Genomic DNA, 144,179 nt, shown 5'->3' on the forward strand with positions numbered 1-144,179 from the left:
TTTAATCCCATTACGAGCCTTGAAACTTGAAGAGTTGCCTTCTTCTGAAGCATCTCCCAGTCCTACACCACCAGTTCCTGCAGGAAGCCCCTGGGAAGATGCCATGGAGGCAGAGGAACCCTGTGATGCTTCCTTTGTGAAGTCCTGCAGCACACTAAATCCCTGGAGGCCTGAACTCCCTTGCTCCTTGCATTGGCTCAACCCAAAACAATTATCTGGCTCATTACACACCAAAATATATTTAAATAAACCCGTATAATGTCAGGAAAAGGATAAACAGGGAGAGTCTCCACATTGAGCCACTGAAGTGGGTCTGTTCCAGTGGATGCTCCAGGGCATCACCTTTAATTCCAAAGGCTGGGATTGCAGGGAGCAAAAGAGAGCTGGAGCTGCTGTGTGTGCTGGGGCAGGAGCTGCAGCTCAGCTGCGCACAGGGGTGAGCACTGGGGTCCTGTGCTGGGCACAGGGGAGGGCACTGCCCAGAGCAGGAGGGACCCTGCTGCAGCTGGAGCTGAGGAGCCACAGCCTTGGCTCATCCTCCAGCCCACAGCATCTGCCCCTCATTGGTTTCTTCTTTCCCAGTTTGGAAGGATCAGGCATAAAGAAAATATTCTTGTGCTTGTAGGTTTTGTTTCTGTGAATGTCTGGCGCAGAAAAAAATCATCAGAGGTCAGAAGTTCATCCCCTGTGAGAAGGACTGGTCAACAAAACAAGTTAACCACTGTCTTGTTCCTGCTGGGTGGGAGACAAGTAAATAAACTCTCCAGCCTTAATCAGTTCTGACAGCCTGATTTTAAATGCCTCATTTTGACTTCCAGTTTGTCTCCTACACTGTCTAAAAAAGCTCTGGTCTGCAGCAGCACTTTCATGGCACCACAGTGCGTGAACTGTCCACTCAAAACTGAGCCCAGCTAAAGAGTGTCATGTGGGGCAGGGTAAAACCATCTTTGGATTCCTCCTTTGGTCCCCCAGAATCACAGCACGCCTGACAAATTACCCAGCAACTGGGACACATTTCACGTCAATCCAGCTATACAGTTTGAACACACCAGAGCACAGGATGCTTGTGAAGGAAGGAACATCCCACCCTCTGTTCTGCCACCTGACAGGAGTACCTGTGTGCTCCCCAGCCATTTTCCTAAAAACCCTGTGGGATTTGTCACAAAGCAGCATTTCCAGCTGTTTAGGGCCTGCTGGCCAACAGGGACAGCCTGAGGCAGCGTCCTGGGGGCCAGACCAGCAGGACACTGCAGCTGAGCCTGGAGGGGGCTGCAGGAGATTGTCCATCCCACCCCAGTCCTGGCAGAGGTGCCTCAAACGCAGCAGCAGTGAGTAAAACCTGAGCAGAACGAGCAGCAGTGAGTAAAACCTAAGCAGAACATGCAGCAGTGAGTAAAATCTGAGCAGAACGAGCAGCAGTGAGTAAAATCTGAGCAGAACGTGCAGCAGTGAGTAAAACCTGAGCAGAACGTGCAGCAGTGAGTAAAACCTGAGCAGAACAAGCAGCAGTGAGTAAAACCTGAGCAGAACGTGCAGCAGTGAGTAAAATCTGAGCAGAACGTGCAGCAGTGAGTAAAATCTGAGCAGAACGTGCAGCAGTGAGTAAAACCTGAGCAGAACGTGCAGAAGTGAGTAAAACCTGAGCAGAACGAGCAGCAGTGAGTAAAACCTGAGCAGAACGAGCAGCAGTGAGTAAAATCTGAGCAGAACGTGTTTCAGCCCTGCAGGGCAGGCAGGGGGCAGCTCACCTGACCTGGTGGGGGCATGGAGGATGCCAAGGCTCAGAGACACTGCTGGAAGGTGATGGAGAGCTGAGGCTCCTTTGGGCAGCCCTGAGCAGCACCAGGTGTGTGTGTTTGACTGCCACATCCTTGGCTGGGGTTTCTCGTGTTTATGAGCTGGGAAGGGCAGCAGCTTCAGTGGCATCAAGTGTTTGTTTGTATAAACAGGCTGCAGAAGTGGCAAACAGCAGAATGCCCTGGTTCTAGAGATCAGGGTGCAGGAGAAGTTCTCTGGTCAAAGAAAAGGGGCTGCACTGTCTGTAGGCAGAGCACAACCTGCACTCACAAGGAAATATGGGATTAATTCAAGTTGCAATGCTGTCAAGCCGATGCAATCTGTCAGAAAGTGAAAAATACCTCATGTTTTTCCCATTGTTGAGTAAGCTGTCAATTTAGACATGAATTTGTTGTGGTTTTTTTTAAAGACAATAATAAATTTAGTTTTAAAATTTTGTATTTACAGAAACTAAATTTACTCTTTTATGCATAAGGCTTTCTTGGTTTATGGGAAAGTCCAAGTGAGAAAAGACAGATGGTGGTGAGGTTTCTTTCCCCATCTGCACCTGTGGGAACAGAAGTGATAAGATCTGCTCTGTTTTATAGATGCCTTCAAAGCATATTATAGCAATTCTGAGTTTGTTTTTAGTCAAAACAGAACTCCTTGCAATTTGTTGATATTTGAAAGGGCAAATAATTTTGCAAAAAAAAAAAAACCAAACAACTGAATGCACTCATCTGGGAACCCATAAGTCCTGAATCAAGTATTTTTCCTAAATAAAATGTTTGTCATTTCAATTTATGCATCAAACACAATTCCTGAATTTGCAATGAAAGCTCTTTGAGTAAGATGTTAATGCAAGTTATCAAAAAGAGCACACATCAGAAGCAGCCTGTGTGATAAAGCTGTTTCTAAGCCAGTAGCAAAAGTAAAAATTGGGAGTGGGAGTTTCAAAGTCCCCAAATACACAAATAAGGCTCAGTGATGCCATATACAGACAATACACAAAAACTGATAATCAGAGCAGCAACACTGAATAATAACTCATGGCTCATTCACTGGGTGGTCTATCTGATACCTCTCTTTTGTAATCCTGTTGCATATACAGGAGGAAGAAAACTTTGGGAATTCCCCTATGATTTCATCAGAAAAAAAAAGTATCACTATCATTTAAACTAATATTCCTGGGAAATAGAAGTTTATGTTGCTTGAGCCAAAAATTACAAGATGATCACTGTCCTTACTGGAGAAAGAACAGAATGCACTTACTATTTCAGTACACAGTGAAAAGTGCAAGCTAGACACATCACCCAGTGGTTTGTGGAGAAGAGCTTTCACATAAACATTATTTGGAACTGAATCCAGTAGTACTTATCTATTTCTAAATTATACCCCTGAGAGTTTTCTTCTTTTGGTTCTGTTTCTTAGGGCTTGGAGAATACAGGGAGTGTGGGATGATTTATCTAATTAAGTATTCTTCAGAAGTTCATGCACTTGGAAGCTTCTGCTAGGAAAGCCTGTGTTGGCTGTTGCTTTGCCTTCTTCCCTTTCTGAGAGCTGGAGATTTTGGAAATCAAAAGGAAGAGGACGAAATGAACAACACAGCATCAGCTCATGAATTTATACCTGTCTGTCTGGAATGTCATATTCTTATTAACACAAATAAACATTTACACTGAAGATATCAGTACTTCTCACTCAAGCTGCAAAAGGATTTCAGCCTCCACTAACTGTGGAGAGGAGAAATATCTGGAATTGCATTAGGAGAGAAAGTAACAAACATCATTGGGCTGCTGAGGAGTAGGAAGTTTCGTTTCATTGAAGATAAAAATGTCTTTGTATGTCATTGTCTTGGTTTCAACAGGGACAGGGTTAACTTTCATCTTAGAATGGCACAAGCACAAAGGTTGGAAAAGACTCCTGAGACCCTTGAGTTCAACCATTAGCCCAGCACCACTGAGCTCACCATCAAACCCTTTTCCCAGTGCCACACCCCACAGAGCTCTTGCCCACTTCCAGGTATGGTGATTCCACTGGGCACTGTTCCAATGCCTGACCACCTTTCAGAGAAGACATTTTTCCCAATATTCAATCGAACCCTCCCCTGACACAACTTGAGGCCGTTTCCTCTCATCCTGTCACTTGTTACCTGGGGGAAGAGACCAAGCCCCAGCTGGCTCCACCTCCCTGAAGGGGCTGTAGAGAGTGGCAATGTTCCCCTTGAGCCTCCTCTCCTCCAGGCTGAGCCCCTGCAGCTCCCTCAGCTGCTCCTCCTCAGACCTGAACTCTGTGGAGTTCAGCTCGGAACAGAGGCTTTGAACCTGGCATCATTGCCCTTGAATGTCCTTTTCATAAGAGGAAAGTTTTCTTCAGAGCTGAAAACTAAACAACAGACTCAGAATATTTCAACTATAAATCCATCATTGGCAACTGCAAAAAAAAAAAAAAAATGTTCCAGCTGCTGAGATGCTTTTGTCAAGGAATGGTGCTCACTTTCTTTGGAATGCTGCTCCTCAGTTTCTGCTTTACTGTCCCCAATGTGCCTCAACAAAGAGCAGCTGGGTGTGTGCAGGTGCAGAATAAGGTCTCACAGGGAAAAACATCTCTCAAAACAGAGTATTTATTTTCAATATTCAGGTCTAATAATAAAATTGACTACATCTTTAAATAAAGAAAAGAAATGAAGGTAAAATAAATTTGGTCCTATAAAACACTCTGTTAACCTACATTTGAATAACCCAACTCAACTGCAGCTCCAAAACCTGGCAGTTCAGTTTCCCTGAGGCTGGATCAAGCAATTGATGACTGCAAACCACACAGATTATCTGTGCTAGTGCCAGAGCCAGCCCAGGGAACAGAAGGGAAGCAGATCACCTCTGTCAGGAGGAACTTCTGTGCTGCTTTAAGGTTATCATTAGCAAGACTCAAAAATCTGTGTTGTTCCAAATATAAATGTGAGAAGACATTGGGTGGTTCTCACAGCAAAGTGTGTAAATGTATAAGGATTGCTTCAAACAAGGGCAGCTTGATCCTTGTGTATTCTCACCACTGTTGGTCAAAACCAAAATCCCAACACACTTATACATATGTGGATGTGTTCTACTTCCCTGAACCAGGAATTAGCTTTCCTTCTGTTTGTCAGAGGATGTATTTCCTGACATAATAAAGCAGGTCACTTATCTATCAAAATGAAAACACAGACATTTGAGAGAACATACAACAAATTCTCATTATTTACTACAAATATATAAACTGAAATGAAATCAAATTGAATAACTTGACTACATGAAAATTATGAAACAGTTTGTATTTTATACACAGCGTATGTACACTGGTTTTGGAAATGTGGGGTTTATCCATGCAAATTTAATACAAAACACTATTTACAAAAACAAATAACAGTAAGAACATTTTTCAAAAGAAACATGTATGTTGGAAGCTCCAGCAATAATGGAAATCCTGAAAAAAGGCTTAATACAGTATAGTACAAGTAGACAACCCTCAAAAGTATGAAAGATGCACTTTACAAGAACATGAAATGCAAAATCAATTGAAATGCACTATCAAAAACTTTGCAAGTATATACACAATTTGAGCATCTATTTTTAAGAATCACTCTCCTGCTGTGCCCTCAGAACTACTTTTGCCACATCCTGCACACATTTACATGTTGACCATTTGGTTACATGGCATCTTCTGAGTTTCATAACCACAAATTACAAAATAAAATAACTGAATACTAACTGAATGATAACTGTAAAGCAATCACATTTTCATTGTTCTAGACATTCCACAATAGTAAAAAGTATTCACATTACTCCCCAATGTATTCCACCAACCCACCCTTTCTCACTACACCTGTGTATTCCTCCTGGGAATGTCAGCCTTGCCAGGAACTCTCAGGATTTGCTCCAGGTATCACATCCCTTCAGCAAACACAACTGCATCAGCAAGAGCACAGTCCTGCACAGCTTCAGAATACAAATTAATACTGAACAGCTACTGCAAATTCCTGTGCCAGTCATGGCACAACCAAACCCTACACAAATATAGTCATTTTGGAAATATTTCACTGGTTCACTCATTTTAAAATGAAACAAAGTGAAAAGGTATCCTTGTGGCATTTCCAAATATTCTCTATTTTACAATTTGCCTTCATAAAACTGTGATGGAAAAAGTTATGTTTGCCTTATTCCACTTAACTTTGAATGAACTGAGAAAACCCTCCTCAGTGCCAAGAATTTAATTTAAATGACTGACTTTGTGCAGTAACTGAGTTACAAAACTCTGGAGGGAAATTCTGGTCTCATTGAAGCCTTACAATCATAGACATTTAGTTTGGAAGAGACTTTTAATGGATCAAGTTCAACTGTAAATATAACACTGCCAAAATCAAAACTTTTCCAAAACAATTTAATTGCTATCAGTCCAAGCTGCTCTTCTGCTTCAGAATTTCCTAAGATACTAGAGTAGCCATGGAAAAAGTTTTTGGTTTTCGCTTGTTTTAAGATTCTAAAATGTAAAAAACACTCTGAAAATTCTTTTTTGAAAATGCAATTGGCTATATATAATTTGAACTAAAAATGATAGATTAGATGTCATTTTATGATAACTGGTGTGCCTTCCCTAAAACTGACCAAGCAGCTGCAGAAATCTTGCTGCCCTTTGCCTCTCATGCTGAAAAAATAATGGTCAAACCTAATGAGGGAACAAAGACTTCATATAACCACAATTTTAAGACAGTATGTTAGCAAAACTGTACTATGTGAAATACTTAAAGACAAATAAATCCAAGGGTATTTTATTATGTAACAAACACAGGAGCCAGAACTGCTTCTGTGCAGTGGCAAGTTTAAACTAAAATTCAATCACATCTATTCTCTATTTAAGCAGTGAAGATCAGGAGAATTTTTCTTCACAAGAAAAGAGAAATTTATCTTCATATTTTCCAAAACAAACCTGTACCGTAACATTGCTCATTAAGAACAGACAGTTTACCTGTCCCTCTGTCTGTAAATGAATGACACATGACCCAATGTGTGGCATATGGAACAAACCCAGCAGTTCTGTTTGCAATTCCTCCTGGAAGTGCACACATTAACCCCTTCAGAGCCACAGTGCCATTTGCAGTCAGAAAAGGTCTGCAGTTCCCAGAGCAAAAGCATCCCAGAGCAAAAACTGCATCACCCACTGCTGGGGCAAGTTAAATATTGCTGAAGATCTATTAGTGATTACTCTCAAATTATCCCCTGGTGGTTTTGCTCAGGTTGCAGCATCTCTTTAGGAGCAGGGAGGTGTTTTTGTCAGCAGTTGTCCTGCACAGCCTCACTGGCACACAGGCAGGGGAGCACAGGTGGCACCAGCCAGGCCCCCTGCCCACGGGCAGTGCCCCCTGCAGCATCAGCCACTGATGCAGCTGGGACAGAGCTGGCCACACCAAATGGCTCTGGGAACACAAAGCTGGCAAATCCCTTGTTCTGAGCTCTACTGAAAGCTCCACACACTCCAGGATCCTCAGTCCTCAGCTACAGAACACAAACTTCTTTACTGAGACTGAAGGCTTTTCCTGGAGTGATTCACTGTGAAATCAATTCAGAGCACTCTGCTTGGACAACTCTACTTTGCCTTTTCCATTGGTGGTCTTAATGACATTCTCTTAATTCCAAATTGTGTGTGTTGGGGTGTGCTTATTTACCTTTGCTTTTCAAGTAGAGATCCTCTAACAGAAACACAGACATTAGCTTGATTTGGTGAGGGAAAAGTGACATTTGATTTGCCAATACCAAACCACATCTCCTATCTGCAGAAGGGCTAAAAACTCCCACAGGTTGTTTTCAATTGAAATCAGTGGAATCAGCCTTTCAAATAAACATTTAAGGAAGCAGCAAAGGGAAGAAGAGCCAAACCTTCGTCTTTGTCTTCAGTACCAACACGACATATAAAATTCCATTTTAGTGAAAATAAATGTCTTCACTTTTGTTTGGATTTAGCTACAGATTTATGTCAAAAGCTGATGAGACTGCCACTAAAAGATATGGTATTTGAAATGAAGTTTTTAGTGCAGTAAAAACCTAATAGTTGTCCTCAATCTACAGTTTTATTGAGGTAACACCACCTTCCCACCTCACTTCAATGTAATTTTTTCCTACCATCTAAATACTGTTTGGCTTATCAGAAATTTTTTTATTAAATTAATACACATAACATTTGACAAGTTCATTTGACTTACCAGGGGTCACTATTTTAGTCAATAATCTGACACTAAAGTTTGCTAGTGTCAAACAAGTTTAAGCCATGCTTGCTATGGTCTCCAGCTCAGGTGTTCCACAAATCAAAAAGGTGAGAATCTACTGAAGTCAAGGGTAAAATTTGCCTTGACTTCAGTAAAGCCTAGGATTAAAAAAAAAATTTAAAAAATAGATTCATGTCAGTTGTTTATTGTTTCAAATCCATTCCTCCCTATTTTATGCTCAGAGTTCTTGGTTAGATTTTGGAAGGACTCCAGATCAGGGGTCTGGATGGTTTCTGCATCCCCAGCAGTGCCCCAGTGAGCACAGTGGATTAGCAGTGCTGGAGAACAGATTAAAAGCATTTCTGAGACTCTCTGGGAAGACACCACACTTCACAACAATTATTTCACTGTCACTGCTGTAAGACCTCACCATATGTGGGACATTATTGCTCAAGTGAAAGATCAGCCACATGTGACATACTGCATGCAGTGACATAAAACACAGAACATACACAAGCCCAGAAGCCCTGTCACTATGCTGATCCACTCTGTAATTTACAGTTCATGCCTCATTATTGCCAAGTTTATTAAGAAAACTTAGTGCACCTTCCTAAAGCTTTTAATGTTGACTTTTCTTCATGTTCTAAGTGAAAAAAGGAAGAGTGCAACAAGAACTGAGCAGGCTCTGTTTTTACCTACCCCTATCAGCTGTATCAAGTACTGAGTAATGGCATCATATCCTACACAAAACTGAAAATGAGTATCTCAAACACAGGAAATGTTTGGAGCAGGGATTCTGGAATCACTGGTACAAATTCTTAAAAAAATTCAAGAGGAAGAAGGGAAGTGGCCCAGAGTAAGCAACAGCCTGAATGCACTAGATCTGAGAATGAACAAAAGTAAATAAGATGCTGGGAATCAAAAGGAAGGGGAAAAGGAGTAGAGTATATATGCAAATTCTTGTACAGACAAGACACAACTATCTCCACAAGCTTCCTGGAAATGAAAACTTCAAATTCAAATCTTTTTAGTATCACTTTTGAAATTGCTGTTAAAGAAATCACAGTGGTACAAGCCAATGTTAGCAAGGCTGTAGACTATTAGTAGTAGTAGTAAAAGCAGTTAGAGATGAGAAAAAGACTCATCCAAGCACAGTGGATCTTTTCTCAGACTGCTCCTAAGGGTACTTGAAGGCTTTAATCCTTGCTATGCTGAAAGAGAAGCCTTGGAAGAATCATTATTATTCTTCCCCATAAGCAAGAAGGCAGCCACAATAATTTCCAAGGAATGGCAAAGCAAGACTGTGGGTAGCAAGTCTGTGGGGAAGAACTGCAGAGTACTAAAAAAAAAATTGTTTTAGTAGATTTCAGTTTAAAATGAGTACATCAGTTTCATATCCAGTTTTCAGCTTACTAAGGAGTTTGGAAACCCCAAGAAGTAAGCAGCTGCCATGCTACATCAAGGGAATTCTTAATGTTTACACTGTGATACAATTTAATAAAATTAGTTCAAGAAGGAAAAATGTTACCTTAAGATCAGAAAATGTTTTAAAATATGACTATGAAATAGCAGTGGAGATCAGTTTTCAGATAACAAAGTGACAATTCATATTTAGCACTTCCATGGCTAACACTGAACTAGAACTTTGCTCTGGTAGCAGCAACAACAGTGAAATGAAAGACAAGGATTTATTCTTTTTGAGTGGCTGTTTTTTTAAATGTAGCAGGCAAGCATTTTGCTTAGTGAATTATAACTTTTCCTTTAGTTTTTGCATGACTTTTCAGATAGTGGCATTAATGAAAATAGAGACTGAAGTTGTTAAAACAACCATCAGAAGAGATGCAAGAACCAATCAGAGATAGATTTGAAATACAGTATTTCAAATGTCAAAGCAATCCAGTTTCTTTAAACACATTTATCTAACCTAAGATTTATATCTAGGACTTTGCAAATTAATTTATACACCAGCCTCTCCATAAGCTGTGTTTTAAGACACACTATATGAACAATAGTGGATTTTAGCTATTACATGTACACAAACTTGTTTCAATGGATTTAAAAATAAGTGGTATTTTTAAACTTATAATCAGAAAAAGGTTATTTTTCCTGTCAGCTATTGCCTATAAGACTACAGTACAATAGTCAATACTCCTCTCTCATTTTTAATGGATTATCTTACACAGGGTCTTGGTCAATTGGAAAAAACAAAATCAAATCTTGTCACATGCTTGGCAAACATATCCCTCAACTGAAAATAACTTAGCCTGAAATAGAAAATCTGTGGCAGTCAAAACACTTTTTTAATTGAGCTACCTACCTTTCTTCTATGAAGAACAAACTAATACAAACAGACCTACTACCAAAATGATGAAATTATTTGTAACTTTTTTGGAGAAGAACTCAACTGTGTATGGTTCAACACACCAAGAATTTGTTCAGAAGCAAACAGATACATGAACTCAGAAGTCTCAAAAGAACACCACGGTGGAAATGTTTCATTTTCTCATTTATCCATGGATCCAATGTCTCAGCACAGTGACATTTGTACAAACTGACCTGTGTGCTAATGCCACACTCATGGAAATTACACAATAAACCCTGCTAAAAAGATAAACACTGATATTTCCCAGCTAAATTATGGATATACCTGTTGTAAAAATGTCATGTGAGATCAGGAGCAATATTACACAAAATCCTGAACATCACAGCGTAAACCTGAGATTTTGGCAGTTTTATCAAAATGTCCTAAATTACTCTGTATGAATCACTAGTCCTCATGTCTTATTCATCATGTGTATTTGCTTGTCCCAAAGAAAGAACAACTTTTGTTTTTGTCCAACAATACAATAAACCAAAAGTAATTAGGTATTATCAAATTAAATAGCATAAATAAAAAGTATTTACAGTATTTTCTAATTATTAGACAACAATTAAATTGTGCAACAAACTTAAAACACCCAACATCAAAAGTGTGAAGTATTACTTAAATCTTCACATACTGATTTTACAAAAAAACTATTAAAATATTAAAAAATTTCCATTTTATCTATTTTAAACAAAGAAACTTCAAAAATGTTTAAGACTATTAAGAGTTATCAATTACACAGGCACTTCACAGGTAAACAATCTACAGTACAACTGAAAAAAAATATTTGGCACCAACCTAGAAGACTGGAAAAACTCAATAAACTGTGTCCTTTTCTCACTGTATCCTGTTCTGTGTAATCACCAGACACTCAGACTCAATACTGGCAATGTTAGAAGTGCGAAGTTACAATCAGGAGTGCAAAAAACAAATATCAGAATGCAAATATTAAGCTTTCAGAGAGTGAAAGGGGATTACAAGTCATCAGTTGCTCATATTTTACCATCATATCATCGCTACATTTTTGACTTATCTTAAAATCAAATGATTGACTCAAAAAATTAAAGTGACAGGGGGTGTGCTTTGTACTTTCAAAAGTAATTCAAACAACATTTTCAATGTAAAAAAAGAAATCCAGTATTTAACTCTAACACTGAGATGTTAAATGGCAGCTTTTAACTTAACTAGAAAGAGAACCTGATGCTACCACATTCTCTTAGTACATCCAATTACAAAAGAAAAAAAAAAAAGAACAGTTATGTTCCTTTAACTGTGAACTGACTCCAAGGTTTTCACACACAGCTCCAAAGTAAGGCTCTCTACAGCATCTGGACAGGTTTTAGTTTTTGATGGCTTGGGTGTTCCTGTGTAGGAGGCTGCAGTGCCTCAGAGCAATCCAAAACAGAGCTTTAAATGGAAGCTGTCTAGCTGCCACCAAGTTGTGTCACATGGCAGAAAGCTGGGATACTTTCAATGCAGGCAACTCAAGCAGAGCTTGGACTGTGAGGCCAACCTTCACCAGACCCCTTTCCTCCAGAATGTGATGAGGCAAGCAAAGTCTCTCCTGCAAAAGAACACAGGACATTTAACCAGTTCTGTCCTTTGTACCCAGGGCAGGAAACAAACACATTCTCTGAAGCCACACACATGTCAGGAAGAAACTTGCAGAGAAAACACCTTAGGCCTTAAATGTCCCTGTAGTTCTCTCCAGCAACAGAATGGGAAGAAACTTTTCATAGTTAGGGTCTGTTTGAAGGGTTAAACTATGACAATGTCAGAAGATACATAAAAGACTGCTAAACTCTTAAAGTAAAGGACTTTCTTTTCATAAGCAGAGAAAAACAAGCTGGTGGGTGCTGTTGGCTCAGTGGCCTTCTCCCTTCCCCTGTTTTGCAAACTTATTACCAATCTTTCTCTTGGGATAACTTAGAAATGCTGATAGACTCAATAATGAACCATTCTGCAAGAAAATCATCATTCAGTCTCAAAATTCAGCACAAGCTGGACAATGTTCCCAACTGCCAGCTGGTGTTACAAGCACTTCAATGGTAAATCTCAGCACCTCTAGCTTCTGAATGGCCTGTGGCTCCACATGAGACAGAAGTTATTACAGAGCAGTAAAACAGCTTCTAAATGCATCAACTAATTTTCTTCTTGCACTAAAGAATATCAAGGGAACTTTTTGTCTCATAATATACAGGAAATTTTTTCTTTTTTAGGTTTTTTCTCTTCATAAAAGGAAGTAAGAGGATACACTTGGGCAACAGAAGCACAAGTAATGGGCTGCAACTACAGCCATGCTAAAAAAGAGAGTCAATCATTCAGGCTACAGACTTCTGTAAGTGTAGGATATTTCCTAGGCAGACTGAATTCCTGCCAAAATGATTGCTAAAGTCAAGACTCTCCAGTAACAAAACAAGTCTCAAGTCCATTTCTTTGTTTAGATGACAATATATTTTATAAGGAGGTTAGTGTTACTTTTACTATTAAGAACTGATTAGAAACCCATAAAGTAGCTTCCTCAACTTCACCCCATAACCCTGGAATGGAATTTCTGTTCAGATCTTCAAGTTCTCTGGTCAATGTCATAATCACTACTGCTCCCTAAACAAAGCTCCCCTAACCCCCCAAACTCAGTATTTGTTGACATTTTCTGTGGTTATTAATAAATCAATAAAGCAATTAGAGTACCTGTGGAACGCCCAATTTTTTACAAGCATCAAGAAAGTTTTCAACATTTCTTCGGCACTTTGCCATGCTGAGTTTAGGCTGTGGAGACAGGATATTAAATCTTCATCAGACATTCATGAAGGAGTGCATATTTCTGATGTTAATTCACTTACAGTTACTAAAACACAAGACACATTTTATGAAGACTCAGTATGAGGAAAACAGCTCTTAAACTAAACTTCTGAGCCTCGCTTAATGCTTCTTCCAAGAAAAACCAAAGTGAGTAATGTAGTAAATCGATGTGGTAAACATGAGTCACAATGTTTAATACTGAAATTCAAAAGCTTCTTTTCATGTAAGATGTACCAAGAATGAGATAAATGATTGATGCCTTACCACTGCTGGCGATGGGACGTGAATGCTGGCAACAGAACGTGGCCTTATGTGATTGGCTAAATGGCAAAGAACCACCCCATCCATCAAGGCTGCTCCAATGTCATCTGGCAGGATCACCTTCAACCTGGACTCAAGATTCTAGGAAAAAGGCCATAAGGAAGTTACTCTCAACATTAGATAGCTTTTCAGTTTAAAAGCACGGTATTTTAAAGCATGTAGATGTTTAAAAGGAACATTTTAATGCTAAAGTGAAATAAACAGAATAAATTTATGCTTTACTCAGTATAAACATCCTTTTCTCCTTACAGGCTCTGTGTTCCTTTTGTTTGTATTGTTGGGTTTTTCTTGTGTTTTATGTTATTTTGTGGGGGTTTTTTAAATGACACAACAACATACACTGTGAAAGACATTCTGCCAACAATGACCAACAGAATACACAGCTCTCAAGCCCATACAACATTCCACTGTTCGTAACAGGAAAGCACAGAACTTCAGGACAGAAATGTTATGCTGAATATGTGATCAGTGCTTAGTGCGCAGAATCTGTGAGTTGAAACCAAACAGGATTTTATGAGAAGGAAAAAAATTATTTTATGAGAATAAAAAAAGAAGGGAACACAACTGTGGGAAAAGTTGTGTTGCAAAATAGAGATGGCAAAAAATGTTTTTTCCCAGCCCAACAACAAGCCCAACTTCACTGCTCAGGAAGTGAACCAGAAAACAAACATCCTTCAGAGAAGTCATACCACAATTCAGCACTGCCTTGAAAAGCAAAGCAGCTATGATTTAGTCAACTCTAATTGCTAAATGCCTTGAAAACAAAAAACAATTTACCAGAAATCCAAAATGTAGATCCCATTCAGGATTATGAAATTTGCAGCAACTTTTTACACTCAAAAAGCATTTGGCCATTTAGAAAACAGTAATAATTTTTCTTCTGATCTCAGGTCAAACAATAGCAAACACAAGCAGATTTATTGTGTCCCTAGAAAATTTAAAACCTCAGAAAAAAATTAATTTCACTTTGTTTTTTAGAAAGAAAACAACCCCAACTAATTCCCAGTTGGTATTTTGGTTGGACACAAACAAGTACCAGTGTAGCCTGTTACATGAAATTCCTTAGGAAGAAATACCACTACAGAGATGCCCTTTTACAACAAATTGGAGGCCTTTAAAATGCAGATTTAAATTGTGGAACAGAGCAAAGCAAACGCACTGCACCCATGGAGTGAATGATGGTACCTACACTGCGAAGCTGCCTGATTTGTTCCCTCTCTTCCCTTAAATGTTCCATTTTCCTCCTCATAGTAAAGCCAGGATCCACTGCACCGTAGTCCTGGCGTGAGGCACGGCTGAAAGCTGTCAAACAGGAGGGAAGTCAGTCAGAATTCAGATTGAAAACATTCAAAAACTAAAGATCTATAACTGACAAAAACTACAAAAACAGGAAAAAACCTGCAGCACTTCTAAGAACAAACATATTTAAGCATCCTGCTAGAAAAGATGCTGCCTATGAAACATCTTTCAAATAAAATGCAGAGATCATCTGACTTAAGTGTAAGTGGATAATTAGAAAATATGGAGACTGATGTGACCTCAGTATTGAATTATCAGTATGGGACAACACAACTCCATCTGCACTTCTTCAAGAATCTCCATCTGGCTTTGGAAGTATTTGCATTGTGTTTTACTTTTCATCAAGTATAAAGCCTTTAAGCCATCAAACCTCGAGAACAATTGTGTATTGTTTCTCTGTTCTTTGACAATTACTAAGTATGCACAAAATAAAGAAGTGGAAAAAAAAACTTAAAAAAAACCAATCCCCCCAAAAATCCCAAACAAATCACTCTGCAACTTGAGAAGCTTCCAATTATTTGTTTGCCAAAGCAGCTGTCTGTGCTTTCCCAGTACTCTGCAGTGATAAGTAAATGGAGTGAACTGCTGTACTGTGACATCTGCTATGCTTACTGCCTCTTGCAGCCTGGGAAATAAATACACTGTGCTAGAGAACAGCAGCTTACCTGACCTTGGTTTGAGACCAAATGGACCATGAGTGTTACTATCTGTCCTTTCATAATCCTGTTAAAAGAGATGAAGTCAGTTTTCTTCCACTCATTAAAAGAAAGAACTTTTGTTCCCATCAAGATACTGTTTAAATTATTCTTGCCTAAGATAACTAAGTCCTGCTTAACTGTAAGTCTTTCAAAGAGGACAAGATAAAATTAATTGAATGAATGTAACCTTACAACATATAGATAAAACTGTCATGATGAGAGAGGAAAGCAGCACCAGATTATCTAAAATGTATTTCAAAATATTTCAAACTACTGCAAATCATTCTGTGAACAGAGTTTAAGCCAGCTGTAAGCAGATGCAAATATTCTCCCAATATTTAGTATCACAACATTTCTTAAGAAATATCTACTTCCAACTATGAAGACCAGGTTTTTATCATTTCACCACTGAAAAGGGAATGCACTCAATATCTTGCTATGTACAAGAGATAACCTTGTTTCATTCCTGTGTATTGTGGGAGAGGTTTTAATTCTGCTCTCTCAGGCTCCTCACAGACATGAGGAAGAAATGTTAATAATATTTGCTTTACTCTGAGCTAAGCAGTGCAGTGCTCTCCCAGTGACACTCCATGCACAGCCACCCCTTTTTTGCACCACAAAGGTGACACCCAGGATTGAGAAGGATCAAACTCCTCAAGAAGTGTCACCACCTTTGGGTTCCTGGGGATGTATAAAGTACTAAACCATAAACTTCAAATCCTCTCAGGGACTATGTGTCCTGAGGAGCAGTATTCCCTAGGAAGGCCTATCAAAAATGGCAAATTTCATTTTTGTTTCATTAGTATTTTCATCAGGAAAGATAATGGAGACAAAGCAACGCACATTTCCTCACACCAGTCAAAAAGAACAACAGTGGAGACCAGAGTTGCAAAGGTAAAACAAGTCGCAATATCTGTCTCTAATTTCTGTCTCTTTTTTTAATTTTTATTATGATGAAATACTTCTAATTGTAATTTCAAAGGAAACGAACAGCTTTGTATCTGCATGAAAACCTGGTGACAGCAATGAACACAAAGAAATGTTTGTTGAATGAAAAGCAAACCCACAAACTTGTACCTCAGACGACACAGGAGACTGTGGGGACACATTAGTATTATCACTGTCTTGCTAAAAAGAAATCAAAAAGATGAAATTATAAAAATGAAAATGATGATTTAACAAGAAACATGAAATTATGAAATCCATGAGACATGTAACATTTATCAAGTATGCTACAAACTGGCAGCAACTAAATTTAAAATATGTACGGCAAGGAACCACTGTTGGCTGTTTACATCAAATACTAGTTTTACATCACCTCTGCTTGATAGGTGAATTAATTTTGCTATTACCAAAGCAAGCAAACATCCTACTGCTCCCCAGCAGGCAATCATGATCATTTTTTTCAAATAAAGGAGTATAATAGTTATTTCTGCTATGGCTTTGGAATGCAAAGTTAATTTGTTCAAAAAAGACAGAAGAATACATTTATTTCTTAGTATTTCCAACAATTACTACATCTCACCTCATCATTTTCATTTCCACTTGAACTCTTTCTGGAAGACTTATACTGCAAAACACACACAATTATTACTTTAAAATGAAAGCATGGTTTCCATTTGAACTAAAAGCTTTGCTTTCACTCAGATGTTATTTATTACTAATGAAGCTGCAGAGAAAAAAGGCCATGTTACAGAAACAAAGGAACAAAAAGAAACAAACCAGAAAAGAACATGACATTTCTAGGCGAGACAAGATCTTCATTAGTTGAAGAGATAAGTGCATTTTAAAACTAAACACTTTCATAATGTGAACTCTGCATGTGACAGCTGATCCAAGTGAAAAGATCTTAACAACTGCTAACATGAAGCATTATTTCTTAGAAAAAATTATGCAACCTGTGAAAGCTGCTTTTGTAATATGTTTTAAGTGACTAAGATTGCTTACACTTCAGGAGATTGGCTTGACATTGCAAAAAATTAAATTAAAAAAGATTAAGGTTGCCTTTAAAACTTCAAAGCCTGATCACATCCTTTTATGTATTTAAGACAATGCTTTACCCACAGGTCTGGCTGATTTGTTGTTGTGTTGCCTTCGGCACTGTCCCACTTCCCTGATTATGCAGAAAGTGGAGATAATGAAGGAGGAATTGAAGGAAAAAATTTACCAAAGTTGTATTTAAAAAAAATAAATGTATTTCATTGTCTACAGATCAAGTGTAGTAAAAATTAGAGAAGCCCCATGCAGATTGAATTAAAGAGACCATCACCACAAAAGTCCAAGTTCGTGGGGTGTACACGGCCAGGCTACTCCTCCTCATGATGTGACACAAATGCAGGCTAAGCAAGAGAAAACTGCATTGTCACTGCTTTCTCACAACAGCACTGGTGTCTATTTTTTTTCCAGTTTGCCATGGCAAACAGGCTCTGTTTCAGTGGCTTATTGCCTTGGTTTTGCAAATGAAACCATGAAAAGTGTTGTTTGTTACTGCTACAGGCTGTTTAATTCACTTAGGAGACCCATCTAGAGCTGTGTGTAATGTGATTTCAGGCATCTGCTCCCATCACAGAGCTCACAACTGACTGCTGAGTTATGAGCAACAGTTCTGCAGTGGTAGCACAGCTCTTTAACCAGGCAAACCACTGAATTCTGCTTTACTGAGAAGATTCTCTCTCCTTCTCCTCCAATGCCACATAAAAAATTAATTTCAGGATGAAAACCCTGGAAAGAGGATACAACTCCATAATCTCTTCAGGAAAAAAAAAAAGGCTTCTGTAAGCACAACAATATATCTGAGATGGATGGCATGCTCTGTTCTCATAAAGAATTTAATTTCTTTGAAGTTCCCTGGCATTTCACAAAGATGTTTGATGGCAAAGACCCAAGAAACTAATTTCATAAGTGACAAATTTAATTCTAATTCAACCTAGCACTGCTCAGAGCTCTCCTATTTCTCTACTTAGCCCAAAACAAATGTTTCCCAGTGCTGCTAGAACTTCCCCTCTGTTCTGCACAAAGCAGACACTGGCACCTGCTGACTGAGGGTGCACACTACAGCAGCAAGGGAACACTGAAAATATTCCTTCTGAAATGAAAACTCATGCCATGAGACCCGAAAGGCATAAATCATTCCTGGAACCATGCTGCAAAAAAAAGGCAATGTATCTTTTCTTTGCACTAAAAATAAGTACATAAATAGCTAAATAAAAATCCCTCCAAATAGATGGTGAAGGACCAATGACAAAATTAGTTTTTGGTTTTTGCAGAAAATAATAATTAATTACTTTCTTTTCTTTAAAGGATAAACAAAATCTTCAATCATTTTTTTTCCTCTTGATTTTCCTGCACTCTCAAATTATCTTAAATACACACATATATATATTAATCAAAAGAGTAAAATAAAAAATTGTACGTTACATGCAAATTTAAATGCATCACAACCTTTGAGGATCTACCTTTACTTAGTTCCATAGCTTCTTCTATTCTTATTTAAAAAAACCCAAACCAAACCAAAACAAAAAAAACTGTCACCCATCCTCACTCCCCTCATTACCTTGAAATACTCTTTTCTAATTTGTTTACTTCTCCTTCTTTCTTCATTCTGCCAGATTACTGGCTGTGTTTCTGGCCAGTGCTGCTCATCCACCAAATCCTTCTGGTTTTCCAGTGGCTGTAATAGTCAGAAATACTTTTATGTAAAATTTAAACATCCCTCTTGTGCATTAGCACAAATTATTATGAACTACAATTGTTAATTGCTTGCCTGCCTCAATCTAGCTTTATGACCTGAAAGTTGAACACTCTTAATGGTGATTCTGGTAGAAACCACTTGTATTTTAGAATTTTAAAAAAATATTTCACAGAAGAAAAAGAACCTATGAAATAATTCTTCAGAAAGTAACACTTCTCAGCATTGAGACTAATTTTGTAGGTAGGTAAGGAAACCACCAAAGGCTGCCAGAAATACCAGTTTCAAGTGTGGTTAGCCACTAGCACATCTAATTTCTCACTGTGAATACTCATCACACAGAGAAAGGATGGCTACAACAAGACAGTTGGAGCAGTTGTTGGCTGTTTCTATCTAAAAGATTATACACCCCAACAAGCTGGAAGAGAAATCTCTCTTTCAAAGTATTGTATTATGTAATACATACTGAGGAGACAGCTAAAGTAGATTGATTCTTAAATAATAATAAATATATATGACTGCCTACTACATGAAAATTGAAAGTAGACAATCTGAATGGACTGTTTCTGAAGGGAACCACAAGATTTGTTTCTTCTTCCGAGAATATGAAGGCATTTAAAGCAAGTGTAGGTAACTAACAGGTTGAAAGAATAAGGTACTCTCTACAGTTTAATTGGAATTTTGTCACATCATGCAAGCTTCTCATTGAGGTATGGGAAATGAAATACTTCATACTTCAACCCATCCAGAAGCTGCATCTAAAATCCAAACTGAACATTATGGTGAGGCAATACCTTTATATGGAAGGACATACTAAAGCAAAGAAAGTAAAATTTATGCCTCATTAGTTTCAAGACCTTAAAGATGCTTTTAAAACAAAAGGCCTCCATTACAAACAAGTCAAACTGAGACATAAGATCTCCAAAGAGTTCATATTTTCCACCACAATTAAGACACCTTCAAGAACTATGTCTATAAGCAACCATACAAATGCATAAAGTTTTCTGCCACAGAGAAAAAATCAAGGAAACAACAACAACAAAAAAACCACTCAGATATAAAGCCCCCACATTTACATTTGAATATTTACCTGCCAGCTGTATGGGGACACTGAGGAATTCACTTCATTTGTTGAAACACTAAAAAATAAGATGAAAGGCATTATGAAGCACACTACTTTTTTGTGTACTTTAAAACAAGTTACTTGAAAATAACAAAAAAGTGAACCCTTAAAAAGTGGCTTCTCCACAGCACTACAGGTTTTTTTTGCCATCTGTATAAGATGTCACAATGTGGATTCAAAGTATGACCACTTAACTAAAATCTGAAATCATATTTCACTCTCCTTTAACAGAACTTGACAATGGGTCTTCCATACTACAGTACTTTATTCAGATAAAATTTGTTTTGATTCTATTAGTTTGTTTTGGTTTTAAGTTTCAGAACTGCCTGTTTCATTAACAAAAAAGGAAAAGGCAAGTTTATTTCTTCCTGGATTACCCTCTAATAAAGAAGCCTAACAGAGGTGCACACCTGAACAGGTGACAGCAGCTCACAGAGAAGCTGTGCTAAGTAAGCAAGGCCTGGAAGGTTCCAGGTAACAGCTGCAGGAGGGGTCACACAAGCACAGCACATGATGCAGGCAGCTCTGCAAACCACAGGTACCACTGAGAGGGGAGACAGCAAAGGATGTGTCACACTGAGGGAGCTGCTCTGGCTCAAGATGCTCCCCTGAGGTGCAGCTGAACTGCACAGAGCCGTTCCCACCCCACTGCGACCCAGCACCATCAGCTTTTTTCTCCCCACATGGGTCTGGACATCTCCCAATTCCCTGAAAGCAAGGCTTTGGGTATTTCTGATTATTGATGATTTCTGGGCTTGCTGTTGTTTGGTTTGTTTTTTGGGGTTTTTTTGCTTTATTTTGTGTGTGGGTGTTGTGCCTTTTTTCTTTACTTAAATTCAAAGAAAAAGCCTAAGCACAGCTCCTGCAGACAGTGCATTCCTCAGTAACACACCCTCCACAAACAATAAAGGTATTGTAGGCTGAGCTCCCAGCAAGGCTTTTCCAACAGCTCTGAAGAGCACAAAAGGATTGCCAAGGAGGAAAACTGGAAAATGCAGATGCCCAAGCACAGCTCCTGTGCCACCCTGTGTCACACAGGATAAGACACCTGCACAGCACCATCACCTGTGGGAGGAGCTACAACCTCCACACTGGAACTGGAGTTCTGAAACAAATTAATTGCTGCCATAATCAAACCTACAAATTTGTTTCTGTATGACATCTACTTTCCTAAATGCTCAGAAGAACACTTTTTTTTTTTTGATCTGAAAGAAAGAAGCTCAAGAATAGATTACTCTTGTAGCTTCAATTTCATCATGAGCTTTTAAAAGCATTATGACAGAAGGTGGCAGTAGTAACACAATGAACAAAAATGAAAGCAATAAAAGACTGAAAGTTGTGATATATTTAAGTATATCAATACCATTTTTCAGATTCCATTGGCTGCTTGGGCCTGTTCCTTGTGTTTACTGAAACTGAATGATTAAGAAGCCTAGGAAAAAAAAAAAGGTATTTGAAACAATTTTCTTAGTATATGTTACTTTCACTGCATCACATTTCCTGTAAATAAAAAAAGTTTTGAACATTAAGTGGCACCTTCCATAAAACTAAAATGTGTGTGTATACACATGAAATCCAGGCCCATTCCTGCTTCCATTTGAATTAAGAGTATAATTTCCAGCCCTTGAAGTATTTCAAGTTCTGTACTTTAAGGAAGCAAAACTTGGTGATAGTTCAAACCAAAATGAAATCTCCTCTTATTTTTCTCCCTAAATAGATACTATTTCAACTGATCTCACACCTGTGTAAAGTGATGCTGCTCTAAACACAAAAGACCCCACTGTTCCTTAAAATTAAAGACAGATAGTCAACCTAAAGCAGACCAGCAAGGATAGAGAGAGACTGAGCACAAAAAGTCAGAAGGGGCAGATGAGAAGGTGGCTGAGAAAGAAACATCACAAGTGCAAAGGAAATGAAGGTTAAAAGGTGAGGTGGAAATTGAGGAACACAGGCTAAGAACTAAATGAAAATTTTAATGCAGAATTTAATGGAAATTCCATTCTTCTACACGGTAAAGAGCCAAAAAAGCCTGAACTTAGAGAGATTCAGAAGGGTGCTTTCATCTGGAGCAAACACATACCACATGTTTGTGTGTGCACAGAAAAATGATATGAGCTATTATGGATGTTTTAAGTGTTAAAAATAAAATTATCAGTAACACTTAAAACTAAATGCGTTCAAGTAAGCATCACCTTGACTAAAGTGAAAAATTCTGAACTCTTGAAGGTAGCAAAATTACACTTTGACACTGAACTCAGGGGCAGAAGTGTGATGGAAGTGTATTTATACAGAATTATATTGAGAACTAGAATGTATTAAGAATCAGAACTCAACTATTCCATGGAAGAAAGTAAAACAGCAGCCCCTTTTTATATTCCTTTACCATTACATAGTGCAGCACAGCCATTTACTTTAAATGACTGATGATTTTTCAATCAAACTTCCCCGATTACTGTGATAACTTTGAGCTCAGTAATCTCATTTGCAGTATAAACCTCTCATAGTGTGACCCTCACTTTAATGGGATTATGAGAAGTTAAGCCTGTAAACCTGTAAATGTCTGTAAAAGTTAAAGCCTGCAAAAGTTAAGCCTGTAAATGCCTGCTGCACTCAGTCTGTAGCATCTGCCTCCTCTATTCTGTTCAGAAACTAAGTTTTGAGAGGGCATTCCAGGATTAATTTATACTACAGCCTGAAAAAAATGTAACCAAAAAAATATTCAGTGCATGGGTTATCAATCCAGAATATAAAGATGCTATTTTAAAGCCATTGCTTTTTACAGAGAACCCCCATATAAACTAGCTTTGTCTTCAACTGAAAAAAATGAGAAATTCAGTGGGACTTTGTAGCAAACAACAATTACAAGTAAAGAAAAAAATTAGACTCAGTTTGATGCAACACCTGCACTAAAACTGACATTGTGGTGTAAATGCAATGATTGTATATAATACAGGCTATACCTTTTCTATACTTATTATCTAAAATGCAAGGAAGAACTATTGAAGCTAATTCTAACATATATACATACACTTTTCAGCTGCTTTTCACTACTTCTGTGCAACATGCATATAATTAATGATTGAGTTCATCATGAACTAAATTTATTTAAACAAAGTATATTCTTATACTTCCTAAAACAAAGCCAGTAATTTTTGAAAGCTCCTGTTTAAAAACTGAAGAATATAGACGGGGAAGTAACAGCAAGTTCAGCAGCTGACATGTTGCAAGCCCAGTTACAGAAATCTCAATTTCCTGCAGAATAATGAACTTGAAAGCTTTTAACAAAAGAAAATAGTGAAGAAAATTAATGTGAATTTGCCAAATTGCAGACAACTGGCTAAATATTTTTTTCAGCTGAAAGGGGGTCAGGGGGAATCACTGCAGGCACATTAATTACTGTCTTCCAGGAAATGAAGTGCAAAGCAGAGTATGTAACATGAAATTAGTTTGAGTTCAGAAGTTACACTCAAGTGTGGTGTTGATGGCCCAAAATTTCAGCAACTGTTGTCACTCATGCCATGACTCATTAAACTCAAATCTTTATTGCATAGGTCAATTATCAGGCTAAATACTGATGTCCTGACTGATCCATGAACTAAGAACTTGCATAGGATAATTGAGCTAGAACTGCAATTAATTTCCTACTTATGATTCCTACAAATCTCACCAATTCTGTTGTTACAGAGGTAGCACACAAATTAATCCCCTGAAAGGGTTCTAAAACTCACACAATTTTTAAAATCTAAATTACTCAACACCACATATTTATATATTCTACTTTTATATTATGCAAGCACAGCATCTACTCCAAAGTGCCAAAGTGCTTGACCAGATGAGAAAGAAAGGCAATGGCAAGAGCAACAAAGATATTGGAAAATATTTTATCAAATTTCAGGGTTTAAAGAGTGGAATCTCTTCTCAGCCACTTACCCTGTCAGATTTTATGCAAACATAACAATGATTAACAGACACAAATGATGTGAAAATGGAAATGTTATTTTAAGGTTAGCTATCTTCAAATCTAGACAAGCAAGTACTACCATGAATCTCTAAAGTGTAAAAAGACACTAGAAATCAGTGTGCAGTGAGACAAAGATGATTTGCTTCCAACTTGTTCCAGAGAAGTCCACTGACTTCCCATCTGGCTCTGCTTTGTGACTGAAGCTGTGTCTTCTGGATTCAGACAGTTTTAGGAAATCACTGCTGCCAGGTAAGTACTCAGAGTTAATTGTGATGCAAATTCAAACAGGCTCATTTGGAACCAATGAAAATTATTTAATCTAAACTACCCTACTGTCTTTTGAAAAAAGACAAGGAGTACCCAGACTAAGTCACAGAGCTTCAATTTGTAAGACAATCAAGTCTGAAATCACTTCATTCAACACTTACATGTTTGAGTATAGTCTACACCATGCTCCAATTTTATGTTACTGGTGGGGTTTGTATATTACAAATACTTCCACCATGGGTCAAATGCAAAACAAATTATCTCTGAATATCATCACTTTAAAACCAAAGTATCAAGCAAACAACACAAAAACACCAACCAAACAAAACCCCAAAAAACTGAAAGCACCACATTGCATGAGGTACTGTATCTGAGGCTGTATACTTAAAGAAAAAGAAAAGCTTTTAGGTTTGGACTCAAAGTGCTTTTTGGAGAATTGCCTAATTAAATATTTTCATTAATTAATATTTAATCCTAAAGAACAAAGAATGTATTACAAACTATTTTTGATATCAAAACCTCTTAGGCTACCTCAGCCAATCCCTTGAGCTCTGTGTTTGTTCAGGAAATGGCCAAGAACATTTCTTTTGTCCACACTTTAACTCTTTATACCTTGATGCACGTCCTGCTGCCCTGGTCCTCTGGAAGAGCTTTTCACTGAATGAACTTCTATAGCTCAGGGGCCTTCGTCTGAATTCACAGTTCATGCACACCAAAGCCACAGACGGAAGGAGGAAGCAGGAGAGGTTGATGGGAGAGCACAGGGAAGTTATTAGCATAGCAAGCAAAAGGAGAGGAGACTGCATAATATTACAAAAACATACACTGAACAAACAGAAATGTGATTAGTAAGGAGTTATTTTGTGATGCTTAATTTCCCTGAGGACGGATCACTGTTTCACAATTTCCCTGTTCACTGATTGACCATATTTTCCACAAATAAGCATAGAAGTATCTTGAGTAAATGCTAAATAATATTCTTATTGCCAGGTAAAAAAATCCACAGATTCAAAACCAGGGCTAAATTTTCTATTGGAGGAGATTTTGAGCTCATGTACCTGAAAATACATAAGCCAACTTTAAAATATAAATGCTAAACAAAGAAATAAAACTTAAGAACTATTAAGATTGCACATCTGCATCATACAAGACAAAGCAGAGCAATTAGCAAGACCACTGCACTAAGACACAACAACATATAAAGAGTAAAATTCAAGCTGCAGTTACTTCAGAAGAGGAGTGGCTTGGCATTTCAAATGATTAGATAAGCAGGAAACACATAATCAAACAAGAGCCTCATGCAACATAGAATGAGTGTGTTTGATGGTTTTTTTCTTCCTTCATAGGAGAAAATGATGCATTCTTGGCCTTATTTGCAATACTTTAGGTACTGAGAATACACTGGCATTAAGATTTCATTCCTATTTTTCCCTTCCCTGTGAACAACAACCAGTTCTTGAATGCAGGGCTTGGAGTTCTAAGTAAAACCTATTTCATCTTTCACACATGCACACTACTGTTACTATATTTACCTAATATAAAATGCTGGTGAATTTTTAAGACCCTGCAATTCATAGTATTGGGATCTCAGTTTCTCTGAGGGTTTCATGTGTATTTCACATGAGGACTTTACTCTAGAAGTACCTTAGAGCATTTGCTTGCTTGTTGAAGGACAGAACAAAAACTGTTCCTACACCAGCCTGACCATTTCTATGTGACTCCAGCTATTCCCTCCTGTTCCTCATTTTACACAGTTGCTAACTTGTTCTATTACATTCCTTTAATCTGCTCCTTGTTCCATGGCTCCTTTTCAAGAATTGTTCTGTTGAGATGCCCATAATGAAGCAGAGAAAGGCAGGCAGTTGAAATTATTTATTTTTATCCATAGATATTGTCATTTGACAGAATAATGTAAAAAACAAATTTCCCCTTCAGTCCACAGGATATTGACTGATGGAAGTACAACCTAGATTAGCTTGTATCTGAATAAAAATAACCAGTCACAAACAAACTGTAGGGAGGTTGTGTAATTCAGACAAGAAACACAGGACAGGTATCTTGACAGAGTCTGTCACTTCACTCTTTAGCAGCTGGACAAAGCTCTTCTCAGAATAAGGTGTCAAAAGCTTTTGGGTATAAGAGAGGTTAAAGAATAAATTAATTGTAACAGAAGTTATTTTAATAATATTGTTCTACCTGTGTTTTTGTTCTTGCTGCAACAACTGAGCTGCTATTTTTCTCAGGTCAGTCACTTCTTTGAGTTCATCATCATCTTCAGCCAGCAGCTGTTCTTTCTGAAGTCTGAAAAATTAAACATCAGTGATTTGCTTGGCTTCAGGGAAGCAAGACACAGAAATGGCTCATTATGGCAGTAACTAAGCAGTGCTTCCTGTAAGCTTATGCTCTGTCCAGGAGGAACACTCTGTTCAGTATGAGAACTCCTTCCTCCATATGCAAGGAGCTTAAAAAAACCCCACTATCCCCCCTGCCACTACTAGTAAAACCAGCTCAAAAAGATTAAGAAGATTTACCTTTTTTCATCTCCCCACTCCTCATTTTGTTCTATTTTCTGGGATTTCTCAGGATGTTTTCCCCGTTCCTTCAACAAAATTGAAAAAAATGTCAGAATTTAATTAAGGCAGAAAAAAAAGAGAAAAATACAGGCTATTGAACAGTTTTTCTTTTGTCAGTCTCTGGTACCTTGACATAGGAGAGCAGGGTGCCAATCTGTGCCTCTCCCTGCTCAGGAAGAGCTCCCTCCTCTGCGTTGGGATCAATGTAGTCAAACGCCTCTTGGTCTAGGGAGGATTTATGAAGAACAGGAAAGACATCACAACAGTTCTGTTGATCAAATGTTATTCCTGAGAGAAGTAAGGACTTATGAAAAATGTCAGATAAAGATAAAACATAGAAATTGTGCCTTCCTCAGCAAGAAATATTTTTTTCTCCATTCTCTCAAGCCTTTTCTGCTTGTGATTATTACATTGTTTTCTGAACTGATGAAAATACAACACTAACACATGATCCTGTCATTCTGTGCCATTTTCTTACATTAGATTACCTAAGCAAAGTATCCCTGCTACCTAAAACAACAAATGCACAAGTGGTATTACCTTTCTGTGGATCCAGTTTACTTCCTATTACATGATTGTCATTCCTTAATGTCTGTTCCCTTGTTGATTCTGACACCTGGGAGTGAAGGCTGATTGTATCATCATCAGATGGCTGCAAAGACACTCACATTTAGTGCAGAACTGACATAGAAATGGTATTATTATATGATTTCTTACATTGCCATCATATCATATTAATTAGAATCAACTTTAACCAGAAAAGTTAAAGAAATATATAATTTGTGTCTGATGTGGCAGTCTAAAGGTTTAAACTCAACTGTACACATACTGAAAGAATATCAGATGCAACTTACTGAGGTATTTCTCAAATTATATAACATACAGAAGGAAAAAGTTCTAAAAAAATCAGAAACTACAAATTCAACAGTGAAAAAATACTCACTTCTGTAGTGGACAACCTTTTATCCCCATTATCACTTCCAATGCCAGAGTCTGGTCCATGGTTTTTATTGGGATAAAAGTCTTCCATGCTACATTAAGAAAAACAACACACAAAATACCCACACAAGAATGAAAGAAACAGTTTTACTTTCCATAAGAAAATAAACATCTTTTTCAATATATGTTCTCTATACTCAAAAATCCCACTACTCACCTGTCTGTGAGGGGCTGGGAGGGGATTCGTTTGCCTAATGATGGCAGATCCAAGGAATCTGGTTTTTTATCTATTCTGAGGCACGCCTGGATACTGAGGAATTTAAATATATGCACTTTGCCCTTTAAACATATCTGTGGGGAAACACAGGAACAAAAAAAAGTCTTAATTACACAGTATGTCTGCTGAGAATACACCCCAAGAAATACCTGCAGCACTGCATTTACAGCCACAACACCCCAAAAGGAGAAACACAAGAAATACAGCTAAAAAAAGAGAAAACTTGATTGGCATAACTTAGAACAGCTTCCTCTAAAATCCTAATAAAAATTTTCTGTACTTGTGTGCTTTAATACTAACCTGTGCTGGTGGAATCTGCATTGGATTGTTATCCAAAACTATAACTTGTAAGTGACGTAACTTTCTGTAACAAATGGGAATTTCTGTAATTTTATTACAAGAAAAATCCAGCTTTACCAAGGGAAGGTCTCCTAATTCTGCATTCAGGGAAAAAAAGCAAACAAAAAAAAAGAATCAGTTATCTTCTTAACACTTTGCCTAATTTGCCCACATCAATGGAAAGAAGATGAGTAGCTCACCATCTGGCAACATATGGAGATTATTTCTTCTTATGTTCAATTCTCTAAGTGACTGCAATTTTCCTATTTGCTGGGGAAGAACTTGAAGTTCATTACAGCTAATATCCTAAGAAAGATATAATTAATAAATCAACTGAACATCTTAAATGAAATTACACAGAGGAATACTGTGATCAAAACTATTATAAAGCATACTATTAAAAGAAAAGAAATCCAAGAAAAGAAACCAAACTATCTTGGATTTTTCATGGAGATGTACCAAACAGATCTTGCTGGATTTTAAAATGTTGAGTGATTCCAAAAATTCAATTCAAGAAGTTAAATCAATGAATGATGAAATACTGGGTTTGAAATGAATACTGTAGCCTAGGAATCAGAAATTCCTGGTGCAGTTCCCAGATCTGTCAAAAACTTCTTGTGCTATTGCTGGCAACTGACTGGCATTCTGCTCCTCTTCTAAAAATTCTTTTTTCCTTAATAAAACTTGAACCAACCCATGAAACTAAAAAAGAGCAGGCAATAGCATAGCAGGCTCACCAGCTTTTTGGATACAAGCACTAGAGGGTGACAAAGCTGCATCAAGTGAACACAGCTATTTCTGACACTAATTTAATATTAATTTATGTAGACCAGAGTGATTGAACAATCACAGTGTCTTTCCAGCCTTCTCATGTTCTAAATAGGTACATCACAGGTACTGGAATCAAACTCTCTGCTGTGTCCTTAATCACCATCAAGCATGCATTCTGGGTTTCACAACTTGAAAAATAAACCAAAAATATCAATAAAACACAGTTACTGAATTTAAATTTTTTAGTTCTATATTCTATAAATATTAATAATTTATTGTACTGAATATATAATGAATATATAATATATATAGTGTTTATAAATATATATAAATATAGAATAAATATTTTATATATTATATATATATATTATATATATATATATATATATATATATATATAGTGCTTTTAAGTGTACTGACCACAAAGATTCCCACTTGTACTTACCAACTCCATTAGATCTCTCAACTTTCCAATTTCTTCTGGGATGGAGACCAGCTTGTTATTACTGACAACCAGAACTTTCAGTGGAAGATCAAACAAGTATTTTGGCAATGTTGACAAAAGATTTCGACTTGAAAGCAAGAAAAAGGGACAAGAAAGGCTCAATTATAAGTGAACAATTCAGAGAAGTAATTTACGTAGATATGCATTAAGTCTCTTTTTATGCTGCATTTTGGGTAGATAGGCCAGGCTTTTTTGGTTGAAGGCATGAGAAGCAAAAATATGCAAGCAAACTTTTTTTTGAACTGACTATAAAAACATGGCAATGAAGCAGTCATTCATGTCCCTTACATGGATTTCCTCTGGTTTTTCCAGGTTTTTGGGGTTTTTAGGAGCTGCCTGCTTTACTAGGAAATGCACAATACACTTCTTCCACCATCTGAAGCCCAAGTCAGAATGTGGTTTTCTCCTGTGACAAAGCCCCTGAGCTAGTCAGGCAGGATTTTAGCCTGGTCTCCAATGCTACAGCCCACAGGTTCCTGCACTGCAATCAGCCCTTGGACAGGAGCACAGAAATGAGGACAAAGCACAGTTTGGCAAAGCATCATCAGGAGAGGTGACTCCTGAAAGAAGAGTTAGAATACACAGCATTTCTGTGTAAAGAAGCGTATTAGCACCTCAAACACCATCAAAAGAGAAATGGCTTCTGCTGAAGAAAGTTAGGCCTATTTCTTTCAGAACATACTGTGGTTTTGTATCATATTAATCCTCTTTAAAGTTGTGACAGGGCACCTTAGTTATGAATTCATACTGTAAGAACTGATATTTGCAGATTCTGAGACACAGTAGGTTCTGGGGATTTAAATAGCTCTTAACTGAGAAAACTGTTTTGGATTTGATGCAGTTAATATAGAAACAAGGAGTATTCTGGAAAACAGGGTCAGGAGAGTTTTCTAGATTCCTTCACCTTCCAGAGCTTATATCCATCTTCTGTGCTAGTGAGAAAATCCAACCATATGTTTTCCAAGTTTAAAAAGAGCAGTACAGCAGTGGATGTAAATAATGTGCAAAATGAGCAGGACTTTCTGGCCAGAGTAATTTAGACTCTTGATAGCAGCAAATTTCTATAGCAGGATTTCTGAACACTGTCTGTCTACATAGCATCACAAACAAAGGAAACTCTGCAAACACAATGACCTGATGAAGCAAAATGCCAACTCTGAGGAGATATGTTAAATAAAGACCAAAACCAACCACCATTACTCACCTAATGTTAAGGTAGGTAAGCATTTGCAGGTTTTTAATAGATTCTGGAATGGATTTGATGCAGTTGTGATACAAATTTAAAGTTTCCAGTGGTGCAAACAGCCAGACATCAGGAGGAATTTCAGTAAATCTGTTCTTTGAAAGATCTAGAAGCAAACAGGAAAAAAAATCCTTTTTTAGTCAAGACTTTCCCTTCAGTAAGAGGAGATAAAAGTACCCACTGTTATTCTTGTCATGCTCCTAAAAATTAAGGTGTTGCAAGAAGTGTAAAATAATTCAGTTTTACCAGATGCTACTGCATATAATTAATACACAAAAGAGCCTTAAAATACTGAAAGATTATTGCTCAATATGCAATTACAACAGAAAGCAGAAGAGTGACAGGAATTCAAAAATACATTTCCTACTACACAGTTACAATGACACTGAATATCAATTATGATTGTCCCTCCTCTGTCAAGTCTTTGTTCTGTGCAATTCTTGGGTTTCTTCCCCTCCAACTCTAGGCACAACAGTGAATCAAGGCAAAAAATCAAAGTTATTTCTCCCGTTTGACAGCTACATTGGAATCCCATGTCATTGTACAATGTATCTGCAGTGCTAAAGCCAAGTTCCCAAAGCATCCTTACACAGTAACTGGCGTTCTCCAGGTACACATTTGTAACTTAACTGAAAAGAGGATAAAGTTGCATAAACCAATGCCACAGGTGTTTATAGATAAAAGTCAAGATGCAATTTAACCTGACCTGAAAGCAGAAAGAGATGAGATCTTTGACCATGGAAACACAATTCTTGAGCCAGAGTTATTCTGACAAAGCATGAGTGCATTATGCAAATCTGCATGCAGGAGTTATGACAAAACAAAGCATTACCAAAATGTACAGCACCACTGACTGTATGAAACCTTGAAAAGAACCAGAAAATAGAAATGAAAAGTGACCCAAGAATCCTGGAAATTATCAGCTAAACTATCAAAACCTGTGCCATCAAAAGTCCACCAAACTACCTTGGAAGGAAGAGATATTTACTTGAGAACAACTGCCTAGTCTGAAAGGAACTCTGGCTGCCAACCCAGGACATTTCAAAAGGATGTGGTTTCTCAGAAATGCTGAACAAACTCTTTTAACAGAGAAGTAATACAGATCCCTTGCTATTTCAAGCTTTAGTTCTCAGTTTTTAACACTCACATGGAATAACTGTTTCTGCTTAGCTCCCATCACATTATCACTGGAAGGAACAGTTCTGCAAAAAGTCTGAAAAGGGTTGGAAAATTGGCTCCAAGTCATTGTCAGGTTCAAAGAGAGCTCAACAACCTGAAGTTTAACTGGCAAACAGCCATGAGCAGCATTTCTCAGGGCCAGCACTGGAATCAATATTGCTCAGCTTCTTCCTCACCAGCCTGGCAAACACGCTGAGGACAGGATGCAGGACACCAGGATGTGCAGAGGGAACGGCCTCCACACTGTGCTGCAGGTGACCAGCAAACAGAATGGACTGGTACCATGAAACACCATCTTCCTGGGCAGTGATTTTTGGCAGTAGCTTTAACTTTACCTCTTGAAGTCTAAAATTTGTGAAATTTTGTGTGCTGACCGTCATTCCATTATTTCTTAAAAACATTCTCAAGCTTAAGTATCACAAAGTCTTTCTAAAAATTTGAGTATCTACTGCTGATGCAGAATTCTGCCAACTCTACCTGCAAAAAGCAGAAAAATATGTTCCCAGGTTGAAGGAGTGGCATTCCTAATGAACTGTGAGAAAAATGGAATAAAGTTAACTACAACTGAACATCTCAACAAAACCTAAAAAGCTTATTTAAAAAATTAGCATGCTTGAGAAAGTTTTCACAACTAGTGAAGTTCATTTTCTCCTTTCCACTACATCAATTTTCAAAATGTTACAGAAAAATGACAGCTTCCACACAAAGGTTTTCTGCAAAACCCTTTTTAAACAAATGCTCTCCTGCTCTAATATTCAGCAGAGTGCAACACCTGCATGCACAGAGATGCCCACAGTTTTATTGCTGGCCCTGTTTTACAACCTCCAGCACATGCTGAAGTCTTTAATATTGTGAAAAAAACCCCAAAAACCAGCTTTAAGCCCCTTCCTGATTTAGTTTTATCAGCAGCTGCAAAGGTGACTGAAGGCTGGTACAAAGATCAGCCCACAAAACAAAAGGCAGAATCCCACCCTACTGCCACTGTCCCAGGGGCAGCACTATGGACCTGAACTAGAGGTTCAAGGGCACCACAAAAATTTTGCTGCTGTATTTGCTTCCAGTCACACCTCAACCACACATCTTGGAAAGTCCCAGGTTAAAACAGCCTTGCTCTTTCTTCTAGAAATAAAATCCAGAGGCAAGGGCAGACAAGAAGCAGAGGATGCACCAAGTCCCTGCTCTGGGTGAGTGGAGCAGGGGTGTAACACCCACAGGGAACACAAAGCAGCTGTGGTTTCCAGCCTGGCTGACACAAATCACAGCAGCACAGCCTGGCTGGAGCCCCTCAGTGAGCCCTGGTACAGAACCCACACAGCTGCACAGCAAAATACAGACCCAGGGCACTGCATTAATGTAGCACTGCAGAAACCACTTCTCTGGAAACAAAGCCTTTGAAGGCACTGTGGGGCAAGGACTGCACTTTCTTATTATGAAACCCAGAAATCCTATTAGAATAGGAAATATAATAGGGTTTCTATCTCTCAATAATAAAATAAAAAAGGTAAATAAAGAGGTGGGAGATAGCATGACTTCTATTCCAAGCAATTTTTCATTCCATCACCACAAAACAGCATTAGAAGAGCTCCAGGGGTTGGTCCAGATTTTATGAAGATAAAGATTTGAGTATCTATAGTTTTCCACAATATTCTCATATTGAATGCACTTGTAGCTTTTCAAAATCAAGTAAAGCTATTTTTACCCAAACTAAAGGATGATTTCTACTCCAAAAACGTTTTCATAACAAGCAAGAAGTTTATGAGACAGTATTGCCTGTTATGGTAAATAAAAAGCAGATGTGAAACATGTGCAACTTAGGTACTTTTTGAAGACTAATAATACAACAGATGACCAAATCCAGTCTGAAAAAAGGAAGGAACTTTAGGAACAGAGTGCTCCTCTATAAACAAGCCAGCTTCCATCTCACCTGGAAGCAGGCTGCTAGCATTGAGAATGGCTTTGTAAGGGTTAATAGACTGGAGGAGCAAGGGAAGCTGCTAAATGCAGAACCACAGATGACTCAGGTTGACAACTCCTCTAGAGGTGAGATGATAGGAATCCTTTGCTTAACCAGTTTAGACTGGAGAAGTCTCAGTGGGAGTGCTGTGTGAGGACTAACCAGCAGACACTACCCATGCTGCTCATGAATCACAGGGTATTTCAATACCTTATCTCTGCAGGAACAATGAAAGTGAGAAGTGCACCATCACTAAGGTTACATTTGGAAGAGGAACTAGAAAAATATGAAGAAGTTGGTTGCCCTTTAGTTTTCTTTTGACAGAAAAAGTAAAGTCTTTAGTTGCTATAAGATGCTGATTAAAAAAACAATATATAGAAAGATCAAAAGGAAAGAATTCTAGGAAATCAGTCTGGAAGGGAAGCCATAAGAAGTGAGAGGTTACCTTCTGTCAATTTAAGCCATGATCTAGAGGGAAAGCAAAAAGCTCAAGCTGTCAGGTTACAGCAGTGTGCAGCCAGGTATTTAAGCAGTATTACCTTCACATTTGCCTTGGTTTTGCACTTTTCCCTAAGGATGCAGTACTGCTTCCCATCAGGAACATGCTGATATGACAAACTGGCTTTTTATTTAAACCAGAACAGCTCCTTTTATATTCAGGTATTACACACACTACATGTCGAATTTCAAATACAAGGCTCAGTTAGGAAATTTACACTGAACCTCATCTTGATATTTTATAATATTTTTCATAAAATTACCTTGCTGATCCAGGATATTGGTGTTAGGCTATTGCTCCAAAACTGTGTTAAGAAACAAGATCATAAAACCCCCATATTCCTCACCCCACAAACCCCAGAACTGCTCTCCTAATTCATCACAGATAGATTTTCCCAGCCAGCTTTTCTAGCAATGCCTTAGCTGAAGCCAACCAAAATCTAGGAACAGTTGTAATTGTAAAACAAATCCTACAGAAGACAAGAGATGCTTAAAAACAAGTGTTCAGACCTGATACCAAAGATACTCTTTTAGTCAATCTAAACCTGAATCTGAGATTGCCACACAGAATATGGGTAAAACCCATGTGTCTGTCAGATGCAGGATGGTTCTGGAGAAGGAAAAAGTAACCTCAAACACTGCAGAGACACCTGCATGTGGTCTGTGCAGGAAGCACAAGTGTCAATGTCCACAAAGCATGACTGCAGAAAGCTTTGTTGCATAAACAGTGAAATGGGTTTCTCATGCTCAGTGCCATCTCTGTGGTCAGGCACAGCAGACAGATCTCTTCCTGCCTTGGTTACTCTCTCAACAAACTGGAGAAGGAGCCTCAGGAGAAAGGAACTCTTCAGCTTCCCAAGCTCACCTCAAATGGGATGTCCCTCTAGCACTTCCCTCAAACTCTACACATCTACTTGTAATTTCACAGTTCCAATCTTAATGCATGATGAGTGATAGAAATGTTTTAAAATTTTCCCTTCAAAGAAAAAACAAACCCAGATAATTAAATAATAAAAACCAGAATTCTTCAGACTTGCTTATGATGCAAAATGAAGTGCTGAACAATTAAAATACATCCAGATGTAGACTGATTTCCCATATTGATATAAACAGCAACCATTTCAGTTGCAAAGGAGACCAAAAATGTTGAACTTACTGGCAAAAATATTCAACAATTACAGCACCATAAATCTATGTAACTGTGAATTTCACATACAAATCAACATTTGCTCTCCAACATCAAGAGCAATGGTGAAGGACAACATGGAACCATCTGAGCACCCATCAGCTCTCATGCACAGTAAGGAAGCTGAGAATGCCAAAACCCTGCAGCTCAGGAAACTAAAATGACCACAAATTGTTAAGGAAAGCTATGTACATTTGAAGTCTGTTCTTAAAAGCTTATGTAGCAATATTTAACTCGATTTTTATCTGGTGTGTACACTCAAGTCAAGTAGAAGCAGTCTGCCTTCTGTTTAAAAGAAAGAAAAACACTCCCAGCACTAGAGGTGGCTACAAGCAGCTTTTACTTTTTTTCTACTGGGCATTTGACAGCATGGAATAGCTTCTGGTTTTGTGAAAAGGTATTACAAATAGGTATCAAAATGGTATTTGGATTCTAAATCCAACAACTGAAGATCTAGGAAATACCTGCTTTATGGTTATCCCCACCTCTAAGTTTAGTTACAGACTTGATCTGTGCAATTAAAATGACAAACAAAGAAACTGCACACAACCACATAACTGAGTTTTCAAGTACAGAGGAAGGGTTCTACAGGCAACAAGAAATTCCATTTGACAGACCTGAGTTCTTGGCTTTTCAAGCTAATCAGCACTTCTGAACAAAAAACAAAATGCTTTTTTAAAACACGCTTTTACTGCTTTTGAGACTTCAATAAAAACCAAAACAGCCTGTCAGACTGAACAGTTGTTCCACATGACAGAAATGTTTCTGTAACTGGCCAGACCCATCAATGGTTGTGTCTCACACTTCTGCTCCCAGGGAGAAAGAACTGAGACCCAGCACACTGGCTGTGAAATCAAAGCAGCCTTGGGAACCCACTATTCCAGCCCACCCTCACTAAACCCAGCCTACACTGGGTGCACCCACACTGAACATGTTTAAATTGGCAGTTTGGTTCAAGCAATTCTTGTTTTTCATGTAAGCTCCCTCTGCTCACATGTTGGTTCAGGTATGTGAGGTTTTTCCTGAAATCTCTACCAGTAGAGAACTAAACCAGAAGCTCTGATCTAAAGGCTGGAACAAGGGGGGGTCATGCTGGTGCTGATCTGCTGCACAGCTCTGCCAGTGCTGTCCACACAAATCAGATTTGTTACTTGAGGTGCAACAAGCACACTTGAGACAGGCACTGATTATTTATTTCAGAGCTCTGCAAGCCTGGGTGCTCAGGGGCATACCACAAGTCAATCACACCAACTATCAAAACTTCTCACTATTTATACATTTTAGCAAAGAAAGGAATTAGTGTTCACTGGCTCCAAGTTACATAGTTCTCTTTACAATCAATATTCTATCTTCCAAGGGCTAAGGACCTCTGTTGCTTCTCATGCTCATTAGTTTGTGTGCCCAGTCCCTCTTCCTTTGGCTCAGTGGGCTTCTTGGCTTGGGGCTCCATCAGTCACTGCTGTGATCTCCCCCTGCCACAACTGATCCACTCAGGACTGATCCAGCAGAGATGCTGAACTGGCTTTATGGGCTTCATCCCTATCTTGGGGGTTCTGCCAACTGTCCTTGTGGTCTGTAAGCCCTGCACTCCCTGTGCCCACTATCAGTGTCACATCCTTCTTCCCAAGCCTTGTCAGCTGCCCCCACATCTGAGATCACTGACGCCTGTCAAGCCCTAAACCTTAACAAGGCAATTCTTACACCACTAATTTGTTTTTTCAACACCTGGATATCACTTGGTTCTTACCTCTATTAGCTGCTATTTCCCTCCTTGCTGAGCAGGCTTGAAAGTACACAAAGATCAAGGAACATCCTTTCTCAAGTAAATTTTACATATTCCACATTTTACAACATGAGGATGAACTCAACAGATGAACAGATGAATTCTTCAGCACATTGCAACATTAGAAAGGTCTGGACATTTCCAAAAGAAGATAACACAGTGCTCCAGCTCTGGAGTGTGTTCAGCTATTTTAGCACAGCATGATTTAAATGGAAAATAAAGAACACATAACCAGGATCACTCCTCAGTCTGGCATGTGAAGGTGTAAATTCACATACCATATCAAAAGGACATAATCCATTACTTCACATCAAGGATTATCTTTCTCTCCATTACTGAAGGTGTCTTGGCTCCATAAATCTTTCAGAGTTTGAACTGGTAAGCAGCAAATCCCATTGGAAGCTTTTTTGTTTTGGCACTTCAGTATTTAGTCTAGAGTATAGCTGCTAAAATGCTTTACCACCCGGAAGAGTATTTTCTTGACAAGTCAGTAAGACTTCTTAAGCTGCCATATTACAGCACAGGGCATCTTCCTCCCACTTAAACTCACCATCATTTACTGGTTTAATGCTGACAATTTCTTTTCTGGCTCTGAAATTTTTTAATTCCAAATTTCTGTCTCACAGACAAGTAGTATAAGGGAAAGTAATCCTCATCTGGCAATGAAGCAAAGCCTGAGTTTATTAAGGAATATCTCAAATATACACAAAATTCCCAGGACTTACACCAGCCTCTGTATGCTCAGTAACACACACTCAAGCCTTTGTCCCGACAAGCTTACAATCTAAATAGACATGAGACAAGCTACAACCAACCTGCAGTAATCAATGTTTACTACATGACTTATCTTCTGTGCAGATAAAATGGCTTGTAGCTGGATAAACTGAGCAGAAACATTTTTAAAGTAAGCTAAACTGCTGGAAGACAAAGAACATTGGAGAACAAGGCAACTGCACTAAGAGGAGAGCAGAAAAAAACCTGAAGGAACTGGGTAAACCAGCAGGCCATGAGCACTGAGTGAACAGGGTCTGGTAACCATTCCAGCATATTCTCCTGAGACCTGGAGGCCCCTGCTGCAGCAACTTCAGCATCTGCTCTGGCTGGCTGCTGCCTCCCACTGGCTCTGTCCCACTCATGCCAGACCCCATGGCAATGTTTAAGAACGGCCACAGCCTCTCCTATCAGCTCAAAAATCATCCTAGAGTACCTCTCATTAGTGCATGTAATAACAACCTGCAGCAAACACTCTCAGAAACCTTTTAGTTCCAGGTCAGTCTACAACAGAAGAAGTTCTGGTCACTACATCCTGCCTGTGGGAAGGGTGCTGAGGTGACAAATGGCAGGAGGGCTTGGTTGAACACCCAGATGGTCGAGGATTTGCTCCTGTGCAGTCACACCTGCTGCTCAGCTGCCACTGAGCTCAGGCTCCTTCAGCCTTTAACTACACAAACCCTTCTTCAGAAGCCATTCACTGACACTTGGAAACACATTTGTGAGAATCATGTCTGCCAAGCACTGAACTATTTCAGTTCTATACCAGGGTAAAGACTTATTTTTATTTTTTATTTTCACCTGAAGTCTGCAACCTCCTCTAGACCTGTGAGCACGTTATGCTAGCAAGTGGCAAACAATCCCAGGCTGGAAGAATGATGAACGTCAGACTGTTGGGCAGCCACAGAAAAGCACAGAACTCAGAAGTCCCTTCCCACAGCCATTCCACTAATTTATTACACACGCAAAAATGTTTCAAATAACTTCACATTTTCAGTGGAACTCCAGCCCTCAGCCCTGATTTAGTTACCTTTCTGCTAAGGACAGATTTCAGCAGTAAATGCCAGCCCTGCTGGGAATATGAGTAAGTACTTTTGAATCAGCTCCAACCAAGTAGCACAACTTAAATGGGAAAATACTTCACCAAAAAGAGTATCTCAAAAAGCACAAGCTACCCCATTATTCTTTATCACAAAAGGTTTTGCAATACAATTCACAATCTAAATTATTTGCCACCTCTGTAAATAATCAGTAACAAGTAAAAACATGTATCCAAAGAAGTTCCTTGGTTGATCAAACACAGAAATACTACAGACCTTAGATGTTGGATATTACAAAACACAAAAATAGTCAACACAATGTCAAATTTAATTTTGATGGATGGAGATGGTAAAAACTCAAAAAAATTACACATTGCATGTTTTTTGTAGGTCAGTATTTCAGATAAGGCTGTAACACTAAATTTATGGGGTTTTTTAACATTAAGATATAAGTGGTGTTCTTCATAATACAATCCTTTTAGGGAGGCAAATAGTAACAATCAGCTCCTTTAACTGCAAGTCACTGAACTGAACCTGCCCATCACACCAAGTATCTCTAACCAGGACCCTTAACAGTGGCCCTCAGCAAGAAAATCCTCAAGCACACAGAGCTTATTTCTGCCATGCCCAACCACAGGACAGGCTGTGAGAACACTGCAGAAAACTTCCAGAATTGTTTATAAACTGCGTCACTTCCAGATTTTGCATCAGATGCATTTCAGAGCATAAACACTGACTCCTCTCCCCCAAAACCATAGAATCAGAGTTCCTCTTTTTGTTCAAATCTGAAGGAAATGCTGCTGAAGAACCCCATTTTGCAATGTGTTTGATTTCCAGAATGCAATCAAGATTTAGGATATACATCCTATATGAATGTTTATTTTTTTAGCTGAATATTGGATTTATTGTTGCTGTTCAGTCACCACTGTCCTCAATTTAATCAACATCGGCTCCACCAACAGAAATAATTTTATTCAGAAAGGAAAATATAATTGGTTTAGAAGTGCATACTGTAGAGGCAGAACTGCATTATAAATTAACATTCTTATGCATTTCACACTCAATATTAAGCCCTGGGGGTTTCATCTGTAATCACATGAATGACAATGTACCTCAGAAGGGCCAGAAATAGGATGCAAAAAAGTCAAAGACATGCAAGTAAAGGTGACAATGGTTTCTGGAACAATGCCATGCCAAGCTGGCACTGGCCAGGACAGGAGGGCTCACTCCCCAGCCACACTGGAATACACTGGTGTTACTCCTCCATGCTGGGAGGGCAAAGCAGAAGCGAGAAAGGAGAAATTTCAACATTTGTCTATTTACATTCACCTACTTCTAATTGCCTGGGAGTTCCCTCAGAATTAAGAGGTGGGAATTGAAGCTGTTGTGACAAAGCCATAAACAAATAAGCCTGATGGCATCACTGCATTTTCTGGATCTGTTCATCACACACTTTTCCTATTCACTAAATTAATTTCTTAAAGGTGCTCACTAAAAAAGGGGAAAATCGTTAAAAGCACAGGTTGACTTATGTTCCTGTGCCATACTGTCAGACTGAACTATCTTTAAAAAAACAAAGCAGCAAACAGAACTCTCCAGCTAAGCAGACTGTGATTACACTGATGTGATAGACTCAATTACTTAACTGCCAGGGGGCCTAATGCTGTTCATGCAGACAGAAGCAAAGATACACATAAAATTACTGGAATATTCAAGATATCTCCTGATAGCTCAAGAACTATGATTTTCTTTTGTTTTCAGAAGTTCATTAAAAGCAACACAAGATCTGTTTGGGCAGCCAGAAGACAAATTCAGATAAATAATAAAATAAGGATTTCCTGGCCAAAGTGTGGCAAGGACAATTCACAGTTAAAAAAACAAACAAACAAAAAGAGCTAAACAGCCAGACATGGTCACTATGTTTTAGACACATCATTTAAAGTACAAAAACTATGCCTCAGTATTTGCAAATTAAGTATTGGCAAGCCATTATGTAAGTTAGATGCAAAATAAAATCCCAAGCTATTTTTGATAAATCAACAGAAGCTGTGCTTCAACATAGCTCTTGCTGACTTTACTGATATAAAGATAGAATATTCTGGGTTTACAGCAACACTGCAGATCCTCCTGCCTAAGGGCTGGTGATATGGAAAAGAAATTGTTTACATCCACACTGGTCAGAGACTGTTTATTTAAAATATTTGTTTCAAGTACCACAGAATTGAATTTCAGAGTCACTGACAGAAAACAGAAAGTGAAACCCTGGGAAGATCTGTGACCCAAGCCCCCAGCTCCTCAGTCCAGAACCTTGTTCGTGGGGATATTTGCATGTGAAACGGGGAGAGCTGCTACAGAAATAGCAGTTACTGCTCGACTGCTGCCTCTGAGGCAGCTGCTGATTCCCCACGGAGCTCCAGGCCACACTGACACTGCCAAGGATGTCCATGATTCACCAGAACACCATTTACCCACCTGACAAAAATTCCTACAGATCAAGTCAAAACACACACTACAGGTCTTTTTTACAAGCATCTTTTGAGAGCCATCTAAAATTCCTATTTCACCAGGATTCATTCATAAACCAGGACTACACTAAATCAGGATTCTCCCAAGATGGGACATACATAGATGCAGTTTAACTATTTCAGTACAGGATTTTAGAGCAGCAAGCAATAAAGCTATTTCTGCCAGAGACAGCCCTTAAAACATTTTCACACCACCATTCACAATAACAATTTAATCCTGCTGGGAATGACTGAGCTCTACTACATCCTAGAATACAGACACAAGATCACTGTAGACAGGCTCTGACTCAAACGTTGAGATTCAAAATAAATGGACAAAAAAACCCTACCAAAATGCACACAGCAATAATTAGAAGCCAACAAAAGTACAGAACCTTGTTTTTCCAGCTTCAGGATACAGAAAATCTTTTTAATAACAGATTACCCACATGCCTAGTGCTTTGGTTATTGAGTATCTACACAAAGCAGCGACCAACAATATTGCTAAAGACATTTTTATGCTGCTACAAGGAAAACTCCAGCTTCCATTATTTCATAGAACCTCTTTTTATTTCCAGCTGCCACCATGGACAGTTTCCTATTCCAAACAATATGCCAGCTATTCATAACCCACGGGGAAAGAAAGGCCCCAAAACAAACCCTCCCACAGCACCAATTCACTCAAAGAACATTTTGAAAAGCCACTACTATTTGTGAACAAAAGATCCCGGGCCTCTCAGTAATATTTTCGTCTAGCACATTGTTTAAAATTATCTATTTTCAGCAACTATCCCAGCAGCAAAAAACCCCACAAGCAAATGGAGATGAGCCACAATATGAGAAAACCTCCGTGGAAAAGGTAGCTTTGTTTTCCAGGAACCGTATAGAAAAATGCCACCATATTTACTGCACCTGAAAGCCCGGGTGAATGCAGGCCCACACTCACGATATCAACACACACCAAGCTCTCCACGCTCACTGCTGGATGCTCACACATCCCTCGCACCCGCACTTGGAACCACCTTGCTGCTGAGCGGGGAGGGCGATACCCCAGGTTTTACACAGCTTTTACTGCAAGGGATCCGACACCCCTGAAGGTACAGCACAACCACAACACGGAGCTCTCATTCACCGAGGGCGAACTCCAGCGCTCCCCTCACCCTGCACGCCCTGCTCCGGACACACCAGCTGCAATTCCCCACCTTAAGGCACGTATGGGCCGACAGAGGGACAAATGCCCGGTTCCCTGAGACCGCCCCTCTTCCCTGCAGGCACACAGACCGCAGCACCTTCACAGCCCCGGGGCCCGGGCACAGCGACAGCGCCGGCTCCGCTGCCAGCACCCAGGGGACAGCGACTTCCACCCCCGAGCACCGAGCACGGTGAGCTCGGACACGCAGGCCGGGCTGTGCCGGGAGCCCCTCTGCCCCCGCACATACAACACACACACAGAGCGCCGTGCCCTGCCACACTCACACACGCCCCTGCGCTCTCGCACACGCTCACACAGAGCCGCTCTCCCCCCGCCTCCCCAGGCACCGCCGGGCGCCCCGCTCCGCTCGCACACCGCAGGCTCAGCGTGCCCCGCTCACAGCCACACCTGCACGGCCGCTGGCCGCACACTCACAGACCAGAACCGACCCCAGTGCGTCCAGAAGGGGCCGGACACTGCAGCCCCACATCCTCTACACCCCGGCACGGTGCCTGCACGGAGAGACCCCAAACGCGGAGCCTCCCCGCTGTCCCCCAGTGCCCTTAGCCAGCGGGATCCCCGCTCCTCACCCACTGCGGCCGCTCCCGTGTCACCGCTCGGCTGCGCCCCCAGCCCTGCCCCGCCACCGCGGGGATCCCCCCGCTGCATCCCCGCTCCCGGGCCCCGCACCCGCCACCGCCCGGCCCCGGCGGCCGCCACAGCGGCTCCGCGCCCCCCGCCCTCCGCGCCGGCCCCGCTGCACGCCCGCAGCCCCGGCCCGGCCATGCCGGGGCCCCCTCACCTGCTTGCGTCGTGTCGCTCAGGTCGCAGCCGCTGCCGGGGAAGTCGCGCAGCTTCCTCCCGCTCAGGCACAGGATGCCCGAGCTGCCCGCCTCCTCCAGGGCCCGCTCCAGGCTGCGCACCGTGTGCGACTGCGGCAAAGCTGCCGCGCCCCAGTGCGGCCCCGACGAGAAGGAGAGAGTCAGGTGCGCGGGGATGCCGAGCCCCGCCGCTCCGCTCCCGGCCGCCGTCCCGCTCCCGCTGCCGCTGCCGTTGTTGCCGCCGCCGCCCCCCTGCCCGGCCGCCATCTTGACCGGCCCCTCCACAACAACGGCCGCGGCCGCTGCGCAGGCGCCGCGGGGCCCGCAGGGGGCGCCGCGGGACGGGGCGGGGCCTCGCGGCGCCCCTCGGCCGCGCCAACCAATCCGCGGCGGGTGGCGGCGGTGAGGGGCGGGGCTCCGTGAGGGGGCGGGCGGCTGTGTGCCCGAGGGCTCGTGTGCCGCTAGGGGCGCTGCCGGGGCTGAGGGAGCGGGTCGAGATTGGGATCGGAGCGGCGCCGGGATCCTTTTTGACAACGGAGGCATCCTCGGAGCGGGGGTAGCCCAGGAGGAGGATCATCGGCTCGGCAGCCCCAACGCCGCTGGGAGGGCGGCCCTGCCCGCTCCCCTCACGCCCCGCTCGGCTCTGCCGCTGCCCTGACGCCCCGCTCGGCTCTGCCGCTGCCCCGGCCCCGCGCAGCGTCTGCCGCTCCTCAGGCCCTCAGCTCTCCTGTGCCGGGAGCATCAGAGCCTCTGTGGCCTCTGCCTCGCAAAAACGGGCACCGGCAGAGCCGGGTACGGACTACAAGAAATCACCCACGAATGGTCTGTGGCAGAACAAAGGCAAAACGAGCGAGCGTCACATGAAATGGGTGAAGGAACGCTCACAAAAGCCCCACAGACACGAATGCGCCGAGCTCGGAATGTGAAAGGGCAATGGGGAGACATAAATCAGAAGCCCCTTGCAAGGTCCAGGGCCCAGTTAGCTGAATAAAATGAAACAGACCTGGTGGCATACTGGGTGGATGGATAATTACTTCTCCTACCATGTAATCAGTCCTTGCTAGGTCCTGCATATTTCTGTTCCAAAAATGGCTCTGGAGCTGTGATTAGGAAATGCTAAAGAAAGCCTCACTGCCCCACATTTTAATGCAATTGTCATATGTTTGATGAGCAGAATCTGCTTTCAAGCCTTGAACCTCAGGAAGATCCTTGAATTCTGGAATTGGTTTGGGTTGGTTTTGTTTATTTTTGCATGCATATGTCATGCCTAATTGGGGGATCAAGGGAAATTCCCTCTCCAGGGGCTATGGAAGAGACTGGCCTTCAGCCAGCAGCATCACTGACAGACAGCTGAGCCATTATTGATCACTGAGGCCCAGAGCTGAAATCCGACGTGGCTGATGATGTCTGGGTGACATTCAGCACAACCACTGAGCCAGCATCAGTGAGCAGGTCCTGAGCAGTGCAGGGTTCAGAGCAGAGCTCTGTGGGTTTGGGGATCTCCCTGTCCTGGCACACAGATTGCCCTTCCAGCCAAGAGCTCTGTGTGCAAAATGCAGCTGTGGGGGAAGAGGTCCCATTGTCACCTGCAAACAGTGTGGCTGGCCGCCTCCTCTGCCCTCAGCTCTGCCTACTCACGGGGGCTGTGGCATTTCAGATGAATCCCTGCCAATCAGTCTGGCTGGGCCACAGCTTCTGCTCCTGCCCTGAAAAAACCAATCATTGCCTGGATTCCCAACAGGAAAATCAGGCCAACCTGTATAAACACTGCTGAGTGCTGCCCTTGGTTGAGGTTCCAGAGGGGGTGGAGGGTGAATAAACCCAGACTGGTGTTGGGCCAAGTGTGTAGGATGATTTTGTCTGCAGACATGGAGCAGGAGGCACAGTGGCTCTGCAGCTGGTGAGAGTGAAGCAGAGCAGGAGCCAGGACCAGCTCCAGCACATAAATTTTACTAAACATTAGAGATAGTTGCTCTGAGTTTCCAAAGTGTGTGGCACGGCACAGGGCCAGCTCAGAGGTGCAGTTTGGTTGTCCTCCCTCTCACCCACATCACTCAGCCTCTTGCTCTTTAGAGCCCAACTTAGATAAAGAAAAAGGTTAGCTCTCTTTGTATGAAATAGGTCTGACAAATTACCAAAGAGTTAAAGCATTTTTCTGTCACCAGAGTTCTCACATATTAGTGGCCTTTTTATCACTGTGCCTGCAGGTGCCCATACAAAAAGCAAGCCAAGCTTGCTCGGTCTCTCATCTCACATCTTCAAAGGAACTGAAGTTTCCTATGCTGTGGGCTGGAAGCAATGTCTGAGGCTTTTCCCAACTGTTCACCAAAAATTCCCAATCTGCGAATTGTCTTCAGCAAATTGGTGCTGAGTCAGGCAAAAGCTTGAAAGCTGACGGCACATTCCTGTGGTAGAGCAGATTTACCTGTGGGGGTCATTTATCACCTCCAGTAGTTGCAGAACCAGAGCAGATGTCTGGAATGCTAAGGTCTAATTACTTTTATTTCTAATTTCACAGCCTTTCAACAGTTCTTTTTTCCCATGCCCTCCTTTCTTTGTCATTTCACAAGCAAAACCAGAGTTGCTAGTCTAGCGGCAGAAGGCTCCCCAAACCAACCTTCCTGGCACAAAGAGCAGCAAGCCACAGCTGTGCCCTCCCTCCGTTTCTCCTGGAAAACAGAGATTGTTGCATTTCTTGTTTATTATGGAAGTTGAGTAGAAGAAGAGGTGGAAACACTCAGATGTTGTCATGAGACTGCACAAGACAAACATATTTTCTTGTAGCCATGCCAGACAGAGTCAAGTTTCAGGAGTTTGAAAATTTCTGAAAATGCCACACTGCCATGAAGAGCTTCCACTTTGAAAGTCTTTGTGGTTACCCACATCTGCCCCAGATGAGATGAAACCTCATTAAGATATGACTTAACAAATGTAATGTTAATGCCTGGAGGAATGAGATCTAGACCAGGCTTTGATCTATCTGACTTTCACCATGGATTGCAAGATGTGGTTGCTCACAACTCTTGCAGTGAAGCAGCCCTTGGCACAGCTCAGAACCAGGCAGTGAGAGCTGTGTGCCCATCCTGCTGCTCTGCCTGCTGCTGCTCTCAGCCCTGCTCAGCATCATGGCTCACAGAGCTCCCCAGGGCACTGCCTTCTGCAGACAGCCAGACAGGATTATCTGCAGTGTTGCTGTGAAATTGATTGTGGCAGCAGGGACAGCAGGCGAGCGGTCCTGGGTCACCTTTGTCACTCTGCAGGCTGTGTTCCAGCGCAGGCCAGCGCTGTGGTGAGGACATCAAAGCACAGTGACAGGCTGAGGTGCTGCCCAGGGCCTTGTGCAGAGTGATGCTCCCTCCACACCTCCACAGTGCTGGCAGCTCCACAAGCTCTGCCACCTCTGGCCAAGAACAGGGATAGTCCACAGCAGGGACACCCCTGAAGCTTTCAGTGCTCCTGAGTAAAGTCCTTGAGGTGGACACACAGCAAGGCTCTGTCAGTCTGGATTGCCATTTGCTTAGAGAAATTAAATACTCCTGAAATGTCAGCAACGACCTTTTTTGCATCCTTTAGAGACTTCCTTTTGCTTTAAGCAATTAAACAAGAGCTTTCCTACTGTTCTTGCTGTGCTTCTTTATAACTGCACTCAGTACTCCTCCATGGGTGAGACACTGAGGTAACACAATCACTGTTCCTTCAACACTCCCAGGATCCTGGTGCCATCTCCTTGATGCCTTTTCAAATCCTTTGTGTTTACTTATCTTATCAGCACATGTCATGGATATTGCTTTTCTACTTTGAGACCTGCAGGTGTGCACAGCTTCCCACAGGCAGTTAAAATAATCTCCAAATACCTGGATTCAAGATTCACACTAAAGTGGCACCATCTGGCCCATTTTGAAAGTGAAGTGAGCAAATGATACATATATTCCTTCTTAGATCAAAAGGCAAATGCCACTCTATCTCTGCTAAAGGGCAGTCATTTATCTGAAACACCATTTTAAAGAGCTAGAAATAGCTCAAAATACTCCAGCATCTGATGCTTGAATAGAGAAGAAGCAAGCAGGATTCTGTCTGGCTGCCTTGGCAAGCAATATCTGTTCTTTAAGTCTTTTTGTACAGACCACAATGAGAGAGCAGATCCATTAATGAGAATATCCCTGATACCTTTCCCATTGGGAGCATCTGATTCATTGCACAGCTAGCAATGCTTCATTGAGCACCAGGAAACAGTTCTGAAGGCAGTGGGGAGGGAGCATCTCTCCTTAAAGGCATCATTTCAATCCCCACCTATTCCAGCTACCTGCACTGCAAATCTCTTCTTGTGGTGCTGCAGAGGCCTTTGTCCTTCACTGAGCATTTTGGTGTGATTTCAGTCAAGATTTGTCCTTTTATTCTATTTTGAATAACTCGTTTGCTGTGCAGTAGCACACTTGTCTTGCTTGTTTCTTGAAGAGATTAGAAACGTTGCCCTTCCAGTGAAGGTTTACTTTAACATTGAGAGATCCCTAAAACCAGCATAAATTGAACTTACTCCTACACGACAACAAGCAGCAGAGCCAAGGGTGGTGTACCTGTGGATCTCCATTTACTGGAATGTTGCCTGGCTGGTCACAGATTGCACTGAAGCTTCCAGCTCCCTGTCATCCTGTTCATGTGCTTTTTTATGGGATCACTGTGGGACACTCTGCATAGTCCAGAGGTACAGCTTATGGGTGTTGTAACAGTGGTTTTGCATGTGCCAGGCTGAGATGGCAATTTTAATACACATACAGAGAGAGAGGGAGAGAAAAAGCCAATAATCCCTCTCTAAAAAACTCAGTTTTGCTCTCTGCAGGCTGCATCTGCTAAATTGTAAGAAGCAAAGGATTTTGTCATTATATGTGATCTTGTTTCCCTGAGCAGAGCTCAGTGATGTGTGTACCTCAGCCACTTTATGGCATACAGTGCATAAAAACTGAATTATCATCATCAATGTAGTTCATTCTGGATATGGCTAAAATAAAGAAATAGTGGTGTAACTAGAATTTTCTTCCAAGAGCCTGAAGAAGTGTTTTGTTTTCTTCCATCTTCTCAAGAAGATGATTTTCAAGTGGTAACATATGGTTGAAAGGCCACATTCAGCATCTAACAATAGAACATGAGCTCTTTCTAGTAGTGCTTCACCAATTTTGGAGCAAGCTATTGTAGCTGTACTGCTACCAGTGTTTCTTGTGAAGTGCTGAGAGTGATGGTCCTGGGGTTCTCATAAATTAAAAGGCCTAAACATCCCCCTTGTGGGCAAAATACAGTGTCACAAAAGTGATCAGAGTTTTGGCCCATTGAATTAAATGATTGTTTGTGCTTTGAGCAATTCTGGGAGAGGCTGGAAAGCTTCCATACCCTCAGATAAAAAATGTGGGCATGCAGATTCCAAGCCTTACCTTGTCACATATTCCTACAGCCACCAGGGCTTAGTTCCCAAGAAAAAAAAAAAAACTTTAACGTTTATTAGCAATTGAGTCATGTAGTTTTAGGTCCATTTCATGAAAGTGAACAGTCACATATTTTGCAATTTTGTATTAAGTAACTGTGATATGAGGTGCCCCTGGGAATAAAATACAAAGGGGCCAGTGTTAATTCTGAGATCACAGCATAAGATTTGTTACAACAATAAATCATAACAAGTAATTTACCATGCAGAAGATTCCTAAATCTACTTAGAGACCAAGAACACATTTCAGATAATACAAGTGTTTGACTGCTGCCATGTGTTCCTTTCTCCTACTGAGTTTATTTTTATTTAGTTTTAACTAAAATCCTTCTAGGGCACCTTGGGGTTTCATTGTATGACAAGCAGAGCATCTGGTAAATTGAAAGGCCCAGTGCCCCAAAGTAACACTTGCTCTTTTGGAACAAGTTGGTCCTGCCTGTGCCTAACAAGGGAAGGAATACCTGGAGCCCTTGGCAGAGGTGCCCCAGTGCTCTTTGAGGGCTCGGCTTGATGGTTTGTTGCCACAGTATCAGTGAGTCAACACAAAACACTTCTAGAAGAAAGCATAACATAAATACTTCCCCCCTTTCCCCCTTCTTTGTTTCTTTTTTCATTGTTCATTTATTTATCTCCCTTTTTAGTTGTGAAAGTCACATTTCTGACATTACTTTTTGAGGATGCAGAGTGAAGTCTGTCTGCCAGACACCTGCAGTCCTCTCCAGGGCAGGGGGATTGTGCTTCAGAGGAGGCTCTGGCTCTTCAGGCCTTTTCACCAACTCCAGCACGTGTCACCTCCACTGTTGATGTGAGAAATTGCTCAGGACTGAGGTGATGGCAGTGCTCAGACACACTAAGCAAACGGGACACTTGCCAAGATGTTAAGAGGTCACAGACTGGCAGTTGAGAGATAAGAGCACATATCAGCTCATACTTCCCAGATGAAGAAATATGGCTTGGAAAGGTTTTATCTCTGCCTTTAATGCTATGCACTTGAAGGAAAGCAGCTAATTAAACCTCTCAGCTGGTGAAGTGGAATTTGCTGCAAAAGCTGTGTTGTAGTTCCATGAAAAAATGTCCTTTGAATATTTTAGAATTGCCATTTCTAAACCCTGCCGTTGTCTTCCTTGGTCCCAAATGCTTGTTTCACTAAATGTGATCAAATAGAAACACTGCTGGAAATCTCTCAGCTGTTGTTTCCAGAGTTTCTGAAGATACAAATGTCCAAGATTTTACAGAAAGTCAGGAAAGCTTTCATGACACTGAGCTCACAGAGTGACCAACTCCACCTACTGCCCTGTGTGAAAACCCGGGTCATTCAGCCTGTGGCTGAGGAGACTCCAGAGCCCTGCTGCAGCCCTTCCCTCGTGTCTCTGGAGAGCTGCTGCTTTGCAGGACACTGCCAGAGCCCTGTCCTGCACCGTTCCTGGGTGTTAGGAAATGATACAGCTCTACACCTCCTCTCCCAGTACATCACTAAAAGCTGGGCTTATATGGATACTTCCAGTTCTTTCCCAGCAGCCACAGCTTCTCTGGATACCCTGGCTAAATTGCTGGGAAATCTCAGGGGTTCTCTTTGGAAGAATTCTCTTGGACTAGGGCAGCATTAGAGCCAGGTTCCCCAGAGAACAGCAGAACCCCCAGCACATCTTGTGTACTCCAGAACATTGCAAACAAGGTATCAACCCCAGCTCCTCACATCTCACACCAGTCTGCTTCCATGGTCGTTCTGCAGCGTCACTGCAAAATACAGCAAAGGTTATTTGCTGTTCCTCAGCACTGTTCCATTGTTTTCTTTCATGAAGGAACAACTCCCTTAACCAACACTTTCAGAAGCACTTGATCTTTCCAAGAGCTGTACACATACCAGGAGGTAATTCTTGCCCTGATTGATCTGCTTGTAGAAACTTCTCTCCCATTTGAGGTGCAAGATGGAAAACAACCACTGTATTGAAAACGCAGAACATGCAGACACTGCTCACTATTTATGTGGCCCCTATTATGTACGTGGTGAGAAAGTTTATTTCACAGCATTTGTCTTATGGAAACTTCAGAGAAAAGCATGCTCTTCACTTGATGTATGGTAGCCCTTTGGAAGATATTGTTATCCTATCTCTTTTTTATTTCTTCACCTGTCTTTTAACATAGAGGAAGATGGTTTAGCTCGCATTTTGTATTCAAACTGTAGAATAGCTTTGGTGCCATAACCAATGTTACAGAGACTGAAAGATCCCTGAAGAATCTGAGTTCTGTGTGTGATGAGGATGCTGCCCCAAGACCAGTCCCAAATGGGTGCTTCTTCCTCCGGGCGCTTACAAATAAGAACAGACTTCATGCACGAATATGAGCCACGAGTATCTCTGTTCGTAGAGTTGCTTGTTTTTCTGGTCTTCAGAAGGAAGCAAGGTCATTCCATCGTTCACACGGCTCAGAACTGACTGCCGGGTTGTTAAAATATATCTGCCGCTGGCATGATCCCCGGGGGAGGAGGGTTCGGCGGGAGAAGCGGAAAAGTGTCAGCCCAGAGGCTGGGGCACGGTGCTTGAGGCAGAGAGAGATGGAGGGCAGGTGCTGATGGAAGGGATCGGCGGGGAGGGTGCGGAGGGCAGGCGGCCGGGGCAGGGCTGAGCGCGGGCGGGGAGCAGAGCGGGCTGCAGGCGGTGCCGCTCGCTGCGGGGACAGGGCAGCGGGGCACGGCAGCCGGGACAGCCGGGCGGGGACAGGGACAGCCGGACACGGCAGCCGGGACAGCCGGGCGGGGCCGGGACCAGGGTAGGGACAGCCGTGGCGAGGGCAGGAGCGGCCGGGGCGGGCCGGGGCCGGCACATTCCGGGCAGGCGCAGTGAGCGCACAGCGCTCCGGGCCCATGGAGGCGGCGGGGCCGCAGCCCGCACCGGGCCCCGCGGCGGGGCCGCAGCCGGGCGCCGAGGAGATCGACATGTCCCTGGGTAGGTGCGGGGCGCTGCCGGGCCCTCCGTGCGGGCGGGGAGCGGGGGGGCTGTGCGCAGTGACTCGGGTCGGCTCGGGCCGCAGGTGGCCCCGCCGTGCGGGTGTCCCTGTCCCGGTGCCGCTCGGGCGGAGGGGCCGTGTGCGGGCCCGGGCTCGGAGCTGCGCTGCGCTGCGCTGGGCTGGGCTGGGCTGGGCTGGGCTGGCAGCAGCCCGGGGCTCACGGGACAGCGGCACAGGGGGCTCGGGCAGAGCAGCCCCGCTGACAGAGAAGGGGGCCATGGCCTCGCCGTGCTATTTATAGCAGCTTGCTGCGATGCTCGCCATTCCTCTGGCACCGGGAATGTGCACTGAGCATAAACAACCGACAGCCGCCCTGCCGTGAACTCCCCGGGCCTGGATTCTGACGCATGGATGAGAGATCTTGGTGGATTATCGTGTTGGTGTCTCTGCTGTGAAAGGAAATCCACCAGCGCCTTTTGTTACTGGGTCAGCTTCCTAACTGAAACCTTGTGTCATTTCTTCCCAGCAAAGAGTCATTTGTTAGGAACGACGAACATTTTCCACTGCAAACTCAAACTGATCCCTTGGCGTATGCACCCTTGTTTTAATGTCTCTATGAGGAGCTATAGCAACAGTGGCTCCCTCATTTTTGATTTATTTTTCTCACATAGTGTTGCACACCCTTTTTCTCTTTGCTGATGTGTGATGCTCCCTTTGCTTTTGCTCTCCCTTAATGCTTCTCTGAGTCAGACCTCCTTTGGTCCAACTCCATATTCCATCCAGAATGCACCTTACTCAGGGTCGAAGAGGGAATTGGAAAACAAGAGGCCCCTGGTGAAGAACTTTTCCCATCAGGTGGTTTTTCTATGCTTTCAGATACATTTGTGCCTTACATGAGTTAGCGGTCACAAAAAACTGCAGGAGTTACTTTAAAGCTGCCCTGATAGATCTCATTCTGCCTCGAGGGCATAGATGTACCAGAAATGACCTCTCAGGATCCCCCTGCAGCCTTGTGTAGTAGTCCATTACATCGGTCTGCTAATCCCATCATGTTTTTGGGCACAAAATGCAGGATAACAACTCATACCCAAACAGAAAAGACACTGAAAGGTGACAGATCAAGCACCTGAGCATTCAGCCCCTCTCATTTGCTCATGCTGTGGACAGCCCGCCCTCGGATGAGTGTGGTCACCTCCCTGCAGAGCGTGCAGGGATGCTTTCAAAACGCTTCAAAGCATCCTGTGCTCCAAATCACACGTGCCCCAAAGGCACATTTCGCTGAGACCATTAGCAAATTCATCCCAAGAACGTGGCCCAGCATCTCCCAGCCTATTCTTTTCCTGGCAGACTTGAAAGAGAAATCACAAAAGCAGCCTATTCTTACATCTGCTCTAGTTTCTTTTCCTTGGGCTTTGTATTCATTTGGATATAGGAGTTTCTTGATAGGAGATGACAAGGGAGCAGTGCTGGAGGTCTGATAATTCATGGTAAGCACCCACTGAAAGCTGATGGTACTTCTGTCCTTTGACTCCAGAGATACATTAAGGAGCTGGAGTAGCCTCTGCCTGGGAAAGGCCTGTTTTGGATGCTTCATTTCTTGCTAACTCGTTCAAGTTAAAACATTCTGCCTGCAGCTTTGCAGATGTGCCTTTATTATTTGCAAAGTATTTTCTGGAAGATTTGAGGTTAAAAGAAGAAAATGTTGGAAAATATGAATTATTGAAGAGACATCCCTTTGCCATTCCTCTTCATCAGAAGAGCTTGAGTTAAGAAGATCCCGTTGATTGCAGACCAGCTGATTGAGAATGGAGGGGCCTGAGGTGTTTCTTGATAGAGCTCTGCACCTGGCACTGCTTTGTGCATGATCCAAGTAGCTCAACAGCTGTCACATCCTCCCCCCTTTGGCCACCTTTCCTACAGCAATTCAAGTCAGACCTTCTCAGAAAAGTTCTCTGCCCAGCACTGAGCTCCTGTGCCCCTGCAGAAATGTTTTCCCTTAGGCTTGTGGGACGCCTGCAGGATCAGGTCCCTCGGTGGATGGGGTCTGAAATCTCTGTCCTGCCCGTGCTGGGGACGTGCTGGATGGTGGCTTATTTGTAAATCATTTGCTGCACTCTAATCTCCAGCCCACTAAATTGATCCTATACTTTCTAAACTGAGCTTAATCTTTCATTGTCTGCCCAGCGGAGCTCACAGAGCAGCGAGCTCCGTGTTTACCGCGGACAATCCGAGCACCCAGAGAGGGAATGGCTGTTGGTGGAAAGTGCAGTTTCCATGGATTTCTCCTCATTTCATTCCAGATGACATCATAAAGCGGCACAGGAAGGAGCAGCCAGATGCCAGCGCCGTGGGCGACAGCAGAAGGCAGCAGGTCAAGAACAGGAGCTCAGCCCCCGGCTATGGGCGGCCCCGGTACCGAGCCTGGAAGCAGAGGAATCTGCAAGGTACATGGGCACTTGAGGCAGCACAGCCTGGCCAGGCTGGGAAAGGCATTTTTAGCAAAATCCAGCTCTTCAATCCTTCTGTCCAATCTCTGTGTGCAGATAAGATGTGCTCAGGGCCTGATTAGCTTTTCTCCCCATAACAATGGAATATCAGGGCCCTTTCAGAGCATAATTCATCCATTTCTCTCCCTTCCACTCTCATGAATTACTAATTTAAAGTGACTTAATATCTATTCTCTATTCCCCTTGGCTTTGCATATTTTAATTATGCCTCTTCCTAATCCTCATTTTCCCAGAGCAGACTTAAATTATCCAAATTATCCTCTCAGTAACTGTATTTGATAGCTCAGTTATTGAGGCTAAATTGTCACTTTTGCCAAGCATGCTATTTTTAGGGTGAGGGCTTTTTTTATAATACTGAGTGATCGCACCTTTGTTTTGTTCCACTGGCTTTTATCTACAAACCAAAGTTGTCTGCTGCATGAAATGATATCTCTGTGAAGTTTTTTTTAAATTACTGCTAAGTCACTCCCTGAAGATTTTAGTGATATTTTTCAGAAATATCTTTTCAGTCTTATATTGGAGTGCCAATCATACATCAGGACAATGGGATCACTGGGGGCAATCCTGCTTGTCTGTGTTCTGCCTCCCACCTTTCTTGGTGACCACCACACAGTGCCTTACTGAGGATTGTTCTAGTTCAAATCATGAAGGTGATAAATGCCCTTAGCAAATTGATTTTTCTATCAGAACCCACAGGCTTTGATATTCTCCTGCCCTCAAGCAATTACTGCACCGAGAGGCAAATCCAATAAAATATTTTTCCCTATTTCTTAGATGGGAGAGCCTTTCTGTTAATTTATATAATTATTTCTGCTAGTTTTAGTATTTCATAGGTTTTCAGGGAGTCTGAATTCAGCCCTGCCAAGTGCAGAGACCTGCCATGCTGTGTGGTGCTGATTGTCAGTAGCAATTTGGGGAAGCTCAGCATGACTGGGAATTTAGCCCATAATTCATCAGGGGCTCAGTTCACTTTGGTCCCTGCTGAAATGCAGTCCCTTCTGGGCTGAGATGTGATAACCATTATCAAAATGGTGATCTGAGGAGCCCAGCACTGTAATGACAGAGGAGGGGGAAGGGTATTGTGCTGATTAAACCAGCAAGCAAAGTGCTGTTAATCCCTCTTGGAATATGGCTTAAACCTCCCTAGTGGGGGAAAGATGATTTTTAATGACGAGAAATTTGAATTTCAAATCTCCTTGGAAAAAAGAGTCTGTCATACATGGGAACTTGTGCCCAGACTGGACTGGCTGAGCTGAGGTGCCTTTTGGCCATCCCAGGTGTGCTCAGGGCCAGGCTCTGAGCACACACCCAAACATGGGATGTGTGTGGGGGGTTCTTCCCCAGCTGCTGATGCTGTGGGGTTTTATTGAAATGTTCTTACATTATTAAATATCTGCCAGACCTTTTGCAGACATGAAGCCTCCCATGTGTCACACACTTCAGGACACAGATGACAGAGCCTTGGTCCCCAGCTGGTGTGATGGGGTCCCCCTTGGAGGCTGATGGCTCTGTCATGTGTCATTTGTGTTGGGTGAGCTGTGCCTGAGTGCCCTGCTGAGCACAGGCTCTCTAATAGGAACAGACTGACAGGGACATGATTTTCTAGTCAGGGCTGCCTTCTGCAGCAGTCCCTGCCATTGCCCTGAGAGTATCCAGGAAAGGCAGCTGAGCTCAGCCTCTTGTCCTCCACAGGGTGTAGGAGAGCTGTGCAGCAGGGCTGGGTGTCCAGGAGCAGAGCAGCCCAGCCAACAGGCAAGAGATAGGGACAGGCCCAGGGTAGGGGCTGAAGAGAAACAAGGCAGGGCAAAAACAGACTGGGAGAATAGAAGCAGGAGAAAAAATCAAAGGGACATTGACTACAGAAAGTCCACCTCTGGTCAGAAAGAAACAGTTTGCCAAAATTGAATGTTTGTCACGAGAGGAACATTTACACACCTGCAGCTCTGCAGTGAGAGGGCATTGTCTGCAAAGGAAATAACAACTGGCCCCAGAGCTTGTGAACTGTGTTGTGTTTTTGTGCATGTTCCCAAGCAGCACCTCTGGCCATGGGGCACGAAGCACCCCAGCATGGTGTTTGGGGTCTGCTTCCCACGGGCCTGTCCTGGTGCCCTTCTGTTTAGAGCCAGAGTAGCTCAAATCATCTTCAAGCATGTCCCATTGTAAGCAGCTCAGGTTGGTGCTGGCTGGTGTGACACCCTGAGGCTGCAGCCTTCATTCCTTGTGGCAGTGGTGGCCCCTCACAGCCATGCCACTGCTGCCTCAGGACACTTCATTTGCAGCTGCTCCAAGGCAGTATAAATTGCTGTCACGTAGCAGTTGATGTGAGATCAATATATGCACCTCACTGCTCTGTGCTTTGTGTCAGTGAGATCCAGGGTTTGAGTGCACTCTCACTGCCCTCTGCCATGCACTGCTTTGTGCGTGATTTATTCACCCCAAGGTGTGGGCACACCTCACTGCTACAGCAGCTCTTGGGGGGAATGGGCTCAAAACAGAGGGGCTTCAGTGACCTTGCAGCTGGGGATGGCAAAGTGTGAAGCAGCAGTGAAGGAAAGCACACATCTGCTGTTTACCCTTGTGTGCACTGAGCAGTATAACATCTGGTTATAGATAATGGAGGTGTTTGGTAGGCTTGGGGCACCCTTCTGGACATGCTTGAGCTGCCTGCCTTGGTTCAGAGATCAGAGCACAGCGTGGTGGTGACCCTGTGCAGGCAAACCCTTGATAAACTGGTGTGAAGGGCAGCCTGGTGATTGTCCGGCCCTGGGCCAAGCTGAATGGTGCTGTGACTGTGCCCAAGTGGCTCTGCTTAGGTGTTGCTTCAGGGATCTGCTGGTTTGTGAGGTAACAGAAAGAAATTCCATCCTGGCATTCCAGCTGAGGCTTTGTGATTGTTGTTGTTGTGCCTGTGGCAGCTCGCACAGTGACTCAGAGACTTGCTGTCTCATTACGACTACAGAATTTTATTATGTGCAGTAATTAGGTTTGGAAGCACTGTGCCTCAGTGTGACAGGGCTTTCCTGTCGCTCAACACTTCAGCACTCTTCAGAATCATCAGCAGGCTTAGGGGAGAAGGTTAAATGCAGGACGTACAGCGAGTGTGTGTGTATCATGGCAGAACAGCAGGACGCTTCTACTACAATAGGAGAAACTATGGTGTGTCGAGCTAAAAGAAAACAAATATATATATATATATATATAAATAAAAATTGTGCTACGATGTGGGCCCTCAGAGCTGCTGTGGGGCTGGGTTTGGGATGCTCAAGTCATGTGTATATCTGTAGCTAAAGGCTTTTTCTGTTTCATAGTTAATTCATGGCAGTGTGAGCTCTGACAACAGATTGACAGGTCTCCTGATGTGGGTGTTCCTGTCTTTATGAGGAATCAGAATTGTGAAAGGCTTTTCTGTTCTGTATTCTTTCACATCAAATAATGTGTATGGCAGTCCTATATACAATAAGAGTGCTAGAGAGACGTTGGAAAAATTCATTATTTAAAATGAATCAGCGTGACTTTTGCACCACTACTTCTGTAGTATCACATTAAGTTAACCTTGTAATCTATTTACAAAACTGGAGTCATAAACCAAATTTTGAAGGTTTCTAAAGAGGGCTTTGTTTTTAGGACCTCAGCGTTTCAGAAGAGGCTTTGGACAGCAGCAGCTCAATCGGAGGCAGTTCAGGAATGCTCTGCCTGGTGGCAAGAGAAGAGCAGCTGCTGCATTCCAAGGAGTGAGCCCTTTGAACCGCCAGGACTCGGCCCAGGAGGTAGGGCAATGAGGAGGGTCTGGCTTTTCCCTAATGTCATGTGGAAATCTGCTCAATTTTATGATCCTGGATCACCCCAAAGAACAATCTGCATAAAAAACACCATCTTTTAATGCCTGTGCACAGCATTTGTATGCATAGGTGAGTACAGACATACATGAATATGGAATAGCAATTTTACAGTTAGTTTTATAAAGCTTCTGACTTAGCATAATTTTACTGATCAGTTCCCATGGGTTTTGCTAAAAAAGACTTTTTGAAATTAGTATGAAAAGGTTTAAAAATATTTCCATAAAAATTAATTCCATGGCATCTCATCTTACTATTATCATTTAGAGGAGGTGTGTTAAGATTCTTTGTTATTTGTTCTCCACCCAGAGCATTTTCCTAGTTCCTGTGAAGTCAAAGGACAGACTTGGTGACTTGTCAGGTGACTCTGGTTCAGAGATGTACTTTCCACCAGAGACACTGATTGCCAGTGCTGTGACAGATAGTTTGAGAGGCAGCTGGGTTTTCCTGCACTGATGAAAATCCACTCAGTTAGGAGGTCATAGATGTTCAGTGAGCTTTTCAAAAAAATGCAAGTGCTGAAGAGGATGGCACATTTAGTGAATGTGTTGTAGGGGTGTAAATAAGAAAGCCCTAAACTGAGCATGCATGTGCAAGGAGTGAGGTTATTCCTGAAAAGAAAGACCAGGATGACTCAGATATTGAGTGTGGCTGGTATTTACAGAGTAATAAGCAGTTGCTAGGAGGCAGAATTCTACAGTAGCTTCCACTTTGCAGGAATAAACCAAGGGGGAAGAATATGGAAATAGACCTCAGTTAGTTGGTACTAACATGATGGTAGCTGTCCCACAGAAGTCACCAGGCTGGAGCCTGGGGCAGTGTGTGTTGGAACTGCAGGACAGACCCTGCTGAGGCTCTTCTGGTGTGTTCCATGCAGCAGGGCATGGTCCAGGCAATGCACCTTCCAGACAAGAAAGAGCTGATGACCAAAAGGGTGAACAGGGCTGAAACCTGAACAGGGCTGTAATGCACAGCTTCTGTGAGATTCACTCTGCATGGACTGATCTTTGTTTTCTTCTTTGGTTTCTGCAGCATTAGAATTAAATGAATTAGAATTAGAATGAGGCATTCTCCCTGGCACCTGCTGTTCCATGTGCAGGAAGCAAGGCACCCCCTGACTGATTGTTATCAGCAGAGAGCAGCCCCTCGTGTGCTGTCCCTGCCCTCACCCCCTGCTCTTGTACCAAGATTGTGCTGCAGGTGACAACTGCTGAGGTCTCCCTGCTCTTTCAGGGCACCAAGAAGAGCAATGCTTTTGCCAAAAGCAGTGGTGGGCAGCAGGAGGAACAGCCACAGCCATCTGCAAGCCCCAAGAGTTTCAGAGCAGATGCTGCCAGCATCCGTGCCCCAGGGAGGAGGTAAAATCTTTGGTAACTCTGGGTTATTTTGGCTTTCAGTGGTTTTTACCTGTGCAAATCATGGGATTTTTTTTACCTGTGCAGTTTATGGGGTTTCTCTCTCTGTATGTGCCAGCTGGGTGTGGCTACAGCCATGTGCATGTGCAGCACCAGAAAAATACCCCTGGGTATGTTAGGAAGGCACTTGGAAAGGAAACAACCTCGTGCTCATAGTTAATAATGCCTATATTAATCTGTGATTTTATTTCGGGAAGCACAGAAAATGTGACCTTGGTATTTTTAATAAACTTAGTCGCTTTGGAAAACTTTTGAAGGGTGAAATAGCATTTATTTTCGTGCAGGCAGGAAATACAGATTCCAGCCATAAGGGATGGGCAGACAGGGAGTGTGTCCCAGTGAGGGGCTGCAGGAGCAGGCTGTGCCCCAGGAGCTGGGAGGAAGGCAGTGTGCCAGGTGCTGGGCACTGTCTCATCAAGATCATTATGTTCCCTGAGCTCAAAAGGAAGCTCCTTGCAATCCTTCATCTGCTCTGAGCAGAACAGGGACTGAATAACACTGAGAGGTCCTTTCTGAACTGATTTTTTTCTATGATTTTCCTCCCATGTTTTTTGCTTTTAATGAGCACAGCTCAGAACACACAAACTGTTGCCTCATTTGAACAGGAAATCAAGTTCCTCTGAAATCCTTTGCTGGCAGAAAAACCTGTTGGGCTGAACTCTGTAACAAACTGCCTCATTTGCTTCTTACACTGCTTTTTTAGACCAGCTTGGGTTAGGTATTTTGGCATTAAGTGTTAGAGATACCTGGTATGATGCTGACCTCTTTGTCTCTCCTTTAGCAGGCCTTTCCTGCTGAACAGGGGAGCAGCGTTCCAGCAGAAGCGGATGCAGCAGTGGTTCTACAAAGCTCCCTTCCAGAGATGGGTCAGTGCTTGAGACATTTCCTCTGCAGCCTGCTGCTAGTGACAAACCTTCACCTTTTACCAGCCCAGTTGCAGCTTTGCTTCCTAAAGTAACTGGGGGAGAGATGCCCTTATTTGTTATGCAGACCTGAACGCTGCATGCATTGATAGGAAAGTATTTGCAGGCAGTTTTTAATGCAGCTTGGTATTCTGGCAGCTGGGAAATAAATCCTGGGAGGGTGATAAAAATAAACCTTGCAATTTATAGAGCAGCACAAGCAGGGCAAGGTAAAGGCACCTCATACACATTACTGTGCTAGTGGGAAACCCCAGATTAGCACATTTCTTCACAACTCTCAAGGAAGGAGCTCTTCAGATACACCAAACAAAATCCTGGAAAAGGAGTCACTGTTTCTGAGAGCTAATTCTTTGAAGTAATTGTTTTTAAATATATTTTACAGCAGATGGATTCTCAAGGAGAAGGGAAACCGCCAAGGATGAGAAGGTAATTGGTGAACAAAGGCACAATGCAAATAGGCAGTGCTCTTTCAGGCTTGAAGCTGGATAAATCTCCCTGTCTCGGCAGGTGGCAAGTGAAACCCAGCCCGGGAGCAATTCTGACGGTTTCTGTGCTTAATCCCCAGGCGGGCCAGCTCAGCCTGTAAGTAAATGAGGTGATTTGTTAGGGTGGGAGCCCTACAAAAGCCATTGCAAATCCCTTTAGCATTATTGCAGCTTCACTTCTGTAATGAGTGTGCAGTGAATGGTTCAGACCCAAAATGGTTGGCAAATGATGTCTGGTTCCTTTCCCAGCATATCAGAAGGAGATAGAAATCTCCTCTATTTACCTGTAATTACATGGTAATCTGTAATTACACTGCCCTCATTTGTTATGCAGAGTGAGGAGAAGTGGAAGCACCATTGTGGGAAGAGGTGGCAGGCTGGTTGTGCTGGTTGTGGGGTGTTGGGAGAAACAGCATGCCCCAAAGGGACACCCTGCGCTCGCTGTGTAAGAGGAGCTCAGAGGCTGGAAAGGGGCAGCTGCAGGACCTGGCACCCAGCTGGGGGCAGAAGGGAGGGTGGGTGAGGGCACTGTGCATGTCCTGGGTGCAGAGAGCACCCCTGAATAGCCTGGATGTGACAGTCCCCAGTGCTGGCCTCTGCCTGCACGGCTGCTCTGCCAAGGAGACATGCCATGGGACAGGTGGAGTGTGTGGCTGTGTCCTTTACTCCGTGCTGGTTTGAGAGGATGGGAAGTGCTGCCTGAGCATCCTGAGTGACAGCAGCTCTGTGCTTTCCCCAGGCCTGGATCCAAGCGCCCATTCCTGCGAAGCCAGAGAGCCCCAGCACAGGTGGCCAAGCCCCAGCCCCGGGGGGTGCTGCTGAGGTTCAACTTCCGCGCCATGGCCAACCAGGTAGAGGATTGTCGACGGCACAGGAGGCACCTGGCTCCCTGCAGCAGCCCTGCCACTGAGCTCTTAACGTCACACTCAGGTTTCTGGGGCTGCCAGCTGGGTTTATCTAACACAGCCTGGGAGGAAAGTCCCGTAGCTGTGTTGGCCAGGTTGCTCACAAAACTGAAGGCACTTGAGAAGACTGTTCAGCAACTACAGACTCAGCCCAGTTTTCCCCACTCTGATGGCCTGTCTTGGCCTGTCCGTGTGCTTGCTTGGAGCAGGGAGGTCCTGCTGATGAGTAGTCCTGGCCAGAGGGGACTGTTTCACTGTCAGTGCTTCCCATTCCTCAGAGACACGTGGCACTTCTGGGCTTTGCTCGCTCTTTGCTTTGGTGCCCTTCTTGGTGTCACATTTTACACTGAAGTATGGTCCAAGAGCCCTGGGGCAGCTGAGAAATCCTGCTCCACCTTCTTCATTGCCGGCGTCTCTTGTCTGGACGGTTTGGTTTTACCCGGTGCCTTGTGCTCAAATGCCATCTGCTTGCTCCTGTTCTTGCCGAGGATGCCCTGTGTCCTGGGGCTGGGAGCTGCTTGGAGGTTTTCCAGCCACACACAGTCTGTCGAGCTCCCTGTGTCTGTGTGCTGAGTGGTTTAATTGACTAACCAGCTGTGAATCACCAGCCTGACTGATGGGCTCTAATCAATACCCCTGCTACGAGTTTGGCTGTGCTTTGCCACAGGACAGGGGACTGACTCGCTCTCGCTTTCCCCTGCAGACCAGCCTGACTCTGGATGAGAGGTTCTCTGGTCTGAGGAATAAGAGGCGCTTTACAGCGGCCAGGAGCGCCCGGCGGACGGTCACCATGCCTTAGGACACGTGCTCGGCACAGGGACTGCCTGGGACACTCCAGGCTCCCTGACACGGCCTCAATAAAAGTCCTTAGATTCCCTTTGAGATAGCTGATTTGGCAATGTGCTGTCTCCTTCCTTCCACACAGAGTGAATGAGTGAGTGAGGGCAGGGATCAGGCAGGATGAGCGTTTGGGCCAGAGCACGGGGCAGGTGGGACACGGGCAGGGAGGGGGATGAGCAGAGATGGATTTGCTGGGAAGCTGCAGGGCTGGCACCAGCCCTGTCCCCCTGCCAGGGCACCCTGTGCTGACCAGGGTGATGGCTGATAGTGGGAGGGTGTACCATGAAGCCTTCCTACACTGTCTGGGGTGGGAGGCTTTGAGCATCATGTGCCTGCCCACATGGGAGAAAGTGGGGATGCTGCAGCTGCCCACAGTCACCAGCATCCACCCAGCTGCCCAAGTTGTGTTTGCAGGCATCCCTGCCCAGAGGTTTGCAGTGTAAGACCCCTCCATCCTGAAAACCTGTTGCTTTGCCCTGCCAGTCAGGCCTGAGCAGCTTGCATTTCTCTGTGGATTGCTGTGCTGCCCTGACTGCTGCTGCAGGGACGGGGTGAGACGTGCCCTGCCGTGCTGCTGGAGTCACTGTCCTCAGCACGGAGCCGGACAGGCTGCCCCAGCCCAGATCACATTTTCTTTCCAGTGCTGAGTAGTTCTGCATTAGGGTTTTTGTAGTTGCAGCTCCACCCATACTCAAAGCAGCAGCATAATCAAACCAGCAGCAGCACTCTGATAAACATTGGGTGAGATGTTAATGAGCTGGGTTTAGACATTTGTAATGAAGCCCTTCATCAACCCTGAGTAACTGCTCCATCCTCCATCCATTGCTGGAACCCAGCACTGAACATGCTGGACACAGCCTGTTACTGGGCTCTGAGCTATACTTATAACAGGAAATATCTGATAGACTGCTTTATGTTTTACACCAAGCATCTTTAAGAGACTGGACTTGGCATTGGTTTTATAGGAATGTGTGAAATGTTTTAGTTGATGAAGCAGTGATGTATGAGTCCAGTGCACTGAATAAAAATCTTAACTTGTCAAATGTCACCTCTGGTTATTTCCTTTCCTTCAACAGCTCTTTGGTGCAAGTTCAGCTTCTGTGTGACACTGGTGCTTTGGGGGAAACTGGCGCCCATTGGCGCCCACCTGCAGGCAGTTCACTGCTTTAAAAGCTGGCTCCAAAGCAGTGTCAAGTTTTCAACAGCTATTTTGTAAAATCTTTGCTGTGATCTCTTATGCCTTGAATGTTATTGGCAAAATTATCAGAGCAGTCCTGGCTACTCAAAATTGTATTTTTTGTTCAAAATTAAACAAATGTACCCCAACAGTCAGGTTAATGAACTCTGGAGGATACATCACCCCTTCCTGCAAATAGTCTGTATGTCATGGAAGTTAAAAAGTTGAACAAGAAGCACAGTCACAAATGGCAGTAGCCCTGATTTCAGTTGCCTCCTGACTATAAATATGGACAGAAGATGGCAGATTCACTAGGAAAACCTGAGCACTTCTTCAGTCAGGTTGGAAAGGGATGGAGCCATTCAGTCCTGAAAGAGCTGAAAGCTGAGTGGAAAACATTGTTCTGCTGTTCAGATCGCACCCTGATTCTATTCTCCAAAGAAATGCTTTATGGCAATCTGTACCTTATAATCTTTTAACCACTCTTGAAATTTATATTGAGGGCTTAGGTGATAAAACCTGCTTTTTTCCCTAGCTTGATTCCCTTGCAGTGCTGGGTGACTTTTTATGTAGCAGGAGATAAAACAGGCTTTGCACTGAATTCACAAGCAGCCAAAATGCATAAGCATCACACAAAAAACATACTGGGAGAGGGCACAGTGTGAGCTCAGCCCAACAGGCATAAAATACCCCATTCTGCCACAGTGGGATGGTCTCTAAACCCACAGAATGATGGTCTCTAACAGAATTATCCCTGCTGTTGTGCACAGGGCGAGCTGCTGCACAGGGGGTGTTTGTGTGACACAGTTCAGCTGCTTCCTGAGTCCTCGCTGGGGCACACGGGGCCTGTGCTCATGACATTTCAGTTCCTGTGCACTGTCCTGTGCTGGACAGGTGGCCCAGCAGTTTCCCACCTGGGGGGTGGCAGCAGCTGCTGCCTATAGCTGAGCTCCCAGCCAGGATGGCTGCACACAGGCCAGGGCAGCTCTGTGACCAGGGCAGCTCTGTGACCTGGAAATCTTCTGCTCTCTGTCAGCCAGGCAACACCACCTCCACAGTAACATCTCCCGTGGTGACTGAGAAGTTTAAAAATGAAGAAGCAACTGCATAGGGTTAGAAGACAGTCCCCACAGTGCATCCCAGGGCAGGGAGGACACCAGCATGGGTGTGTGGCCCTGCTTGGTCACTGCACTGAACCCACAGTACCATTGACCTGTGTCTTTAGGCACTTGTATCATTGCGTTTCACAGCACTTGGTGGAGGATTCTTCCAGTACACTATTTCACTCTCACCAGCTGCAGAGCCACTGTGGCTCCTGCTCCATGTCTGCAGACAAAATCATCCTACACACTTGGCCCAACACCAGTCTGGGTTTATTCACCCTCCACCCCCTCTGGCTGGAACCTCAACCAAGGGCAGCACTCAGCAGTGTTTATACAGGTTGGCCTGATTTTCCTGTTGGGAATCCAGGCAATGATTGGTTTTTTCAGGGCAGGAGCAGAAGCTGTGGCCCAGCCAGACTGATTGGCAGGGATTCATCTGAAATGCCACAGCCCCCGTGAGTAGGCAGAGCTGAGGGCAGAGGAGGCAGCCAGCCACACTGTTTGCAGGTGACAATGGGACCTCTTCCCCCACAGCTGCATTTTGCACACAGAGCTCTTGGCTGGAAGGGCAATCTGTGTGCCAGGACAGGGAGATGCCCAAACCCACAGAGCTCTGCACTGAACCCTGCACTGCTCAGGACCTGCTCACTGATGCTGGCTCAGTGGTTGTGCTGAATGTCACCCAGACATCATCAGCCACATGGGATTTCAGCTCTGGGCCTCAGTGATCAATAATGGCTCAGCTGTCTGTCAGTGACGCTGCTGGCTGAAGGCCAGTCTCTTCCATAGCCCCTGGAGAGGGAATTTCCCTTGATCCCCCAATTAGGCATGACATATGCATGCAAAAATAAACAAAACCAACCCAAACCAATTCCAGAATTCAAGGATCTTCCTGAGGTTCAAGGCTTGAAAGCAGATTCTGCTCATCAAACATATGACAATTGCATTAAAATGTGGGGCAGTGAGGCTTTCTTTAGCATTTTCTAATCACAGCTCCAGAGCCATTTTTGGAAGAGAAATATGCAGCACCGGGCTCCCGGTCTCGTCCCGCTCTCGGGATGCCTCCGTTGCCAGGAGGATCGCGGTCCCGATCCCGGCGCCGCTCCGATCCCAATCCCGGTTCCGCTCCCTCAGCCCCGGCAGCGCCCCTAGCGGCACACGAGCCCTCGGGCACACAGCCGCCCGCCCCCTCACGGAGCCCCGCCCCTCACCGCCGCCACCCGCCGCGGATTGGTTGGCGCGGCCGAGGGGCGCCGCGAGGCCCCGCCCCGTCCCGCGGCGCCCCCTGCGGGCCCCGCGGCGCCTGCGCAGCGGCCGCGGCCGTTGTTGTGGAGGGGCCGGTCAAGATGGCGGCCGGGCAGGGGGGCGGCGGCGGCAACAACGGCAGCGGGAGCGGGACGGCGGCCGGGAGCGGAGCGGCGGGGCTCGGCATCCCCGCGCACCTGACTCTCTCCTTCTCGTCGGGGCCGCACTGGGGCGCGGCAGCTCTGCCGCAGTCGCACACGGTGCGCAGCCTGGAGCGGGCCCTGGAGGAGGCGGGCAGCTCGGGCATCCTGTGCCTGAGCGGGAGGAAGCTGCGCGACTTCCCCGGCAGCGGCTGCGACCTGAGCGACACGACGCAAGCAGGTGAGGGGGCCCCGGCATGGCCGGGCCGGGGCTGCGGGCGTGCAGCGGGGCCGGCGCGGAGGGCGGGGGGCGCGGAGCCGCTGTGGCGGCCGCCGGGGCCGGGCGGTGGCGGGTGCGGGGCCCGGGAGCGGGGATGCAGCGGGGGGATCCCCGCGGTGGCGGGGCAGGGCTGGGGGCGCAGCCGAGCGGTGACACGGGAGCGGCCGCAGTGGGTGAGGAGCGGGGATCCCGCTGGCTAAGGGCACTGGGGGACAGCGGGGAGGCTCCGCGTTTGGGGTCTCTCCGTGCAGGCAGCGGCGTTTCATTGAAAGGACTCCCGGAGGGATATTGTGAAAGCTGAACGCTCTCTCGGGGCTGCCTTGTTGCGTGGAATTTTCCAGCACTGACAGTTTTATTTTCCTGATAGCATCTGGGTAATTTTCCCTCTCCCGTTGCAGGGCACCTGAGGCGTGGCTACGGAGAAGCTCCTCCTTTGGTGAGTGGATAGGAACCTTTGTGGTGCAGCCGATTGCCAGCCTGGTGGGCTGACTAAAAGTTCCTGTCAGTGCCTTTGTAGCAGCAGAAGCTAAAGGATCCCTGGCCGTTTTCTCCTCTTTTGTTGAAGAGCTTTTGAACAGCTACAGGAATGATTTTGCAGACAGAAGATTGCGTGCTGCTTTTAGCCGTGGTGGAGTATTTAACTCACAAGCGTAAGTGGCAATGTCTACTTTAGCCCACTGTTAGTTTGAACACCCCAGAATGCTATTTCTCCTTAGTGCAGCTGAGGATAAATAAGGCCATAAATGTGATACAACTTTCTCATGCCACTGTCTGTCCACAAAGCAGAGAAGCTGCATCAGGGGCTCCTCTAGCTCTGTCTGTCTCCAAAGAGAAGGCTAAAGAGCAGAAGGACAAGGAGGCTGGGGAGGAGGAACAAAGTGAACTTCCCTCTGTTCTCGGAGATGATGGTGAACTTTCCATGGTTCTTGAAGATGTTGGTGAATTTCCCACCATTCTGGAAGATGCCAGCAAAGCTCCAGCAGTGTGGATCGAGGACAGGGAATGTCTTGCAGTGTAGGATGAGGAGTGGGAACATCCTGTGGCACAGGAAGAAGGAGAACAAAGATCTCACAGTGTGGGAAGAGGAGGGCAGACAGCCAGAGGTGTGGGACCAGGACAGGGGACATCCAGTGGCGTGGGAAGAGCACAGTGAACATCACACCATGGGGAAAGGGAAGGGACAGCATCTCCCTGTGTGGGAAGAGCACCATGAACTGTTTGGGAAGAGGATGGTGAAGCACCAGCTTTTTGGGAAGAGGACAGTGACCCTCTCTCTGTTGAGGTGTCATGGGCTGAGAATTCTGACAGCAGCACAGCCTCACAGCCAGAGGGGAGAGGAGAGAGGTGCTTCATGCAGCTGAGCACATCTGCTCCCTGTCCTGTCTGCCAGAGCAGAGTGTGAGGTGTGTGTGCCTGAGCATCAGCTGTGCTCAGTGTTCCTCTGCAGCTGAATGTCAGAGTCCTTTATTGCTCTTGCCCACCCAGAGCATGGAGCTGCATTTTGACTCTCCTCCAGGGTGGGGTCTCCATCTTGGAGTGACCACCTTTCCTGTTGTTATTTTCAGGGAACACTGTGAGCCTGGGGGAGCCTGCCAAGAAACACACTGAAGCTGAGCCAGCTGGCCAAGGGTAAGTTCAAGTCAGTGACTTCTTGGCAGTGATATCTTTCAGAGCAGGACATGCTGGCATGGTCTTAATCTCTAAAAATGTTAATGCACCAGCTAAATGCATGGTGATGTCTCCACAATGGGTGGCCAAGAAAATTTGGACCAGACCAATGGTCTCCTGTCCATGGGCAGACTTTGGGAGAGGCTGGGGTGTATGAAAACTAACTGTAAACCTAACTGCATCATGGCTGGGCTGCTGCTGCTGGGGCCTGCCACTGCTCCCTTGCTCCCTCCTCAGCCCTACCTTCTCCCCTACTCTTTTTCTTTGTTGAGGATGCTAGGAAGATGAGATTCTTGTTTCCAAAAGCACCTATTTTGCCCATTTTTCAACTGCCTTGCCTTTCTGAAGGTTCTTTAAGCAAGGTTTTCCAGACAGTTGACCACTTTTGTGCTAAGTGGTGCATGGCCTCCTCCCGTGGATAATTCTGAGAGTTGTGGAGTTACTGGTGGAATTGCTGAGTTAAGGTGGTGAACCAGCTGGTTCACCAAGTGTTGTGGGTTCCAGACTGATCTTAGGGTGTTCCTAAGCACATTTTTCACGTGCTTGCCATGAAAGGCATCTCCTTTTTCACATCTCCTTCTCCTTTAGACTGTGCAGATTTCAAGGACAGTGCAGCTGCAGGAATGTCTCTCCATTTTACTCTGTGTTGATTTACAAGTGATCTGGAAGCAATATTCCCCTGCAGTCTTTTCCATAAGGTAATTTAGCTGTGCACATTCTTCTCCATGCCATTGTCATCTTCTTTCAGCTACCTCTTGATGAAGATCTCTGGTTGGTGATGGAGTCCATGGATGGAGGAACTTCACAGGATGTTAGACAGACATGTCTGGCTGAAGGAGGGATGGCAGCTGTCAGCCATGAGGAGAGGGCTCCTGCTTGTGCTGCCCATGGCTTGGACATGATGGTCCTCCAAAAGAGATGGTGAGAACAGGAATGGCTTCATGCTCAGAGCTTTGTTTCTATGTTGTTTTTATGCCCTGGAGAAGAGATAGCCTCTTAAATGAACTGCCTGTAAGTATCCCTGCACTTCTGCTCTTTCTCTTCTATTACTCTTTCATACTGTTGTTGTACTCTGTTGCTCTCTCTTTTGATTTTGTTTGCTGTTCTCCACTTTACTTTGGACCCTTTGTCTGGAGTTTGTCTGCACTGTACTCCTTGCCTGTCAAAGCAAAGTTTTTACCCTCGTGTTTTTTGAATAAAAACTCTGTTAAACCTCAATTCCCTTGAAGTCCCTTCCTTATCACCCTGCAATTCATCTGACCTGAGCAATGGGAGGGGAGAGTGGGCTCAGCCATGCCCAGAGCTGAGCCCTGGCAGAGCCCAGAGCAGCCTCAGCATCTGCAGAGCTGGGCTGGAAGGAGGCCCTTGATGCCTTCTCGAGTGCATCTGTTTCTTGTTTACAAACTCTGGGTGGTGAAAAATGCCCCTGGTGCTGGAGGAGGGCACAAGGAGCTTGGGGCAGTCCCAACTGTTCCATGCAAGGGAAAAGCACGGCCAGTGGCCGAGAAAACCCTGTGCCTTTATCCCCTCCCACTTCGGCCAAAAACTTGAATCCAGGGCGAGTCAAAACAGGGCAGGGGAGGAGCTCAGGCCGCTCCGTCCCTGCAATCCAAAGCGTCCTTTGTGCCGTTCTGTGCCGTCCGGGCTTTCCTGGCCCCAAGAGTGTTCCTGTGGTGCTGGCTCCAGCAGCCCGGGCCCATCCCGGCACAGGGTGGGTGCTGCAGGCTGTTGGCAGGAGATGCGATCCCGGGACACACATCTGGTGGCACCTGCGAGCCAAGAGAAGCATCGGTGTGAGCTCGCTGCCCGTCCCGTCCTCTGCCCTCCTCCTCCCTCCGTCCCGGCGCTCACCGGGGATCCCCGAGCAGGTGCTGCCGCAGCCGCCGCTCCCCAGTAGGGACCCCACCCGTACTGCTCCTGCAGGGCCTCCTCCGCCTTCCCCGCGGGCCAGACGCCTCTGTCAGGGCCGGCCCAGCTCCAGGACCCGCAGGGCGAGTGTCCCCCCGGGAGCCACGGCCAGCCAGGCGGAGCCAGACGTGGGACAGCCCCTGACGGCATCAGAGCTCCGGGCTCCACGGGTGCTCACTCGGCCGCGCCGCCGAGCGAGCCGAGACGGAAGGGGCGGCACCGGGGCCGGGAGGGACGGGGACCCTGGCAGAGGGACGGGAGGAGGGAGGCGAGAGAAACAGCGGGAGAGCCGCCGCTGCCGCCTCCGCGGGGCCGCCGGAGCGCCGAGACCGTGTGTCCGTTGGTCCGTGTGTCCGTTGGTCCGACTGCCCGTTAGTCCGAGTGTCCGTTGGTCCGACTGCCCGTTGGTCCGTGTGTCCGTTGGTCCGTTAGTCCGAGTGTCCGTGTGCCCGTTGGTCCGTGTGCCCGTTGGTCCGTGTGTCCGTTGGTCCGACTGCCCGTTGGTCCGTGTGTCCGTTGGTCCGTTAGTCCGAGTGTCCGTGTGCCCGTTGGTCCGTGTGCCCGTTGGTCCGAGTGCCCGTTGGTCCGTGTGCCCGTTGGTCCGAGTGCCCGTTGGTCCGTGTGTCCGTTGGTCCGAGTGCCCGTTGGTCCCTGTGTCCGTTAGTCCGAGTGTCCGTGTATCCGTTGGTTCGTGTGTCCGTTGGTCCGTGTGTCCGTGTGTCCGTTAATCCGTGTGCCCGTTGGTCCGAGTGCCCGTTGGTCCGTGTGCCCGTTGGTCCGAGTGCCCGTTGGTCCGTGTGTCCGTTGGTCCGAGTGCCCGTTGGTCCGTGTGTCCGTTGGTCCGAGTGCCCGTTGATCCGTGTGTCCGTTGGTCGTGTGTCCGTTGGTCCGTGTGTCCGTTAGTCCGAGTGTCCGTGTGTCCGTTGATCCGTGTGTCCGTTGCCCACCGGCCGAGCCCCGGGCCCGCGCAGGCCACGCGGGGCCGCTGAGCCGGGGGAGATCCGCCAGGCCCGTCCGTGCATCACTGGAGGTCAGTTAAAGACGCCGTGATTGATAAATGGACAGTGGGTACCTGCCCCCCTCAGGTTTTGGCTATCTCATGAGAGGCGAGATGCTCTATGGGGCCCTACACTCGCTGATCTACACTTTCTTGAATGAAAAATCCTTAATTGTGTGTAAGAGTTTTAACCGCGGTAGTGCACAAACATGCCACGAGATGGCAAGTTGTGCCTGCACTAGGCGCCTCAAACTCACCTCACAACTCCAGCGAGGGAGTCACCGGGAAAAACCAAACTACGATCACTGGGATGGGGAAGGAACGTTCACAAAACTAAGATTAAAGATAGTTTTGAATCTATTTTCTGCCTTTTAACTTGCTAGGGTTCTCTGACACGCGAGGGCTATTTTCCACAGTAGTTTCTACTTTGTTTTAAAAAGCAAAAATAAAAATTGAGAAACAAAACCTGAGATTCTGTTTCTTAAATATATGATAAGTATTTTGGGAGCTACTTGTAAAAGTAAAAAGTAATGAACCTATGTTTATTGTTTCTTTTTGTGGGATACACCTGAGTCAAAAGCTGGAGATTAGTGACTGTGTTCAAGAGTAGGAATACAAGAACATTCCTACCTGTCCAGTGCCATTCCTGTCTGATTCTTACACCATCATTATTTCCAGTGGAAGAAATCTGTTCAGTTTTGGCCAACGATGACTCATAGGTAAAATTCTTTTTGAGAGAAATTACTTATCAAAATGTGATGTAATATAATTATTGAATAAAGGCAATTATTACATATCTTTTAAAGCTAACATTTCAACAGAAAGGGGGCTACATTCTACACCTTGTTATGCCAAGTCTTGATCAAACATTTGAAGTCAGTTTAACAAACAATATCAAGGCTGTTTACCAAACCAAAACTGCTGAAAGGCAAGGCAGGGGAGAGCAGCTGTAAGAGCTTGGAAGTAGCAAGTGTCCAGGTTAGGAATCAAGAGAGAAACCCTGGTTACAATAAAGCCTCAGGGAATTTCTGCCTTCAATTTCCATGGCTTTCACTTGCATGTAGTGTGAACAACCCCTGTCAACATTTATCCCTGCCCATGTTTGCTACTTTCTCCTCAGGAAACGTCTCTGCAGTTCATCTTGTCTGGTAGGATTCATTGTGTACAGCAGAAATCCCCTCAAACTGCTGAGACCCGGCTCCTCCAGCACGGAATAACATCGTCTGCACTCTGTGAGCCTGAGTGACAGCCAGTATCACAGCGCAGTGCATCCATTCGTGAACACTTACATCATTCATATCCAGCCCTTCATCTTCCAGCACCACTGGGGTGGCTCAGTGAGCAGAGCCCTGCCAAAGCCCTGTGACAGTGACGGGCAGTGATACCCAGCCTGCTGACAGCCTGCCTCACATGGGCTTGTTCAAAGAGCATCATGAGCAATGCCGCAGCTCCACTGCTGCTGCCTGATCTCACCCTGAAGGTCAAAAAACACTCTGTTTTTGGAATAAAGGGGGTGTCTGCCTTTATTCCAGCCCATGATGAGGGTCAAATCAACTCCAAGAGAACCAGGGTTTTATTTAGGGCTTGACTTCAAACATCATCAAGCATCAGCTCCTCACAGGAAGCTGAGCTGTTGGTGGTCTGTCTCACTTCCTGTGAAAAGACAGGACAAATTGGGAGTTTGTGCTCTAAATTGCAAGAAAACATAAAATTATTTACTTGTTCATCACTTGTCAACTCCCTGCTTCCTTGTATTCTGGTTTCTCTTTACATTTACTTTACATTTACATGAAATGCTTCACTTCTGTTTGCGTACATACAATATATATTCATAGAAATCAACATCCACAGGCCTTTTTTCCACAGAGATTTGAATAAGGTGCAGTTATATCTATATGTTTTATGTTTCGTAATATATCTATATGTATAACACATATCTATATGTTTTATATTTAAAATACTCAGAATAATTTCTGAATTATTCAGTAATAATTCTCTTTAGTTACAAGAAACAAAACCTTTATATTTATGTAAGATAGCATTCCATTAACTCTAGTTGCATTTAATTTTTTTGCAGTTAAAGACATTTAATCCCCAATGCTAAGAAGATGTCTTTGGAGACCATTAATTTGAAAATTTGTTTACAACTTTTGAATAGGATCTGAGGATGCTGACTTTCAACCCTGAGAAAACCACCTCACTTTTTATTTATATTAAAATTTCATGGACTTAAAATCCAATTTAAATATTCATGACAAATATGCTCCTTGTTTGGGCAGAAATGCATGCATTAAAAAGCATGCTGATTAAACTCAATGTAGTTTTAATGGAAACAGGTAAACACTTGATTAGTGGCCAGTAAAAATCTGGTTTAATTTACATAAAAACTCATCTTCTCTTTGAACCCAAGGTCTAGCTCATTTAACTTTATGTTGCTCGACATAAATAATTTTAGTATTGTCGTACCATTGCTAATGACTTTCAGCAGAATCTCATCACATATTCTGACACAGGGTTTATAACTTTGATGTTAAAGAGAAGTTAAATAAATAATAATGGATGAAGAAAAATTTTTTTTTGCTACATATTTCAGCCAGTGGGGGAGTCATCTGTGTGTGTGTGAACACAGACAGTGCCACTCACAGCTGTCATCAATTTACTGCTTGTGGCAGAAATAACCTGACACCCCAAGAAAATGATTTGGCAAAAACGAAACACTTCAGAGTCATCACTCATGGCTCCAGCAGAGCAGAGCTGACTGGGAAAACAATTTGCTGTTGTTGTTTTTGTTTTTTGTTTTTAAACTGAGCATTTGTGCAGTGGCATCTTTCAGTTTAGGACTCTGGATATATGAAACAGAACAATAAGTTTTAGCATCAGCTATCAAATTCTTATTTAATATGTAGGGTTCAGAATTCAGCAATGAGACAAATCTTCCATTTTGCAGGAATCAATATCTAATTTACCTTAGCAGTACTTCAGAAGCATTGGAAGTTATCACTGAAGTGGGAATCTCTGCTGCTAGCTCATTCACAACTTATAACTCAAAAATCTATTTTAAAGACATGTTATGCAGTATAAAATATTACACACAAATGAACTCGAAAGAACAGGAATATGTTTCATTAGCAACTCTCATCTTGTGTATGCATTAATTCCCCTGCCCTTTGTGCAAATGAATTTAGATCCTGTGTGCTCTGGGTCAGTGAAGTACCAAGGCCTGAACAGGCCCAAGCCAAAGCTGACCTCTGCATGAACTTTCCAACTAAATGTTAAATATAGTTGCTCCTTAACAAAGTATCGTTATATGTGTTTATTTATTGGCAAAACATGTTCACCTTTCTGTATCTAGAAACAGCATAAGGCTACATCTGACCTAATTAGGGGGTACAGAATCAGAGATCCTCCCCTAGATCCTCCTTGAGCCCTGGCCAGGCTTGGGGAGAAAGCTGACAGGAAAATGAAATTGGAAATGAGGCCAGCTGGTTTGTTTAGCAGTGTAAAACCCGGGCCAGTGTCACAGCAAAGCGGGGGAGCCCCGTGGCCCCAGAGGAGGAGGCCCTGCAGGAGCTCCCAGCTCCTGGCGTGGCTCTCCAGCCCTTGGCCGTGACAGCTGCCCCCAGAGCTGGTGGCTCTTGGGCCTGGGTGATGTGTGAGGGATCTTCCATAATCACTGTAGGCATTCTTTCCTAGCAATGACTAGCATTGCTCAGCTTGTCCCCTTGCAACTCTTTGCTCATGGTTAGGTGCCTTGCTTAGCTTCTCCTTTTGTGATTCTTTGCAGTTTTCCATCATAGTAAATGCCACTGTTCCTTAAGTTGGGGTCCGTGTGCCTGACCCTACTCACCAGCAGAACACTCAGAGAACACATACATTTTCCACCCAAAATAAACATTTCTGTTTGTTTCATTGTAGTGTGAAAATTAGGTTTATTACTCAGCAGTCAGCATTTTAAAGATCTCATGATTTGTTACATTTTGTTTTTTCACACATCCTGAAGTCATTTGAGTGTATTTAACCACAGAAAAATCTATCAGTAGCTTTCAAATAGGTTATGAACTACTTAGTAGTTTTTTGCTCTTACCTATCACCAGTTATTTCAAAAGTAAACCCCAGTAATGCAATTTCAGTTAAAATAAAATAATCTTCACTCCCCAAATTAATTTTACAAATACCTGGAGAGAAACTTACAAATTTTCTGTATTTGATGCTTAGGGATGTATTCTCTTGAAAATATAAAATCATAACCAGCACAAGCCACAAGGTGACACTTTAGGACTACTAATGGAAAGAGATTATCATCATGACAAAATAAATAATTTTGACACTGGAATGAACTGGGGCAATTATGAAGTACACAGCAAGTGTGAAATTGGTCTGGGTCTTTTCTGAAGGGGATTGATTGCTTGGCTGCAAAGAGGCAGGCAGCCAAGTGCTGTATTGACCCACAAGAGGAAGAAAGGAACTCAGAAATTTTTTATTAAGGGCTCTGCTTTCCTGTTGTCAAAGCCATAAACCAGTTTTATTTATGGAGATGCAAAACAAATCAGAACAGTGTGCATAACTTGAAAGTCTAGCATTTTCAAGGAGAGCACCCCCAAACCTGGCACTTAGAAGTGGCAACGTGAAATAAATGCGTGTGTAGCTGGAAATCAACTGCACATTCAGGAGTCTATAGATCACTGACACTTGTTTCAGCAGCTGTTCTCCAATATGCCTCAAGTGAAAGAAACCAAGTGAGGGGATATCATTTCACAATGTGCCCTGAGGACAGCTCTGCCACAAGCTACACAATCAATATTGGGCTCTAACAGCAAAGTTGGTATTAGAAAACTCTTATTCAATACTAACCAATCTTTCTAGCCACCAGTTCTTATGAAATCTTTGATAAAATTTCCTTAAAACCCCAACACTTCTATAACTAAGAGTGGCACAAACACTGAGCACAAATATATACCTATTCCAAAATAAGGAAAGAAAAAACACCTGAGAACACACTTGTGATTGTTCTTCATGTCTTTTCCAGACCTTGCTATAGTTTCCCAAAATTATGTTCCTCCAAGATGCCGGCACAGGCCAAATTTATACACTTGAAATGAGGTGCTGATGACATTCTAACAAAGTGCCCCAGGCTCCTCAGCTGAGCAGGAACTGGAGTTCCCTCTCACTGCTCTGTCAAGTGACCCTGGAGCTTGTCTAAGCTGAAGAACCCAACGGAGGTTATGTAGCTCCTTGAAGAGGAGATGCACATTATTTTTCTGTTACTTTATTGCTCACTTTCTACCAACCTGATTGTCCTGCTCAGACAGGTAGAGAGATAAAGGATTTGGGAATTTCTTGGACGTTATTCTGCTGTGTTAGAAAGTGCAGTGCAAATCTATCCCAACTACTTTTCCTAAAGTCACAGCCCCTGTAAGACAGTGCTGTGTAAAGGAAAAAGTCAAGACTTTGCTTTTTAAAACTCTGAGCATACATTAAAAAGCAAAAGTCAACAAGACTAACAAAAAAATTTCTTGAGTATGGGTAAAAGTTTAAGAACACAGCAATACCATTTTTTCTCTGTAAATCTGACAGAGATTTACAGATTTTAAAACACTAATTTTTTTAACGTTAATTTTAGCACATTCTTGTTTACTAGGAAAGTTTCCCTACTGATTTCCTTTCCCTACTGATTTTACCATTTTCCATTCAAGAGCTACAGATTTTCTTTTTCCTCCCATTTCCTACAGGGAATAGGCTATCATGGCAGACTTTTGCTTATTTGTTTATGTACCTTTGCATTATTAATAAGCCCTGGGAAGAGGGTTTGTTCCTTAAGCTCCCTCTGCTGGTTCTTCAGCAGCAGAAACACAACAAATGAAAGGTTTTTCACTTGCATTCCCTTTTCATTAGTGTTGGAGCTGGGAAGCTGCAGTTGCCAGAGTTAGCACTTTCCCACTAAGGAAGTGCATAGGACTTGGAATACTAATGTAATCAAGAGGCTACAGGAACTGGGGACAGCAGGATCATGTATAAAATATTACTTAGGTAAGGCTGTACTTGCTGCTTGCAACACTCAAGCAAGGCACCCACAAGCTGAGAAATGCATTTCCTTCCACCTTGCATTCTGACCTGCTTAGGATTTATAATACCAGTTGTGTTATTGACAGTCAGAATTTGTCTTGTTCTCTTATTAGGCCAAGCTTTCTCAATTTTTCACAGGAATATTTCACTCCCACCATTTCAAAATGTTACCTCAGTGCACAATACATACTTTGAATATTTAGGTAATATATACTTTGAATATTTAGGTCCTCACAAAGACTTTATACAGACTTTGCAGCTTCTCAGATTGAAATGAGTACAGCTGTTCACAATTTGAGAGTGCATCTTTGGAGAATAATCACATTTTCAGTTGCAAGCTTATTTTTACAGTTTGTGGAAAAATCTAACCTATGACCCCTTCTGGACTCTGCACCCTCTAGTTATCAGAATATTTTCCCCATATTTTCAAGCATTTTAGTTATTCACAGTCCAGATAAAATATAGGCACTGTCCGGCCTTGAAATCTCCAGGAATATCCTCTGTCTATGACCTTTGAGTCAGATTCCCTGAAATTCAGGCACATCTGTTAAATGGCCTCTGGGTGGACATGGAGTCACATCAGGCTCAATGACAGAGGAGCTCCTCCACAGACTGAGTTGGAATTTTTTTTTCTCCCTGCTAATTCCGATTACATGATTAGTTTTCCATTTTAGGTATCTCATCATACTGGGCCAATCTTGTTCCACTTGTCTGTTTGGCAGTGAGGAAATGAGGACTGATATCCTCTCTATTCATTCCCTAGCAGAATGCTGATGTAATTTCAAAAGGATCAGTATTTTACCTTAACATGTGCTTTGAAATTACATTGTTCTTTCTGCTATTTTTTATTTCTTGCTGGTTCTTCATTGCAATCTCAAAAGGTATAAAATTCCTCGTCTTCATCCCTGTAAGACACTAACACATGAAACACTTTCCTTGGTTCAAAAGCAAAGAAAAAGTAAAGAAAAAGTATTTTATTTTCCTCTGAATTCTGCTCCAGCTGTTCCACCACGACTTCAAGGATATTACTTCCCCCCTCCAGGAATATGTAAGAGTCTTTTAAAAACAAAATAATATTCTAGAGTCTGCAAAGAAAAAACCCAAGAATACCGTCTAACATTCCTCTTGATTCACAGCTTCATCACCTGATTTATATTAGCTCTGTATTTGCACTGAAAGGATCTGGAATAATTCAAAGCATATTGTTGAAGCCTGATAACTAAGCTAGGACAAACAAGCACCTTGAAGGTCCCTGCAAAAGCCAAGAAGGATTAAACAGACATATTGAAATAAATAGGGATGTATAAGAAGTTAAAATCCATAGGGAATAAAGAATGTTGTTATTTTGGTATTTGATTTATATTTCAGTTATATTTAAGTTCATCAAAAGTACTGCCTGAAGACTTATTCTCTTGAGGAAAACAGAAACATCCCAACTTTGTTTCTGCCCTCAGTAAATAGTTTTTAAAGTCTTCTCTGAATATTCTTGCTCTGCAGGAATTTTAAGAAATGACAACACCCTCCCCAGTTTCTTTGCTGCAAGGATAAGGAACAGGCAGAGGGTTCATAGTGCTCTTTCCCTACTCAAGGCAGAAATCCCATCTCAGCTCTGCCCTGCATCTCCTCCCCTTCTCTTCAAGAGCTATGTATACACCCTAAGCTGTTTATGGCTAAACACCCTAAGCTGTTTATGGCTAAACTTGACCAAAAGCAATGGAAGTTTTCCCATTTATTCAAAGAATGCCTGAAGGTTTAATTGGGATGGCAAACTGGTCCCTTCAAGTGTGACAATCAGGTTTGACCATCCAGTAAATGGGCTACTCTGTATGAAACTAATCCTATTTCCCAACAAGTTTCATGCAGGTCTATTTTTCATTACATGACACTTGGAGCTCAGAGGTTCTTATGGACATGCCTGTATTTTGACAGAGTCACAATATAAAGATATTTTAAAAGGACAGTCATGTTGTACAGATCATCACAGAAAGCAGGGATGCACGGGGAGAGCGAGGCAGCCTTGGCTCCAGGGCCTTCTGACATCAAAGAGCTCTGATCTTACTGCATTGCTTTTTAGAATTCCCACAAGCCTGTTTTTAACCACAGCAAACACTTGCTGAAGCCTTTATGAACCATATGCTCAGGATGGCAAATGCTCCACTCTAAGAAAAGCCATAAATTCATTTGCATTTGTCAAAACTCCACAATCAGTTCATTCTTCACTATAAATTGTCAAATGGCAAGTCTCTTTCCAAGAACACAAGTAAAATTTGTGTTTTATTGCACATTTCATGCTGATGCACAGCCTTGTATCACTTAAAGCACTGGGGTTGTGAGCACCTTGAGGTTTACTCTGGGCTGGAATCATGAATGGTGGCTTGAGGAAATCCCAGATCAATGGATATATAGTTCTTTGCAATGAATATATAGTTATTTGTACTTCCAATAAAGCCTCCCTCTGTCATAAATGTGTGGATGTAATTTTTTTTCCCAGCAGAAACTCGATACTGAATTTCTTCCTAAACAAAAAATTAGCCCAGTTTCACTGTTGTATTTAGAAATAATGGTAAGGAATATTGTTTCAAACTAAGAATTTGGAGTATTTGGCTTATCAGGATAGTTATAACCATGTGCATAAGCATGGTGAATACTCATCAGCATCTTACACTATTTCAAATGTAGCACATGCAGTTTAAGAGTCACTACCACTGATGTAATTTTGATTTCATTCATATTTTCTATTTATGTTTATGTTGTTCCTTCACTATTTCTCCTGTAAACTCCTCAGACTAGGTGCAATCTCTTAATCCATCTGTACAGTGCCCAGCATGCTGCAGATCAGTGCCTAAAGTAACAGCAGTGATGATTTCCAGTGGATGCTATCTATCAGAAGCCATTTTAAGGCTTCCAGCAGAGGCCACAATTGCTCAGCAGTTCCCAGGAATGCTTTTCTGTACAGAAAACTAATTTCTGAAATCAAGGCTAGAAGATTTTACTGCATAGCTGAGACTTTGCTGCAACCAAACGTGCATTAGATTATTTATTGGTAAGGAAAAAAGATGTATCTAATTAATAATTGCCTCATATTTTGGGAAGCTAATGAAGTAGCTTTGGTCTCTTAGAAAAATAATTTGCCATAAAATATGAAGTCTCTGAACTAAAGCAAACCATTTAAAAGATTAACTGCAAATCAGTATTAATTTGCTTATGAAAAGGACACTTGTATTAGAGAGGATAGCTTTAATTTATGAAAAGTTAAGGGTTTCACTATTGACAATAAAAAACTACTTAGAGTTTAAACTCTGGATTTTCATATTTGCTAACAGCATTTTATGTATTCCTCTTTTATATCATAGGCCTACTTTGATATATACAAAGTCAAATTATTCTCACTATTACTGGATGAAAACTAATTACTTCTGTAGTAGAAAGAAAGAAAAGGCCCCCAAAATTACAAAGTGAAATAATGGAGAAAATGGCACCAGGCTTTTTTAGAGTTAAAAAACCAAATCAAGATAGTACAGACAAGGGGATTCTAGCTGAGTCAGTGAAAGTGTTGGGATAAAGCAAGATCAGAAAGAAAAGCATCTGGTCAGAGAGCAACTGGGAGTAAAATGGGGAATTAAAATGAAGGACAAAGAAGAGTAAAGTAACCTGAATTGAACTAATAGTGCAGTAAATCATACAGATCACAAAAAATTTTCCTGCTAGTTTCCACCTGATTCTTAACCCTGGCCAAGGCTGCTGCTCACTAAGGATTTCCCCATTCATGCAGCCCTTGTGTCAGTAGAGGCTCTGCTGGGATTTTTTCCCCTCCATTCTCTGACTTCACCTCCCTGATCATAATTTCTCCTTTCTGTCCTACTGCCTCTCTTATGGATAATTCCTCACCAATAGTTCCCAGTCTAATTTACCCAGTGGCTTTGCAATTCCCATCTCACCCTCTCCTGTTTTTAATTCAGTCCTTGAAATAAGTTTTTAAATTTTAGTTATGCAGAATTCTAAAGAAAACAGAAATGTGATTATTTCTGTGTGTGACAGTCCCCATTACATAAGTAAGAAGAAGAGTGGGATACAGTTCTTGAGCAAAAGGTCACTAGAAAGTAATTAGAGCTATGGAAGCTTCAAAAAAATCTGCCTCCCTTCATTTTATTTTCAAAACAGTTACAGAATTCGAGTGAATGAAATGTGTAGAATAGCTGGGAAATGGAATTCATATCACCAAAATTAATTCTTTCTTCATGTCACCACCAAAAGGTAAGCTTCAATTTTAATCCCAGCCAGAAACAAAGTGGTTTTGTTTTTGCTTTTACATTTGCAAGGATGAGGAATAATTATGTGCATACCTGCCACAGGAAAGGTAAAGTATCTGCCAAGCTCTTTTTGATATTACAATACATTGTGGAAAAAGAAAGTCTAGCCACATTTTATTATGCATTTATTTATCAAGAATCTGTCATGCACACCTACCCTACCCTTGAAAGGTAAGAACAAAGGCTGTTTGTTTTGGGTAAAGTAATCTGCAGAAAAACTCTATTGCTGTACTTAGCAAATGACTTGCATCCTCTGCAAGGGCAAAAAGGGAAAACAAACCATCACCTCAGAGAGAATGAGATTTATTTCATCATTTTAAAGTTTCTTGAATGTAGTTTACAAACTGATTCAGTCTACTGTTATTTATTCAGTCCTCTTCCAAGGATTTTCAGATATAATAAGCTGCATGAAACGGAATTTTCCTTCCTTTATGGGCTGCTGTTTGAACTGGGTACAGAAACTTCACCTTTTTTAGGTATTAATTCAATGAAAACAGAGGTAAGCCCATATCAAACGAACTACTAACAGGTTCCTGAGTCTATAAAATACTATAAAAAAATTGAGGGAAAATGCTGAAAACAACCCTGGGATAAACAGCTCATGGCCCATTGTCTAATTGCAATTTTCAGGACAGTTTCTGCAGAGCTGGATACTGAATATAACAGAACTGGTAAAATTCATCAAATTTTGAACACCTTTATTCATTTGTGCTTACATTTTTTATTTTATAGAGAGCCTTATATCCATCTTGGAAAACATCTACTATATTAAGCCCCCTACACTGATGACACTAATATTTTCTTGATAGATGAACCAGAAAATTAGCAAAAACTGATTTGGAGCTAATGATAAATGTTACTGTACAGATCATGAATGGCAATTTTCATACCAGCCCTAAAAGCAACACAGGATTTGGAAGAAAACATTTCTACCACAAAATCTCTTTGGCTACTTCAAGAGCAGTAGCATATCCAACAAAATCCAGAGTTATTTTATAAAATAATAGAAAAAAATATTGGGTTTTGAAAACTCAAACATATGTCTCAGGGTGTTGATACCTATCACATGCCAATGTGTGCTGGAACACGAGGGTGTACTCTGATGGTACAACAATGTTCTGACCAGAGAATGATGTGTAAAAATAGAATTTTGACAAGATCTCACATCTCCCTTGAGTTCTCCCTCTCCTTGTTGCTTCCCCCAGAAGTGCAGCTCAACAGCTCTTCAGGAACTTACCCAGAAGCACAAAGCAGACTCAGGCATGAAACACCTCAGAATGAAGTTCCTAGCTTTTGGTACAAAGCTGGTTCTGTGAGGGGTGGGCCTGTACACCAGTTACTCTAGAAAAAGATAAATTCTGCTTTTTCTGCAAGTGCAAGGTTCTATCCAGGGAGACAGGTAATAATGACAAAACCAGACAGGGCAATGGGATTCCTCAGGCACACCCACTGACAGAATCCCCTGGGTGAATTGGGTGAGTGATTCCAGCCCTGTCCCTGTGAAGCTGCATCTGAGGGAATCCAATTCTGGTCATGTTGAAAAGCTGTAATGTGGATTCCCAAATTCAAGCAAGGAAAGAGTGCTCTATTTAGCAAGAACAGCAGCAGAGTGAGAGAAAACAACTGCACATTCACATATCAAGTAATTCAGTGACCTTTAGATGCACAGATTTTGATCTAGGAAACAATGTAAGAAAGTGAATGGACAGAATACAGGTGTTGCTTATTTCTAAAGCTTAGAAGGAGAAATCTTGCTCTCAGGTAACTCCAGGCATTGCTGGCCCCGCTATTTTGAGCTGCTAAACAAAACCCAGCTGAGAGAATATGAGACCTCAGTAGAAGCAAACTCTAAAACAAAAATCAGAGGGAGAAGAAGAAAAAATAAACAAGTGCCTGCAGCAGTCTGGGCACAAACTAAAGGCATGTTACTAACATGACAGATCATTCTGCAGTGGCTGTTCTTAGCAGGACATTCTCCACAGAGGAGGCTCATTCCCAACTGCTGAGCAGGTCCTGTAGGACCTACATGGACATGGTCCATGTGCATGGTCCTGTAAGGCGCAAGATGGCAGAAGGACCCCTAAAGCTTACGGTGCACTGGGCATGGACAGCAAAGCACACAAATTCTTGGCACATTTTCTCCACAGAGCATGACAGCAACATAAGATGGGATGAATCATGGAGCTTATAACAGCCTGATCCAATCACCAGGGCTGAGATGCATTAACTTTGGACAGAGCTCAGCCTGCAAAGCAGAGGATCTGCTGGAAGCCAAGCAGGAGATGGTTCTCCTGCCCAGGGGAAGGGAACACTGCCCAGAGCAGCTGTGTTGGAGCACTGATGTAAGGGTCTCCTCCAGCCAGGTCCTCTAAGCTCTTGGAGATCTATATCACACGAGATAGCTCAGATGGCATAAAATCAGCAGGATGGCTTCTGTGGCAGTGTTGGAAACAGAAAAGTTTTAATATAAGGCAAAATAACAAAGCTCTTTACAGAGAAAAACTGAGCCAGGGCAAGAGGCTCTCGGTCCTGGTAAAACACCTCATAAAAGTGATTATCTCCTTTTGTTATTTTCTTTTTCTAGTAAATTGCTTACAGGACTTTTTGGCTTCTGTCCAAACGGCTATCCTTAAGTTTGAGGTGAAGTCCCCCAAGTCCTACGAGGCGTCTTTTTACCAAATTGAGGAGAGAAACTTCAGAGCTCTTTTCCTTTTTTAGGAGATGAAGGATAATTTTGTCACTCTGTGACCAGGGGGCACATTCCTACAGAGCACCAGCAGTGCAGTTTTCCCTGGAGCACAGGGCTGTGAAGGGAAGTGTCCCCTGGGGAGGGGGGCAGCATCCACAGGGACTGTGGGTCCCTCACCCCTCACTCTGTGGTGAATTATTGGTTTTCTGCTGGATCCTCCTGAGGGGTTCTTTGACCCTTTGGCTGGAAGAGAATTTGGTTGTGAATTAAAGTTTGTCCAAGTTTGTTACCTGTCCACAACATCAGTACATAGTTCATGCAGGGGACGACAAAACCCTGTTTGTTTATATTCTTTTGGCTGAGAAACAGTCTTGACCATGCAGCATTCAGGTTAGCAAGAATTACTGATTAACCTCTCTGGCAGACAGGCTGGATAGCCATGATTAGCCAAATTGACTTCCCAAGCCTGCTGTCTGAAAACATCTATTATTGGAACTCGGATGGAATTGGGGAGCTTATTTCTCATAAAGGATTAGAAATGCAAGTGCATCTGCAAGTGTATGTTTGTGAGACAGCAAAAAAAAGGTTTGTTACTCATTGCAAACAGAGGAACACAGCTGAGTGAGGGAAAAAGGATCATTTCATCTCAGTGCTAAACCCCACATTCCTACTGGCTTTCTCAAATGGTGACAACTCATTTGATTTTTTAATTATAAAGGAAAAAAAATTAAAATAGGAGATAAACCATAGTCACTCAAGACCAAATGTTGAAGATTTGCTCCTAATTTTCACCTTCAGTTCAACATTCATTATCAATTATGGTGACTATGGCTGAGTGATTATACAGTGAACCCAAATTGCCAAATTCTACCCATTTCTAATGGTCAGAACTGGAGGTATGATGAGAAGCTGAAGCACTTAACCCTGAATGTTTATTATGTTTAAACACATTCTTGTGCAGTGATATCAATATACATAAAATTTGATAGATTTTTTACCCCTGTAAAAAACCCCTGTAAACATGTACATGCATTTGCATATGTGTGTCTCTCTGTCCATAGATAAGGTACTCAGACACACAAAGTCACTCAGAGAGGCTTTATGGAACACCAGAGCTCTGGGCTCAGCTCTCAGCCCAATCCCAGCCAGTTGCTGCAGCCCTGGGCTGTGAACATCCCCTGAAAACATCAGTGAAGAGATGAGGAGGTGAAGAAATGAAAGCAATTATCTCTGTGTGTGCACGTTCAGCTGTGCGTCTGCCAAGGCTCTTTTTGAGCTTCATTTCTTCTATTTAATCTTCCTTATTAAGGTTCAAATCAAGATCACCATCCAGATCAAGACAGGTAATGATAAAGGGAGAGCTGTAAGCATTGCGTGTAAAACTAACTTTTCAGATATACAGACAAGGGTGAAAAGGAAATCATAGATTGTCTAGGTAATGGATACTTGTTTTAAGTTCACAGGAGGATCTTGGAACAGCATTTGTTTTAGTAGTGACAAAACTATGGGTAAGCAAATTCTGGAACAAGTGCATTCTTAGTAACAAATCTGCAATGAAGAGATACCTCAGCTCTGCAGAATCCAGCAAAGTGGAATGACCTGCTCATAAAATCCCTTTTAAAAGCTGACCCTAGAGCAAAAATATTATTTCAGTTTAAGTTAAAAAAAAGGATAGATAAGATAGACTTAAATGGACAGTTATATATTATTTCCACCTCCAATATCATGCTGCAATTCTCTGTTGAAGAAAATACCTATCTATTCTCAGGGTACCTATCTATCAGGCTGGAATAACCCTGGTAATCTCTTTATGAGGAAAGCTGAAGACTGTATATGTAGCAAGGCTTAACAAGGCCATGGGTATCACAGCAGGGTTTAAAGGTAGATTGGTCTTGCTGGAGCAAGACACAGAATTAAAGGAAATACTGCTGTGCAAAAAATTAGCTTTTATTAGACTGAAATTTTAACAATATGTAAGCAACAAAAGGAATTGCGTTGTTCTTCTTAAGTGTCCTCTTTATATTGTGGCCAAACAAAAGAAAGCTTTCTATTTGGGAAGCAACTTTAACAATTCTTATTTTTAATTGCATTAAAAGATAAAAATACAAGGAAAGAAAAACATTTTAAAAACAAACATTGCAAAACATGACATCACATAATGGAAGACCTTTTATTAATGTGAAGGGTATAAACTTAAAAGCCAGAAGAAGCTTTTAAAAGCTTCATTTAAAATATATATTTAGAATACTTCAGTAATGATTCTACCTGAATGCTAATATGAGGGCTAAAAGCTTGTACAAAAAGGTATGTTTACTAAATGGATGCACTGATCACTGAACTTTAAATTTTAATGAGTGATTTGAGAAGCCTTAGTTGTTTATAGTTGTTGTCAGAACTGTAAAAAATCCTATGAATTTACATTTACAGACTGTTTATCTCTTTGTAAATGACAACATTTTAAAAAGAAATCGAACAAAACCAGAAAAAAAAAGTGCCTCTGATCAACACTAATGGCCATCTTGTGTATGCCAGTAAATACATCAAAACCTGAGTGGTTCGGAAACTTTTCTGTCCCGCCCAGCTGAGAGGGAAGGAAGCCAAACACACTTTTAGCAGAGTGCCTGTTGCTCTTACTCTTTATTTACTGTGTAACTTGAAGGCCTCACTGAGCCCCACTGGCTCAGCACTGAGTACTGAGCAAACCAAGAGCATTAAAATACTCAAAGCCTTGACTAGGACTGAGCAATGGGCAGAAGAGAATGCCAAGGGCCAGAATAGTCAAAATTATTCCAGTCACCAACTCAAATCCTGGGGATGTGACAGCCTGGTCAGAGACAGAGAAAGCTGGATAAGTTTTCCCAGAATCAGCCTGGGAAGCTGTAGGGAGCTGGAGATAAACCATGAAAGCCAATTATTAAAAACAACCTGCAGGTGGTGTTTTTCTGATTGCTGTTTTTCTGTTCTTCTCATAAGATTGTTGATAAATGGGTGTCTTGTTAATTAGCCAGTCAGGTGAAATGTATTGATTAAATGACCTATCAGGTCCAGCTGTAGTGAACTATGCTATAAAAGAAGAGAGGATAGACTAAACAGGGCTTATGCCACTTTGCCTTCTGATCTGACTTTGTGTCATCTCTGCCTCAACAGTGACAAAAGCCAACCCAAAGCTTGCTGTGAAGAAATGTGAGTTCTTGATTTCCAGGGTGAATATTCTGAGACTTTACTAATTCAAAAGGTGAAACTCTCTTTCTGGCATAGTTGGATACAGCCACATTCCTAATTCCCCAAAACTTATCCCAAGCTAAAGAACTTTTAAGTAACTCACCTAGAAGAAAACTAGTTTTTAGTCTGACTAATATATTGAAAACAACAACAACAAAAAAAGAATCTTACTTTTAATATTTGCAGCATTGCAGAATATTTGAGCTATTCTGCTCCCAGCTAATTTTGTTGCTTACTCTTTCTGTACATCACTTATCCAGGGGATGTACACAAGTATATCCAAGTGCCCAAGTGCCAGAACTCCCAGCTAACTATTTGAGAAAGTCTGTTCATGAATAAAGTGGAATAATAAAGAAAAGGTAAGAAATTATGTGGCTTTTAAAACTGCGCTTCAGCAGACTGCATTCAAAAGAATGTAGATTTTTTAAAATGTACCACAATGTCATTGCTGTTTTTCAAAATGTAAACCATCAATACAACTGAAAAAAATAATCCAGGGATTTGAGTCTTTTTAGACTGCATATATATAAGAAAAGAATGAATAGATAAGTCATGTACAATGCTAGTAGTTTATCTGATGCAGAAATACTTATTAGAATAAAAAATTCACTGAATTCAAAGAGTTTTTTTGGGGAAAGTAGCACTATTTATATTAACAAGGGTCCAGAGGTATCTACAGCTGATCTATGCCATTTTGCAAACATTAGCAAGCCTCTATCCCAGACTTTAATGAGGTCCACCCACAGCAAAGCTGAATTAATGCTGTATAGAAGTGCTGTATACCCGTATTTTTCCTTAATATCCAATTTTATAACACTGGAGTATTATCTATATTGCTGCTATAGGTAATATTATGCAAATAAATATAAAAACTCAATGTAGAAATGAACAAGTCATAATAGATTTTTAAAAAATAAATATTTTAGTAAAATGAAGTAAGTTTCTAATGAAAATAACAAAATGAAATGCTGATGTTTGGATTAGCTTTATAATTGGACTTTAAGGCAAATATTGCAATTATTGTTCCAACTACATGTTGTGTTTTCTGGTGAAAAATTTCCCATCTTAAATATCCTTATTTAAAATCAATTCTTCTCATTGCCTCAAACAGAGGAGGAAATTGATCTATATTAAAATCTATGCTCAGAATGCCTCCTTGCTAATATTTCTTCTTTACTGGAAATATTAACTTTCTATTTAACCAGTAATGGAAGTTTAGATTTTGCTAAAAAAAAAACCCAAACCAAACTGTCAACTAAAATTCTTCTTCTCAATTGACCTTCCTCCAGAAAACACAATTGGAATGTGAAAAGTAGGCTTTCAAAAATGGGCATTATTGAAATTTTAAAAAGCCCTGAGTTGCAGAAGTGGGAATGATAATTGCTGTCATAGCATAGTGAATAAACAAAAGCAATTTGAAATTAATTAATTGGAAATAATCCCAATATGGCTGCTGTCATGAAACTTCATTTTTGAATAAATTTTTTGTAAACAGAATAATGGAAGGTTGTACAAAGGCTGCAGAGGAAATGTGGCTCTAGGCTACAATCTGAGCTCTCAAGCATGGGTAAATCTTTTAAGCATAGGTTCAAAGATTGGCTCTTTAATGTCAATATACGTCTCAAAATTTCCTCTATTGCATGAAATGGCAGGGCAACAAAGCAGAAAATTAGCTACACATTTCTGGAATTATATTGCTTCTTCTACCACTGCACAAACCCCTCTTTTAATAAAACAAGGATTTTAATGGAAAGTTCAGCGTGTGACATGAACTACCTCAAACTTCAGAGCTGTTCAAATTTAAATTTAGCTATTCTATTTTTAAAAACTGTGACAAAAAATAGTACATCTGTGAAGTCTATGAAATCATAATGCAGTACTCCTGAGTATATTTGCAAGATTCCAGTGAGATCTAGAGGTGGGACAAAAAAAAAATCACAAATTAAATGTTTGTTGTTGCAGTGGATCATAAATTGGAATAATTTCCATAGCAACACCTCTGGTCTTCTCTCAGGAAAGATTGCCACGTTTTGTTTGCTCCTTATTTAAAATGCAATCTTTTATATGCTACCACATGAATAATTTCTTCCATACATTCTGAAAAAAAACCAAAACCCCAAAACAAACCAGTCTCTTCAGTAAGTCATGTCAAAGGTGTAAAAGTTGCCCAGGAGTTGCACGAACCCATCATATCTTAAAACTAACTGCAGATAATGTATTTACAAAATTCGTGCGTATGGAATATGTTCTGTTTTTTGTGTGGAATTTTGTCTGGGGGAGTTGGATCATGTGTAAAAAGGGAGGAACAGAAGTTGCGGTACAGCAGCTTTGGGAACAGAAATGGGAACTGTTTTTCCCTGCAGAAATGCAGAACAGTGCAGAGCTCGCTCCCCGCCCAGCTCAGCTCAGCCCCTGTCCCTCACGGCCGCCCCAAGCCCCGCCCACCCTGCGGCCCCGCCAATCCCGACCCGCCTTCCTCCGCTCCGCCCAATCACAGCCTCCCTTTCAACCGGCCCGCCAAGCCCTGCCCGCTCAGCCCCGCCCCTCAGCCGGCTCTCCTGAGGCGCAGCTCCCGCTCATGCCACCGCGGCTTCTGGAGCCGGCGCGGCCGAGCTGTTGGGGCCCGGGAAGGGCCGGCGGGAGCTCCCGTTCACGCCCCGGCCGGGAGTTCTCCCGGGGGTAGGAGCGAGCGGCGAGGAGTGGGCAGGGTCGTCCCCCCGGAGTGGCGGCGACCTGGGGGCGAGGCCTGAGAGGAGCGGGGCTCGGGGAGAGGAGCAGGCGGGCCGCGATTGGCGGGGCCGGGGGCTGGGCTCTGCCTCGGGCTGGGATTGGCTGGGCCGGCGGGGCGGGACGGGGCTGGCTGTGCCGTGGGCTATAAACGTGCGCGTGTGGGCGCTGTTGTCAGTGAAGCTGTGGGGTGTCGTGGTGCGCGCTGTGCCTCCTGTGCCACCCGGGAGCGCCGGTGAGCCGGGACTGCGGGCTCGGGCGGGCGCTGTCCCGGAGCCGTGGTGCTGACCCGGGCCGGTCCCCGGAGTGCCCAGCGGAGGAGCGGCCGTGAGCCTCCTGCTCCGCCTTGCGGGGCAGTACGGCAGCGGCTGGTGCGGGGCCTTCAGGACGGCGGGGGAAGCGGCCGCTGCCCAGGGGAGGAGGCTCCCTGAGGGAGAGGGCTGGCATGTGGCCCCGCGCGGTTGCGGAGGTTAAAGTAGTATGAAAAGTAAGGGCAATAAAACCGTTTCACTTTATTATTACTTTGTTCTACTTTTATTTTCTCCTCCTACCACCTTATATTATTTTAGTGTTCTAGTTATTATTCTATTAATGTGTTATACAATGGCATTACTGTATTTTTAGTACTTTTTTTTTTTTTTTTCCTGTTACTTGATCCAGGATGCCTATTAAATAAAGGTGGTAAGGCTGAAACACCAATTGTGTTCACCCTGGGGCAGGAGCCAGCCCCAAAGTGATGTGGAGGTGAAATAATCCTGTGGGGAAGGGACTGCAGGAGAGGCTTTGGGGCCTCTAGACCCCAGAGGGATACCAAGCACGAATGCAGGAAATGTTGTGGAGCTGCTGGAGCCAAACTGAAGATCCTGCCCTGAGAACCTGGAGAAGCTTCACCTGCCAACGTTGATAAATGCAGAGCCGGAGCTGAAACGGCAGAGCTGGCAGGGAAATAAAGCTTGTGGGATGGAGCTGAAATGACTGTGGGGCTGGGATAGGTATGCAGGAAAGGGGAAACAAGGCAGGGGAGGTGTTGGTGGGGCAGGGCATGGGAAGGTTGGGCTTGGCAAGGCCGGGAGGTGCAGGAAAGGAAGGAGAGGGGAAGGCAAGGAAGGGACAAGCGAGGCTGGGAAATGCAAGGAAGGGTTGGGCAAGGAAGGCAGTTCAAGGGAGGGTTAGGAAAGGGAAGGGATTGCTAAGAAAGGCAAGGCCTTCATTTGTTGAAAGCAGAGAGTGGTGCAGTGACAGGGGATGGGGAAGAAAATCCAGCGGTGCTTAATGCATTCCTTTCTCAGTCTTTAATGTCAGGGCCAGTTGTCCTGAGGATACCCAGCCCCCAGAGCTGGACCATGGGGATGGGGAATTGAGTGTAGCCCCTGTAACCAGGGGGTGGTTGTTGATGTGCTCTGCCAGTTGTGTGGAGGGGATAGAATGTAAGAGAAGAGTGCAGAAGGCAATCTCACCCCTGAGGAGTTGCAGCTGTGCCAATCCCCAAAGGTCAGGAACAGGCCTGCCCTTAACAGGCCACTGCTGTGTCCAGTGAGGATGGGTGCTACAAAAAAGTGGGGTAGCTGGGTGAGGAGAGAGATGGACTTTGGTGGCTGTGCTGTGAAGAAGGAGTCTGTGCTATGAGGAGATACCCATGAGAAATCACCAAGAAGGTATGGAACTTTGCAATAAAATGACAACACAGTTGGATACTCATGGCTCTGTGGGCTCTGATGGGATCCATCCCACAGCAGTGAGGTAGCTGGTGAGAGAACTTGCCAAGCCACAGAGTTAAGGTGAAGGCAGGAATATATTCAGTTTACATGTGCAGAAAATCCAAGCTGCCCTTGTTACCTGCTGCATACAAGATACTGAAAAACATAAGGCTATAAGGAAATGTAGTTTTTAATGGATTTTAATGTTAGAGCCTACCTTGTAATAATGCATGTATTACAAACTAAAAGGAATTCACTAAAACGACAGCTAAAATATTGTCTCATGTTCAGTGACCAGGAGTCTAAGGTACAGGTTTTGGAGTATAATGCAATTGCCTGTTACACCAGCATAACAAAAGGATGTAAACAGTTTCAATTTCAGTATCCATGCCTACTGCTTGAAGTAAAAAATTGCACTAACTGATCTAGACATTGTCCTATTAGAAGGAGACCTGAGAAACTTTGCTGATATCTTACAGTTGTACAATCTCTACCAGAGCACCCAAAGGTAAGGTGAAAACTGCTTTAAAGATACTGGTGACACAAGATCATGTTTCTCCTTAATGAACAAAATAATATATGACTCATCCAGAATAATGGGAATATATTACTAATTCCGAAGCAAGACTTTATGCCTCTCTGATCTTCAGATAATTATTTTTAATTAAAGCAAGTAAAGTGAGAGCAAATAGATCTATAAGGGATAATTATTGAATGAGAAATATGCCAGTCCTGTATTTCTGAGCACAATTATACAGGGATAAATTTGCCATGTTATGTTGCCTTTTATAAGATGCTAGAAAGAACCTTACCAGCACATGTACAGACTCTCAAAAAGGCCTTGAGAACTGCAAGTCCTTCCCAAATTACATTAATAACAGGAGATTTTTCAAATATACTGAACAGCAAATAGAACTATTAATCTCAGGGGCTGACAGCATATATTTCACCCAGGATTGAAGAGTGAGAGAGAAAAGGCCACCTGGACTTGTTGCTCCAAGTGACCTTGCTGCTGCTCTGCACTTGGCTGTGGGCAAGGGGGTTTCCCTTGAAATGCAGAGTTATTTAGAAAAAAGTGCCTCCATTTTTTTCTTAACAACCTCATAATATCAAATTGGATAAAGCAGTGCAGCTTTAGGCACATCACATGTGAACACAAAGCTCATCATAAGGTGGCTGAATTAGAAATGTGGGGAACTGAAACCCTTTGAGTTCCAAGGGAGCTGCTGGGTTCCATAAAGGGGCTGTGTTATCCCAGGCAGAGGCATCCAGGGGTTAAATTAACAATGTAACCCTGAGCCACTGGAGTCACACTCATCCCAGTCATGCTGCCCTTTTCCCTAGAGAGGAAAAACACCATTTCTGCTGCAGTTACTGCCAGCACTGAGCAACCTGTGACATTATGGTCCATGAACAGGACAGATTTCAGCTCATCTGCTGTTACTTTTAATTAGTTTGTTGTGCCAATTTCAGCTTTTCCAACATTTCCCTATGCTTTAAGAGCAAGCAGTATGTTAACAGGGGTACAAGAGGGTCAAGTAGTGTTAAGCTCTACAAAATGAAACTCAGCAATTCATTCTGAGGAGTCAGAACTGGCCTCAGTCTGCTCCAAATGCCCTACTCATGAATATTGTGTTAACACTCACTACAAAACATTGCTAAGGATTTCAAATGTGTTTCTGTATTAGAGTTAAATGATGTTTTGCTGTGTCATAGCCAGCCACAGGCAGCAACACTTTCAGCAAACCTTCTTTAGAAGAGGTAGAACACTGCCCTGCAGTGAATCTCAGTTCTGATGTGCAGACTTCTAATTTCTAGCCAGGTCACACTTGTCAAATTTTGGGCCAGCATTTTTCCCTAAATTCTCTTCCATTCCCCTCTACCCTTAAAGAATGACTATGTCTTTTGCCAAAACAAACCAACTTCTTTTTTCCTCCTTTTTAAATCAGGACAGTTTTCTTACTCCTGAAAATCTCACAAACTCTGTTTCATCCTTTATTCATCATTACTCAGCATGAGTGATTGGAATTTACACAGTATCTCAGATTAGATCAGTAATTTTCTGGTAATGTTCAGCTGTAACTCACCTGCTGCTTAAACAGTAGCAATAAATTAATACAGGATATTTCACAGAGTTCATTCCAGCTGTAGGCTGGGTAGGAATAAATTAAGACTCACCACTCACATCCTATATTATAACTTTTAAAATGTAAATTACTAATATCATAATAGCAGAACACTACACTCTGTTTCTGTTTGATGCAAAAAAGACACATTTCAGAATTATTCCTATGCGTCAATGGTGTTGCTGTTATGAGACTTCCAACTGATGGGGACATTTTGTTCTCAGTAACAGCTGTAGGAATTACTGAGGAAGACAAGAACAGAATCCATCCAGACAAACCTGTCTTGTGTTTTTCCTGCACGGTGCTGAAAAGGTTTTTTACTAAACAAATTTAAAGCAAGCCATTAAATTAGTTGCACAATGAAACAAACCAATTATTTCATAAACACTTAGGACTAGAAATGATTGGGACACATGCAAAAAAAAAAAAAAGGAAATGTTGTTGGAATATGTGGAATATGATGCCAAAATATTTCAGAGGTGGTATCTGTTCTGTAACTGGAAATATTTTTGGACAAAAAAAAAAGCAGTGAGAGGGCCAGCAGCCTGCCAAACTGAAATTTACCCTGGTTCATGCAGTGACTGCGGTGGGAATCAACAAAGGGATCTAATCCATATGAGAAAATGTTGCCCCTTAACTAAAGTTGATATTAGCTGAAGAGGAATTAAAAGAGCAATATAACGTTTTCCTGAATATTTGCCCTGGTTTGTAAAGTGAAAGCAGCAACTGCATGAGGCTGTTTAAGATGGAAGACCTCCTGCCTATGTGATGTATTATGCAATGCATGCAGGGCTTGTCTTAGAATTAAAATGTGGGTGGAGGGTCAAAGTGAATAGAACATAAAATAGAGACACTTTAATGAATCAGTGTAAAAATACAGTTTAACTTTATTCAAGGCACAGTGCATGAGACTGCTTTCTGAATTTCAATTTTTACTGGCTTCAAAAAGAGAAAATCACAGCAAGTACCAAGGCTGTGGTTCTCGTACTAATGTGGAAAATGTGCAATTTTGGCTTTGTGTAAAATAAGTGTAAATGTGCTCCTGAATATCTGCTACAGATTCTCTTTAAATGGAAATGTCAGTGAAGAGTTCAGAGATGAAGCAGGAGTAGCAACATTTCCAAGCCCTAATGTGTTTGTAGAGAGCACAGGAATAATTTCTCTAGAACACAATAAAAGCCCCTCAAGGTTAAGATAACAGAGGAATGTGAATGAATCACACACCAGGAATAACTTGAAATGTGGCTTCTATCTTAATTGTCTGAAATGAAGAAGCAGGTTTATTTCTGTCTGTAATAGTTGCATTTCCTGTACAAACATCAGTTTGAAGCTCCATCTGTTGCCAAGGACCTTTTGGAAATGTATGTTTCTTGCCTCATTTTTATGAGTCAGACAATGTACCAATTGTTGGTTTAAACCAATTATACAGAGAAATGCTTCCCGGATAAGTGTTTATATTTGTAAATTTAAGTTTTGCTTTTGCAAATGGTTCAGCTTTTATAAGCTGAAAATTCACTTTCCAAAGCATTTGTACCAATAAAGTTCAATACTTCAAGTAGGAACAAAATGCAAACAAATAGAAATTGAGCACAACCAATGTGTGTCTGTACATTTTATGGACAAAATTATTTTTTAGAATATTTTCTAAGGTCTAAATAGGAATGACAAAAGAAATAGCCTAAGGAACACTATTTATTGCAATATTAAACTTGGCTGTTTCAAGAGCATACACTGATTTGAGAAAATGTAGAGGCACACCTATTCCAAAATACAAAAATCCAGTATTTAAAAGCCTTGAGAGGATTAGTTAATGATCTGATTTTGGCCTCGCTTGAAGGTTTCACACTAGGTTAAAAGTGAATGAAAGCAACAGGTTATGCAGGTGTAATAGCAGTGCCACCAGAGCAGCTCCTGAAACAGCTGTTCTAAACCTCATTTAGCATTTCAGAAAATCCCCTGAGTAGAGCACAATTAAACGTTAGAATGCGCCTATTCCTCACTCCCCAGCCAAGCCACGTGTCCCATAATAACACTCCTTTACTATTTACTGTTGCTATAATTCTTATACCATAAATTTCTATTTTATGTTTTGCTGTCAGTTTTGTGCTCCTGGGATGGCGTCAGAGGTGAGGAGGAGCTGGAGCTGTGGGGAGCAGAGGGAACCCCCAGCTGCCCTGGGAAGGATCAGTCCCAGAAAACGAGCTGGGAGCTGCCTGGGAGCAGCTGGGGGTGAGAGTGCTTGTGAGGCTCTTGGTAAAATGATTAATTATCTGATGCACTGCTGGGGAAGAAGCCTGGCTGCTGGAGCCCTTTGATGTGGCTGATGGCTGGTTCTGAGGAGATGGAGACCCTGGGATTCGTTTCCAGAGCTGTCTCATAGGAGTGAATAAGTGATGTAAACCAATTAATCTTATTTACCAGTGAAATGATGTGGATAAATAAATCCAACAACAGCATTAGGCACGTCTGTATTTGTTTTAGCGCCATCTAAATATTGTTAGTCTAAGATAATTGTCGCCGCTAATTATTTTGTAATCGCATCTGTGAAAGGACACACTATGGAGAAATGCTTTTCCATACATTTTTAACAGAACAGGTTATGAAGACTCTAGAGTGAGGGCTTCCTTCCAGCCAGACTGATTCTGCTGATGCACTGTGGGACTTCTGAGTCACAGGCTGGGGGTGGAAGTGCTATGTCTACATCAAATGGCATTGAAAACCTTTTCCCTGCAGAATTCTCCTTGTTTTCTGCCTTTTAATTACAGAAAAGAGCATTTTCTTCCTCGTGGCTGGTTTATTTTGCTGTTTGTTCTGTTTTGTTTGGGTTTTTTTAACAAGTCAGGAAGGAAGTTTTTAAGAGTTAACTTGTACTGGTACTTGCTATGTTGTCCTGCTTAAGTCTGCAGAAATTATGCATTTCTGTAATTATGGAACTCCTCTGCCTGTGACTGAGAAAATTTAAAAAAATAACTAAATACACATCTATTAGAAATAAAGCTTTTAATTTAAGCAGCCAGGCATCACACGTGAAAGCTGTGCCACAAGGAGAACCCGAGTTTTTAGGTAAATATGTTTTCAGGTGCTCTCTGTAGTGCTCTTTGTGTGTGCACCTGCAGGTCATGGTAAGAGTCCTTTGTTGGTAGGGCTGAGATGGAATTCAGACTGCAGGACTGTGTTTTGAATAGTAGCATGCTTTTTGGATAGGACTTGCTGAAAAATGAATTTAAATATTAAATGCACCAAATTTCAGATTTAAAAAGTGTGTGTGTTGTGTGTGTGTCTGAACAACAACATGAATTTACCCACTGAAGGATTTCTCTAAAAAAGGAAGCACCTGTCTGTGTACTCAGGTACCCCTCTACATTTGTAAATGGCACCACACAAAACAGTTCTCCTGCTTGTCATATGCAATTTTTTTTTTTTTATTTGACTAAAAGCTCTACAGGTTGGTATTTCACTGGAAAGCTAAAAAGCTGGATACAATGATTAAAATAACCAAACCACAGAACTGTTTCATGAGCTGTGAGAATGTAGAAAAATTCAAAAAGTAGCAGGTCAGGTACCAGTTTGCATTTTGAGCCATGACTCTTCAGCCCATTTCAGTGTTTCAGGATTTTTTTTTTGAACAATACCTTGTCTCTGTTATTTCAAGTAACCCTCTTGCACTGCTGAAGGAAATAGACTTGACTGATACCTGACTTCAGCATCACCTTTTGAATCCCATAATCTTCTTCAATTACTCCTACTGTGTCAGGTTAGAAGTGGAGCTTGTCTGGCATTGGTATTGTGAAAAAAACCAAAACAACAACAAATCCCCTCTCTGTTTTATTTTCAGCAGCATTATTGCTTTTTGTTTTGCTCCTCCATAACGTGCAGGGAGAGGGCTGAAGTTCTTGTGAGAGCTCCAGAATGGGGGTTCTGGGTTTTATGGATGGGTTTGATGAAATTTGCTAATATATATATAGGCAGATATTTCAGCAAGTATTTCTGACTCAGTTGATTGCAAGGCAGGGGTTTTGTATCTGTCTGGATAAAGTTTTGTTCCCTGAAGCTTCCCTGTCACCTCCTTGTTGTTCCATATGCATTTTTGAGATGCTAAACCAGACTTTGGGGAATCTTGGTTGTGCTGTCTCTTGATTTCTGTTTTTGTCAGGACTATTAAGTGTGGTTTTTTTGCTCACCTTCCCAGGCTACAAGGGCAAACTGCCTCTTTCTATCAGAGCCTGCCTCTTTCCCAAGCTTAGTAATATTTCAAGGGAGCCCTGAAATTTGCTGTTAATGCTGTTAACAAAATGAATATTTCATACCAAGATGAACACTGGTTCCTAGTCTAAGAGATTGTGTAGTACCAAACTTTAAATTAGGAAATGAAATATATTTAAATTATGTTGAAGAAGGCTCTGATTAACAGCCATTAGCATTAAACTTGGCATTTTATTAAAAACACATGACATGCTCAAGAAGAAGTCTGTATCTTCCTAGAAGTATTTTTCTGAGTACATTTGTTTTCTTCTTTATGCAGAGACATGCTGAGCACCTTACAGAAAGTTTTATAAGTACCTGCTTTACCTGATGCAGCCAGAACTGCTTTTAAAATACTTGAATATTGTGATTCTGTAGTGTCTCATTTATGATGCATTCTCTGAATCCTATCCCTGTGCAATTAATCTCATACCTTTTTTTCTTTCAGGAAATAAATTATATTTAAGTTTAGAGCAACTCATTGCCATGGCATGCTCCCTGATTAGTAACTCTGGTCACAGAAACAGTGAGCAGTGCCTCCTAAACCTTGTTTTGTACCTAGACCCCTGTGAGGAAACATGGACTGTGATCTACCCTTCAGCTGTGGCATAATTTTTTTAAAATTTAAGATTTATGTTTTATGTTTACAAATATGCCTTTTAAGGTAATGACCTTTAAGAGTATATGTGCCTTTGTGAAGGTACAGGCAAGAAAATTAACATTCAAGAAAGAGAAAAATAATCTGCAGTCTTTTGTTTCCAGGTTTACCCACATAGCAATTGTAAAATTTTATTTGTGTGTTTTTAAGAAGTTGACAAATATACTCCTTGGGTGAACAAAAAGTAATGAAACCTATTCCAGAGATATAAGCTGAAATGTTGCCTGGTTTTGCTAGTGGTGAGATAACTAAGCATTGAAACTAGAGGCAGCAAAGGAAATATTTCATATTCTAAGACACTAGGTGTCAAGGAGATAAATGAAAATTCAAATGAAAATTGTTAGCAGTGTATCAACTTCAAAAAGTCCACAAACAATAGTAAGGTGGTGTTATTACTTTGGTTTTCTGCATGTAAAATAACGTCCTGTGGAGACCAAGTTGGCTGGCACATAGCTGGGACTATTAAATGGGAATTGGCCTACTAAGTGTTGGTGGATTATGGCTGGTGCAAATTATTCTCCAATTACATTTTCTTGTGGAATAAAGCAAACAAAGCTCTGTATAGGAACTGATCAGATTTGTTGGATAACCTTTAAAAGCAGTTTTAGGAACCTCATCCCCAAACCAAAGCACTTCTCTTTAGGATACAATGTAGGTCTGAAAGCTGGGTTGAATCTTCTAGTTGAAAACTTGATATTCTCATGAAAACCTTTGTGTGGTGTACAAATAAAGCATAGATTATTTGACTGAACAGTAATAATCATAATAGCAAACCAGATTAAGCAGAAAATCCCTCAAAACGAAAGAACCAACAGAAATGTTATTGCACACATACTTTATTTAAAGATTACTATCATTATTTGTCTGTTGTAGGTTTTACAGACAGAGCTTATTACAGCACTGCCAAACAAAGAGATGTGAGTTTAATGCATTCTACAGGAGCAGCAGCTTTGTGCATCTTGATTTAGGAGCAGAAACTCATCTGTCCCCATGAATTATGGGGCTTTGAGTTGCTTCTTTAAAAATCTGGCTGCAAATAGAGCTGGCAGGTTATTGAGGGCAGAGAGGAGTTTCTGCTGGCTGGTGATAAGAGGAGCCTGGCAGCACAGGCTCCATCTGATAGAGGGAGGACAGGCTGAATGTCAGCACCGTCATGTGAGCAATGGCAGAAGTCACTGAAAGCAATGGTTTGCAGAAATTTCACTTGGTTGCTTCCAGTGTGGTTCATTTTCTGCCATCTGCTCCAAGACATCAAAACAATAAGATGAAACATGCAATTATCTGCATGTGTCATTTGCATAATGAGGATATAGATGTGAGCTGTCCTGTCTAACTGTTCAGCGTGGGCCAAACCAGGCTGTTTAACTTACCAGTGACCTGTTCACTCAATGTTAAAACATGGCTGAAATATTAATCAAACCTAGATACTCAGAGCTAGGAGTAAAGAGCTGTGCAGAGATTAAAGAGGGACAATTTCAAAAGTGTCATGTTTAGTTTTGGGTTGACTGAGTAATCCGCTGTGTAACAGCCTAATTTCCCATGCTTTAAAAAAGTGGAGAACATCTAAAACTTGCACTGTGAGAGTGAGTTAAAACCATTTACAGGAGCTCCCAGAGAGGCACAGAATGTGCCAGAAATCGCCTGCAGCATCACCTGGAAGCTGGACTCAGGTGTTTATTTTTTCTTATCAGTAAAACAGTCTCACTACTCTGAGTTTGGCAGCTTTTCATTAGAAGGCACAAAATGGCCAACAATCTCTTGTTACAAGGGCTTTTAAGACCAAACTATCCAATTAAGAACTGACACCTGGATTATTTTCCCTTTTACCCCAATAACTGATCCCAAAGAGCTGCAATGGGGACTTTTCTGCCCAATTACAAAATGCCACCCAAACCCATGGAGAAGAAGGAAGAAGAAGCATGAAGAAGAAACCCAGGACAACACCCTGTGCCCTCCATCTTGCTTCCATCCACAACACACTAAAAATCCCCAAACCTAAATTTCTCACTAAGTGATACACCTATGCTACTCTCTATAATCTGTTTCATGCTTTTGTGGATTCTAGTCTATCTTGAAGTCCAGGAAACTTTCTCCATGAATGAGGGTCAAAGTCAGTGCAGAGAAATATTCCCAGTGCCCTGGGTATCCACAGGAGCTAAAACTGATTCATCAGGGTACCTGGGGCTGCCAGAGGTGAGGCAGCACAGGAGATCAGCCAGCAAACACCTTCCTTATGCCTCAGGTAGGCTGCACTCATGGTCACAAGGCATTTTTATTTTTGTTGCTTTAAGAGGAATATTGTAACTGCAGGGCCACTGACGAAGGAAGGAGTGATGAGGAGGACTTCATCTTATCAGAAGGCTAATTAATTACTTTATTATACTATATTATATTAAAGACTACTATACTAAAGAATATAGAAAAGGTACTTACAGAATGCTAAAAAGATAATAATGAAAACTTGTGACTTTTTCCAGAGTCCTGACACAGCTTGGCCCTGATTGGTCAAAGAGTGAAAACAACTCACACTGGAGTTCAATGAAACAATCACCTGTGGGTAAACAATCTCCAACCACATTTCAGATGGGCACAACACAGGAGAAGCAAATGAGAAAAGGACTGTTCTCTTTTCTCTGAGGCCTCTCACTGCCTTTCAGCTTCCCAGGAGAAAAACCCTGGGCGAAGGGATCATGTTCAGAGAATGTGAATGCCACAGAGGAAAAACTCCAAGAGGACTTTATCCTTAGTGCTTGTCTGGAAAAAAAAAAATCACAGAAAGCTCCAGGGCTGCAGCTGTGGATGCAGGGAGTGAGAGAAGTGATGTTTTTAACTCTAACCCTGCCTTTTCCAGTCATCCCTGTGCTGTCAGCTCATTCTCACTGCCCCAGAGTGATGCTGAGTTTGAAATGCCAGCGCTGTAGCCAGTCGATTTAAAAAGAAAACAGAGGTTTGAACATATTTTTACTTGTTGTCAATCTGTTCTGAAGCCGGGGGCTGGCAGGGCAGGCTGAGCAGGGCTTGGCACCACACGGTGGCACTGACGGCTCGGCAGAGGCTGAGCTGGCGCTGCCGAGCATCCTCGGTGCAGAGCGGAGCTGAGCAGCCCCTGTGCCCTCCCCGGGGACAGCAGCGCTGTGGCACGGGCTGGCACGGCCGGGGGGGCTGGCACTGAGCACTGGCACGGCCCGAGAGAGGCCCCGGCTCATCCTCAGCTGGGGCAGGGCACGGGCGGAGGGTCTGTATGTGCTCTGTAGTATTGCCTTCTCACTGATGATTAGGGGAAATATCTTCTATTTCACCGTTATCAGGTTTTCTTTTTCTCTCTCTTTTTAAAGTTTTAATTTTTTTTTTCTTTTAATATTGCTTTTCTAAAAATGCTGCTCAAAATACAATGAAAAAATATTTTGACTCAGTTTTCATTAAGAAGCTGATAGGCAAAGTTTCCAGACCGGTATCCCCTTTGGTCACTTGAGTGCAGGACTGAATAAGTTACCATCACATTTTTATGGGGCACAATGTGTTTGAATTACTTTTTCTTGTAATTTTATTTTGTTTTGCTGATTGGATTTCTCCCTACAAGTTCATATGGGGAACTAGAAAATAGCATTGGATTCTGTAGTTATCTCATCTTATTTTCATCTCCAGCATGCTTCCTTGTATTATGATCAGAGAAGAGCTTACAACATAGCCAAGATGATCTCTTACTCTGTGCTTGAATTCTTTGTACTTGGCCTTTAAAAATGTTTCTTTAAATAGCTGCCAGCATCCTGGGACAGCTTGTTTCCAGTCCTCACTTACTGAGAACTGTCTTCCTGAAAGCAAAATTGTTTTTATTGCAGTATTGGTTTTTTTGTCAGTGTTTTATTATTACTTTTTACCTGTCATCCCCTTTGACACCCTTAGCCTTTTCTTTGAACTTTGTGTGACATTCAGAGGATTTCCCTTTTCACCACCATCTACCAAAAACCCCAGGAACCTGTGGGATTCAACAATCTGCAGATTAGTTCTGCTGAATTCCTTGTGCAAGAGCTACCCCTACAGACCCTGCTGAATCAGGTTTTCTGATTGTAGGACCTGCTGTATACTCTCACCACTGGTTGTATCTGGGACCTTTTCCTATTTTATTCCCTACCTGGTCATTTTCCATGGTCCCAGTCATTCTTTATAAACTGGATCTCAGAGTAAACATAACCCCCTTTGCCATGCAGCTTTTTCTGTTCAGTCTGAAGAGGAGAAGGCTTTGGGGAGAGCTTATTGTGGCCTTTAAATGTAAAAAAAGGGCCTTATAACAAAGAAAGGCATTTAACCAGGGCCTGACAGGAAAATGGGGTGAAAGAGGGTAGATTGACTTGGATATAGGGATGGAATTTTCATATGATGAGGGTGGGAAGACATGGGCTCAGAGAAGCTGTGACAGCCCCATCATTGGAAGTGTTCAAGACCAGGTTAGAGGGGCTTTGAGCAACCTGAGGAAGTGAAAGATGTTCTGTCTGTGGCAAAGAGGTTGGACTGAAGAGGTTTTGGAATACAGTCTTTAAAAATTCCTTCAAACACAAACCATTCTATGATATTGTTAATATATCATCTTAATATAACAGTTGAGAGAAGCATCCATGAGAAGTTAATCTGTGTTAGATCAGTGAGAGGGTTACCAAAATGTTTATTTCTTTTCAAATATCAAGTCTCATCTATTTACTTGCTATGCAGTAAGTGTAATTCATGTTTTATGGAAAATATGCATACACATTTGGAAGATCTGCATATGTCACTGAAAAAAGCCCTGAAAGTAATTGCTGCAGATGAGAGTTAGTGCTATCATCTATCTTGGGTTGTAAAGTAACACAAGACTGTTTTTCTGAGCTTATGTTTTGGAGTAGGAGAAAGAGTGAGTTCAGTAAAGGGTTCTGATTTATATGGTGATTTTTCCCCCAACCTGCTGTGCAGTCTTTAAACAATGTTAATTATTTTGCTGACATGAAGGAGAGACAGGAGGTCGTTTCCCCCACAGACAGGGAAGAATTCTGAGGAGAAAGATTTGAATCCTTCTCCATGCTAAGCCCATACATCTGCCCTTGCCTGGGACTGCTTGGGAGAAATTCTTCCAAGTGATTCTCTGTCTTGGCTACACAGAGGGGAAGAGGACAAAACCATGGTGATGTTCTGAGCTAGATAAGATGCTACAATGGGCTTTTAGACCTCTGTGAGAATGGCACAGTCCTTCTTGAATGTGGCAGCCTCAAAGGGGTCCTGCTGGCATTTTGCCTCTGTTTTCTTTTCTGAGGCATTCCTCAGAAGCTTGTAGGTCTATACAGCTCTTGGGTTTGGATAATGTTTGCTGTGAACTTGCAAATATTTAGAAAATAATTTTTCATAAAACAAAGAGGATGTTTCTAAACTGAACTGACACATCCCAAGTTGTTACAGCATTTACTTACCACGTTTATATTGTTTTCACATGTCAGAGGAGGGAAATGTAACTTCAAAAAAACATTAATGTTCTGACAAGGCTTTTAAACCTTACAATTAACGAGGAAATTACTAGATATTCATGTCCTAGGTACATTGTACCCGGGCATCTTACAGACAACAGCATCTCAAAGCTGGTTAACCATTATAGGCTGTTTTCTTTAGTGACAAGCATATTTTCAGACTTCCACAGGAAAATGTATAAGACCTGTGTGACAAGAATTAATCAGAAAGCTGAAGATTTAAGGCTTAATTATAATTCTGCTCCAAAGCAAAGGACTGTGTGAACTGCTGGTACTAAACTGTACTGTGCAAACACTGCATACTGATGGAATGTGCTTGTCAACCCCAGTGGCATTTCTTTGCACTGAGCTTGTTGTTCTGTCACTCAGCTGCATCACGGGAAAAGATGAGTATCTCAGGGGAATGTGATCTGCATTTTTAAGAAAAAAGTCAACCTCAAAGATGCTACAGAAGGACTAACACAGATTAAAGATAGCTGGCTTATTGACTGTGGATTCTGCATGCTTCCTAGGTGATGACACACGTTTAGCTGCTAAAACTTCAGCTGAATATATCAGTTTTTGTGTTTCATTGCTGGTGAAATGATTGGTTAAAAAGTGCAGTGTTAAACAGTCACTAAATCCAAATGATTCTCAAAACTTTCTTAGCTGTTCCAAGATTTGTTTTAGTTTTCTTTACAGCTCGGACCTTAAATTTGTGTATAATGTTCTCCTTCCATAGAAAGAGAACAAGACTCATGACAGGTATTTTAGCCTAGTGTGTACAGCAGCAAACTAGACTAAAACAGAGTAAAGGAAGTGAGACGAGCAAACTTCTCTTCTGCTTTCAAGTTAGAGCACTAGATTATCCTCAGAATAAAGAAGAAAGGGAAAGTTGAGGTCAGGTTGTGACTAAAAACGTTAGTTCAGAGCTAAAAGTCAATGAGTAAAGTGATTCAGCAGCTTCTCAATTTGGTGAGATAAATTCTTTTAAACTCCACTGGCATTAGAAGGACAAATGTATGTCCTCAGGTGTGGGCTGCAGGGATGTAATCTGCCTTTCAATGCACTTGATGATGAATACAAGCTTTTCACAACTATTACTTGACTTTTCAAATTTACCTCAAGACTTTCTTCAGTTGTGTTTTCATGCCACACATTAGAGTTTCCAAAGAAGCAGCAGAGATGTTTTGCCTCTCAGCTATTTGTGCTGCAGAAGGGCAATTAAGCTGGGAATATTTATGGGGAAGTTTGGTACCTTTGCTTTAATAGATACAACAGTGCCTGATTTTGCCTCTCTCCAACTTTATGGGAGATTGTAATTGATTTTGCTATTGGGAACAAAACTGGGCCAGGCATTTTGAGCTGTAAATATCATTGGCATTTTGAAAATGGAAGTACTGTTAAATTGCAGTGCTGACAATGGATTATCCCACATTAAGCAGGTTTCACTAAGTTTTATGTGTAGCCTAGCCATTATAATTCAAGATTTCTATGTGTGTGGGAAGCCTAATACACTATGTTTTTTACATAGCCCTGTATATATGTAAATGGAGTTGTGGAACTCCCTTAATGCTTCAATAAATATGCCAAATGTCTGTAGCAACCTGCTGTTCACTGTGCCCAGATTGCTTCTTTGTAAGTAGGTATCAATCTTCAGCACTTGCTGCATTCAGCCTCTCCTGGTCCCTGATCAGGATCCATCTGTTCCACTGCATTTGGTAGTGTGGATTTTTTTATGATAGATATAGGTTTCAAAAATGTTCATCTCCAAGTGGTGCCTGATCCCTACTGGGTTGTATTTGTCAGCATAATAGTTTCAAATTGTAAAGAGATAAAGTCATGCACTTCCAGGTAAGAATGTGTTTTGTTGCTTGGTACATTTACATAGGCAGGGTTAAATTTTTTTTTAAATTTTTTTGTGACAATATTTTTTCTCAGTTATAGCATTATGAATCTTAAAAAAATACCACTTCTTTTTATTCTGATTCACTGGAATAAAGCTGAAAGAAATGTTTTTTTCTTTTTTTGAAAAGAAATGTTTTTTCTATATGGATATTGAATATTGGAAGACAAGACTGGATTCTTCCTGGGAAAAGAATTTAATTGATTTTTACACAGTGTATCTTTTTCTTTGGTCTCTACTTTCTTCCAGAAGTGCTTCACCATGTCTGTTAACATGTGAAAAGTGTGGGAAATCTAAAGTGAGCACATGGATACATACCCTTGGAGGATTTATTTGAAAATGAATTGTTGAAGCATTAGTTCAAATTTAGAAAATATATTATAGGTGTGCAAGTGGGTAAACATAAGGTTCTGCTGGGAATGGTTTTACAGATGTATTTGTGATGTACTTGCTGCACAGAAATGCAGTTTTGTTCCTGATCTGATCTGATCTGCTTGCAGTAATGAAGGCATTATCATCTGCAAATGGGCAAATGCTGTGTGTGACTGTGAGTTTGACACTCAGCATCTGTGCCCTGGGTCGTGGTTCACAGACACCGAAGCCCATTGCTGTTCTGGTGGCACTGGGCTGGCAGGGCTGCAGCTGCCTGGCTGTGTGTGCAGCTCTCCACAAACCTGAGCAGTGCCCAGAGGGAGAGCCCAGAGCAGCCCAGCCATGGGAAACAGGGCCTGATGTCTGGCCTGCACTTTGAGGTGGTTTTGTTGGGAAAAATGGTACTAAGGACTGCTGTGATTTGAAATTTATATGAACAGTTTTTAAACATGAAAAGAGGTAAAGAATTTTTCATTAATGCTTTGCAATGCCAGGTAAGACACATGTCTAAATAGTGAAGGATGCCAGAAGATAGCATTTAGTCCTTTAGTTTAAATTAAATAACCTCAAGCATTCACTTCATGCTCTGAATGGTCGTGTACCTGCTCTGGATATACTTAGCAACCCTGAGGCAAGAAATTTATCCTGAAGCTTTGTAATAAACTAAGCTTTCCCTTTCAATGAATTATGCAAATCAGCATAAAATTGAAATTCTAAATTGAATATATGCTTGCATATTTTAAATGTTTTCAGGTTAAAAATGAATATTTCATACTCACATATCCCTTATAAATAACATCTAAGACTTGGTTAATAGGATACATAAAACTTCTGAAAGGCACAGCAGGACTGGCATATCAATGGCAGGGACTAGCCACGAATTCTTCTGCAATTTTACAGTGCTGCACAACTTCAGAGAGGTGGAGCTGATCCTTTATATTTCACAGAGGGGAAATTCCTCTCCTAGCAAGTCCCAAGGACAGGGTCACTGCAGACTCTGCAGAGCTGGGCTTTTTGTCTCTTTGGCTGGGAGCTGATTGCATCACTAATTAACTAATTTACTCACATGTTCAGCATGGTGGGGCCAAGGAGAAGGAATCACTCTGCTGGTTGTGCTGTTCTCCTTGGGGTTCTTGGCTCACACAAGGCGCTGCTGTCACCATCATATCTTCTGAAAAATCCTCTTTGCCCAGGATTTCTCTCATGGGAAGCTGAGAATCCTCAGAGAAAAAGGAAAACAATATCAACCCATTTGCTTCTCCTGTGTTTTGCTGTTCTGGAATGTGGCTGGAGATTGTTTATCCAACATGTGAATTGTTTTAATTTAATGACCAATCACAGCCAGGCTGTGTCAGGATTCTGGAGAGAGTCAGGACTTTCCATTATCATTCTTTGTAGCCTTCTGTCTGTATCAATATAATATAATATAATATAATATAATATAATATAATACAATACAATACAATACAATACAATACAATACAATACAATACAATACAATACAATACAATACAATACAATACAATACAATACAATACAATATAATACAATATAATATAATATAATATAATATAATAGCCTTATAAGAAAAACATGGAGTCAGATTCATCTTTCCTCCCCACGATGGGGGACCCCATAATGACCACACATGCAACTGCTTTAAGACTTCTGAACATTTATTCTCACTCTTATTTTTCTTACCAGTCACAAAATAATCTGAGTTTCTTCATCTCCTCCACCATAAACTTCTGTTTCAGGGACTTAATATTTATTATAAATCTTTGCACACCACTGGCATTTGAAATAGCTGCTTCAGCTGATAGGTTCTGCTCTTGAGAAAATATTTCCATTTTTTAAAGTTTCGTCATAAACTTGGCATCTCTGTGGCTTTTTGTGAATTGGCCAGTGTGGTAGCCTTATTTTTGAAAATGTTAGGAATCTTTCAATATCAAAATATTAGCTTTTATTTCTAGGAAAATACTACATTCAGGAAGAAGATATTTTGACGTACATTTTTTAGGCCTGCACAAAGAGGTAAATTATCAAAAAACCAGTAGAGATAACCAATGTTAAAAGCAGAGAAGGATGTAATTAGAACACAAAGAAAAGGAAAGCAAAACATCAACCCTCCTCCAAGCTATAGGAGTGTTCTTTTCATACTTTCATTTTATTATCACTTTCTTTTCTACTTCATTTGACACTGAAAAGGGTTTTTAATGTAAATTTTCAACTCCCCATCACAACCACACACTCAGATGTAATAAATACATATAGCACACATAAAGAATACAGGAAAATGAATTTTTTTTGGTATTGTTGCTCTGATTCAGGTCAATATCTACAATCCAGGTGCATACACAGTACAGGCAAGCTGGAGGAATGCTCACTGGGACAGAAGCTGGTTGACTTTTTCACCCCAGCATTGCTCACATTCATCTCAGCCCTGAGCTGCAGCTTTGCCCTCTGTCTGCCACAGCAGCAGCTCTTGCACTTTCCTTTGAAACCCCTTAGCAGGAATGGGGGCCTGCCAAATGAGCCAATTTAATACTGCACTTCTTGCGTCCCCTTTTTTACTGGGAATAGAGTCAATCTATAAATAACTTAGTCTTAATACATAGTTAATCATATTACAAAAAAAAAAAAAAGTCCAGGTAGTATGTGGAAATTAATTTTATTTACTAGACTTCCTGTAAAAGTAGAATAGGAAACACAAGTGTTTTTCTTTCCCTGCCTAACAGCCAGCACTGATGGCAGCTGAATAGCTCTGTATCACATACTAAAGTATGATACTGATAAAGAGAATCAAGTATTTGTTTCTTTGTGGTTGTTTTCAAGGATGATTTTCCCAAAGTTCAAAATTGCAGATGCTTTGTATAGTGGCATATAAAACCCAACTTTGAACATGCTTTAATCCTGACATATCTCTAGAGGAGAAATGATAAAGAACCTGCTACAGATTATTCCTGAAATTCCCATGAGCTTTTATAAAAACCTGTAAGAAGGTGAGCTTGTGTGGGCTGAGTGCTTAGCTAAAGCATGCCTGAAATTTGCTTGAAACTTAGCATGGAATTCTCTTTTGATGTGGGGAATTTTCGCTAATAGCACCTGATAAAGTCACTGCACTTTGTGATGCTGGGCCCAATTTTCCCTAGCATAAAAAGAGAGAGAGAGAGAGAGAGTCTTTAATTTTCCTAAATACTTTGTGGGATTAGAGTTTTCTTAAGCAACAAACCTACTTTGTAGTGCATCCACTGCTCAGACAGGCCATCTATAATGTATGAACTGATTGGTTTTTCCTCTGCCATTTTTACAGAAGCAGCTTTCTAAGCAGAAAGTTTGAAGCCAAACCATTTTCTGTAGCTAAAACCAATGAGCGTACCAAGATTTGACCCTTCAAAATTCAGTTTTGCTTCACTTAAAATCTGCTTATTTATGGAATGTTATGGATGTTCAGCTCTTGGCTATCATGTATCACTTTTTAGAGCCCTTTAAGTTGATAAATGTCCATGTCTGGGGCACCCAATGGAGGAAATGAACCTGAGTCCAGAGGAGCCACTTGGATGGGCTCTGTGGTGAAGACAGGCTGAGAGTCAGGGGGAGAGGAGAAGGCTCTGGGGACACCTTAGAGCCCCTTCCAGTACATAAAGGGCCCACAGCAGAGCTGGACTTTTGACAAGGACAAGGGGAGATGGCCTTAAGCTGAAGGAGAGAGGATTTAGATTAAATATTAGCACAAAATTTTTTCTTCTAAGGGTGGTGAGGCACTGGAAGATGTTGCCCAGAAGGGTTGTGGACTCCCCATTCCTGTCTTCAAGACCAGGCTGATTGAGGCTTTGAACAGCATGCTCTAGTGGAAGGTGTCCTTGCCCATGCTGGGGGGTTAAACCACCTGTGGAGGCTGTTCCTTCCATCCCCAAACCTTCTGTGATTTTACATAATTGCTCAGCAGCTGTTTGCCCCCCAGCCTGTGCTGATGGATTTTCCATCCTCAGCACAGGACACTGCATTTTTCTTTGTTTCAGCATGAGATTCCTGTCAGCCTGTAGCTGCAGCTCAAGGTCACCAGCTGATCCAGCACTCCTCCCAGTTTGTTCCTGTTTTAAGCCACATCTCAGGCTCTGGCAGACTCCAGCCCACGGGGAACCCCAGCTGCTGTGACCCTGCTCCTTTTCTCAGTTGCCATGAATGCTCATAGTTCAAACCTTTGTGAGTTGCTCTTCCTCTGCAGAAAATCAGAAAATCCTGAGTTGCTTTGTTCAGTTTCTTCTGGATTCTGCTGATGCCAGGAGCTGTAGGATGCCTCTCTTTCCCCTGACAGCCTGATTCAAAGATGCGGGGATGATGATGAGGTTTTATGCTGCTTGGGGTGAGTCAGTTCTTACCTACTGAAAACCCTCTAAGCTGCTTCCTTGCCTCTGCCCCTTTTCCTTGGGAGCCACGGAGTGGGAGCAGCAGCTTTGCATGCCCAGAGTGATGCTGTGTGCTCAGCAGATGTCGCCCACATTGCTGGGTGCGACTACACATCATCAGCAGCTGTGTGCCAGGCAATGCCCAGCAAAGGGAAGAATAAACTATGCTGGAGTTTCTGGTATCAGTGCTTTCCTCAGTTTATCCACTCTAATATTTTCTCTTGAAAAAGTGGTGACAAAGAAAATCAGAAGTTCTGTGTGATTGAAAAGTCGTCATGCACTATTCAGATGAGCAATATGGTTACTGGATATTATCCCCTGTCCTCACTGGGCTAGTTTGTTGCACTTTGGCTCTTTTAATAACAGCTTTTTTATCTCTGGCATTCAGTGGTTAATGATATTTGTACAAGAAAAAACTGCTCCTTGGTCTTCAAAACAGTTTTACAGTACTGTGCTCATCAACACTGAAAACTCAATGTGAGTCACTGTACTTAAAAGATACTGAGATGGAGAAGTAAAACAGTAACAAATGGAAATTAAAAGTGGTAGAATGTCTTTTTTAATAGCTCTGAGGGATGATGTGCTTATGTAGTAATGAAAAGTTACAGCTTCTCATTCTTTTTTATTTGAGACAGTGAAATTGCATCTGGAATTTCAGAGCAAAGAGTGGAGCACCTCCATGATTCAGAGACACCACATTAAACCTTCCATCTCTGTAGCTACTTTTCCTGTTATTTGGTAGTCCATACAACATATTAGTAGATTTTGGGAATTCAGGTGTGACTTCCAGAGGAATTTAAGAATTTAGGTACTGATGCTCTGAGCTCCTTTGGAAAGCTTAGGGAACTGAGAGTTCAACATTAAGAACTGAGCCATATGTTTTCCAAAATCTATCCCAGTGCTCCGACACACCTGATGCTAGAGCTTTGTAACCACGTCACAGTGGTTCAAATTCAAAACTTGAATTCCTTCCAGAACCACATTTTTACCTTTTAGGAAGGCTGAAGAAGATCTTGTTTTCTATTTGATAGAAAACAGGAACAGTGAAGGAACTCGAAGGAATAAAGGGAATTTTTTTGTGTTACTACAAATTAGAGTGCTACAAAATAGGAAAGAGGATTTCAGAGTTGCAGAATAATAACTAACCTGCCTCTGACTGACCAGGAGCTCTTCTGGAAGGGTGCACTTTATCTCCTGAGTTTAGTTCTGGGTCCCTCACTTCAGGAAAAGCCTTGAGGGGCTGGAGCTTGTCCAGGGAAGGGAACAGAGCTGGGTAAGGGTCTGGAGCAGCAGAGGGAGCTGGGGTGGTTGAAAAGGAGTGTGGGGGGAACCTTCTCACTTGTACAAATGCCCAGAGGAGGCTGTAGGCAGGTTGGAGTTGAATTTCTTTCCCTTGTAAGGAGTGGCAGGAGCAGAGAACCCTGGCTGAGTGTGCACCAGGTGCTGAGGGATGCTCCCAGTGCAGGTGACTCTGGGTGGAGCCCCGGGGCAGAGGCTGGAATTGCCTCCCTGTGGCTAACAAGGGACACCTGTGGCTCGTGTCATCTGAGGCTCTTGGGCTGGGACTGCCAGGAGATAAAAGCCCAGGGGTTGCTTCATTCAGGATCCTGTAGGGGGACAGAATATAAGTAAATAAAGGTAGTGTAGAATGTAATGTTACCCCCTAAAGAGTCGCAGCTGGGTTAATTATTAAAGATTAGGAGCAGGCCTGATGTTAACAGGCACAGCTGTAGCCAATAAGAAGAGTGTTATAAAAGAGTGGATTGGTTGGTTGAGGGGAACTGGAGTCAGATGGCTGCTGTGAGGACAAGGAAGAGTCAGTGCTAGAGGAGATGCCTACAAGAAACATCAAGGAGGTACAAAACTCTGGCAATACGGAACCCTTGCAATGTAATGGCAATAGAACTCCTGTAATATAATGATAATAGGATCCCTCCTTAGAAGTAACAGCTTGAGCTGTTACTTTATTATTTTACCAAGAGTAAATAGTTTGAAGGCTCTGGATGGCTGAGACTCTGCTGTGGGAAGCCAGAGCTTGAGCTGGAAACCTGAGGTGGTTGTGAGTGTGGAGTGGCCTCTTTCACAGCTCAGCAAGTGCTGGTGTGGCTCCTGGATACTTGGATAGAGGAGGTTTAGACTGGAAGTTAAGAAAAATTTCTTCTCTGAAAAGATGGTCAGTGGTGGAGCAAGCTGCCCAGGGTAATGGTGGAATCAGTGTGGCTGGAAGTGCTCAAAAGCTGTATGGATGTGGTTAATGGTGACCACAGTGCTGCTGGGCTAATGGTTGGACTGGGTGGTCAGAGAGGCCTTTTCCAACCTTAAGGATTCTATGGCTCTGTACCAGCTTTCCTTTCAGCTTGTGAGTAGTGAAAGCCTCATGATAAAATTGGTTTTAAATTGGTTTTAAATTTAAGAGGCAGTATAGCACTCTGTAGAAAATAATTTAGAGAGTCATCAAGAAAATAAGCGAAGGGTTTCTAGGGGTTTCAAATTTCATTGCTCTTTAGTGCTTTTCATTGGGCCATTTTTTCACATCTGGTGTGAAATCCAGCTGAAGGCAATTTGAATGATTACATTTGCCACTGTCTGTTAGCTCAAAGGCCTCCCCTGCAGCATTGTGCTGTCAGCCTCAGCGGAGGAGCTGGTGGGTTGGTGAGGGAGACTGAAATACCTTGTGATGCAGACAGGTGGTATTTCCAAACCAGGCAGGGCTGGCAGGAGCAGCACAGGGAAGCTCTGGCTGCCACTGCCTGCAGCTGGAATCCTTTGGCTCCCAGAGCTGTCAGTACAGAGCTGCTCGTGGACTCTGAGATCAGGACACAGAAAGGGAAGCAAGGGCTTCAAAGCTGTGCTGTGCTCTGAGTTTTTACATGCAGCTCGAAGATCCCAGTATTTCTGAATATGCATGGCTTTAATCTAAACACCACATGGTTTTGCTGACCTATGCAATGTTGATATTTCTACCCTAATTTGTATGTGTTTCTCTGTGCACTGCCTGGTTTAGTTCTAGGAAAATGGTTGGAGTGCTGCTGAGTCAGTGCAGCTGGGATAATGAGTTGACCTACTTTTCCTGTCTCATTGGGACATCCATGTGTTATTGGAAGAAAAAATTAATTGCTACAGATAATCCTTTCCACGGTAAAGTCAATGTGGAAAATCACTTCACCTATTGCTGTATTTGTCCCCAACCCTGTCCATAAAAGCAGCCTACAGCAATAATACAGGGAACAGCACTAGCTGAGAAAAATATGAAAGTGGTGTTCATGTATAACAACTGTGCAGCCCAAGGTCATAAAGCGAGTGCACAAAGCACCAATGGGCGGGCTGCAGTGAACTACTTTTTCTAAAGTTTGCAAAGGAATGGTGAATAAGTGGAACGTCTTAATTCATGCAGTATGTTTTGATACAAGATATTCACTTTTAAAATGAGCAAGGATCTGTGCAAAAAAAAAAAATCTTGATTTTTATCTGCAAGTCTTTTGTGTGCTGTCTTTAAGGAAAAACACTGTTCTGTTATTCTGTGTGTAGAAGTGTTGCAACAACTAGGATGTATTTCAGTCAAATAGGTCTGAAGTCAGGGTGACTTCCAGGTTCATGAAGTTTTATACATTTATTACACATTGCATACTGACCACACCTGGCTAGCTGTGGGGGGATAGAATGCAAGAGAATAGTGCAGAAGGCAATCTGACCCTGAGGAGGTGCAGCTGTGCTAATTACTAAAGGTTAGGAACAGGCCACAGCTGTGTCCAATAAGGATGAGTGCTACAAAAGAGTGGGGTGGCTGGGTGAGGAGAGTTGGAGTTTGTTGGCTGAGCTGTGAAGGAGTCAGTGCTGTGAGAAGCTGCCCATGAGAAATCACTAAGAAGGTATGGAGCTTCTGCAATAAGATGACAACAACTAGCCAGGATTTGCCACTTTATCTGAGAGTTCATCTGACTTTGGGGAGTTTTTTCACAGAACTCCCCTATGGTAATGCTGGTAAGGAGAGAGCACCAAGATTTAGCGTAGCTTTTTGATGGTGACAGGCACTCCATCAGTTTGGGGATTTCTGTGCTCTGTGCCTGCTCAGAATCATCCCTAAAATAGCCCTGGGACGTTTGCCAGGTGCAGGGAGCCATGCCAGGCTCATGCAGAGGAGCTGGCTCAGGCCCTGGCAGCAGGGCAGTGCATCCAGCACACCCAGTGTGCTACCCCAGGGTAGTTTGTGCCTCCAGCTCTGGAATGAGACCTGTGGTGGAGTTAGCTGAGCTGTCCCAGCATGGTGCACCCTCACACAGTCAGAAATATCCATAACATGATCTGTGCAGAGAGATCCCTGCATCGCCACTGCCCTGATTAGGCAAGGGAACAAACCTGAGCTGGTGTGGAACATGGTGCTCTAGAAGAGATGGCATCAAAATAATTAAAAGAGAAAAAAGTGGCCAAAGCACAAGAGTTTGTATGGAATCGTGGGCATGAAAATTACCTGGATGGCAGCCATTTCACTGCTGAATTCACCCTGGTACCCTGTGTTTCTAGAGCTCATAAAAGGCTATAAATTAACAATGCCAGCTGCCCGCGTGGAGCACATTTGTGGTACTTGCTATGTAACAGTGTCTTTCCAACAAAGCTACTCAATTTTCTGTGCTGTGGGCAGAGCTCTGTGCTCCTGCCATGCCAGCAGAATATCTGCTCCTCTCCTGCCAGCAGAGTCTGGCAGCAAATCCAGTGTGCCTGGCACAGGGACACCAGAGCAGATTTTCCTCCCTGTGAGGAGCAGGTTTGCCTGCTGCTCTGAACACACCTGGGCCATGTACCCTCACTGTGGGACCTGCCTGGAGGAAAGGAAGAGCAGCAGCCTCTTTCTTTTAGCAGATGTAAATTCATGGGTTTTAACAGCTTAAAGCCTCTCTTGGGTGCTTTATGCTCATGTGTGGTGGTTCCAGGGCTGCTGGTGTAGAGAGTTTTGAGGTGCTGGTCCTTCCTGGCTCCCCCCATGATCTCTGAGCTTGTGTCTGTCTCCTGAAAGCCTTTACCTGGTGAGGAGTCACAGCCTTCTCTGATCCTGTCAATGATTCAGTTTATCTGTGTGTTCTGTCCTCTCTCTGGTGGGAAAGGGGCAGATAGGTGTTTCTTCATCTCCAGGGAACACTTCACTGATGCTGCATTTCAGTATTGAATATTAAAGTTGCAGAGATGGTTTATGTAGCAAAACAGTAAAGTGCTCATAACTCTGCCTCACATGAGAAATAAGGCAACCACAGTTTAAAATAAATCTTCAGCTAACTCTAGGCATATGTAAAGTTGCTCAATATTATTAGTTTTGCTCTTCCACAGTCCAGTCATTTTCTTCATTCTCCTTTGAGATTTCTGCCTGCAGTTTCTCTCTAAACTCAGCATTAGATATTCTGTTTCAATGCAGCCCTGAAAATTGTGCATTTCTTTATTCCAACCCATGTTTCAGACATACTGAAACACACTCTTGGACACCACTTCATTTGGAAGATTTAAGGATCTTATAAGTGAACCCTCTTCCTGTGCTAGGCTTGGAGAAACTATGATGGGGAAGAAAACCACTTGTTATTCATGAGAGAAACATATTTCCAATTAAAACATGTGTGTATAGTGAATAATTGTAGATTTCAGTATTCATTTTCTGTTTATTTCCACCCCCTAAAACAGACACACTCTTGCAAGTATGAGCAATCCTGGAGCTGTAAAATTGTAATATTCAGTATTATTTGGGAAATAATGCTAATTATTGAGTTCTGTTCAAGATTTCACTTGGGCTGTGTGCTGGTGGATTAGCATCATTATAGGAATGATGCACGCATCAAGTGCATAGAAGGAATGACAGGTAGATACACAGAAAATACATTTTGAGTTTTCTGAATGTGAATGGTTCACACTGTCTGCAAGTGTTAATGAACCCCCACAGACCTCTCTGAGGAAAGGGTGGCACTTGAGAATCACAGCCAGGATTCTGTGTAAGGAGAAGATTCTGATACTGTCCCATGTTAAGGAAATTACTTGAGATGACATTTGGTTCTTTAGGCCTGAGGGGTATTTTATCCTATGAGGATTTCATCTATGTTATGGATGGATATGGGGAAAGAAAAGATAATTTTGGATAAAGAATGCTCATAGTGTGCTCTCCCTGACTTTGGCTAAATTCAGTTACCTGAATTTAGCCAAAGTCAGGGAATTCACCTGAAGGCTGAATTTAATTCAGGTGTGTTTTTCCCCCTACACTTTCACTGGTCTGCTTGTATCTTTTAAGGTCAGTACAAGGTAAAGTTATCCTGCTTGTATGTAAAAATACTTGTACTTCCTGTCTCTTCATGTATTTGCAAGAGAAATTCTTGTTTCCTTTGTTAGGTTTTGAACCTTGTCTATATTTCTATGATATTTTTTCCCTATTTGTATGTTTTGCAGTGATAGTTTGTATCTGGAAGCATTTGTATTTTCAAGAGCAACTGCAGTGCAGTCTGTCTAAATGCATTGCAAAGTATGTTTGGCGTGATTGCAAAGAAAACAGAGTCTAATTGCAAGATATTCCATTTATTTTTAATTGGAATACTGGCACTAGAGCTGTGGTGAAGTGTGGCTGTGAGGTGCTCTGATGGGTAATGTGCCATTATACATGCATTGAGTTTTCCTCTGTAAAGCCAGATAGAACAGGTACCAAACAACTGGAGAGAAATCACACCACTTGTAGTGTCTGGCAATGTAAGAGAGCATTTCCTCCTAAATTTTGTTACTTATGATACTGATAATAGGAACATCAGCCTTGGGTCTGATATATGCTTACTGAACATTATTGAAAATAACATAGAAGATTACAGAAATGGAAAGTGTTTCTTTGTTTGTCTTGATCTATAAGAAGCGCTTTTTATTTTGGTTCTTTCCCTTTTCCATGTGCATATAATTTTCACTTTGCCTTTTTTTTTTCCTCAATTATGTGAAATGTTCCTTTAGGCCTTTCAATGGCAGTTCTGCAAGGGGATAAAACAATGTTTAAAATCTCTCTGACCATGAAATTATTCATTTGTCCAAATAAAAGGCCAATATGTTGCGTTCTTTGGTGGTGCAGCATTATTTTAATGTTTTCATAAAAAGACCTGCTTAGCTAATGAAATTTAAAATCAAGACTATAATTATTTAAATAACCTAATCTTTAACTTTCCTGCTCTAGATACATCCTATGCCCACTTCAGTAGAATTCCAGTCTCATTAAAAGGTGAATATATAATAAACTGAAGCAAACCTGTTATGTTTGCCTGACAGATCTGTTTGCAAAGCTATCAGGAATGTGATTGATTTATCACAGTAGTTCTTGCTACTCATGCTGTTACGTGAACAAACCATAGTTCCAGCTATTGGAGGGTAGCTGAAATATCCCTAAATTTTGGCAATATACATTAAGATTACTTTATCAAGTTACTATTATAATTTATAAAACAATAACCTTTTACTATAAAGTTTATATTAAAATATACTTTGTATTTTCCTTCTGGAAACTCAGTGTAACTAGACAACACTACAATAGTTGGTTTCTGTTCACACTTTTCTTATTTTTATTTTTTTAGAGAAGAATGCTGCCTAATCTAAACCACTCTGATTATAATCCAAGCAGATTTTAATTTTTTTAGGAGTATCATGTAAGGCAAATGAAATGATGAAAGGAACAGCCTATTGGGTTGTTAAGGTCATGAATTTTATGCTGTGCTCTCATTTGAACAATCAGAATTTATGCTGTATTTTAAGGAGCTTTTTTAATGGTATGGTTTGCAATTTAGATTAGTTTACCCCTGAATTTTCCTCTAAAGTTATATGATGTCTTCAATTACACAAAAAGCTAATAAGTAATTAGTCCATTTTGCACACATAAAACCTCTAGGTGAAATGCAGTAATTTGTAAAATATACTTCTGCCACACCCCCATTCTGTGTGATCTCCTTCCTGTGCCACTTCTGTCCTGCCTTGGAGAAAGACTTTTCTCCAGAGCTTTAGACATTTTCTTGCTCACAGAAGAATTTATAGGGGAGTACATCAGAAAAGGCTTCTGGACTCATGAATGTCTTCCTCATGCAAACTTGTGTTCCTGATTGTTGAGATGCTCAGAACAGTATTACTCAAAATCAGCTTCATCTATTATTTAGGTATTGATGAGACCCAAATTCCTGCCCTGTATTTTAGTGGGCTGGGTGAAGAGTTAGTTATGGAGACTGAGAGGCAGAAAAAAATGTGGTGCTCCTATAGTGCATTGTCAGGAATACAGAAATGAGTTCCTGGGGAAGGAGAATCAATTGCATTGTCTGAAAACCCTCTCTGAAGGACAGTGATTCTTCCAGAGCACACAGAACTGTGCAATTAACATTAATAATGGAGGGGATTAAACATTTTGAAATTGATTGTACAGTACCAGATCTTAAGGCTTTTATTTTATTACTTCAACAAGTTCCTAGTTTAAATTTGTCTTTTAAAATGCTGATATTCAATTGTATGCACAGCTGGTCTGTGTCAGAACCTGCTCCTTGAACGTGCTGTGCTTCTCATTCCCTTTGTGTTCATCACTCTACCCCTTGCATATCTCACCTTAAATTAACTTCCTGAGGGCTGGTAGGGAAACAGAACTTGGGTTTTTCAGCATTTTCAGTAAATGTAAAATGTGTAAGGGCTGTGTGTGCCCCCTGTGAAATGATGAGGGAGGAATGACCGGGAAATGCTTGATTTAAATAGGAAGGAATGACCTGTGAGTGTTAAACACCATAAAATTTCTTTGGATTCAAAGTGTTACCCTCTGATGTGTCTGGAGATGTAAGTTGTGCAAGTTTTCCTGTTCTGCAAAGCAACAGGGCATTTAATGTGTGAGCTGCTGCAAGAGCTGGGAAAATTTGCTGCCTGGAAGGAAAATTTTGGAGCACTAATTAAAGCTCCCTATTTTACAATCTTTCTATGGTTTTATTTTTAATTTGTGTGAATGTGCTAAAACCTAAAAATGCTTATCTTGACATTGTAGCTCGTATCTTGTAGAAGAGTTACAATTTGAGAGCCTCTGATAATATCAACGGCTCTGCCAGCTGAAGGGGATGAGGGATCTTGGCTGGAGTGGGAAGTGTAAATTCAGGTTACACAGCAGCCACTGGAATAGAAACAAAGCTGCTTCTCCCAAATCCTGATATTTGCTGTTTTTGTGTTTTGAAGGTGTTGGCTATCACAGCTAAACTCTTTTCCAGTTGTTTTGGGAAGAGGTGTTGCCCTGGAGTGATGGGTTTTTCAAGCATGGCACATTTGAGTGTGGCTACCATGTCTGAGCTCCTCTTGCTAGTGAGAAACTTAATCAAAATCAGCAAGGGTTTAGCATTTCACTGTTCTATAAGTTGTTGGCAAGGATTCAGAGGTCTTGCAGGGCAACTGGGGAAATTGAAGGTGTTCAAGGACTGAGAGAAGAGCAAGGATAAGAGAGCTTGGCTGTCTGCTTGAAAATGCAGGGGAAATGTACAGGGAAAACAATGGTGCCACATGGGGCTACACCACATAAGTATAACTGTGCTGAATTGCATTCCAGAATAAATAACCCACATCTGCTTCATGATGTTTGTAGCTCAGTGTGGCCACAGCTGCATCTAGATGTTTAGAATTCTGATATTATTTTTAACTGACTAGAGCAGTCTTTAAATTGGGTAAGTATATGAGCAGATTGAACGTACTTGCCCTGTTTTACAAGGAAAATTGTTATTCAGCTTCAAATTTTAGGGATATTTAGGATTACTTTACCAAATTACTATTATGATTTATAAAACATAATATCCTTTTGCTATAAAATTTATATTAAAATATACTTTGTATTTTCCTTCTGGAAACTTAGTGTAACTAGACAATGCTACATTAGTTGGTTTCTGTTCACACTTATTTTTATTTTTTTAGTGAAAAATGCTGCCTGATCTAGACTACTCTCATTATAATCCTAGTAGATTTTAAATGTTTTTCAGAGTATCATGTAAGGCAAATGAAATGATGAAAGGAACAGCCTATCTGGCTGTTAAGGTCATGACTTTTATACAGTGCTCTCATTTGAACAATCAGAATTTATGCTGTATTTTAAGGAGCTTATTTAATGGTATGGTTTGCAATTTAGATTAGTTTATCCCTGAATTTTCCTCTAAAGTTATATGATGTCTTCAATTACACAAAAAGCTAATAAGTAATTAGTCCATTTTGCACACATAAAACCTCTAGGTGAAATGCAGTAATTTGTAAAGTACTTGTAATAAACCCTATATTACACTAATGAAATAATTAAATGAAAATATCTGCATTACATATTTCATCAGAGATTTTGTAGTGTACTTATTTTTGCTGCATACAGATACTAATGGGAGAGGGCATTCCATTTTGCCACTTTTCATGGGTGGATTTTTTGTTTCATGCTTTTCTTAGATTTTAATGAACAAAATATTTGAAAACTACAGGTGGATCAGGGATGAGGTGAACAGCTGATGAAACTGTGGAGTGAGAAAGTGCAAACTGTTCCTCATGGAAATCAGGATGAGCTCAGGGTGCCACCTGTCCTGTACAAAAAGAAAATGCAAATATTCATGTGTTTAATCCAATCATTAGCCTGGAAATTCTGGAACAAAACTGTAAAGCCACATTCAGGGCTGGTTGTGCTGACAGGTACAGAGTTGATCTGTGTGGCTTCACCTCCCTGCCCTGCTGCTTCTCTTGGATAGTGGGAGATTGTTCCGGGGGGAAATGCCTCTCTGCAGGCTGAGGATGATAAACTGTCTCATCGAGTGAGAGTGTGGTCTGGGAGAAATGAATGCAGAGCCCTTTGAGACATGTCACAAAATACATGCGAGAAACAAAAGTCATGGAGGGATTGACACAGGATGGATTTTATAAACTCAATGGTTTGTGTCTTCTGAGCACTCGGGTCTTTTTTCTTTCGCTTTTTTGATGCTCTAAGTAAATATTCTCTGAACTCTGTAAAAATGACCTTTTTTTTTGAGTTGGAGCCCAAAGCCAGCTGAGCAAAGTATTTTGCTCCAGTGCTGTCCTTAGAGCAGACAAAATTCAAGTGCCTTTCAAAGCAGGGTCATCCCAATTACCTGGAGACTCTCTCAGCTGCTTGTAGGATTTCTCCTGCTGGACAGGAGCAGGTACAAACCCATCCCAGTTCCCACTGCTGCATAGCAGGCAGGTTATTTTCTATAGCTAATTCTTTTAACCCCTGTCTTTTCTGAGTCCTGTGAATAATTTATTTACAAACTTTGAATCTGTAAAAACACTGCGCGATGCTTTGCAGCTCCGTGGTCACCTTGTCCCTGGTCCCTCTGCTCCCCACACTGCAGTGCTGCTTTCTGCTCAGCCCAGTGATGGGAGCTCCTGTCACTGCCTGGGGATGATGGAAGGGCAGTCACCTCCCCTGCTCACATCCTGCACTGAATCCACTCTCATTCTGCTGCCTCTATTCCTGCTGGGAGCAGATTCCTCCCACACAATACCAAAGCTATCTCGGAGCGCTGCTCGTTTCATCAGCATTTCCTTTTTGTTGCCCATTTGGGTTCTGCAACTCTTTTTGCCTCTAAATCCCTTTTTTTTTTTTTTTTTTTTTTTTTTTTTTTTTTTAGTTCTCTTTTATATTGTTCTTTCTGTTTGGAATGGGATGCACTTCTCAGTCCTCAGGAATACATTTCCTCTCTATTCTCCGTTATTTCCCCCAAGCTCAGAATTTGATGCTGATTGCTTTAGCCTCAGTACTTCATTGTGCTTAAGCAGATGCTCAGATTTAAGGATAAGAAGTTAAACTATTAAAATTTTAACACATGCTTTTCCCAATTCAGAATGGATGACACCTTAGCATTTTCCTGAATGGGAGGCTAAAAGCCTCAATATGAATATAAGTTGAATTAAATCTTAAGTGAATACTGAGCACATACCTATAATATATGTGTATTTAAGTGCTTTCCTATGTATAGGCATTTTACCCTGATTTGGTATTTTCCTATATATAGGCATTTTACCCTGATTTGAAGTTCTTCCCAACAAGAAACATTCTTGTTTCTCTAATTAACTGCAGTTACTGGCTGGAAAAAAGATCTAGTGCTTTTACAGATAATTAGGGGAGGGTGTTTTGCTAGCTCACTTCTGTTTTCTCATTAGACAGGCATCTATTCATCATTCTAGGCTTCTGTAGACAAGTTTTTTTCTGCTGACTTTGTACAAAGTGTAACTTATACAGAGCTGGCAGCTAAACCTTGGTTATTGCGTTATTTTGTTGTTGGCTGCTATTCCTGAACTGCCCTTGTTAAAGAAATGGTATATATATATTTACTCACCTCTTTCAGTGATGTAAGAGCATTTGAAAAATAAGGGCCAGAACTGTAAAATTAATGTTTAAAATTAGATTTTAAGACAATCTTATTGCATGTTATTTTGATATGCACTGAATATAGACAGTTATTACTTCCCTCCTGCCCCAAATTTTTTTGAATACTTCCTTGAAAATATTTGTTTATGGACAGCAGAAAAATCAAAATAGGTTCATACTATAGCAATAGAATTAATAAAAAATTCAAGATGAAAAATTCTCTGAAAGTATTTTGTCTTGATTTGCTTTGAGAGTCTTGCTTGTCTGAGTAGAATGACTGGAAAAGGGTATTGTGCAGGAAAAGCCCTGTTATGAATGCATGAAATTTTTGAAGTTATTTTTGAGTAGATTGATTCATATTCAGATTAGCTTCCTGCCAGATGGAGGGAATTTACAGTAAATCAGTTCTTGGCAGGAGAGAAATAAAAAATGAACAACATCTGCTTATTTATAAAAGTTGTCCTATTCTTTTTCTGTATTGGTAGGGCACAAATTACCTACCCAAAGAAAGTTTTATGGCCAATAAGCTGTGGAATGTTAAAGCTTGCAGGGATGAGAAGGTGTTTGTGTTTGCAGTAGAGCATGTTCACAGATTGCTCACAGCACCTCTGCACAGCCCCTGCTGCTCAGCACCTCTGTCTGCTGAGCCCCAGCTCTGGCTCTTGGAGCCACAACAGCCTTGCCAGAAGCTATTTCAGGCTGTGATCTTGCAGATGTGTCTCTGTGGGCAATCTCAGAGTCAAACATTCCACATCCACAGAGGAGGAAGGCTCATGAGTATGCAAACCCTGAGCAGCCTCCTCCTGACCCATGCAGACCAAACTGTCCTGTGCTCCTATTAATATTTCTGTTTTCCCAAGTTCATACTTTGTGAGTTGGGTATTGGAGAGCTCAGATGTGAGGTCAATATATTTGACTGCTCCTTTGTAGTAACCTTACTGTGGTGGGTGTGCCTGGGTTTTAATGAGCAGTTTGTTTACACTATTGGCATTTTAATGTGCATGTACATAAAAAGAGAAAGCTTGGGCCCTCTCAGTATCATTGATGTCCAAGTGCTGGCTCAAAGCTGCTGCAGCCAGAGGTTAGATGGCTGAAGCAGGAGCTAAGAGCATCCTTCTGCTATGGATAGGTCACAGAAATCTTCCAGTGATTGCAGCTCATGATCAACAAAAGCTGGAAGCCACAGGCGATGACAAGGCACAGTCATATTTTCCTCAGCTAACTTTGTTTACCAAAAATTTCTGTTCTCTACCTACAGTAGAGTAGAAATAGCTGTAGAATGGTATTTTGTTGTGAAGTTTAGACATAAGACATCCTTGGAATGTTGGTAAATTTATTTCCTTTACCTCAATACCCAGATGTTCCTGAAGGAACATCTGGGCAGAGGAGCAGAGTGGAGACAAAACCACCATTGAGACTGGTCCATGCTCATGGACCATGGCTCAAATGTTTATTAAAGGTGATCCCTAGCTGCAAATCACTTGAGCACTTTAAAATCCTCAGCAGCCTCCTGCCTTCAGCCCATTTCTCCAGCATGGCCCCTTCCTTGTGTGCATGCTGCTGGCCATGGGCTGTAGGCTCTGAGTGGATCCCAGGGCTCCTCTGTTTTTCCCCAGCTCAGGAACCCCCCTGGTGCTGCCATCCCCTGCTTTGCTGTGGGATGCAGCTGCTCAGGATCTGGTCCCCTTGGTGAAAAAAGTCGCAGCTCCCATGTCTTTGTGAGATTTACACGGAATGTAATCATCTATGGCAGATTTAAGATGGAAATTTCTCCTCTTATTTGTGACATTCTATCATCCTGACCTAGAATGCCAGACATCTTGATTCCCCCCCCCCCCAGTTAAAAATGTAATTATGTCAGATATTTTATCAGCAAATCTACCAGGAGATATTATTGCTTTCTATTTTTCAGACCATGCCTGTCAAGGGACTTAGAATTGGCACTCTTGTCCTTGGCCAAAAAAACGCCAAGGTAATAATCTCAATGCTGATAGCCAGAAATGCTGATGAATGAGGTCTGAAGTAATACAGTCATTAGATTACATTTCCTCTTTTCTAAATGTATGTGTACAATACTGCTATTTCTTCTTGGGTAGTAGAAAAAAATGTGCTAATGTAATTTGAAAATTACACTGGGAAAAATGCATATTTTCAAATAATTCCCGCTTTACGTTGGTGGTTGATATGCAGAAATTGTAGGTGTTCCATAAAATGACTGTATTTTGGAGACTAAATTTGAACTTGAAGTGAATGAAAAGATTAGGCCATGATTAATGTTTAGCTTATTCTGTAAAATATGTCTGTTAAGAAAGCAGTGTTATAGAGTAATTATTTAGCATGAAATTCAGTGAATTTAAATAAGTATATCAGCAAGGTTACAGCACAAAAAGACCATGACTATCAAAGGTGAAGCAGAAGAATTTTGTAAGGACCAAAGAACAGTGGCAAATGAATAGAAAATGAAAATGTCATTACTTTAGTTTTAAATTGCTTTGCAGCCCAAGGTCCTGTGTCTTTTAAATACTTGGATAACAGGGGTGTTCCACGTGGTGGATGCTGTAGGGAAGGGGAGCCAAGCAGGGTGTCCAGTGTTTGCAGCACCATGTAATCTGAAATGGAAACTATTCTGCAATTTCTCCTTATAGATTTAAAGCCTAATCCTGCAAGAGACAGTCATACAAACATCAGAGCAACTATTCAGGGGAATTTGCTACCTTTTAGAGAAACTAACTGAAACAATTTCAGATTTGTAGGTGTTAAGGGCAAAACCAGAAAGAGGTAGGCAATGCTTCTCCATCATGTATCCTCAACCTAAAGTTGCCAATATTATTGACATTTTCTGGCAGTGAAATGGAGTAAAATAATCACCCTGGAGCCCCCAGAGCTGCAGGAACGTGTCTATTGAACTCCAGTGTGTGGTTTGGTTTGGTTTTCCCCTCTATGTCCTATTTTTCTTCCTGTTTCTCAGCCAGGTCTTGAACTCCTGCAAACATCTTTGTTTACCAGAAATGTGTTGGGACAATACTTGCACCCAAGTGTTGCAGGTGATTGTTTTTGCCCTCCTCAGGGACAAGGGAGTTGCAAGCAGTTGGTGCAATCAGCTCCTGAGCACATTTCCACTTTCACAGTGTGCAGTTATGAACACAAAAGAAAAGGGGAGGAAGCTGGGGACTTTCTGGTTAACAGCAATTATAATTTTGTGTGTGTTTCTGAACATTAGGTTTTTGCTGAAGACCAGACACTGTAGGCTGTGCAATAATTATTTCGTATTCTATCAGGGAACGCAAAACACATCACTGACCTTGAGTATCTCAGCAATTGTATTCAAGAAAATGAAAATTCATTTATGCAAATAATAAAGGACAATAATTAGATAACATATAATTTAATGCTTGGAAGATTTCTAAAAATTAATTTGAAGTTACTAATGGTGTAAAATGTCAATTGCTTTTCACAAACATGTGTTTTCTTAAAATTCATGTTTAAGGAGTTTAATCTATACATTTTTGCATATGGTAATTCAAACCTTTCTTCAGTAAAGTGCTGGAGCACATCAGCATTTCAATTAGGGAGCATTCACTGATATCAGGGCAATTATTTACCTGAAAAATCTCTCAGAAGTGTTTTATTATAATATTTTTGGAGTGGCAAAGCAAGGGGCGAGGTTCTGCAGTTAAGTTTGCAGCTCTCTGGAATTCTAACTACTCTTTCAAACATTGTTTGCTTCTTCAGACCCTCCCTCCTTGTATTGGAAAGAGAAATAATGAGTAAAGCTGAGTAATTTTGGGGCATGATGAAAAGTGGAACAAAACAAGCTGCTTTTTCATGGGGTTTAACAAAAGCTTTTATTTTTAAATGGCTGTTGAATCATTTTGCTGGGCATTGATTGGCAAACACTGGGAATAATCCTTTGTTGTCCATTATTGACATATGGGTTGGCTAGACATGGTTTTGGACCTCTGCAATTTTGTTCTCAGTCTGCAATAACATTTTATTAGAGATTTTATACCATAAGTGAAGGAACAATTTTGAATGCTGAGCTTTCACTATGTATTCGCTTACTCACTGAAATGTCCTGGAGAAAATTTGACTATAGGAATATTAGGATGGGCAATGAAATTTGAACTGAAGTTAAAATAATTCTCTAGTCAAAATGCAGTTTTCTTAGTGCATATATCAAATAAAAAATGAAAGTTTAATTTTAAAATGGCCTCAGTGTTCAGCAGGAATGTTCTAACTGAAGGCAAAAATCAGTCTGTATTGCCTTTGAGGTTTTGGTTTATTTTAAACAGTAATACAGTAAGTATCTGTATTCCCTGATGTTACAGGTTTCAAATTCTGAGGATAAAAAAATATTTATGCCTTATGTAAATATACTGGAAAACTCTGAGTTTCATAAATGGCACTTTTTCCTTTCCTGCTTCTTTTTGCTTATCCCTACATGTTAATTGAGGGAAAAAGCATGCATGTATAAATGTATGGGGTTCTTTTCAACAAGGTAACTTTTCCATAATCTTGTTTTCCTAATTTGACCTAAGAATGGGGAAGTTTGCTCCCTGTGTTTTGTCAGAATTCATATTTAAAACAGAATCAAATTAGCTACTCTTTACAGCCACAGAGAACTATTAATTAGCAATAATAGCAAAACAATATTTTGACCTTCCACAGCCCAAAAGCATACTATTACTAATTAACATAAATTGATTATGTTTAGTAACAAGAGCAGAGTCAATAGTGCAAAACACTCCCATAAATATTCATGAGAATGTTAAATGTGCCTATTTCAGGTGTCTTTGTGTCACTTCCTGAGTTCTCTTGCACTGGCTGGGCCTTTGCCAGACTAAATGAGCACAGGAAAAAGGGATTTAAGACTACATATTTTAGCACTTAAATTTGTTTGCCATCAGAAATTCCTGCAGGAATCCGTGAAAACTCATGTTTATCTAATTATGGAACCAGTGTCTTCTTAGGAAAGTTGAGGTTTGTATTGAAAAAAATCCCACACCACCCCCTGTGGTAAAAATGCTCCTTGGGATCAGATAGGGTGTGGATGTCAGAAATCTCCCATTTCTGATGCCACCTGTGTCTCTGTGTCTCTTTAGGCAAGGAGGTGCTTTTATTCCTTTTATTATTGTTCTTCCCTGTGTGTCTCACCAGCAGTAACAGCAGAGTGACTTAAACAAGAGAAATAATATATGATTCTGTTGCTTCTAGTAGTGTATTTTCCAACAGAAAGCAATTCTTTTTGGTATAATTTTTAAATTCATTAGTAGAAACTCTCAACATTTTCATGGTTCTGCAAGATTTCTGTAGCCATACCCAAGTTCCTTTTTGCTTTCTGCATGATCATTTCATAGACAAATTTCATACTCCTTCTATTTCCATTTTGATAGGATGCAGTAAAAGTGAAAAAATTCACAAAATGACAGAACTGTGAATGATTGGGATGAATTTGCTTAGGAGAAAAAGATATTGACAAAATATTTTGTTCTGCTTGTCTTTAGCAGAATATACTTAAATGTGAGAAGTTCCGTAGAAACTGAACTGCTAGTTTGTTTCCCTGTTCTTTTGCCATGAATACAATATTAAATGTTTGAATGGTTCTTTAATATCCTCTATTAGAGTTACTTCAAACTGCTGCCATTCTCTCCACAGTTACAAGTTCCTTACCTTCTGAAAAGAGTCATTACTGGCATATTTAGAAGAAATTTTGTGTGAATTTAAGGTGGATTTTGCAGTGTCTGTCCTCGCTGATCTAAGATTGAAGAAAAGTGTAGAAAATGTAGATAAGAGAACTAAATACTTTAGTTGATCAAAAAGATGTGAACGCCAGGACCTACATCTGCTTGTTACACACCCTGTGCCCTCTGGCTCCTCCAGTGCCTACGTTCAGAACCCCTCTTGGAGGGCAGGGTTCAGTCAGATGGAGTGATCTTCTGGTTAACATCCAGAATCTAGCTGGATCTGGTTAACCTTCTAATCCATCCATTTAGAATGTCTCAGAGAACTTTCTGATGATTAGAAACCTGTCACTTGACAATACAGGGTCATATCACACCTCAAAGAGTTTAAATACATGTTAGAAAACCTTTAAATACTGTGGCAATTTCTGCCAACTTTACACCTTTGTGTGGTACAGCTATTAATGTCCAGCGGTGGCTTTGTGTTCCTGGGGAATATTTTTATTACACATTGATGGTGTAGTAGAAAAAGAATGAACCTTCAGGAATAACTGTAAGTCTGATCTTTTAAGCAGCTGTCCCTCCTGTCACTGTGCTGTCTTCAGCATCTGAACTCGGGCAGAAATCACCATGAGCATAAGGAAAGGAGCTGAAGTGCAGTCCTGAGAAGGACACTGAGGCATTGAGATCTGAGTCTCACAGTGCGTGTACAGAACAGCACCAGTCTTTAAGCTGAGTGAGGCTTCAAAGTTCTCTGAGAGAAACCAGTTAAACTCAAAGCACAGTTGGCATCATTTTCCCAGGATCTCCTGATTATATGCCATTAGCTTGGAGAACTCTTTGAAAGAGTCTGGTATGACAGTAAAACTTTTTTTTTTTTCTGGTGGAAAAGATCTTTCCCACAGTATATTCAGTTCATTACTTGCTTTTAAGATAAACCTTGTGGAGTGTAAGTGGAAGAGGTTGATTTATGCCCTACCTCTATCAGAAATGCAAAGAGCTTGTGCATCTGCACTCTGTAAACATTTGGAGCAACAGACAGGTTTGTTTTCTTTGTTATAGCTGTGTTACACGAGCACTGCAAACACATTGCCAGTAATAAAACGTTAAAAGCTTGCCAAAATCATTAGGTTCTATACACTTATTATTAAACTGAAGAAGTGCTGCATGTTTATCACCAGCTGCTTTTCTGAATGTAGTAATGCACTAGAGAGGCAGAGTGCTGAATCCAGTAAGCATTGAAGAGATAATATCACTTGTCTCATAAAGAATCACAGATTGGTAGAAATGTTTTCAATTCAATTATGGCTTCCAACCTCAATTACTTCAAGAATTTTTCCTGTTAATTTATGGAGATGCTCAGAGAGAAATATTCTTTTATGTAATTATTTTTCATTCGATGGGAAACAGAGGAAGCAAACCCAATATGGTCCAAATTTTGTGTGCACAAGCCAGGTGGTAAATACACATTACTGTCAGAGTACCTGCTTACCCTTGAGTTTAGGAACAGTTTATCTGGAATGACATTCCACACTAAGAAATGCTTTCCTCTGGATGAGCAGTTTGTGATCTTGCCAGGGTGCCCCTTTGGGGACCAGCCCTTTCAGATGTGATGGCAGCACAGGTCCTGTGTCTCTAGGTAGGAGCAGCAGAATTTCTACTTTGCTGCTCATCCATCCAGGCCTTGTGCAGCCACTGGATGATGAAGCTGCACTGCTCATTTCCTGCCTTGCTGGAGAAAAATGATAAAGTGCAAGATTTTTCCTTTTGCATATGCTGATACAGAAGGTTTTAGTGAGAGAAACAGGGGAAAAATGTTTTGTTTGTGCAGTAACAGGACAGGGTCTCTGTTGTTCCCTTTTGAGAGCCCATTTCTGAGTGGAGGCTGTTCTGCCTGAGCCTAAATGGCATCTGCAGTTCCCTGAAGATGTCTGTGCATCCCTGGGTTTTTTGTCTGGCCCAGGACAGCAGCTCCTCTTTCCAAGCCTGGCAGTGGTGCTGCACTTGCTGGTGAGGGAGGATTCTTGAACATTAATGCAGATTCTTGTGGAGAACAAAAGATCTAGAAACCATGATACTGCTAGAGTTGGATATTCAGAATCTGGATAAATATTGTCATGGTGAGTTAGCCAAGTTGTGAATGTGGATGATTTTCCATATTTCTTTTTTTTTAAATTTTTATACCTTTCAGAATTTTTGCTTTCCTTTTAAAATTTTTCTCCTTTTCATCTCGTTCCCTCTATTTTTCTGATAGCATCTGCACTTTTCTGTGGAGTTTACCCTTTGGCTGAATTTGATGGTGAAGGAACTAAGAGCAAAGTGTTCTCTAGGTTATCTGAGCTAAAAATAAAATATTTGCTGGCAACATCTTTTCTATTGGTAAAGTTAGTTAAAGATGTATTGTTGAGAAAAATCAAAGAAACTTCACTGATAGTCCTTTATGAATGAGTTGCTTTAAAAAACCCAACCAAACAACAACAAACACCCCAAACAAACCAAAAATCCATAGCCTTTCTAAACATTGTATATTTTCCCATTTACCTAAAGTACTAAAAAGGAAAAAAGGGCAACTTAGGAGATCATTTCACATAGCTAATAAAATATAATGGCAATTGTTTGGATGAAGTGGAATTTGACTTCATAGAAATTTGACCAGAATCAATTAGAGAGTTCTCATGTCCCTGCCCATTGCAAAAGAGTAATTTTGGATCTCTCCTGTTCTATTAAAGGATATTTCAATGGAATTAATAAAATTTCCATTTTCAGGCATGAATTGTGTCAAAGTGCTCTCAAATGAGTGCCTCAATTTTGAACTCAGTAGGTGCTAAGTGCTGCTTGTCACTGCCCTCAGAAATAATTTCCATGGAATAAATGTGTAGCCACAGTGGAGTGTCTGATACGCACCACAGGCCCTATGTAATAATTTAATTCTCATGGGATCAAATGATCTTACTCAGAGCTTTTTCATTTATGTTCATTGCTGGACCAGAAACAAGAGGACACCAACCTCTCAGCTTCCACCTCTGAGTGGGAAATGTGCCTGGAAACTTCCCAGGCACAAATTATCCTAAAAGCTCTTTTGCCTTCTCTAAAGTCCTAACACTCCAAATTACAAGCATCATTCTCAAATACGTGAAATTCCTGTAGATTTGGTACCCACTACCCAAAACCTTGAAAGGGCAGCGTGTGATGTTTGTGTGATTTTTGTTTTTTGGCACTCAAGGCCCCTTCCCTATGCAGAGGAGCAATTACCCCTCCCAGGAATGACTCCTGGCTGTCACAGGTGGGGAATTTCAGGGCAGATCCTGCTCTGAAGGATCCCACTTGCAGAAATGAGAGCTGTTAATGCCTCTGTGCTCCTCTCCCCACCTTTGAAATCATCACTGAGGAGCCAGAGCGTGGATAAAGCATTAGAGGAGAAGTGGCTTATCACAGCCATCATGAATAATGCATCTGGGCTTCACTGAATATGTGCAATGGCACTGCTAACATCTTTAAGATATGTTTTAAAAACAGTGTATTAATAAACATAAAAGGTATTTCTCACCTCAGTGATAAAGACTACGCTGCTGCAATGCACTTTTGAGACATAAGCCATATTTCTGCAGTTAGATTTATTAGTGTGAAGAAAATTGCTCTTCTGAAAAACAAATAATACAGACACATTATTACTGTTGCAGAAGGTGTTATTAATCCATGCCCTGCCTCTCCAATTGCATGGACTCTGTTTATTATCTGCAAAAGGAACATGACTGCAGCTTTCTCTAGCAAATCCTGCCAGCAGCTGCTCTATCATGAGACTTTTCCTGCTTCCTCTTTATTTTCATGGGGTACTTTAATGTCTTGATGCAATTTTAGAAGGGGTTCACTTGCTTTACATAAATAGATGTGTATGTTGATAAAGATTTCAGTATTTTTTTTCTTCTGAACTTTCATTATGGATTTAAATAAAACCAAAATGAGAATGTTATTGTGCATGGTAGAGAGTTGGAGAGGAAGAATTAATGAGACATTTGTAAGAGCTGCCAGAGAAATAGCTTTGAAATCTCAAACAGAGGCTTAGTGCAATCAAGAAATACAAAAAATAAGTGTGAGCAGGAGCCAATAACATGAGAAAATAATCCCATTTTAGCAGATGGTTAGGAGAAATGATTCTGGGGTGGCCTGTTGAACAGAGATACTCCAAAAGAGGTCTGGTAATCCATGTGTGTGGAACAGGAGATAGTGAAGCACCCCCTGGATTTCCACTGCACTTCTCTGCAAGTTCAGCAGCAGATTCCTGTCCTGAATCTCCTTCTCTGCAGCTGAACCAATTACACATCTCAGAGTGTGCTCAGCATTAGTGGGGTCCTGTTTGTGTGGCCTTTGCTTGAAATGCAAAGACCAGTGGATTTGATGAAGTTCTGACAAAATGCACATTCCTGAGCAGCCAACAAAGTAATCATGCTTTACTTGGGCATTGATTTCAATCTTGTGCCTCCTGTAATTCAGCAGGAGAAATTACTGTTATACTCATGTCCTTTCATGGTGTGAGGCAAATTGCACTGCATATCTCTCTCACTTTTTTTTTATTAATTCAACTCTTTTGGTCCACCTTTTTTCACATTATTTTAGTAACAATGAGAAAGAAATTGTTTAGTGTTCAGTTCTTCTAAAGATACCTCTTGCTGCTTGTGGCTTTCGGTTTTCCAGTAGCATCTGAGTGGCTCTTGCATTCAGTCCTCCTTCATAATTCCCTCTGCCCAGGCACCAGTCTGCTTAAATTAAAATTATAGGTGAGGATGAGCACAGGCTGCTGGGGGTGCAGCTGGTCACATTTATTTACTGCAGCTGGGGGAGAATATTTCTCCACAGCTAAATTTTGCTACGCATAAAACAGACAGGATCAAAGTACTCCCAAACAAGACCCTAATGGATTTCTTTGAAGTGAAACTGTCTGAATTATTTATTTTTAGTCTTATGAGGCATAATTGGCTTAGAGAAGTAATGCTGTATCTAGTTGTAATTAAAATAAGGTAACATTTTAAATATTAATAAATAGTTTCTGTATTACTATGATATAGTGATTAAATGGGGTACAAACCTTGTTAAGGCTTGTTTTTGCTCACTAACAATGCATGGCTGTAATTGGCTCTTGTTTGATCCAGTGTTTCTCTAAATTACAAAGGACACAGCTATCAGATAAAAATGAAATAGCACAGCATGTATATTTCACAATTCTTTTTGAAATGTAAATGTTACAAACCATATTTCTTATAGGTTGTCAAGTTATGTTTGATATTTTTGTGATGATTGCCCATCACTGCCTTTAATTACAAGTCCACTTATCAAGGATAACCTCTGTGTTATTCACCCCATAATTGATAAATCTCATCCTTTCATTAAGATGAAATGAACTCTTCTCTAATAACAGTTACAGTGTCACATGATGCCTGAGGGGACAATACAGTGCTCTTGACTGTTATAACTTTAACAAAGACACACAAAACAAATTTGTCACAGAAATTCAAGTTGCCTTTTCCCTTCACCAAAATGTTTTGTTTGTTGCATGGATCTGAGGCAAGAGTAAATTAAAGTAGTCTCCAATAAAGTCAGTCACTGTTGCAATGGCAATAATACTGGTTTTAGCTCAGAACATTATTAAGAAATGTCACTAATTTAAGGAATGCACTTCCTTCTCCCCACTGCGATATGTGGGAATTCTACCAGAGCTTGAGAAGCATCTGCAGTGAGATTTGCAGCTTTACTCCTTTGTTCTGTGTGTTGGAAAGAAGGTGTGGGGGACAGGCAGGCTGAGCTGTGGTACCACGTTTGTCACAGCAGGTCTGATCCACCCAGGTGTGTCTGCAGGCTCTGAGCAGGATGTGCTCTGCTGCTGGAAGTGAAAGCCCACAAGAGGAAAGTTTGATTTGACATTTCTGGCTACATCTGAAAGTGTCAGGCAGGGAATTTACATTCCCACAGGCTCCTTTCTACAACATATAGTTGGTGGTAGAAAGACAAATGATCTGAACAACAGATAGTTTGTAGTATGGCACACATCTTCTAACCCAGGTGGACATATTCCCAACTCCAGAATTCCTGTCAAAAGAGAAAGAAGGATCACAGAGCAAACACTATTATTATTGTTTTGTACTCGACCAATTGTGTCATTTTTGCCAGAATTACATCCAGAAGGTAAATTATAATGTTTACACAGCAGAGCAGAACACACAGACTACCTTAGGAAAGTGCACAGTGTAATGGAGGATTAGCTGTTGACCTTACTGAAGTGCTTTGTATGGCCTAATGCCTGGTTTCCCTTTATTTCTTAATGGAAATTTCCCCCACTCATTACTTTGGTTCTTATGCTCTGAAGCTCCCAGCAAGGCTTCTCATTTTGTCCAAACTGTTAATATTGATATGGTTGTGCAACTGCCCAGTGACAGCCTAGTTTGACATCTGCTGGCATCCATCTATGTAAGCAAACTCATTTTGCTGCTTGCATGTAAAAAATGTGAATTGTCTGCTCCTGAAATGTCTATCTGCATTCATTCCTCTCCTTGCAGATACCATCAAATCACTGTGGTTTTGATTTTCTGAAATTCTAAAATGTGTGTTAGTCAGCTTTCCCCATCAAATCATGAGTCTATTTTTCCCTCTGCAGTATCAGTTGTCTGGATGATGCCTTGTTTTCTTAGAAGCTTTGGTATGAAAATGAGGGCTTTAATTCTTGCCCATTCCTCAGCACCTTCTGGTGAAAACGTGATCTTTTTGAAGGTTTGGGAAATGGCAAAGCACACGTAATGATTATTTCAGCAGCTTAAACCAGCATTTGCTTCTCAGACTGCAGCTTCACATTGATTAGGTGGTAGATTTTCTAGATTAACTCCTGACCACTAAAGCACTTTTGTTCTCTCCCATGCTGTTGGGAGACTTATTGATTTAACTGAAGGTGTTCTCCAGTTTTTCAGCTGTACATATGTCTTTTCCTCCTTAAGCTGTTCACTTTACTCATTTTTATTATCCTCTGGGCTATGACTGGTTTTTTTTCTTCCCAGAGGTTATGAACTAAAACAAAGGCTCAACTACTTTTCAAGAATCTGCTTGTAATTAACTTGGCTTTAACTCTCCCTTAACAATAGATCAATAACACCTGTACCTGCCACCTAGGGAACTTCCCTGGGGCTATATACACATTAGACACGAGAATATGAAGGTAATTTAGTTTAAAGAAAACAGAAATGGGTCATTTTAACAATGCAGTGTCATCTTTGTGTTGTATTTAATTGGAAACCTTGTATGACTGTGATATTTTTAGTTTTCTCTCCTGCTAGGTATTTCTGAAAATTAATAAAGCACAAGTTAATAAAAGCAATGAAATATAAGGGTGGTGCTACACCAGTACAAACCTCTCTATCCTTGATCTCTTTTTTCTTTGTTTTTTTCCAACAGTAGTAGGGACATAGTAAAAAAACTGCGCTGGTTTTGTTTTAGGCCAGATGGTGGAATGATTCAAAAGTTACTTGCTCTTCCTCAAAGTGATGTTTCAGGTGGATAAAGGTTTGATAAATGTAGTGCAGATCTGTGGCAGGGGTTAAGGACATGCAGAAAAACACAGAGTTTGCTCATTGCTCTGCTGCACGTTTGAAATCATACTGGCTCATTTTGAAACTCCATATTTTTGTTCTTAATATAGAAATCCTTAGCAATTTGTAGTTAGGCAAAATTGCCAACTGTAATGATAAATAATAGCATATGGGTGTATGCAAATACAGCAAGCACCCTTTCATTCCACATGCAGGATGATACAATTCCCATCATGTCCATTCCATTAGCATTGCAGATACAAAACTTGCTGTGCTGCCAAGAGAGTTTGCACGGGTTTGGGAAAATCAACAGAAACTCTGCAGCTGAAGTTTTAAGAAATCCTGAGTTTTTCTGCTCAAACACACCTGTCGTTTATTTTTAACATTCCAAATGAGTCAAAGGAGGACAATTTGGATCCCCATTACCAGAGCAGTTTTTATCCCCCATAACTGTGTTTCAGTAGGTGTCCACATTGATTTAGACTGCAAAAATGGTTTTAGAAATTCTTATCCCTTTTCCCCAACTGGAAAAAAAGCAGGGCAGAAGCTGTTTTTTTTTTTTTTTTTCCCTTGCTGTGTATGGTTATAAAAAAAAAGAAAAATATAAGAATCTAAGAGAACAGATTAGCTGAAGGCTAATCTGGGAATGACAGCTGCAAACCTACCAAAGAATTCAAAATGCGAATTTTTGGGTAGCACTTAAATTTTTTAATTCCCATCGCTACAAAGAAATTTGGAAAAGTTCCCTATGATGTCAAAATATGTTATTGATATGCTTTGTTGAAGCAAAAAAGTGATTCAACAGGAAAATATATTTACTTGTTGGAAACTTCTTTGAAAGGAAAATTGAAGTATAGAGAAATATTAAGGTTTAATATTACAGTATATTTGGAGTATAGAGAATATAGAGAAAGTTGCCAATCAACAATAACGGTGAAATCATATGCCAGACAGCTTCGGGTGAATCTGTAGATGAGGTTTGAAATACTTTTGATGCTGTTTCTGTCCCACTGAGGGGCTGCTGCTCTCCCTGCAGAGCTCTGGGCTCTTTGGTCACAGGTTATGGGTTAAATCACCACACAACAGCATGAGCTGGGGATGGTGGAAAAACACCTTAATTCCCTTTCTCCAGGTCCAGGAAAAGGATTGGAAGGCAGGTGAAGCCCAGTCTTGGGCTCCGAGTGTTAAATTCTTTGGCTGTGACACACAGCACGAATTTCCATAAATTTGGAGTCTTCTGGATGTATCTAGATGTTTTCTGTGCATGTGTGCAGTGGCTTGGAGCCTCATGAGGAAATTTGGGAAAAATGCTTTGTTTAAAAAGATTACTATGGATTTTTCAATGTCATATTGGTGTCTGTTTAGAGAAAAATAGAGGCTGTAAACAAATAAGGATGAATTTCACAGATCCTGCAGTGTTCAAATAACCCAGGATTACCCTGGGCACTGTCAGGGCTGTGATACACAGGGAAAGCACAAGTGCAGGTATGGACTGATGCTCTCCCACACTGCTTTTCCAGCTGCTGTGTTTGCCTCAGGCCTGCCTGACCCAGAAACAGTGTGCTTAGAAACTATGGATTTTCTTCTCTGAATTTTCTCAGTTTGTTCTTGGAGTCAAGGGAACATTTAACTTCCTAAGCATTGTGCAGCAGAACCTTTCCAGGGTTAAATGTATTTGTTTGGAAGAATTTTTTTATTTTGGTTCCTTTTTGATGCTGCATCACATTATTCATCCTCAAGCCCTCTGCTACAGAGGCAGATTTAAGTGGTAACTACACCTTGTAGTTACAGAATATTTATTTTCTGTTAAGTTAGTTTGGATTGCTGGGTAAATACCATCTGGTTGTGGCAATTTGTTACTGTTCACTTGTTCTGAAAACTCTTCGCATTAATATTTCTATTTGAGGTAAATCCTTCTGTGGGTTGTGTTGAAGCAGCCTTCTCAGCATGAGTAACTCCCAGATCTCCATGGTGAACGTGGCTGTGCCTTCCATGAGCTTTTGTCTCGTATTGTGATCATCAGATCTTCTGCATAGCTGCTGCCAGGTTACCTAATCATGTACTTAAAAGAAGTTTTATGTTTAGTTTTCATGCCTTCTTCACATTGTTGGTTTGTTTTATTGTGATATTACATACGACTTGCTAGAATAGCATTTTTTTTTTTGCTATTGTTTTTGTTGTTTCTTATATGGAGAAGTCTTCAGATTTTCATGGGGTTTCTATTAATTTGGAAATATTTCATGTACCATTGTCATTAATGGTATCATATTTTTCTCCTCAATTTTTTCCTTATTAGTTTATATACATGCCTTTGAACTCTCAAATGTGCAGTTTTGAAATGCCTGCTAATATCTGAAAACAAGAAGGTAAAATTGATTTTCAATGCTGACTGCCTTGCCTTCATAGGGACTAGAGCTGTCCATAAACTTCTGATGTTTGCCCTCTGCTGTTCACTGTTATTTACTTATTATGTGGATAACTGAGGCTCCTGTCCTGCAAAATTTGCACTTGCATCTAAAATTGCATCCCTGTTGCCTGAGCTTGTTCCAAATACTGCCTTGGATAGATCATGGAACAATGCTGGGGAGTGCTTGCTATTGTGCCTCCCATCTTCAGCTCTGAAGGCAGAAATGAATTTATAGCTCAGACCTGAATCTGATTCTATGAAAATAACCCAGGTTACTTTAAACACTTTAAATTGCTCAGTTGCTCTGTTAGTAATTCAGGTATATTTGGAAGAATGGCTTGAGGGATCATTCTTGGCTATGCAGACTGGGGGATTATAGACCCCTCATGGAGGAAATTTTTATAGATAAGTGAAGAATGGGCTGGGCTTGGAATTTTATACTCCAGCGCAGCATGTGTGACCATAAACTTGTCATTTAAAGATTTTTCACTGCTACTGGAGTTCTTCCATTTGGAAAATTAGATTAGATTATGCTTGATACTGAGAAGGAAACCTCCTAAAGACACTTGTGCATTTTGTTATTTTATTGGGCTGCAAGCTGTCCACAGACTGAAGCCAAGAGACAGGAGAAAATTTGAGTTTCCATGCTGCACTATAAAACTGTGTAACTCTCTTTTGAGTGGTGAGTTTATCAACAAGGTTATTGCCGAATACTTTTAGCAACTTTTTTAAAGCCATCCCTGACAGCCAGAAAATTGTACACCATAGGGAAAAAAAAGGCCTTAGATGATTTAATGTCAAGGACAGTATCCCACATATTTCTGAAGGTGTCAGCAATAAGTGGCTAAAAGTTTCTGTAAGGTTGCTGTGTTCCGTACTGAGCATTAGAGTGGCTGCTAACTGACAGCAATGGTTCCCTGTGCTGTTCATCAAAAAGGATTATGCAAGGCAGTGACACCTTTAGTGCAGTCAATGAAGTTTGTGAAAACATTACCTTGAAGAAACTGTTTTTCAGTGACCATTAGTGGAGCACTGAAAGTGGTTTGTGATTTGTTTTTCTTCAGGGAGTGAGGAATCCAGTGTCCAGGTTCACTGACTCTTTGCTAAGAGGCACTTTGTCTCAAAGACAGTAGCAATAATTTGGAGAATGTCCTGGAAATAGTTGCCAACACTGTAAATTGAACTGTGGTCTGAGAGCTGAGCTGCTGCCAGTTCTGGGCACTCCTTGATGAAGATCAGTCGCAGCTCTTGACTTTGCTGTTCTCCAATGTCAGATGGCTGGGCAGGAACAGGGGCCTCATGGGTGTGCAACATGCCTCCATGAAACGGGACCTTTTATTTTAAATAAAGGTTGGAAATCATTATTAACTGGAGAAATTATAGGTTTCTGTGAGTCTCTGCTTTACCACAGGGATATGGTTATGTGTAAAGTCATCAGAAGTGTGAACTTTAGGAAAACACGCAGGGAGACATTTCAATAATGTGGATGACATTCTTAGGTCTTTGAGAGCTGATGATTAAACAGCCTCAAATTTTGAGTTTTGTGATAGAATTTTATCAGAAAGAACTGGGAATAGTGAGACCTAGCTAAAAAAGAATTCTTATTACCATATTACATATTTTGTGATTTTTCTCCCAAAGTCCTAAATTTTATCGAAAAATTTCTATTTTGCTCCAACTGAATTAATTGAACTTTGAGAAACCGCTAAATTTCTGAAAGGCAGAAATAATTTCATATCCTAGATGTGCAGCTTGGTACAAATCAGTGTAAAAGATGGAACCACAAAACTTTAGTGAAAGAAAATGAACTTTTCCTTCTCTTCATGTGTTGTGAGGTGTTTTATGGTTGTCAGGATGTAATTCTAGGGTTATTATTTATTTGTATATGTTTCTAAGTTCTTTCCTTAGTGTTTGACTTCATCAAATTGAGCTTTCAGAAGCGTGTCAATAGCAGGCAGAGAACTTGGGTGTATCTATCAGAAAAAGCACAGGAGATTTTTATTCAAGTGAAGTCATTATTGAAATGTGAGCAGGAAGGAGAATGGGGTTTCTGAATGTGCCAATGCCATTTTAATATTGTCATTTCAATGGTTTCTTCAAACCACAAGTTATTGCTTAGAAAGTTTATGTTCATGGTGCTAAAGGTTATTTGTTTCATTGGGAAAGGATCCAAAACCTGTTTTCTAAATGGATCTTTGGTTCTGCACAACCTGCTTCCCAGTATTTGAGCTTGAATTGGACTTGAATGCAAATTAATGCCATCATATTTCCTTTCAAAATGAAAATGTTTTCAGATGTTTATGTTGGAGCCATGGAACTCCATCCTTCCCAATGGTTGGATATATCAGCATGCAGACCATGACATATTTCTTGTGATGACTGCATACAACTATTTAAGAAACATCTCCAGCAGTTTATTAACTTGATAACGATTTAATAGTGGTGTAGTGAGAAGTGGCAATTGGGTTAACAGTGAATTAGAGAGGCAGAGGTGTCTAGTAGATTTTTGCTATCTTCTGGAATATATTTTTTTTACCATACAGTTTTTTCTGAAGTAGAGATGCTTTGCTTAACATGAAAGTTTGCCAACATTGATCCCACTTACAAATAGGGAGAGGGACTGCAATTTGGCAACTACCAGGCTTTTTGTGACCCCCTTCTTATGCTTTGTATAAATAATTAAACAGCTGGTAAATAAATGTATCTCTCCTGCCTACTGTGGCTTATAATGTAATACATTCTTATTATTCCTGGCTTTGCACAAGCCAAATTGTATCCTGAGCTGCCTGCAGTAATAGTGCTGCTGCTGAATTCAGTCTGTGAAGGGCACTAGAGCTGGACTTAGAAAAACAGGATTTCCTATGTCAGCTCTGCCACTCAGTTACTGTGGACAAGCAATTTTACCTCTTCACTGATCTTCACCCTTTGCCTACCTTGACACAACAGCTGTGTCTTATGCTCTTAAATCTGGAATGTATTTTGACATAGTTGATCAAGTAGGGCATAGTCTGCCTGAAAAAGGGCTAATGAGCTGATTTGAGTTAAAATAAATACCTCCACCATGTTACAGGCAGGAGTGGTTTAAGAGCTGGACCAAGCATTTAAAGTAGGAAAGGCTTGACCATTCTGGGTTTGTTTAGGGTTGTGTGCTTTTTTTTCTTCTGTCAGGCTTTTTTTTCCTCCTTTTAAAAATAATTTTTCATTGATTCATAGTAGCTGTTCTCCGTGGCTTATCACCCTTCTCCAGCGAAAGGTTTTCAGCTCCTCACAGCTTTTTCAGCTCCTCACAGCTTGTTCTAGGAGTCCTTCCTTTTCCAAACGAAGCAGAATGAGCCTGCTCAGCTGGAGGGCTGGGGCAGAGGCCAAGTGAGCTGATCTGCCATCTGCCCTTCCCTGGTGAGGAGAGGGACTCCAGAATTGCTGGCAGAGCCCAGAGGGGCTCCGGGATCCTCTGCCCACGCAGACACTGGGGCCGAGTGCTCAGAATTGGCTCCTCCTGCACTGATGCATCTTTTCACTAAATGTGGCTCTGGTTTTACTTATTAACAAGTATTTCCTTATGAATTTATGGTCACTGGGATATTTGACATGGTGAAATCATCTTCTGTTCTTCCATCCAATATTGTCAGTTGTTACCAAGTCAGTTATTTAAAGAAATGCTTACACATGGTAATAGCACCAAACAAATTAATGGGTGAATTTTATGGGTAAAATGATGAAATAGTGACAGCATATTTTAAGAAATTAACACTATTCTAGGAAAAATTTCAATTGCCATCTACACTGGGAAGACATATCATTCCTGAAGTATTACAGTAAATATTATGTGTTCTTTACAGCAATTTACTATAGTCTCTGCAGGGGTAAATGGATGTTGCAGTTCTATAAAACCAGTTTTTCAGCTCACATCTTCATGTCTGAAAAACCAAACCATTCCCAATCAAATGTTCTCATAAAAGAATGTATGAAGAATTCAGCTACTTCTTCTTTGGCAAGTAATTTATTACATCGGCAACCCAAATTAGTTTACTGTTTGATTAATACAAGTATAAGCAATATACCACGGAGGGAAAGATTTTTGTGATTATTATCATGGTAAATAAATGATGTGAAATTGCGGTCAGCAAACAGGCTATTGTCCACACACTGTGCCCTTGAAAAGAAACGCCAGATATATCTGAACATATGAACAAATCTGAAAGCTAATATGGAGCAGATCCAAAGGGCATGAAGCAAATGGAAAGATTCCCACTGACTCCAATGAGCTCTGGCTGGGGGCCAGTGACAGTGACATTCAGGTTACCAAAGGGCCAAGCTG

General features: G+C 41.8%; 2 protein-coding genes across 8 annotated transcripts; one reads left to right on the forward strand and one right to left on the reverse strand.

Annotated features, from left to right (window-relative positions):
- Positions 1-4,383: 4,383 nt before the first annotated feature.
- On the reverse strand, positions 4,384-44,377 carry LRCH2 (leucine rich repeats and calponin homology domain containing 2). Of its 3 annotated transcripts, XM_063170477.1 has the most exons (21): positions 44,092-44,377; positions 31,144-31,288; positions 29,880-30,006; positions 28,864-28,969; positions 28,625-28,761; positions 28,265-28,398; positions 28,052-28,139; positions 27,649-27,760; positions 27,236-27,333; positions 27,067-27,134; positions 26,732-26,836; positions 21,671-21,739; positions 20,275-20,323; positions 19,050-19,166; positions 17,022-17,066; positions 16,574-16,624; positions 15,464-15,521; positions 14,689-14,801; positions 13,443-13,580; positions 13,068-13,145; positions 4,384-11,940 (listed from the first exon to the last, which is right to left on the reverse strand). In XM_063170477.1, the coding sequence occupies exons 1-21, from the start codon at positions 44,375-44,377 to the stop codon at positions 11,821-11,823; spliced, it is 2,244 nt and encodes a 747-aa protein (XP_063026547.1). In that variant the 3' UTR covers positions 4,384-11,820. The 3 variants fall into 3 exon arrangements, with proteins under 3 accessions (XP_063026547.1, XP_063026549.1, XP_063026548.1); XM_063170479.1 differs by lacking the exon at positions 21,671-21,739; XM_063170478.1 differs by lacking the exon at positions 16,574-16,624.
- An 8,066-nt stretch (positions 44,378-52,443) lies between these two features.
- On the forward strand, positions 52,444-64,483 carry LOC134425666 (UAP56-interacting factor-like). 5 transcript variants are annotated; one of them, XM_063170480.1, is made up of 9 exons: positions 52,444-52,528; positions 54,830-54,973; positions 58,661-58,803; positions 60,106-60,230; positions 61,069-61,153; positions 61,593-61,636; positions 61,718-61,792; positions 62,435-62,546; positions 63,304-64,483. In XM_063170480.1, exons 1-9 carry the CDS (start codon positions 52,447-52,449, stop codon positions 63,397-63,399), a joined length of 906 nt encoding a protein of 301 aa, XP_063026550.1. In that variant the 5' UTR covers positions 52,444-52,446; the 3' UTR covers positions 63,400-64,483. The 5 variants fall into 5 exon arrangements, with proteins under 5 accessions (XP_063026550.1, XP_063026552.1, XP_063026551.1 ...); XM_063170482.1 differs by having other exon boundaries at positions 61,596-61,636; XM_063170481.1 differs by having other exon boundaries at positions 61,072-61,153.
- The last annotated feature ends 79,696 nt before the right edge of the window (positions 64,484-144,179 follow it).

The sequence above is a fragment of the Melospiza melodia genome, chromosome 16, assembly GCF_035770615.1.
Source record: "Melospiza melodia melodia isolate bMelMel2 chromosome 16, bMelMel2.pri, whole genome shotgun sequence".
NCBI lineage: Eukaryota > Metazoa > Chordata > Aves > Passeriformes > Passerellidae > Melospiza > Melospiza melodia.

What these genes read in the sequence shown, in the direction of transcription:
- LRCH2 (XM_063170477.1), bottom strand. Translation starts at nt 44,377, where the DNA reads ATGGCGGCCGGGCAGGGGGGCGGCGGCGGCAACAACGGCAGCGGCAGC. An exon ending in AGTCTCCTGTGTCGTCTGAG is followed by an intron (nt 15,522 to 16,573) that starts GTACAAGTTTGT and finishes CTCTTTTAACAG; the next exon opens with GATTATGAAAGGACAGATAG. An exon ending in AAATCAGGCAGCTTCGCAGT is followed by an intron (nt 13,581 to 14,688) that starts GTAGGTACCATC and finishes CCTTTTTCCTAG; the next exon opens with AATCTTGAGTCCAGGTTGAA.
- LOC134425666 (XM_063170480.1), top strand. Translation starts at nt 52,447, where the DNA reads ATGGAGGCGGCGGGGCCGCAGCCCGCACCGGGCCCCGCGGCGGGGCCG. An exon ending in ATCCGTGCCCCAGGGAGGAG is followed by an intron (nt 60,231 to 61,068) that starts GTAAAATCTTTG and finishes TCTCTCCTTTAG; the next exon opens with CAGGCCTTTCCTGCTGAACA. An exon ending in CAGGCGGGCCAGCTCAGCCT is followed by an intron (nt 61,793 to 62,434) that starts GTAAGTAAATGA and finishes TGCTTTCCCCAG; the next exon opens with GCCTGGATCCAAGCGCCCAT.